The 144,179-nt window shown below is 39.6% G+C and overlaps 1 long non-coding RNA gene across 1 annotated transcript; it reads right to left on the reverse strand.

The window, feature by feature from the left end:
* Window positions 1-20,566: 20,566 nt before the first annotated feature.
* LOC139441116 (uncharacterized) lies at window positions 20,567-119,593 on the reverse strand. The gene is made up of 3 exons (XR_011651528.1): window positions 119,409-119,593; window positions 70,589-70,698; window positions 20,567-20,613 (listed from the first exon to the last, which is right to left on the reverse strand). It is a non-coding gene; the product is annotated as an uncharacterized lncRNA (long non-coding RNA).
* Between the last annotated feature and the right edge of the window lie 24,586 nt (window positions 119,594-144,179).

The following is a 144,179-nucleotide window of genomic DNA, read 5'->3' on the forward strand; positions in this document are numbered from 1 at the left end:
TAAAATAATTCAAATTATCGTTGTTAACCCAGAATAAAACTAAATTAATGTTCTGCTTCGGATTTTTAAAGACACATATATAATGTCACATGGCTACGAATCTGTGCAGTTTAAATCACTCCTGAGCAGTTTTGCTAAAAACAGAATCCAAGGAAACAAGCATCACAGAGCTAGCTCACAGGCTTCACAGGATTCTCACTCGCATGGAGCTCCCTCTAAGGGCCGAATTAATTACTGCACCCCAAAGCCTACCCACACAGGACAGGATGCCTATGTGCTCAGGCCTGTGATAAGCGCTTCGCACGCACTTCCATTATCCCCACAGCAACGCCGTGAGGTAAGGAGGTCCTAGTACCCTCCTCACTCAGGAGATGGAAACACTGAGGCATACACAAATAACCCGATCTCACAGAGCAACACATACTGACTTGATTTAGACGTAGGGCTCTGCAACTCCTACCCTCTCTCCTAATGTATGCTTAGCCATGATATTAACATAAAGATGAATGATTTCAGTGCACATAAACCAATAGCATAAGCATCGAGAGTAATAAATCATGTTCTTGGTCCAGAAAAATACAGTCTAATGGAAGCAAAGGTTTCTGAGAGAAATGTAAATTGTCATACATTTTATGTGCTAAGAGCTATCTATGCATTTAACCTCCATCATCTCTTTAGTCCTCAAAAGAACCCTATTGGATCAGCATCGCCACCCTCTTATTAACTGAGAAACCTGAAGGTAGAGAGAAAATGAACCTGTCTAATGTTGTTCAGTGAGTAATGGAAACATGGGGATTCAAATCCAAATCCCGGTTACTCCAAAGGCCATGCTCTTTTCTCTACAAATTGGGTGAGCTTTTGGTGGTAAAGCTTCATTGAATGCTGAGGCTTTCATCCCCAAGATTTTCCCCATATTAAGCTGTTTTAGAGCTATGAGGAGGTCTCTCGTATAACATAAAAAAAATCCAAAAATATTTGCTTACAAAAATCTATCTGTAGGAGGCAGAATAACAATACCTCCTCCAAAGATGCCCATGTCCTAGTCCCTGGATCCTGTGAATATTTTACCTCACAAAGCAAAATGAAGTTTTTAGATGTAATTAAATTAAGGCTTTTAATTTAATTCAGGAGGGCCTTAAATTGTATAATCACAAAGATTCATCACAACTCAAAATTCATCATAGCCTACATGTAAAATCTAAAGCTAAAAAATACCTCGAATAATACATAGAAGACAATATATTTGACCTTTGGTTAAGTAAATATTTCTTATTAAAAAATTATTCATTTTAGAGAGAGAGGAAAGGCGAGAGAGAGAAACATTGATTTTTCGTTCCACTTCTGTATGCGTTCATTGGTTGCCTCTGGCATGTGCCCTGACTGGGGATCAAATCTGTAACCTTGTGTATTGGGATGATGCTCTAACCTTCTGAGCTATCTGGCCAGGGCAGGCAAAGGTTTCTTAGATTCACCACCAATAGCATGTTTCTTAACAATGAATTATTATATTCCATGCATTGAAAAATTACTAAATAAGCATGCTGAGTGAAAGAAGTCAGATAAAAAGTAGTTTATACTATATGCTTCAATCTGTACACCATTCTAGGAAATGCAAAATAATGTAAGGCAACAGCAAGCAGATCAATGGGTGGCTGGAGATCAGGGATGGGGACAGGGATGGGTAGGAAATGATAGCTATGGTCTGTCTTTCGATCACAATTTCGGTTTCACAGGTATATACAAATACCGTAATGTCAAATTGTGCACTTTGAATGTGAAGCTGATTTTGTGTCAATTAGGCATCCGTAAAGCTATAAGAAAATCTGCCAGAGTCCCTGTGGTAACTACTGGAAGCATTTAAAGCAGAAATATTTGCCAGTTAAAAGGGAATGAAACTGAGGCTAAAAGTGGAAAGGAGAGACTTTTCAGATCTTTCTCTAAGTTGTTTTAATTTTAAACCTTTATTTTCTTAACACAAAAATAATAACTAGTGTTATGTTTGCTTGAACTCTGTATTTCCAGTTTCAGGCATGTAATTGTCATCCAAAATGCATAAACAAACAAACAAAAAAACGGATAAGGGAACTTAACTGTCCTGATAAACTGGTGGGTTGCTCTTCTATAAAATGTGATATAATGGTGAGCAATGAAGATTTGCTTTCATAAAAAGCCTTGCTATCACGGAATTTATAATCTGTGTGAGGAAATACTAAACAGACAAATAGACAATATGACTTCAAAAAGTCATTATTGCTCTGAAGAAAGTACAACAGTTCACTGTGATAGAATGTAGCAGGATGGCCAGTTGGGGTTGGGGGAGGAAAACAGGAAGTCCACAGGAAAACCCTCTCTGAAGACATGCTATTTAACCCAAATGCTGAGTGAGAAGATCTGAGGCAGAATATTCCAGATGGATGGAAAAGCAAATACAAAATCCCTAAGAATGGAAAGTGTCTATTTCATTGTGGTTTTCGTTCGCATCTCTCTGATGATCAGTGACGTTGAGCATCTTTTCACTTGTCTATTGGCCATCTGTATGTCCTCTTTGGAGAAGTGTCTATTTGGGTGCTTGGCCCACTTTTTATTTGGGTTGTTTGTTTTTGTTTTGGTGTTAAGTTTTTAAAATTCTTTATAAATTGTGGATATTAACCCCTTGTCAGATGTGTCAGTGAATATGTTCTCCGTGGGTTGTCTTTCTATTTTGTTGATGGTTTCCTTTGCTGTGCAAAAACTTTTTAGTTTGATGTAGTCCAGTTTGTTCATTTTTTCTTTGTTCCTCTTGCCTGGGGAGATATATCTGATAAAAAATTTCTATGAGCAATTCTGAGATTTTACTGCCTATGTGTTCTTCTAGGATTTTTATGGTTTCATGTCTAACATTTAAGTCTTTAATCCATTTTGAATTTATTCTTGTGTGTGGTGTAAGAAGGTGGTCTAGTTTCATTTTTCTGCATGTTACCATCCAATTTTCCCAACACCACTTATTGAATAAACTACCTTTAGCCCATTGTAATGCTTACTTCCTCTGTTGAATATTAACTGACTATAAAGGTGTGGGTTTATTTCTGGGCTCTCTATTCTGTTCCATTGATCTATGTGTCTATTTTTATGCTAGTACCAGGCTGTTGTGATTACTATAGCGTTATAGTATAGTTTAATATTAGTGATTCCTCCAACTTTATTCTTCTTTATCAGGATCACTGTTGCTATGTGGGGCCATTTGTGGCTCCATAGAAATTTTTGAAATATTTATTCTAGTTTTGTGAAGTATGTCATTGGAATCTTGATAGGAATTGTTTTGAATTTATAGATTGCTTTGGGTAGTATGGACATTTTAATTATGTTAATTCTTCCTATCCCTGAACACGGTATGTGCTTCCATTTATTTGTATCTTCTATTTCTTTCTTCAGGGTGTTTTAATTTTCTGAGTACAGGTCTTTTACATCCTTGGTTAGGTTTATTCCTAAGTATTTTATTCTTTTTGAAACAATTGTAAATGGGATTGTTTTCTTAATTGCCCTGTTAGTTTGTTATTGACATATAAAAGTGCAACTGGTTTCTGGATATTAATTTTGTATCCTGCTACTTTGATGAATTTATTTATCAGTTCTAGTCATTTCTTGGTGGAATCTTTGGGATTCATGACATCTGAAAATAAGGACAATTTTACTTCTTCCTTGCCAATTTGGATGCTTTTTATTTCTTCTTTTTGTCTGATTTCTGTGGCTAGGACTTCCAGTACTATGTTGAATAAGAGAGGTGAAAGTGGACGTCCCTGTCTTGCTCCAATCTTAAGGGGAAAGCTTGTAGTTTTTGCCTGTTGAGTATGATGCTGACAATGGGTTTGTCGTATATGGACTTTATTATGTTTAGGTTTGTTCCCTCTATTCCCACTTTGCTGGGATTTTTTATCATAAATGGGTGCTGGATTTTATCATCTCTGAAGTAGACATTTTAATTTTATATCATAATGTTGGGGCCACATGCTTCATTTCACCTATTCAAAACCTTATATCGGGTTTCTTTTTTATGCTAGATACTGTGCAAAGAATTAGGGATATAGAGATAAGCATGACCTAGTCACAGAAAGTTTATTGTCTATCTCATTCATTAGCATTTACATCATAATTGTAACTTAACAAATTTGTATGACGACAGGTGTCATCAAACCAATCATTCAGGAAGTATAAAAAGTTATACTGATAAGAGAAAGACACTTTCATAACTGGTGTAATCATAGCATCTCATAACTGGTGTAATACCCATGTCCTTTCTAATTCCAGATTGAATTTGGGCCATTATTTAAACATTTCCTGCCCTCACCGGTGTGGCTCAGTGGACTGAGTGCCAGCCTGTGAACCAAAGGGTCATCAGTTCAATTCCCAGTCCAGGGCACATGCCTGGGTTGTGGGCCAGGTCCCCAGTAGGGGCCATGCGAGAGGCAACCACACATTGATGTTTCTCTCTCTCTCCCTTCCCCTCTCTAAAAATAAATAAATAAAATCTTCAAAAAAACTCTGAAAGAAAATTTCCCACAGTACTCACACTCAACTGTTCTCATTGCCATGCTCACAAAACAAGTTCATTTCCAGCTGTAGCTACACTGACAGCTGTCTGAATAGCTACCACAGTTATTTTTTTCTTAATGAAAGTCAATGCAGAATGTGATGACTTTGTTTTAAAATAACTTTAACCAACACAAAAAAGACATTTTTAAATAAAATAAATTTGGATTCTCTTAAATAGTTATTTTTTTAAAATCTGGGCACAGCTGGTCTGACCACCCTCATGGAGTAATTTTGAAATTTGCTTTAATCTCGCCTATTTATAGGGTCAGAGAAAGAACAAAATTCTATGCACTGAAGATGAGCTAAGGCTTCAAAGATGTTGTGTGTGAACAACATCTCGAGATGGTGACATAAGGAAGATAAGGAGGGAAAATTATGTTGAAACCTCAGACATTTTTGCCCATGATATTTTTCTTTTTAAAATATATTTTTAAATATCATATTCAGTGGAAGGCTATACCACACTCCAACAAACTGAAATAATTTTTATAGATATGGGGCAAAGCGGTACAACCTGTCTAGGGAAACACTGGCAATATGGAGAAAAAAAATCATACGAAGGTACTGTACACGCCATCTCATCTAAAAGTTGCTTCAGAGCTTATCTTAAACGTTTCTCAAGCTTACCCACCACAGGAGCTTTGATGATGCAAGTGAATGTGACTTCCTTTCATCCCTACACACCTTTCTACTTACTTCCCTGCTTGCCTTCCCATGTTCAAAGCAGCCGTCTGACATCTTAAAATTTCATTGAAGTTCCAGTTTTATATTTAAAATGTACACATTTTAAAAATTCCACTCCACTACAAAACTATAAAAATTAAACGTAAAAACATTAAATTTACTCTTTGGCTTTCTGTGAAATAAGGACACCTGGGAAAATGTAGCCCCCATTCGACTTGTAACAATAAGAATACTCAGGGGGAACCAAGATGGCGGCGTAGGTAGACACACTGCGCCTCCTCGCACAACCAGAACTGACAGAGAATCGAACAGCAAGGGGGACCAACACCAAGGAAACAGAAAATAATCATTCATCCAGACTGGTAGGAGGGGCGGAGACGGGCACCGGGGTGGAGAGGACTCGCGTGGCTGTGGCAGGACTGAGACTGGCGGAGTGTGGGACAAATGGCGCAGGCAGTCCGAGCACTAGCAGACCCTGCGGCCCCACATTTGCACAGATAAACCCAGAGGGCCGGACTCAGAGTGGCGGAGAGTGGGGCAGGCAGAGTGGTGGGTAGCACCTTGCGGCACCACATTCGCCCACAGATAAACCGGACAAACGGCAGGCAGAGAAGCAGACCGCTGCGCAACCCAGGGCTCCAGCTCGGGGAAATAAAGCCTCAAACCTCTGATTGAAAGCGCCCCTGGGGGTTGGGGCGGCAGGAGAGACTCCCAGCCTCACAGGAGAGGTTGTTGGAGAGTCCCACAGGGGCCTGGAGTGTGCACAGGCCCACTTACTCGGGAACCAGCACCAGAGGGGCCCAGTTTGATTGTGGGCAGCAGAGTGAAAGACTGAAATACGGTGGAGAGTGAAGCGGGCGCCATTGCTCCCTCTCGGCCCCGCCCCCACGTACAGCATCACAGCGCAGCGACCAGCATTACCCCGCCCCGGTGAACACCTAAGGCTCCGCCCCTTAAAGTAACAGACGCGCCAAGACAAAAAAAAAAAAAAAAAATGGCCCAAATGACAGAACACTTCAAAGCTCCAGAAAAAATACAACTAAGCGACGAAGAGATAGCCAACCTATCGGATGCACAGTTCAAAGCACTGGTTATCAATATGCTCACAGACTTGGTTGAATCTATTCGAAAAACAGATGAAAAAATGAAGCCTATGCTAAGAGAAACAAAGGAAAATGTACAGGGAACCAATAGTGATGAGAAGGAAACTGGGACTCAAATCAATGGTGTGGACCAGAAGGAAGAAACAAACATCCAACCAGAAAAGAATGAAGAAACAAGAACTTGGAAAAATGAGGAGAGGCTTAGGAACCTCCAGGACACCTTGAAACGTTCCAACATCCGAATTATAGGGGTGCCAGAAGGAGAAGAGGAAGAACAAAAAATTGAAAACTTATTTGAACAAATAATGGAGAACTTCCCTAATATGGCAAAGGAAATAGACTTCCGGGAAGTCCAGGAAGCTCAGAGAGTCCCAAAGAAGCTGGACCCAAGGAGGAACACTACAAGGCACATCATAATTACATTACCCAAGATTAAACGCAAGGACCTACGTCCAAGATTACTGTATCCAGCAAAGCTATCATTTAGAATGGAAGGGAGGATAAAGTGCTTCTCAGATAAGGTCAAGTTGAAGAGGCTCATCATCACCAAGCCCTTATTATATGAAATGTTAAAGGGAGTTACCTAAGAAAAAGAAGATCAAAAATAGGAACAGTAAAAATGACAGCAAACTCACAGTTATTAACGACCACACCTAAAACAAAAACAAGAGCAAACTAGGCAAACAACTAGAACATGAGGGTTGTCAATAAGGGAGTGGGAGGGGGAGAGGGGGGTAAAGGTACAGAGAATAAGTAGCATAGATGATAGGTGGAAAATAGACAGGGGGAGGGTAAAAATAGTGTAGGAAATGTAGAAGCCAAAGAACTTATAAGTATGACCCATGGACATGAACTATGGGGGGGAGTGTGGGAGGGAGGGGGGTGGGCAGGATGGAGTGGAGTGGGGGGAGAAATGGGACAACTGTAATAGCATAATCAATAAATATATTTAAAAAAAAAAAAAAAAAAAAAAAAAAAAGAATACTCAGAACAAAAGCCTGTCTTTAACATGGTCGTGTAGGCCTTGTACAGTCTGGCTCTCCTGCTCTTGTCTCATTGGGCTTTGATTCACGCAGACAACAAACCTCCTCAGTCCAATAACATAATTAATAGTTTGCTCAACATGTAATTATTTCTCTAATAAACCATATGATGAAGCTACAGGCATTGGAATAACATTATGGTCTACAAAGGACTTGAGAAACTGCCTATGCGGACTTTAAACCCACTGCTAAAAGTTTTGTGTGCTTGCCTTTTCAAAACAGACTTCCACTATCATTTGGCCAGGCCCAGTGATACTGAAGATCTCTTTGGAAAGAGCTGGGGCCAGGGGATAATTAAACAGGTACGTAGAAAGCAGCACTTCAAGGCTGCAGGAGGAATAGCTGCCCCCCGCCTCTAGATGAAGGTGGGTCCCCATTCACCTATTCGCCCATTTACTTATTTCATCTTACTCTTCTATCCTAGTGCCTTGGGTACCCCCAAGAACTTCGGATATTCATACACATGTGTGTGCATGTGTGTGCACTTGCTCACAAACACACATGCACAAGATAACTCTAGAATTTAATAGCAAGTGGAGGAGTTGGCTGATCTGCCAGATTGTTGGTGAGCATAAGTATTTGGAAAAAATACTGATAACTCATTTAAAGCTACATATGAATAATGGAATATATTGAATATTTGCCTTTATAGGACACATAATTTTAGAGACCTTTGCAAGTAATTTGCAAAAAAAAAAAATTAAGTTTAAAACAACCTTATAAGTCAATGAGTGCCACTGCCTTCAGTGTTCAATCAAGTCAATAAACACGCACTGCACGTCAGTGCCGTCAAACCAAACCACAGAAGTTAGAGGGAGGGATTGTTTACGCGGATGTGCAGAGAAGAGCATTCCAGGCAGAAACACTGGAAGTTCACAGATCCGCAGGTGGGAGCATGCCTAGTATGTTTGAGTGTGCGTGCGCACACATGCACATGTCTGCTGTGTGTGTGTGTCTGTCGGTGTGAAATTCTAGCTTTGGTCTAAGGGGGGGAAATAATTACTTTACCTTAGTAATTTAAATTTTCCTAAGTTAAATGAACCATAAAACTTAACACCTAGTTACTGGAAATATTTTTGAAACAGGCCCACGCCGAGTTAATTCCAGAGGGGATGGCAGAGGTTTGGGAAATGAAGGAATCCAAAAGGGAGAAGAGAGCCTGGGCTCAGCCGGTGCCTCTCGTGTCCTTCATTGGTCAGTGGGGACTCAGCGCCTGCTGCTGTCAGCTGCTGGCACGGCCCTCTCTGCCTACAGCCACCTGCAGATCAGGCAACAGGATTCAGAACCCCTCGAAAAGGCTGTCGTTTGCTGTTTGGAAGTCTGGTCACAAACCAAAGAAGGTTTCCAAGAAATCTGTGTTGTTCTCCACAGGACACGGACATCCTCAGGCCATTCTGAATGACATTCATAGCAGATGTCGCATTAGCAACGGCAAGTTCTTTTCTTCTGAGAATCTCCAGTGAGAGTATTTGTGATTGTTGATATAACAAACTCTCTTCCAAACATGGAACATTAGATTCTGTATAATACAATATGTGTATGTGTGTATGTATATCCTTTTTTTTTTTTGAGATCCCCATGGCAACCTTGGGAGGTTCACAAAACAGGTATGATCTCCTTTTTACTGGTGAGGTATCTGGCCAGGGCTTCTGTATATCCTGAAGCAGCTCATTCACCACATAAAGAGACCAGACTAAGGGGCAAAAGAGGGCTGAGATCCATCCCACATTCTGTTCACCAAACCTATTGTGTGTGGAGGGCTACACACACCCAGAGGGGGTGATTAGCATGAAGATACCGTGAGCTAGAGGCAGCCTTGTTTCTGGAGAGTGGAGGGATGAAACAACTTGCCCAAGAACTAGTCAAGAATTAACTACCCTTCTTTCTCTCCCAATCAAATTTCTCTTGATTAAATATGCATTCCACTATAATACACTAAAACAGACTTTGAGGCATTGTTAATTGATAAATAGCCATTTTTGGGATACTTTGCAAGCATAAATTCATTGATTTCATCTTCCACTTTTAGGTGTTTTCTCCCCCTTTTTTTTTTTTTGGCGTTTTCTTTAGTGGACAGCCTACAGAGCTTGCTGATCACAAGTTAATACAGATCCTCAGTAAAGCAAAGGGCTTTACAAACTATTAGTTTTACAAACCAATTTAAGCCCCATATCAATTACACAAGTCGATGGTAAGAAAATGAAATACTATCACAGTTGTATTAAAAATGATATTTTTGAATGATTTGACATGTAAAATTTGGTCTAATATATCAGATGTTTATATCCTTGAATTTCAGTGATCACCAAGGAGATATTTTTACTTTGAGATTTACAAATCTTCGAGGCCTCTGAAGGGAGATTTGAATAGAAATGTCTGCGAAAGTCTGCTTGCAGTTTGACATTTGTGTGGCCTTCATTTCACAGGTAACCTCAAAAAACTGGACTGTAAGGCACCATGGCCTCCGGGCAGCCTCTGCCCTCCAGTGTGAGTGAGATGCCTCCTTCGTGCTCGGAGAAGGCCCTCCTCACTGCTGAGCCTGATCATTTGTCAACTTTTCTTTTTTTTTTTACATTTTTTAATTTTTTTATTGTTGTACAAGTACAGTTGCCTCCATTTCCCCCCTACCATTCCCCATACCCCAGCCATCCCCACCTTCCACCTTCGATCCTATCCCCCTTTGGTTTTGATCAAGTGTCCTTTAAGGATGTTCCTGAAAACTCTTCCCCTTTGCCCTCCATTATCTCCTCCCACCTCCCCTCTGGTTTCTCTCAGTTTGTTCTTAGTTTCTGTCTTCCCCAATAAATGGTAATTCATGGAGAAAAGACAGCTTGTCTTTTTGGGTTTGGATTCATAATTCTAACATATAGTAGTAAGTAGGCAGTACATGGTTGCTGAGTGATATCTGGGTGGAAGAGAAGACACCATGAGGATTGTCCCATATTATAGACCTAAATTCATAAATAAGGAGTGGACTTTACACTCCCTCATCCAGAAATCTATAGGAGATATCAGAGTCAGACAAAAATTCAAAGACACAATCAAACAGAGAAGCTGGTTGAGAAAGCTCTTAACCCGCTTTGAGTCCTCACGAATAGGCACGAGATGAAAACAGGGACTTAATGTGATGGAAGATGAAGGGGAAATGTATAGATAAGTACATATGCAGGAGCAATAAAAACATCTACAACCATGCCCCCAGTCTGGTAAACTTGAAAGGAAGTACCATGAAATGAGTCTGCAAGCACGGGTTTCAGTCCTCCCCCTCGTTCCCTGCTGTTACACTCTTCTCTTCTAAGATTTGGACAGGAAAGGTGACCTTCCCAAGCATCAAACTTCCCACTGATAAAGCAATTAGATTTAAGTTAAGTCCTTTCTAAACCTAACTTCAGAACGTTTTACTGCTAGAAGTTGGTCTTTTATGCTTCTGTCAATGTTCCAGAAGGGGGCAGCATTTATTCACAGTAGGGAGACCAAGAAAAAGTTTTTACTTGAGCTTGGCTTCAAAGCAGGCAAGGTTAGGAAGCTGGATGAAAGGAACAGCTAAACTCTCTCTTGAGTTGGGTGTGAGTACATAAGTATGCCAAGAGTAGGAAAGTGGGCAGAACCCTGGTATCTACTCAGCTGGGTGGGCATGTAGTCAAATCGCTCTATGAGGAAGAGATCAATCCCTCTTGTTCATTCACCATTAGACCCCTGATGCTGACTTTCTGACACAGAGACTTTCAGAGTTTCTGGCACAGAGTAGTAGATTAATAAATGAATGATTGATAAAGAATGGGGATGGGTAAGTCTCAGGTATAAGTGTGAAGAAGACATCTATCTTTGGAGAGTCTCTCCTTACACCCTTTTCTAGGACTCATCCCTCTTTCCATGATTGTAAAACAGTTCTGTGTACCTGCAGCTCTTCTTACCCCTGAATTCCTCTTCTCTACAATTATTGATTCATCTGCCCATTTACTTAACAAATATATTGATACCTAATATATACCAATTTTGCTCTGACTTCCCTACCCTGACAAAATACATGCTGATTATCCTTACACCTTAAGATATAACAGTTCCTAAGGATAATTGTACTGGGGAGCAGGGTTGGGCTAGGAATAATCCCTTATTTTAGTATGTGCCAGGAGATGGATTTTATAACACAAAAAACATGACTCTGTAACACATCAGGTAGAGAAGGTGATCCTTTGAGGCCAGTGGACCTATTCAGCTCCTCAGGAGTCTCACCACCTCTGTGAGCTCCCCAAGAGTTGCCTTGATTGCTTCGTTCCAAAACTGAGCAAGTGGGAGGAGCAAAAGGACCTTAGAGATTATCTGTTCTGCCTGCTTCCTTTTTCTATGAGGAAGTGAAGCCTAGGAAGGTCGTTTCCCTCCAGTGGTACTACTGACCAGTTGCAGAGCAGGGTTTAGAAGCAATTCTCCATGCTCCCCACGTGCTCTTTGTAGAGTTCTGCTACTCTTTTTTTTAAATTAAAATATCATGCCCACCAACACACTATATATTACAGTTTTTTTAAAACAGACTTTAATTTTTAGGTCAATTTTTGGTTAACAGAAAAATTGAATTTATCAATCAGATCTTTCAAGAACCATGTCTTTGGTGTTATAGCTAAAAAGTCATGACTAAATCCAAGATCATCCAGATTTTCTCCTATTAATTAATGTTATCTTCTAGGAAGTTTATAGTTTTTCATTTTACATGTAGGTCTATGATCCATTTTTAGTTAATTTATTGTAATATTTGAGGCACTAATGTAAATGGTATTTTGATTTTAACTTCAAATTCCACTTGTTCGTTGCTGGGTCAAATCAAAGCAATTGACTTCCGTACGTTAAGTTTGTGCTCTACAGTCTTGCTATGACTACTGATTAGTTCCAGAAGTGTTTTTGTTACTTTTTTTGGACTATCTACATGGACAATACTGTCATGTGCAAACAATGAGTTTTACTTCTTTCCCAATCTTTATACACTTTTTTCCTGTTTTGTCTTAATGCATTAGCTAGGACTTCCACTACAATGTTAAAAGGAAGTGGCGAGAGGAGACATCCTTCCCTCATTCCTAATGTTAGTGGGAAATCTTCTAGTTTCTCACGATTAAATACGACGTTTGCTGTGGGGTTTTTATCAAGTTGATTTTTCTTTTTTAGCCTATTGATACAATAGATTACATTAATTGATTTTTATTGTCTTTTATTGTTTGTACTATTACAGTCATCCTCACTTTTTCCCCTTTTGCTCCCTCCCCCCCTACAATTCCCACACTGTTGTGCGTGTTCATGGATATGCACACATGGTCTTTGGTTAATCCTTTTTTCCTTCTTTCACCCTGTCCCCCTGTCCTTTGAGAGCTGTCAGTCTGTTCCATGTGTCTACGGTTCTGTTTTTATTTTGTTTGTTAATTTTTTTGTTCATTAGATTCCACATATGAGATCACATGGTATTTTTCTTTCACTGACTGGTTTATTTCACTTAGCATAATAGTCTCCAGGTTCATCCATGCAGATTACATTAGTCGATTTTCAAATGTTGAACCAGCCTTGCATTCATAGAATAAATCCCACTTGGTCAACTACAATTATTTTTATACATTGTTGGATTTGATTTGCTAGTTTGTTTTTAGACAGAGTACTTGGCCCTCCCGTGCATCCATTTCCTCTTCTTCCACCACTGGAATAACAATGCTGCTGCCAGGGGTTCCTGTAAAAGCCCTGTGCTGACAAACTGCAGGAACGTGAAGCCTGTCAGCTCCGGGGGAAGCCTGACTTTGAATCCTACTCCGCCGCTCCTCAACTACACAAACCAAGGCCAGTCATTCACCCTCCTGAGCAATGCCGTCCCTTATTTATCATGTAAACACTAAGTACAACCAGAAATAGCATGTAAAAGCAGCTTCTCAAAATTTTCTTTAGATCAATAACTTGCTTTATTTCTGTTGCTCTTATTAAATGCATAATGTGAAAGTACTTCTCTCCCTCTCTCTCTCTCTCTCTCTCTTTTTTTTTTTTGCTATCCTGAGATTGTACTTCCCAATAAAGCATTATCAATCAAGCCTTGCCCCACGTTCTGTTTTCTAGAAAACTTGAGCCTTGATGGTTAAAGTAGCATTATTAATGGGAACCTTATCACAGCATTTTTTTTCTTTTTATTTATTTCCTGTGTTAAGTTGTTGGCTACTCATCAAGGCCGTCTTAAGGGAACAGTTTTACTTAGGGGAAGTCAGGTTACAAAATGACACCAAATGCAGCTCAGAGGAAGAAGTGCATCCCAAAAAGGCAGTGTGATGAGTAAAGGTTTGTTTGAGAGGATGCACTAGCTGCCCCTTCTGTTCCAGGAATGCCTCTGCTTTAGCAGCCACCTGACTGAGGCTGATACTCCCAAATGGGGACCCTATTAGAAGCCTCCTTTAGGGACTGTCCAGTCACATGGTCCCTTGAGGTGGGTGCCTGGCTATAAACACACACACACACACACATGCTCACACACATAGGCACACACCATGTGTAGCTTACAGCAGTCTCTCCTTTTCACGGTTCTCAAAGTCTAAGGCCATGGTTCCCTGATTTTCCTATTTGCAAATTATTTCATAAAAGAAAGAGCTCCTTGTCACGAAAATATAGGAATTACATAATCTTGGAGTAAATGGCCTTCATTTCATGTAAATAATTTAGCCCTAAGAAAAAGTCCCTACATTATCCTTATTTTTCACATTTTACCTCATACCAGCGACCTTCTGTCACTGACCTGTGTTTGGAAACCCCTGGCCACGGGACAGCTGAGTTAATGAGCTAAAGAGAGAACTGGGAAAGGCTGACTCACCTCACCAAGGTGAGGAATGTTCCAGCATTGACAAACACCAGGAAATACTCAATTCAGAAGGGCACGGTTTAGCATCCACCTCAGTATTTTCAGTGGTTAAGACCACTGTGAATTTAACAGATGGGATTCAATTAAGCAGAGGGCAGAGTGTTGGTCAAGGCACTGGGCCTCCTTCCTTTCCTTCTGTAGAGATCATCCCCACAACAAAAATTGAAGCCCCAATTCTTGAATTATTTTTATGATTATTATTTCAATATAATTTTTCTCCAAATATATCGAGATATTATAGCCAGTGCCATAGAGCACTGAGTAGGATTAGCACCCACAAACATGTCTGTCTGTCTGTTTGTTTTGAGAATAGGACCCTCCCTGGGGACTCTGTGGCCTTGGAAGAGTGTGAAGTTCTTGGTGTTTTAGGTATCATCCAGAGCGGGACCAGACAGCCCCTGCCCCTGAAGCCCTAACTTTCCTTGTTTATGTGTACACAGCACCTTAGTATTAAAAACACAGGGCATACCAAAGGGTAGTTTTGTATTTGATTTTCCTGTCTGCTTTAATTCCCTAATGGAAGGAAAGAAAGGAAGGAAACAGGATGGGAGGGAGGGCGGGAGAGAAAACAGAAAGCGATGGTGATGGTTCCCAGAAAGAAGGGCAATGGCTGGTGGGAGATTTATGGGAAGTGAGAGCCCTGATTCTGCCCAGCCTGTCCGGGAATTCTTCCTGCTGGACGGTGATTTGTTAACTGCTGTCTGGTCAGCCTTTCCAAGGAGTCAATTTTGGACTCCAGTCCTCACATTTAGAATCGCTAAAGCCAAGCCAAGGTTGTTTTCCAGGAATGGGGTTTTATAGGATGAGGCTGCTCCATTCGTTGTGTGGTAATTGGTAAATATTCCACTTCATATTTAAAAACAGAGTCAGGACAGAAAGGAAGTGGTGATATTACCAGAGCTTGAAAAGCACTAATTTGAAAAAAAAATTCCTCTGTTTCCAAAACAGATATGGCCCCGTGTGACAGAGGGCACGAAATGGTTAAGCACTGAAACCTCTGAATGCCCAAAGTCGTGAAGGGTGTCCGTTGTTTCAGAGTGCATGTCAGGGTACCAATGATTCTGTTTAGTGAACTGCTTTTAAGTTAGGAAATAGCGATGACAACAATAGTCACAGCTCGCATGTACTGAATGAACCCTTCCCGTATACCAGCCACGGTCCTGAACAGTGATTTCACATGTGATCACGTTAGTCCTCCCAGTATTCCAGAAAGTTTGCCAATATAATTATGTCCATTCTAGAGATGAGGAAACTATTGCTGAGAACGTTTAAGTCACTTACTCAGAGTTCATTAGAAAATAACAGTGGAGCCAGGGTTTGCGCCCAAGTGGTTGGACACGGAGACTCATTCTTCATGATCGTTATGTATTTCCTTCCAATCTTACAGTTACTTTTCTTGCTACAACGGGACATGGATAAAAACATCTTTCCAGTCACTCTGAGCTTTTAAATCAGATAGGTATAGATGTAAATCCCAAGTGTGACCTTAGAAAAGGTGCTGCATTTCTTGGAGTCTTAGTTTTTATTGGCAAATGGAGATAATCGCTCCAGTTTGCAAGAGGACTGCGAAAGCGAGAGGTAGCACATGGTAGTCATTTGGCATGGAAGGCACAGGCCTGACGCAGACTGCCAGGGGAAGACAGGAAAAACACCAGAGAGGCAAAAGCGCAGAGCCCGGGCGTGAAGGACAGATCTCCTGGGTGGGGCGAAATTGGGAGTGGATCATCTTCAGAAAAATCAAAGGAAGTAATTTCCCTTTAAGCAACTCAGTTAACAAAGTAAACGTCATGTTTGCTTATGAAATAAGAAGAGATTTCAGGTAATAATGTAAAACAAAAAACAAACACAACAAACAAAAACAAGAAAAGAGAATCAGTAGACCATGTACAAGCAATGAAAGCAAAACCCAAATTGTTATCAAAGATTATGCTCTGAGCCACACGAAGTCAAATTAATTCTCATGGTAAAGGAGGAATGGAATATATCAGAACTGTCTGCCTGTCATATATCATGCAATACCCACAAAGGTAGCTTCAGTTAAACCTCATCTGAAACGAGACATAGTTCTCATCCTGGGTTTTGAAGGCGTCCTTTGTGTTTGTTGTCTCAATGAAGCTCTAGGTTCAAGGAGCGCTCTAGCAGAACCCCACACCGAGTGGACACCCACTGGCTCCTGCAGCAAGGGTCTGATGTGCAGTGTGGGAAAACAAGGAGATAACCGACCTTAGAGATGACCACTTTGACCACGCCTCCAGCTTTCTTGTGCTCTGCTTTCTTTAGGGAATGTAACTTCCCAGTTTAGTCCGAGTCTCACCCCCCATCCACTATGCAAACACTGAAGATCTCAGATGAAAAGGAGGGAAAAAATTAGGAAGGAGAGAGTGTAAGTGATACACACACAGCAAAAGCACGGTCTCAAGTAGCCCGAGGGAGGATCTGCCGTACCAGCAGCACAAAACGTCCACGGGCATTTTGCTGCCATGAGTGGGATTCTTCCACTCTCTGGGTCCCGACCTTCACAGTGCCTTGGATGAAAATGGGAAATTCATGAAAATAAGGCCTATTCTTTGCTAGTTTGTTTTGTGCACATGAATTGTGCAGACAAGAGGGTGCACTTAAAACCTTCAGTCAATTAAACTTGCAGTTGTGAGATTAATTGCTGTCTACTCAAACAAAATTAACAGGCATATAATGTCTTTGGAGGGGAAATTTCTGCATTCCCAGGTTTTTTGGAAAGACCCTTCAGAAAGGCTTTCCTCCAACAAATGTTACTCTTTCAGAAGTTGGCACTGAAGACTGCTATCAGAATGCAAAAAAACATGATTGTGACTGTGTTCCCCATTTCATCCTGTGCCCTGGTGTTTCAATCTGCTATTATGGCTTTAACACCCAGAGGCATTTAATGTATATTTGCTAAATAACAGGAAGAACTTACTAAGGAGTTTAAAGGATGTCTCATGATAATTAAGACCAAGCGTTTGAAACCAACCAAACAAACCTGACTATAATTACTGTGTCTTTGAGGAAGTATTTTTTTAACCTCTCTAAGCACCAAATTTTTCATTTTAAAAATGTCAGTGTATACTTACCTCTTCCATTAGGTGGTCGTTTAGGTTAATAAGATAATCCATATAAAATTTTGGGTCAGAACCACACTCATAGTAAGTGCTAAAAATGTTAGTACGTAACACTATATGCCTCATAGGCAAATAGTGTACATAGTTCTTTCACCTGCACTTTGGCTATGTAAGTTATATATGAAGACTCCTGTGGTAGCATCAAGCATTTTGTCCTAGCAAAGTGACACATGTTTTGGTGGAGACTTGTACCACTCATCAACAAAGAGATGAATAAAAAATATTCCAGAATTCGCCTTGTCCACGGCTTCATGGTAGATTATAGGTAGCAGGAAGGGGAGTGGACTCAGCAGCAGAGGGCAGGGCACAGAGACCAGGAGGAAGAGAATAGTTCACTCCTCAGGAAAAAAAGACAAAGGCCCCATTTTTGGATGCTCAGCCTCCCACCATCTCTGACAGGCGTAGCTGAACAAGTACACATTTCAGAGCTGGGTCATTCATAATAACAGTTACAGCTTCATGGGAAGAAAGGAATGCCCACCACCACCACCACTTTTGGAAAAGAGAAAGAAGTAACAAAATATATATATATATCCCTTCACACAAAACAGAAGATCAAGGTGGGGCTGAGGGGGGCAGTGTGGTGCAGTGGAAAGAGCACGGGCTTTTACCTACATTTTGTTTCCTAACTCAGATTTTTGCCGCCTAGGCCAAGTGCGCTATTTAATAATAATTTGTGCCGCTCTTGCTTCATCTTTGTAATGGTAATAAAAATTGTAATTCTGTCATAGGATTGTCGTGAGGATATAATGAAACAATGTGGATAAAGCACCCAACCCATTTTCTGGTTTATAAAAAGTAGTTGGACAATACTTCTCGCACACTGTGCAGGTGAGGAAGGTACAAAATGCTCGCAGAAACATTGTTTCTTGCATTTGATTACTCATTTTTTCCATGAGCATTCCTGGTAATTGTGTCCATTTAGCCAAACTGGAACTACATTTCCCAGAATCTACCATTCCTTTATGGGGTCCATTCAAGCCCAGACAGGGAGGACAGATGTGAAGCTCCAGCTTCTGATGCTGAGAAGTTGGGTTTGGGGAAAGGCACTAAGGCACTGTTGAAGCTCCTGCCAGTTGGTGCTGACCGCCCGGCTTCTGGCTGGAGGGTGGCAGCAGCCAGAGCCTCGGCTCCTCCAGGTGCTGCTGCATCTCTTGGCCCAAGTGTGTGTTTAGCTCCATGACAAAGGGGCACAAGCTTCTTGTGAAGAAAACCCTCATCATCAAAGTGGGCAACTTGGAGGTGATAAGAAACCCATATGAGTTATTTGTCCTTGTTTCCTCCACTCCCAAGCTACCTTCTCTTCCCAACCACCACCTGTGGACATCAAGTTACAGCACTAAACATGGAAATTAAACATCACATAAACTGTTGCTCCTGCTTCCATAATAGTGTAAGATCATGGGCAAAAGACTTGAACAGACACTTCTCCAAGGAGGACATACAGAGGGGTCAGAGACATATGAAAGGATGCTCAGTATCGCTAGCCATCAGAGAGATGCAAATTAAAACCACAATGAGGTGACACTCCACACTGGTGAGAATGGCCATCATACACAAATCAACAAACAAGTGTTGGAGAGAATGTGGACAAAAGGGACCCCTAGTGCACTGTTGGTGGGAATGCAGACTGGTGCAGCCACTGTGGAAAACAGTATGGAATTTCCTCAGAAAACTAAAAATGGAACTGCCTTTTAACCCAGCAATTCCACTGCTGGGATTATATCCTAAGAACCCCAAACACCAATGCAAAAGAATATACGCACCCCAATGTTCATAGCAGCACAATTTATAACAGCGAAGTGCTGGAAGCAACCTAAGTGCCCATCAGCAAATGAGTGGATCAAAAAACTATGGTACATTTACACAATAGAATTCTACGCAGCAGAGAGAAAGAAGGAACTCCTACCCTTTGTGACAGCATGGATAAAACTGGAATGCATTATGCTAAATGAAATAAGCCAGGTGGTGAGGGACAAATACCATATAATACCATCTTTAACTGGAACCTAATCAACAAAAGAAAAAAGCAAGCAAAATATAATGAGAGACATTGAAATTAAGAACAATCTGACAGTAACCAGAGGGGCGGGGGAAGGGATAATGGAGGGAAGGGTTTTCAGGAACAACAATAAAGAACACATGGAGAAAACCAAGGAGGCAGGGGATGGAAGCAAGGGAGGGAGGTGGGTTTGGTTGGGGTGGGGTGGGGCGGTGGTGGTGGTAAATGCAGACAACTGTAATTGAACAACAATAAAATAATTAAAAAAATTTAAAAATAGTGTAAGTTCAAGTCCTTATGATAAATCCCTCTAAATATAAAAGATATATATTCTGATGGTTCTACTCTGGTAAGAGCCTTGACTGATAGAATGGGATCTCTCTATATATGCCAGGAACTAGGTTTTGGGCCAAAGAAACACAGATGAATAAGGTATAGTCCCTATATTCACAAAAGATCACAGTTCTTTTTTTTTAAAGATTTTATTTATTTATTTTTAGAGATAGGGGAAGAGAGGGAGAAAGAGAGGGAGAAACATCAATGTGTGGTTGCCTTTCACACATGCCCTACTGGGGACCTGGCCTACAACCCAGGCATGTGTCCTGACTGGGAATTGAACCAGCGACCCTTTGATTCACAGGGCGGCACTCAATCCACTGAGTCACACCAGCCAGGGCCAAAAGTTCACTGTTCTTAAAGGAGAAGTCAGCCGTCACTCATCATATAAGCAATTATAAAGTTTCTATGGATTTACCTAATCTAGACAGTTCATTTTAATATAAATGGAACTGTAATATGTGACCTATTGTATCTTTTTTTCCACTTAGCATGTTTTCTAGGTTCATCCATGTTACGGCATGTATCAGCACTCCACTCTTTTTTGTGGCTGAATGATATTACACTGTATGCGTATGTCACGTTTTGTGTATTCATCCATCTGTTGATGGGCATTCGAGTTGTTTGCACTTTTTGAAACTGCATAGTTCCAGACTAGATAGTGATGGTTGCAAGACATTGTAAATGCACTAAATGGCACTGAATTATATACTTTAAAATAGTTAATTTTTTGTATGTGAATTTTACTTCAGTAAAAAAAATTAGGTTTATAAAGTTGGTTTCCTTTTGTTTAAAAAAAAAATAACACGTACCTCTAACTGTGCAGAGTGAAACTGATGAGACTCCATCAGAGTTCATGGGTACCAAACTGGAAAAGAAAAAGTATGCTCCTTAAACTAGACATTTTCAGTGATAAGATCAGATGCTTTGCACATTTGACCACAGTCTGCTTCGTATATTATTCTTTGCTCTGCTATTTTCCTACAGGCCTAACATTGATTGGCTTCTTGACATGCACATAAAATCAATTAACATTCAGTCTCTGAGAATAATTCTTTTAATAGGTTACTGCTCTCACCATTTAGCCAACAGAAAGGCACTTCTTTTCACACTGCCCCATAGTTATGCAGAAAGGCATCGGTAACACTTATCAGCCCGCACGTGCCAGCAGTGAGACGTCAATAGAATTTCTAGGTTCAATCCTTTGTATACGAGGAACATATTAGCCCAACTTTCCAGTCCTCTCACAATTTTCTGAACTCAGTACCTTTTTTCTTTTTATCATGGGGTGACTTTAGAGACATCGAGTAAAAGCTCATCATGTCTCCCTCCAAACTTCCTCTAAAAAGGTGACAATGTGAATGGCAATATCAAGACTGAGAATGTGCCAGGCCAGTTCTCTTTTCCTATTTCTGGAAGTACAATGGAAAGCCGTTATTAATCTAACTCTTCTTATAAGTGTAACTTTCCCTCCAACTGCTAACTCAGCTCTCTTTTTTGTCGTTTTACTTCTTCCTGACTATGGAGATCTCATCGGAATGTCATTGTTTTACAGAAATTTCTGACCCCCTTCTTCCTCCACTATCCTTCTCCTGCACTATACTCTGGCTACACTGGCTTACTTTGAGCTCCTAGAACATGCAAAACTCACTCCCACCTCAGGACCTGCACAGTTACTGCTGCTTCTGCTTGAATATTCCTCTTCCACAATGTCGTGTGGCCGCCCTTTCTTCAGCATTTGAGCCTCAAGTCATTTGGTACCTTTTCATGATGAGCCTCCCTGCTGGGCAGCCCTCTTGGTCACACTCTACCACAGCGCCCTGTTTACTTTTTATTTTCTGTATCCTCTAACAAAATCGGATGATCCTTAACATAGGGACTCTGTCTGTAACGTTCACAGCTGTTTTCCCGGAGTTTAGAATAGTGCTGGAGCAGATAGTAGATGCACAATTAATGCCTTGGTCTACTGACTAAGCAAGTAGCAAGCACTCATCACGTGATTGACGGCGACACCACTCCTTGTAACAGAGGATGCTGGGGAATATCGGGTATGTAAGTATGTATGTATATATATATATATATGTGTTTGCACACAGCATGTTGCTTAGGGTTTTGCTGGGGGGAGATGAGCAGGTTATAAGTTCAGTTTTGATATATTGATTTTGTAGTGTTATTGATATCCCAAGAAGTGATATCAGGTAGGCAATATTGTATGTGAGACTGGACTGAAAAAATGAGAGGTTTGGTCTAGAGATAAATTCATGAGCCTTCTGCTTCCTAGTGCTTATTAAAGGTAGACAGGGATAAGATCATCCAGGAATAGACAGAAGAATAAGAAGAGGGGATGAAAGTAAGAACGTTTGACATGGGAAAGGGAGCAGACAGGAGTGGTCAGTAGGCAGGGAGGGCGATGATGCCAGTGTGGTGCCCTGTTGAAGGAGTTGTTACGGGCCGAATGTTTGCATCCTCCAAAACTTCATAAGCTGACGCCCCAACCCCCAATGTGATGGTATTTGGAGGTGGGGAAATAATTAGGTGATTATCTCCCTTGGGAGTAATTAGGTTTAAATAAGGTTTAAATGAGGTCATAGGGTGAGGCTCCTATGATGGGATTAGTGCCCTTCTAAGAAGAGGAAGAGATACCAGAGCTTTCTCTCTCCTCTTTTACACAATGATGAGGTCATGTGGGCACATGAGTCAGGTGCCCTCTGGAAGCCAGAAAACATGTCCTCACCAGAAGTTGAACCGCTGACACCTTGATCTTGGACATCCAGCCTCCAGAACTGTGAGAAATGCCTGTTGTTTAAGCCACTCAGTCTGTGGTACAGGAGGCCAAGCTGACTAACAGAAGAGTGTTTCAAGCAGGAGGGCATTGTACGTGTGAGATGCTTCTGAGTCTGGAGTCAGATGAGGACTGAAAGGTATACACGGAATTTGGCCCCAGGGAAGTTGCTGATACCCTTTGTCATAGTTGTTTTCCTGAAATGCTGAGGCCAGAATTCAGACTCGGGAGTCAGAGATAAGAACATCAGGACTATGAGTGCTTGGGAGTCACGTACACACACAAGACTAGTTTTGCTATATGTGTGACCTTGGGCAAGCCTCATACATTTTCCAAACTTCATCTTTATAATCTGTAACTTGAGCTCCTTATACTTATCTTGAAGGTATGTTGTGAGGATTGCACGATACATCATGGAGAAATACTTAGAACGCCATGAAGTCTCTATAAATGCAGATTCCTTTCACTTCTCCCACTTCAGAGCTTTTAAAATAAATCTGTGGACCAGAACCAAACAAATGGCTCTACACAAGGACTATATGGGAAGTTTTGCTAAATGTATGATAAAATACTATATGTAAAAACAGTAATTTCCATAGAGGTATAGAAATTGCATAAGAGTTATAAATGTGTACACACACACACACACACAATTCCCTATGCGCAGTTGAAAATCCATGTATAATTTTGACTTCCCAAAAACTTAACTGCAGTCCACGGGGGATTGGTTTTCCGGACCCTCCCCCAACCCTCATGGATGCCAAAATCCAAGGATGCTCAGGTCCTTAACATAAAATGATGTAGAAAAATGCATGTAGCTGGGCCTCCACATCTGTGGATTCCTCACTATGGACAAGAAATACTATTTTCCATCTGTGGTTGATTGAACCTATGGGTGCAAAACCCAGAGATGTAGAAGGCTGACTGTATATTTTTTTAAATAAGTTCAGTCATAAGTGGACTCAGACAGCTCCTTATTTATTATTCTTCCTGCAGGCACCACTCTACATGTTTCTTTATTGACTCTCTCTCACAGCAGACTGCATTTCTTCACTGGTAAAGATTGCAGTGAGTCTGAATCCTTCAAAATGGCCACAATCACTTCCAGTTTATAACGCCAGTTCAGACCTGCTGTAGTTGTTGTAAATTTAGATGTTCATTCTAGATTTCCACTCTAGGAATGCTGAGCAGAAATGACTATATATTCTGTTGTTTCCAATATCTTGTTTTGACTACAAATTCTGAGTGCTCCAGGCACATGCCGAATACTTCAGAAACTGTAGCTCCGTTGGCATTTTACATTTCATGGCCTCCCAGTTCAGGTATTCCTCTGAGTGTAGAGGACATCTGCTATACGGGCCACTTCCCACCGACTCCATTTTCCTTGTAAGGAGAAAGCAAAGGTAGCATGTCCCTGTTCTTTAGAGCGCCATTAGCCAGGGCAGGAGCAAATGTCTCAGGACCACTCAACCTGAGGCCCCGACATGGGACTGTGAATCTTTAGCAAGGAACACAATGACATAAGTGACCATTCAGATTCTTTCACAGAATCAGCAATAGTGAGAGCAGCGGCTCTAGGCCATCCGGTTTGGGCTAAAAGAATTTGGCTTCTCCCTCTCAGCATAGCGGTGACTTCATACCTAGTCTCCATGGCTGGTTCTCTATCCTCCCATTGATTCTGTGACTCCTACTAGCCTTGGATATTTATATATTTTTTCATAAATATATATACATTTTTCTTTTTTTTTCATTAACATTAACAAGTTAGTTTTTGTTACCTGCAACCAAAACATTCCTTACTAATAGAGAGGGACATCTTCCTGTGAGGGACCCAAGTAAGGACCAAGCAACTGTGCTTAGTGTCTGAGCTGGCACTTCCTAAAAGAATTATTTGTTACTCTTGGCGAATTTCAGGGGGAAAAAAATCCACCGCCTTGCCAGAGCTTCTGTTGCCAGTGACTATCACTCCAGGGGTATTCTCCTGGGAAAAAGAACATTTTTCTCTTAAAAAAATAAAAGCAAGCATTGCAATTTAGATTGTCACTGTATTTAATAAAGGGGAAATGGTATTATTTTACTGGTAATTATTTTTTTTTAAAAGCCTCGCTTAAAATGTCAGCTGGACTCTGTTTATTGGAATGTATCAACACATTAGACAAACTTAGCCTTGTCGATTTACCCAGGACAGCTAAGCTGACGAATCTCAGTTGAGCCTGTTACAAACTTGGCTCTGACTTGTAAAAATGTCTATTTTGAGGCAAGACTGAGTAGAACTATATACGATATATGTATTTGCCTGCCTCTAATGAGAGACACAGGCATGTGAAAAAGTTGTTTACCCTTCGAGCACCAAACATCACACTGAGTTCACCTCTGAAATGTTAAAATTTGGAGCCATTGGGCTGTTATCTACAGAGAGAAAAACAATACTGTGGCTTCAGGAGAAATGGATAGGAGGGAGTGAAATGGGAAGAAAAACACCAACAGGAATGATAAACTGGGTTTTAATGACAAAGTCACTTTGCCAACTGTAACTCGGGTGCTGGGTAAGCTGATCTGACTTCATTAGGTGACAGCCAGCCTTGCAAAGCCATCATCATCCTGGAAGAAAGCCATATGTGTTGGTTGCACAAATGGACATTGATTTTTCAATAAACTGGAACCCAAAGCCAACATCACTCCAATGATATCTTTTCTCAGGAGAGAGAATTTCTCGCTCACGCCTGGCACCATGTCTCAGCTCTTCTATTACAAGAATTACATGGGTGAAGCAGAGTAGAAAACATCAGCTCACTTAAGCCATGTGATAAATGAGGCAATTAAGTCAATTAGATGCACAGTTACTGAGTTATATCTGTTTTGCTTTGTAAAATACAACTTTAAATAGGATCATCTGTCTTACCATACTTGACAGCATTAGAATTCTGTGGGGCAGAAATAATGTGGTTCATTACTCTATGAAAACAGTGCCTACTCTCCAAACTGGATAAAGTAACCTTGGTCTTTAAGTTAGAGGCTGCCATCCCTTAACTCTTTCTCTGCAAGAAGGCAGAATACATTTTGTACTTGCTGTTTGTCCACATTGCTTTAGATCTATGGCTTTTTGACTAGTCATCATGCGGTTGGGGGATTAACAGACAGAAGGTTAATGTTTTTCAGTGCATGATTTATCAGGTCCATCTCTCTCTGAAAGAAGAGAGTGTGTGTAGTTGTAGCAGATTTACGTTGTCCTGGGAAGAATCGCTTGAGCGACTTCATGATGAAAACTTAAGCAAGCACCCTTGTGTAAAAGAAGAGTGCCAGAACCTTTAGTGGCGTAATTAAGTGCTATGCAGCACCACACTCTCCCCTTGGTATGCAGAACTTGCCACTGGGGAGGAGATGTATACATGTGCAGAGGAGCCAAGGAGCCTTCTGGGAGAGATGGGCATAATGAGAGCTTTTGCTTTTGGAGGATCAACACTTCTAAGGCCTTCAGTGGATTGTGTGTGGGCAGAACACGAGGGGCACCAGGGGAAACTAACCATGAATGAAGGCAATATCGGATAGAGGTTTATCAGGACATTTCTCAGAAGGCAAATTATTTTACCTTTGCCCTCCACAAATTATATTTTCTTTGTTTTAAAGTAGTGAACCAACTAAACTTAGTAAACCATTTAAAAGTCAGGATGTTTCACATATAAACATGGAGGACTTTGGCCAGGGCAAATGGCTGGCACTTCGCTTTCCAAAGCCTACCACTCACATATATAGCCTTTCTCCCTGCCTCATTCATTTCTTCTACTTTCTGGAACCCCTGCAGGCAGTTGAGGTTGGTCTTCACCTTTTGTCAAATAGGAGAGGGTGCTGATTCTGTCACAGAATGGAGTTGAGACTGGAAGCTCCTCCTAACCTGGCCCCCCGGGGGTATGGTTGAGAAATGTTGAACTGAGTTGCAGCCTTGGGAACACTCTGGGTTGAAACTGAATGTGTGAGTTGTGATCTCACACACTAAGAAGTGAGGATAGAGCAAGGGCACCTTTGCAGGTGAGGGCAAGGACATCGGACATGGATTTTTGAGATAGAATTGTGGTCAAAGAGTATGTAAATCTTAATTTTGAAAAATATTGTCAAATTGAACTCAGAAAGGTTGAGTCAGGTTAAATATTTACCAGTGGTTCATGAAAGCACAAGTTTACATATCAGTCCACACTGGATGTTACTGATCTTTTTATGTTTTGCTAATCTGATGGGGAAAAATTATGATGTTGATAAGGATAGTCCTGAATTCTGGTGAGTGTAAGTATATATTTTCACATGTGTGCGGACTGTTTGCATTTTTTAAAGACCTGACAGGTTATAACTATTGCCCATTTTTCTTCTTTTTTTTTGCTTTTCCTCATTGAACTGTGAGGAACCCCTAGGTGGTTCACCTTTCTCTGTTGCAAATCCTTCCTTCCAGTCTGTCACTTGCCTCTCGACTTTGCTGTCAGTGGTCTCAATGTGCAGACTGCTCATTTTCGTTTAGAAAAGCCGTTACTGTATTTCATGGCTTCGGGGTTCAGTGTCTTTCACAGATTCTCTCAGCTCTATGATCATCGAAACAACCTTCTGTAATTTCCTTTAATAGGTCTGTAGGATTTTGCATCTGATCATTTAATAATCCAAAAGTTGTTTTTATGTTTGCTGTGAGGGGTAGGGATAATTTTGAAAACCGATGGATAGCTGATGACCTCAACACCATGTGCTCATTATTTGAAATCCTAACTATAACCTCAAATTAATAGTTGTTATTTTGCTTTTTGTTTCATTTTGAGATTCCATAAGGTCCCTTCCTTGTTAGAGACCTGGGGCTGCTGATTCCTCACCACCCTCTCTCTTTCTGCATTCCTCCAAAGTTGGCCATAGACACTTAGAGTTCAGTAAGAGTAAAAATGCGTGGCATCGGGTTCACACTGGCTGAGTGGTGACCGGGACTGTCCCCCAAATCTAGATCTTCCAATATATTGTGTGAGAGGATGTATTTGACGTGGGGCCAAAAGGAAGCTTCCTATGTCCTCCCTACAGATATAGATCTTAGGATCTGACTGTGGGGAGGATGAGATCCATGAAGCAATTACTTAAGCAGCCCAGGGAAGAGAATGCCAGCACCCCAAACCTCCCTCTAAGGAGGAGTAAAAATTCTCTTCTCAAAGAAAAAGTAAGAAACACAGGTATGACTATACTTCCCAACTTATACTTTCATGGTTGATCTCTCTCCGTACTTCCTTCTTAGGACATCTTTCCATAGTTCTCTCTCAGATAAACTGAAAAAACCTCATTACTTTTATTTAAAAAATCTTGATGGGGTATTCATTTGTATTGCATTTAATTTACATATTTATTTGGATATAATTAACATATTTACACTATTGCTTTTCTTATCCTAAAGCTTGTTTATTCTAGCTTTTTATATATACTTTAGTAAAAATGCATAATTTTCCCTAAAAAGATCTTGTGAATTTTGCAAAGTATAATCATGGGTATTTTAATAATTTTTATTGCTGTTGAGTTGGATTTTTTCTTTCATTTTCTATCTAATTAACTTTTTACTTATATATATGAGAAAGTGATTGATTTCTGTATGCTGACATTGTACCAACCTGTATTAGTAAAATCGTTTCATTCCTTCTCTCAGACAATTCTATTATATGCAAATAATAAAATTTTGAGTCACTTATTCCAATATTTCTATTTCCTTTTCTTCCCCTGCTGTATTGGTTAGAACTCCCAGTTCCACTGGCCATGATAGTATTAGGCATCCTTATTCTGGTCAAGACCTCAGTGAGAATGCTTCTAATGCCTCACCATTATGAGCTTTGCTAAGTTTTTCTGACAGATTTTTAATTAAATTAAGAATAAGCCTTTTTTTTAAGTTTAACTTTATTAATAATAATATTGATTCATGAAAAGTGCCTTTTGTAATAAATCTTTTAATCTAGATGAATTATATAAGTAGATTTCTCAATGTAAAACCACTATTGCACTTCTAGAATAAATCCTATGTGGTCATTTATATTATTTTCTGAAAAAAATTCTGGTTTTAGTATATGTGCTGCCAAAGTAAACATGGAAAATTTCTGGTTCTAATTTGTGATTATTTAACTTAAGGTACTTGTAAATAAGGTTAATCTATATAGGTCCCCATTTTTTTGTTTGTTTTCTGGTTTTGTAATAGGGTTATGCAGCTTAATTGAGTTTTGAAGTTTTCAACATTTTTAATGATTTGAAAACTTTATTTAACTAAGTAACTATCTTTTCTCTAAAAGTTTGACTAGAATGTGGATATAAATTTATTTTAAGCTAGTGTCTTTTATAACAATAGATTTTTAATATGGTCAATGTATGCAATTTTTACCTCTTCTCAAGTCATTTAAAATAATTTATACTTTCTTAGAGAGTTGTTCATTTCTTTGTTTTTATTATTTTGGGGACAAAAAGTTATGCTTAGTATTCTGTCAAGATTATTTTAATTGAGTTCATTGGGGTGATACTGGTGAAAAAAATTATAGAGATTTCTGGTGCGCAATTCTATAACACACCACCTGTACACTGTATTGTGTGTTCACCGCCCCAAGTCAGTCTCCTGCCATCACCATTTACCCCCCTCTATACCTTCTTCCACCTGCCCTCGGCCTGCCTCCCACTGGCAATCACTATACTGTTGTCCACGTCCATGAGCTCCTTCTCTTTTTAATGCCTTTTTGCTCAATCCCTCCACCACCCCCCACCCAGACCCTTTCCCCCACTGACAGCTGTCAGTCTATGAGTCTGTCTCTATATTGGCTTGTTAGTTCATTCTGTTCATTAGGTTCCACATATAAGTGAGATAGTATGATATTTGTCTTTCTCTGACTGGCTTATTTCATTTAGCATAATGTTCTCCAGGTCCACTCATGCTGTTGCAAGGGGTAAAATTTCCTTCTTTTTTATGGCCAAGTAGCATTCCAGTATGCAAATGTACCACTGCTTTTTCATCCATTCATCTACTGATGGACACGGCCTGCTTGCAAATCTTGGCTATTGTAAATAACGCTACAATGAACATAGGGAGGCATATGTTCTTTTGAATTAGTGTTTTGGGTTTCATCGGATACATTCCCAGAAATGGAACTGCTGGGTCTTAAGGCAGTTACACTTTAAAAAAAATTATTTTATTGTTGTTCAATTACAGTTGTCTGCATTTTCTCCCCATCCAAACCCACCTCCCTCCCTTGCTTCCACCCCCACCTTGGTTTTGTCCATGTTCCTTTACAGTAGTTCCTGAAAACCTTTCTCCCCACTGTCCCCTCCCCCCTCCCCTCTGGCTATTGTTAGATTATTCTTAACTTCAATGACTCTGGTTATATTTTGTTTGCTTTTTTCTTTTGTTGATTATTTCCAGTTAAAGGTGAGATCATATGGTATTTGTCCCTCACCCCTGGCTTATTTCACTTAGCATAATGCTCTCCAGTTCCATCCCCTAAAGCAAGGGACATAAAGGAAAGAATAAACAAATGGGACCTCATCAAAATAAAAAGCTTCTGCATGGCTAAAGAAAACAGCATTAAAATGAAACGAGAACCAACTGTATGGGAAAACATATTTGCCAATGATACATCAGACAAGGGTTTGATCTCCAAAATATATAAAGCACTCACACGACTCCACTCAAGGCAGTTTCATTTTTAATTTTTACCCCTAGCTATATTTTCCTTGCCATTGAAATTAGAGAAAATCAGGTAAATTTAATTACAAACCACACTATCTCTATCTGGGTTTATAGAGCTTTGAAATCTTTTAATCTAACTCTATTATAATGCTTTCATTTATTTATTCAAAGTATATGTCTGAATTAATAATATTCAGTGCCTACTGTGTACTGCAGGCTGTGCTATGTGCTGGGGACACAGCAGTTAACCAAATAAACACGGTTCCTACCCTTATGAGTCTTACAGTCTTGGTGGAGGAAACAGACATTAATCTGACCGAAGTAGGTAATTTTTAATTGTTCTATGAACTTTGAAGAAAGAAAAAGGTGATAGGAAAGAGAATAATTTAGATAGAGGAATCATAGAACATGTCTTTGAGGAAGTGAGATTTAGGTTGGAATGCTGATAGATGTTAGGTAGCCAAAGCATGCAGGCAGGTCAGTGGGGTCGACGGGAATAGCACAGCAAAAGCCTGGCAGTGAGAACGGCCCTGGTCTGCTCATTAAACATTAAAAGATGATCAGTTAAGAAGATACGAAATTAAGCAGTAGCGGGGGAACAAAGCTGAGCATGAGGAGCCTGTAGCTGCAACCAGCAATTTTGGATTTGATCCTAAATAAAATGGGAAACCACTGAAAGGTTGTACTCTCAGGAATAACGCAATGTAATCCACATTTCTGAACGACCCATCTGGTTTCAATGCAGAGAACAAACTGGAGCAGAGCAGCGATGGAAACAAGAAGAGTAATTGGAAATTGTTGACATATATCATGCAAGAAATAATGGTGGCTTAGGCTACAGTGGTAGAGGAGAGATGGCGAATGTATACATGTTTGAGGCATTTCATAAGATAAAATCGGTATGACAAGGCGATGACTTTTCACTGTGGTAAGATACATTGCAACCTAACATTTACCATTTTTAACCATTTTAAGTGTAGGATTCACTGGCATTTAGTACATTCACAATGTGTGCAACCATCACCACTGTCTAGTTCCAGAATATTTTCATCACCCTAACAGAAAGACTCGTATTTGTTAAGCACTGACTCCTGTTATGGGCTGAATTGTGTCCCTCCACCAAATTCATCTTTTGAAGTTCTAACCCTAAGTACCTCAGAATATGACTGCATTTGAAGATAAGGCCTTTCAAAAGCAGAAATTAAGGTAAAATGATGTCATATGGGTAGACCATAATCCAATATGACTGGTGTCCTTGTAAAAAAAGAGTAGATTATGGGGAGAAAAGGCATACAACTGTAACTGAATAACAATAAAAATCTTTTAAAAAAGAGTAGATTAGAACACGGACACGCCCAGAGGAGAGACCATATAAAGAGAGAGGAGAAAGCATCCACGTAGAAGCCCAGGAGACAGGACGCAGAGGAAGTCAGCACCGCCAGCACTTGCTCTCAGACGTCCAGTTTCCAGAGTATAATAAAAGAAATTTCTTCTGTTCAAACAACCTTGTCTGTGGTACTTTCTTATGGCAGGCCTAGCGAACTAATGGATTCCCATTCCTTCTTCCTTCCAGCTCACAGAGGCCACTTCTTGGCTTTCTGTCTCTGTGGGTTTGCCTATGCTGGGTATTGCCTACAAAGTGAGTCATGCAATATAGGCCTTTTTTATCCAGCTTCTTTCACTTAACATGGTGTTTGCAAGGTTCATTCATGTTGTGTCATGTATCCATATTTTATTCTTTTTATGGCTAAATAATATTCCATTGTATAGATACATCACTTTTTAAAACATATTCATTAGTTGATGGTTGATGATGACTTTGATGTAAGAAATGAAGGAGAACGAAGTGTCAAGGGTGACTTTTAGGTTTCTAGTTGGAAAACAAGTGAATGGATGCCATTTATTGAGGTGGGAATGAATGGAGGAAGAATATCTTAGATAGAAGATCTGAGAAGCTTCTGTCTACAAAGGGTTAACAACTAGTCACTTGGCCTAGGTAGATCTGAGTCCTCCCACTCCGATCCCCTCTCTCTTCCTCTAACGAATCAGCATGGGTGAGATCATTCAAACCATTTCAGTGGTTTCATCCATTTGCCTTTTCCCATGAACCAAGTGAAATTATTCTTGGTCACTTCTAGCCCAGGAATATGCCCTCTGGCCAATCAAAAAATTCCCTAGACAAACACAAACTCTGGGTAAAGACTTTCCACATATGAACATAACTGACTTTAAGTACTAACCCATCCACAGTATTAAAATTCTATCAACTAACCATGTGATCCTTTCTCGTGGTCTTCCAGAACACTCCAGTTATTTTTAAGCAGTATATTTTTCTAATTATGAAAATAATAAGTGCACATTTTAGAAAATTTGGAATATATAGGAAGGAATATAAAATAAAATAAAAAATACTTATGATATCTCCACCCCACAGGTAAGCACTGCCACATTTTGCAATTTCATTCTGTAAATTTTACAGAAATATCTCTCTACACTCAGAGATTGTACTCTTCTCCAGGAGAAAGGCAGCATAAAAATGGGCTTCCTATTTGGAATCTACATATAGCCATGGTGAAAGTACTATCCACTGTGATCTCTTTCTAGGCTATGATAAATTTAGGGCACCACTGCAAGCTGGTGATAGAAATAAAAGTAAAATGTCAAAACTTGTATCATTGTAGCTTGTCACAACTCATCTCTATTGCAGGTATCCTTAAAGGCAAGTCTTCATTTAAAAATCCTGGGAAGACCTGGGTTGATCCAATCTCCTGGCTCCAAAGCCAATTAGCCATATGTGGTCTCATGCCCAAGTGAAAATAAAATGCTGATCAGTACAGGAAGATGAATTTTGTGGCAAAAGCACGAGGTCAAAGTAACTGTTATTACTTGTCAATGTCCCCTCTTGCCACGAGGTAATGGTGGAAACATGGCTAGAGTTTGAGCCACTTCTGGAAAAAAGTCCTCTGGTCAGATTGCACATGATTCATTTGTTTTGGAAAAGGTCAAAATACCAAGGTTGTTTTGAAACTCATTTTAACCAAAAATCATTTTTTCACATTAAATTTAAGCTATTATATTTTCAAATATTTTACAACACATTTCTAGGTCACTGGTATACACAGAACCTTTTACATGTTATGTTTATTTTCCTTATTTAAAAATATTCTGTTTAAGCCCAGGCCACGTAGCTCAGTTGGTTAGCGTGTCGTCCCATTACACCAAGATTGTGAGTTCGATCTCCAGACAAGACAGAAACAACAAGGAACCAATGAATGCCTAAATAAGTGGAATAGCAAATCAATGTCTCTCTCTCTCTATCTAAAATAAAAATATTGTTTTATTTTGGAAGATTAATATTTTTGTGTTCATGGTCAGTAGTAATACAGTTTTTACTTACTTAAAATTTTGCAAAAATAAAGGTTTGAGTGACTAATTCTTAGGAATCACTGAGATGAAAAACTAGATTATATTCCTGTCTCTCCATGATGGATTTACCCTAGGCCATACCACAAATTGTCTCCCAGAAAATGTATTCATCTCACAAATTTTACCTGAATAACATTCTTGTCTTCTAGCCTACAAGAGTGAGATGCTGGATTTAAGAGATTTATGATGACATATTTCCCAGCTAAAGATTAAACTATAAATTTTAGTTGCTTGAAGAAATAATTAGTTGACCTTTATAATGTTTTGATTTACATTTTGGTGTCTGTAACCAAAGAAAAGGTTAACTGAAAATTTTACTGCAGCACCTGTAAGATATTTCTAACCAAGTTCATAAAAATTCACTGATTCTTTCATTCAGTTACTCAACAACTCTTTTGTGCCAGATGCTGGTTTTAACAGAGCGAGCAAGAGGTCATCATTCATTCTTTCAGCCATTAATGTCCATTGGCACCTACTATGTTGTCAAGCATTGTCTTAGTTGATTGAGATATATCAATGAAAAAATTTAGACAAAATTACAGCCCACTAGGTGCTTGCAACCTAGCTAGGGGGAGGAAGGGAGTTAAATAAATGATAAACATAGTATATAGGTATTGTATGCTATGCGTTTTGTTAGAAGGCAAAAAATACTACTGGTGGTGAGCGGAAGGATTGAAATTTTAAATAGGATTATCATAGAGAGCTTTGTTGGGAAGATGATAAGTGAGCAAAGACTTGAAGGAGAAGAGGGGGTGAGTCATTTGCATACCCCGTGGGCAGAGGGAACAGCCTATACAAAGGCTCTGAAGTAGGATGGACTGTACCAGGCTCTGAAAGGAGGCTAGTGTATCTAGAAAGGAGTGACTAAGAAGGGTAGTCATAGGAGACGAAGGTACAGAAGTCAGGGGGAAGATCAGGTAGGGTCACAGTGGAGGGATTTTGGCTTTTATTGTGAGAGAGATGGGTATGCATTGGAGGGTTTTGAGTCACGAAATGACATGAGCTTTTAAAGTCCCCAGAAGTGTTCTTCCAAAGGGATTTGGTATCCTGCATGTGGACTCCAACTCACTGACTTTCCACTTTCCTTTCCTGCGATGCAAGCAAGCCTTTCTTTCCCTTCTCCTCGATGATAACTCTCCCTTCAAATATCCTCCCCTTTCACATTCAGTATTCCTCCACCTTTTACACGCCTTTTAGAATTTGCATCTCCTTTTGAAAAAAGCCAATTTATCATTTTCTCTGCCTATCCTTTTTGTCTTTCTTTTTTATTTCAAGTTATTTTGCTTCTACAAAGAATATGTATGATGTTACCTCATGGTCATAATTCCTCATACTAAACTCTATGAAATATCACACGTTCCCACCCATTTTCCAATGAGTTCTCTGGAACAGACATCCTCTGGGATGAGTATTTTAACAACTGTAGACAGCCTTGGCCTAAGTCTAGGCCCCACTGGGCTAAGGGCAGGGTAGGCACACACACCATTTCCTAATGTATTCTTAACTGCTGTGTCATGTCCTCTGAGTTTCTGTGTCACCACTTCTAACTTTAAACATTTCTGCCATTCAGCTCCCTGAGTGACAAATTGAAAAGATATGGGTTTTTTTGTTTTGTTTTGTTTTGTTTTTCTACATTTAATTTCCATGTACTCTGGAAACAGATTGAGGTTGTGACCAGAATTACTTTGAAGAGCCTGTAATATTGTATAGAAACAGAAACAGAAACATTCATTGAACACTTAATTCTCTGGGGTCCTCTAATTGGGATTTTAAATTGTTTATTCAATGGGCAAAGATGGCAGCACAGAGGGTTTCCTGTTACATTTTGCTAGAATGCCCATTGCACCCTGAGAGCTGTTCAGGGCTGCCACAACTCTAGTAGACAAGGAAAAGGCTTTCTCCAAGGGGACCAGAATCACAACCACATTCCAGAAATTTTTAAGCAGATCTAAGTTGCACCTTGTTTTGGTTTCAGGTCTCCCAGAAGAAGATCCTGAAATAAGAATTTAAGTTTAAGTACAGGCAATACCAAAAGGGAAGTGGGCAGCTAACACAAGAAATGGAAGGCAATCAATAAAGGATATACTATTCTAGATAACCCAGCGGACAACTGGGAGCTTATTCCCACAGGGGAACTCTGGGAAATAGTGCCAAACATGTGCCTAAGGATTATCTCATTCAAGATGCAAGGGACCTGAGATATGCGTATATATACATACTTTTAGATTCAGTGCTCAAGAGCTCTTCTGTGCCTATTAATGCACTCTTCCAACATGCCGCTTTTCACAGTTAGGGGACAGGGGTTGGAGAGGACAAGTCCTTGAGCTCATCTGGAAATCAGAAGTCAGGCAGGACATTTTGGGATGTGTGAGTGATAGGGATTGGGCACTGCTAGCATCTGCTACACATCTGGACCTACCTCCCCTCCAGGGTTACATATAAAAACCAACAGGTTGTCTGCTGTGTAATGCTATGGAGTGCAATTCACACAGATGACCATGTGAATGGTGCCCCTCTGGAATCATACAGATTGACCTTGCCTATCTGGGGCACAACTACCAGTTGTTTTAGTCCATGTGACATGTTAAACTGTCAACTTCTCTCACAGGTGGGGTCCTACAAGTAGTTATCATAGAAGTCCACAGACAAGGCCTGACCACAGCCACCATGGTTCAATTACAGACATTGCCGAATAACTTCAAAGGAGTATCAGGCCCAGCTGACCCACACTAGAGTGAATGTCAGACTTATTGACCTTTGTATGTTCAGTATTATTACTTTTCACTAACTGGTCTGATCAGCCAGTTATATATAATCTGTTATAATTATATAATGTTCCTGGAACCAAAGTGAAAACTAATGGGTTACAGCAGACAAGATAAAAAGCTAAGGATATTTGCACCCAGCGTTACATACTTTGCACTTTGGGCCACACTCTCTCTACTAATATGGACAGAAATACACACCATTATTTAACAACTCTCAGAATACCAATGATACCCCATGTTTGATATTGAGTATATTCAATGAATAAGACACACTCTCAGCCCACATTATGCTCATGGTATATGGGAAACATAGACATGAAAACTGGTAATGGTACAACACACTTGTTGAAAGAAAAGTCTTTAAAGCTAATCTAACTCTGCAAACACCAGGCATCAGTAACTAATAGTCAAGTTAGAATCACATAGGCCAGGCATCCATGTTTTTAACTTAGGAATTTATTAAAACAATAGGAAATTTTAAAAATATTTGAACCTATTTGTTGACATAGGAACTATGTCATTTATCATACCTAAACAAAAATCAAGGTATTAATAAAAAACCAAATACTATTCAGTAGGGATCTGATATCAGTGTTTGACTACTCCTCATTTAAGGAATAACCAGGAAAGTGGCCAGGACAATAATGCCTTTTCTGATCTCACTGGATTCTTTTCTCTTTTAGCTTTGTAGATTTTCTGTATCTCCCCCAGTGTTTTCTTTTTTGTCCCATAGAGTCTGTGCTAGGATTGTGTCATTCTAGCATGCACTTGAAGTCTGTTTGAAGTAAAGTCTTTATCACTCGGTTACTTGTAAGTTTTTGTTCTCTTTAATGTTCTTTGTAAAATGCTGCTCTAGTTGCTTGGTTGTCTCACTAAGTTGACTACTCTCCCCATGTTCTCTCTGCCAGCCAAATTCCCTGTCATAGTGAGGGATGGTTACATCCAGCCCTGATTTTCCTGAAGGTTTGCTCTCTAATTAGAGCCTGTGCTCAAAATAATCCCCTCATTTCACAATGCTAACTAAGTCTATTCCGATGTAGAAGCTTATCACTCTAGGCTCAGCGTTCTGAGGACACAGGATAATAAAGGCAGGAACCAGTATTTCCTGTAGATACTGAGTTTTACAAGTGTGTAGTGATTCTAGTAGGTATGTACTGACTGAGGACAGCAGAAGAGTCTTACCCTGGAGTATACTTCTTTGATCTGTGTTTGAGGATAATAGAGACAGCTTCCTAGGATTTTTAGGTGGAGTAGTTAATTCTACAAATGCTATAGTTTCTTGGATTAGCCATAGCATTAATTCTCTGGCATTCCTTTTATAGAATAAGGAGAATCCCTTATTTCCACTGAGTGATTTTTTTCCCCCCAAAACAAACAACTTCCTAGGAGGTCTTACAACACTATGTAAATTTCTCATGAATTTTGATGAACTTGTTAAAATCACCATAAACTATACCTACCACCACAAATTGATTATTGCCAATACCCTTCTGAACGCATTGCTCATTGCTGTATGTCAATTCCAGTGACATGTTCACAGAAGATAAATATGGAGTGGATCACTAGAATTGACCTTCTCCAAAAGATTTGTCTCAGAATTTACCTCTTATTCCTTTGCATGCTAAGGAGAGGATGAAAGAGCAACTGAGGAAGAGAAAACTAATATTTATTGAGCACCTACTATGAATTAGGTATAGCTCTTTATAAATATCTGATTTGATCTTTATAAAATTCTCATAGGTTATAAATTTTCTTTCATGGTTGAGGAAGCTTGAAGAAGATAAGTGATTTTCTTAGAATTTGAATCTATGTCTTCAGACTACAGAGGTCATTCTTTTCCATTTATGTTTCTGCTACATAAGAGAAATGAAGTTGAAAAGTGGTATTTAATTAAGTCTTGATCTTCATGCCATAACTGCCTCTATTTAAAACATTCCAATTCATTCATTCAACAGCCATCATTGGGCATACCTGCTCATCCTCTGTCATCTTGTCCTGAGCAAAGAATGGCTCTTGCTAAACTTCCCAGATGCTCAAGAATGTGACACTGGTACAGATTTGAATCGACTTAACGTCTTTGAACTTCAGAAGGGTCCTTGTTGGTTGGTCTCTTTCAGGTAGATCTGAAGTACAGACGGAAGGGTTAAAGTCATTGCTTTGTAAATTTTAATCCTTTGACTTGAATCCACCAGGATACTGCACTCGGGTGGCTCTTTCCAATGAAGCAAACATCACACTGGGCTCCATCCTGTGTAAGCCTTGCACAGAACAGTCCTTTGTAGGTTGAAGAGAGGCTGTAGCAGTGGACTGACACCCCAGAAAGCAGCTGCCCTGGACCCAAATAGAGAGACCTGCCAGCTAACCAGAAAGATAATGAGACTGTGTCTCACAATGCCGGGGAAAAAATCTTCCTGCGATTTCATCTACTATGAAATCGAAGACTGGATTTCGGGAAACATCTGGATGACTGAGTAGATTTTTGTGCAGCAGCTTCATCTCAGTGTTTGGTAACATTTAGACACAGCCTGAGGTTCCTAGACTGAAGCTATTCCTTACTGTTAAATACACATATTTTCGTCCCCCCATAAAAAATGGCCTCATTGTTCTTTATTTAGTCTAACAGAAGGATCCATACCAGCACTGCCTTCGCTTTGCTTGGCTGCAATTATACAAACCACACTCAGTGGGATGGCAGCTGCCACAGCGGTACGCCTGCCCTCTCCAAATTCATGAGTGGAGTTTTTCCACCCACAATGTCAGGTACAGGATATGGAGTGAGAATCAAAATTCTCTAGTGCAAGTAGGGGAAGTTCCAAGGAAATAACACTGCTTCTAAGACTGGGGTATACAGACCTGCTCCCCTCAAACATAGTAATAATACAAAATGCCAGGTCTTTAACTGATTCATCACCAAGATCCTGGCACTGTACTCCCTTCTTTTCATACTTTATCTCATTTAACACTTTACCTTTTAAGGTGGGCAAATGGAACTCATAAATTCACTTTTAATTTATCAAATTCTTAAATACTGGAGTATATTTCTCTCTTACTTTTTTTTTTTTTAATCACAGTTTGTTTTAATTCGGTTGAGCTCTTGGTCTTCTCCAGCTTGTGGTCCCTGACGGCTGTCGACTCCCCACGGCCGTGCAATACCAGCTACATTCCTTCAGACCACTAATCTCTCTCCACCCCACCAGCTTCCCTGCCCCTGACCACAGAGTGACAACATCAGCCACACCGTGCCACGGAAAACAGGACTCAACATTTCAGGAGAATCAGCTCAGCTGAGAGAGTTTCCTGAGTGTTGTGAAAAACCTCTTAACACATCAGTATTGTATTAACCTCAGCTTCACCTGCTGTTTTTTGGGTCACAGGCATCACTGGTCATGTAAACATTTTCCATCCAACCAAAAACAGAGGTGGGATGGTTGTTTTTGGACCGGGGACCTTCTCAGTCTGGCAACAAGGTGTTACAGCTCCATGGGCAATGTGGCAGGGGAAACCCTGTTTTCGTGACAGCTGGAAAGCCCAGGTATTGTGGACCCTGAGCTGGCATTTGACCTTTGGCTCTGCCCTGAGCCCAGGTGGAGGTGTCTTTTAAAAACAGTTGGATAACTAATAGCCAAATAGAAAAGAAAACATTTCCAAGAGTGAGCACTGGGCCATCACTTGTCTCTGCCAACAATTCAGATCACATATTTTGCTACTGCTTTCAACCCTGGTTTCTGTGGACCCTCATCTGGGCCTTTTCCTGGAAAAAAAAAAACACACTTCGACAGGGTCAGTGAAATGTTTTATCTTATTCCACCTGTACATTCACTTTAAAAACACCATATCACTTAGCATGAGTATGGTATGCTCATAACTTCTCCAATGTTTTTCTTTATTATTAATGAGCACCATTGGTCATTCTCTGGGATTTCATCCAGGTTTTGTGATGATTTTGAAGTTTAAAGTACAGCTTAAAGGTTTATAAGTTAATTACATTCTGATTATTTTCTTATTTATTTCCATTTTCTCTCCTTCTCCTTTAACCTAAAATGAATTTGCTTTCAAGTACCGTTTTCTCCTAGATTGATGGGTCTGAATGCTACAGTGAGCATGGGATGGAGAAAGAGTTTCCTGGTAATATCTTACAAACCACTGAATTCATCCATCTCTCACATGTTTCTGTATCCAGACCTTCTAAAAAAAGTGTTACTCTTTGTTGGATAGAATTCTTTTCAAGAATTCTTAGTCTGTTTCTGAAAGGTTGAATGTCTTGTGGGATACTGAACATGCTAGTAAAGTAAGGGAATCAAGCTAAAGTATCCAAATAAATCACTATGATCTTCATTTGTTTTTAAAATGGGGAAGTGATATCATAGGGTGCAGTAGGACTTGGCCACAGCCACAGAACACTGTGACATATGGAAGGAGCAAGAAGCAAACTCCTATTAATAATCTAGAGCTCTCATATATTGAGCTACACAATGCCTGATACCAGATTAAATTAATACTTCCTTTTCTTTCCGAAGACTTTGCAGGGTACAACATTCTGTAAGTAGATGATGCTTCTGGTCCAATGCTTAGGGTTCTAAAGTAAATGTTGAGCCATGGTTGTTGACCATCTGTTCACAGAGGAGCTTAAACTGGAATGAAATTAAAATATTAGTCTATTTTGTCATGGAGCAAAGAAAGGACTTTCGAGAACCTGAAAAGGGAAAGAGATCTGTAAACCCTCTAAACAATATCAACATATACTTTTTATCAGCCACCTGAGAAGATAACAAGACTTTAGAGGAAAATGGTTGCATGGTGCGTGTAAGGAGCCCGGACCCTAGCCATGAAGATCCCCAGGTCATAGGAAAATCTCCTCTGAATGCACAGAGAGCACGCACACAGCAGAGCTCCACACCTGAAGTGGCTGTGTAAACTGGACTGGTGGTGTAATAGCAGGTCAACCTGGCAGACTATTGACTGATGCCCAAATAAGCTTCCCCAGTGCTTCAGCATCAAGTAGAATCAGAAAGTTTTGGAGGATGAGGAATGTCAGTCATACTGATCAAGGAGTCTGGATTCTCAAGGTTGATGTAACAAAAATTAATGTGGCATTTTTTATATATTCATAAATATCTTTATTGCTTTGGCTTTGATGAAAGGCAAACTTTCCCCCCTACAATCTGTTTGAATTAGGATCCAACAAGAGCCATGACAGATTTCTGGATACCAACCAAACTTTCTTGACATTTCAAATGCTGTCAACATAACAAAATACCAGATACTGAAATATATATGCTTGAAAGTCAGAAAAGCTGGTTTATTCACCTGCTTCTGCCTTGGCTATGACGTTTGACCTTGAACAAGTCATTGATAGGCGCACAGCTTTAGGTTCTTCTACAATGAGAATAAGTGTAGCTCTCTGGCTTACCTCATACACCTGGCAGACAGAATGAACAGCAGTAGTTGTCGTGCCAGCAGCAGGAGGTGGTGCTATTGTTGTTGCTCTTGTTCGGCTTGCTGTGACATACCTTGAAAATGGCACGGTTCCCCTAATAAGACCCAGCAGTGACTATTGCCAGCACAGCAACTGACTAAACATCACAGTATCTCCAAGCGGTAAATGTAAGTGTTGCATACAATATAAATATGCTTTGATAAATTTATGAAACACTAACTAGAAATCAGCTGAGAGATTATGTTTCTAAATCAGTAATGCTGTAAAGAGTTCTTTGACAAGTTACTTGTTAAATTAATGACCTGACAGAGAAGGTGCCCTAATTTGTTTTTGGTCATGTGAGTAATAGTGAAATAAGGATAGTTTGTCTTTCAAGTGGTGCTCCAGTAACCAAATGTTGGTGGCAAACTGATGTGAAATAGAGCATGGTGTCTTAACCAAGCAACGTTTTTGCTTTAAGTCAGGGAAACAAGAGCTGCAGAACCAGGAAATGTGGAGAGAGCATGGAAAATATTTAATCAACAGTTATCCCTCTACAGGAAAATCACCAGTGTCCATAAAATGAAGCAGATGACAGTGTCGTTCTGCTTCTTAGTATTACGGAAGGAGGTACTAGCGTGGAATTATTTCAGTTTAGAGAGGGGAGGGTACCTATGCTGAAATCAGTGTGTGTGTGTGTGGGGGGGGAGAGAATCTACATTGTATATATTCCAAAGGTGAATGAGAGATGAGAGCCAGGAATGCTCCTTTTGTAAATTATGTATACAAAGGGAAAATGAATGAAATTATTAAAATATACCCGAGGGATCTGAATCTTACCAGAATATAATTTGGTACTTTTTCTTTATCATACCAGATTATTATAGAAATAACTAAATTCAGTAAGTGGGTTCTCTCCAGTTCAAGCACTGCTGAACTGATAAGTTACCTATCATTGAAGTAATCTAAAAATCTATGTTTTAGTAAAGCAGTGAGATACTTCCATAACCTTCGAGGTTCTTTTTTCTCATTAGCTAAAAAATTACTCAGTAATCCATCAACAGTCAATCCAGAGGTAACATTTCTTCCTTATTTGTTACATTGAATGAATGGCTGCTTTTGTAGAACTACTTGTTTTTGAGAGAAATATGAGCTACAGCAACTCAGTGTTTACATATTATACATTTCTTCTTCTCTCAAAGCTCAGATCTTGGCTTCAGCATCTTTCAAAAGACTGAGTTGAGGCTGGGTGGAGATTGACCACACCCAACCTCAGAGAGCCAAGAGGAGACAAAAGTTATAAGAAACTTTGATATCAGTGGTCTTTCCTTACACTATCCTTCTTTAACTTTGATAAGTCATTCTGGTAGAGGAGTTGTGTCTTTAAGTTGAAATATAAAGATATGAGTTTAAATTACGAAAATCCTACTTCTCGATTTTTCTGCTCGAAGTAAGGCTGAAAGGAAGCATGGAGGTGAAATAAATACACTTAAACACAGTCCTGAGAAAGAGCCAGCCTGGGGAAGAGATGACTCAACAGAAGAGGCACAAGGGAGTTCAGCTCCAGGATCAACTTGGATTTCCTTCAAGTCAACAACAGAAAGTTAAAAATGGGGCTGCAGAACGGTAACAAATCAGGGTTTTTCTGTCTTTGTTGTGGTGCAGAACCCTAGCCCCTGATGAAGTCTCCCCAATTCATTTAGGAAGACCCCAAACAGTGCTTCTATTTGTTCTCATCCATCCTGTGGTCCCCTATTTCCTCTTCTGATTCAGCAGCTTCTGTTATCCCTTTTAAGACTGAAATCTTCTGCTTTATCTCCTTTTTGTGATATCCATTTATTTTTGCCACCAGTCTCCACTCCTCCATCTTCCAGCAATGGCAACCATCCTTCTCACTCCTGCTGCTTAAGTAGGATTGTCCAAACCTTGACATACGCCAGCCAATCCTATAGACAGCCTACCGGCCTGGTTACAATGACCCACTCAAGACTGGTCAGGCAACCCATTCAAGGGGAGTGAGACAAGAGGAGGCGTTTGCCCTGTCTTCTGCAGTAGCCTTCATCAGAGACTGGGTGCGGCCCCAGGATGGGCATTATGAAGTCTGACTGTGCCTGCCATTTTATCAGCCTAAAACAGGCCTGCTAGGTCTGAAGCCCTGCTCTACCACCCACTAGCTGGGCAGTCTCAAACAGGTTGCTTAACCTCTCTGTGCTTCTGTTTCCTTACTTCAGTGAGTTGTTTGGAGAATTGCTAACTCAAATTATTTTATGTAATTGGAGCTTTATTACACAGAAATAAGGAAACAAGCCCCTTTTCAGAAGCCAAAGGCAGCTGAAGAACCAGATATGGGGAAAGGTAGAAACCAGAAGAGTTGCAATCCAGAGGTCACTCAGAATCTAAGGCAGCTCTAGCAGCAAGAGTGGGAGGGCGAGAGAGGGAGAAAAGGTACAGAGAACAATAGCATAAATGATAGGTGGAAAATAGACATGGGGAGGGTAAGAATAGTGTAGGGGGGAAAAAAAAAAAAAAGAGTCCATGGATTTTCAGACCAGATGCTTTTTAACTGACTCAGCTCTTCTCTGCATACCTATCATTCTCTGTCTACTTCTCTTCCTGATAACTCTGATTTATTCTTTTCACACTTGGCAGTGTAAAGCCCCAAGAGAAATAATCTAATGGGCTCAACTAATAACCCTTCACCTTTTTTTTGGAGCAGAACTTGTGGACAATGTTCCCTCATAGACTGCTGCCTGTGCTATGTAGACTATGGCCTGGCTAACCTTGGCTCAGTTGCCCACCGAGTCTCATCACCTGGGGGCAATGTATCAGAAGGCAGAGGGTTACATGCTACACAATGTGGCTGCCTGAAACTACCTTCTCTGCAGGACAGTTTTCCTTAGAAAATCTGTGGTTGTGACTGCAGCTTTTACCTTGGAGGAAAAAGGAAAAGAAAAAAGAAAGGAATAGAAAATCCTCCCCCAGAAGGAGTAACTAATGCATCTGAGCTGACAAAATTAAGTTATTTAATCCATACTCATTATCAAACATGATGAAAGAAAAATATATCATTTTACTATAATATTCCATCTTTACCAAAAGTGCTTAATAATCTTATGCTAATCTATCCTCTCTGCATCCTTAAGAGATAGGTTGGTCTTGTTTGCCTACCCAAAAAAGTGAAATTGTCACACAGCTAGGACTTGCATTCAGCATTCCAGGTGATAAATCTGTTTTAATCTAGACCAACTAGAATCCAGGCACTGTAACACCGACCACTTTGAAAAACACAGATCCTTTTTACTATACCCTCCCCCCACCCCAAATCAATCCATATTGGGGAATCAGACCTCACCTTTCAACTAGCAACCTGAGAAATAGCCATTGTTCCTGGGATTGCAGAATGAACCAGGCCTTTTCAAATGAATGACCTAAGAGGCCCATTACAGATGAACCAAGACTGGATTATAAAATAGATGTGAACAAACTCATCAGAGTTAATACTAGGAAATGACCCAAGATCGTCTGCTGTACAAGTGCCGCTTGTGCTGAATTATTTATAACGCAGCATAATGCAGTCAGTGTAATGCAGGGTTTGGGTAGGGTTCTGTTTAGTTGATTGTTGGTTTTAAGCAACCAGGTCTTTAAAATCCTGATGCCCTTAAATTTGAGCCCAGAGATGAAATGTGACCACAGTCTGTCTTATTTGTGTTATTCTCAATATTGAGACAGTGAAGAATAGAGGTAGTCATAGTATAAAACCAGGAAGGAGCCCATTAGTATGATTTTATGTAGTAGATTAGATGCGTAAAGAGCCCTCCTCTACATCTACTCTTGTGTCCAGGACTCTTGTGTCCAAAAGTTGTGGTCCAATTTGACAATAGCCTTAAAAGTGGTAGTGGGTGCAATAGGAATGACCCAGCAAAACTAACATTAAAACTCTATGCTAGAAAATAAATGTTGGTTTCTTTAGACAGCATTCATGACTGCGATGCTTTCAAATTCTCTTAGGGGTCATCACCGACATGTGCACTGACACCCAGCTCGTCGTAGTCAGCCCTGCCCTTAAGGGGTGATTTATCTATTAAGCAAATCATATCTATAGGATTAATCTTAATCTACACCTAGGTTGCCATCTGATTAATTAGATAACAAATGGAATCTGTTTCTGAAGTTTGGGACTCTCGAACAGAATGTATAACCAGGTTTTCTCTTAAAAGAGCTTCCAACTGGAAAGTTGGATTCATTCCATGAAAATAAATAGAGTTCATGCCTAAAAATGTTGGATGTTTTTATTATTTTAATTTTCATCATGTGGTGAGTTGTTCTCCCTCCATAGTCTTCTGTTCAACACCAAGGCAATAAAAACAAACTATTTTTGAAAACACAAGCATGTTTACTTATTCCTTATGCATAGTCTTAATTGAACATGTTCTTAGCATTATCCCTGATATTTCACATATTAACAGACATTTTGCATTATTATTTTTATGCTGCAAGCCTGTGAGCCAAGTGTCCTTTGGAGCAACCAACTGAATCACACCGGTCAGGGCAGGCCTGTCCATCTTGTCTTCCTTACTATCCCCTTCGCTTTCATGGATAGCTCCCACTCTTCTTCCAAGGACTGGGTCACCCGCCCAGAAATGGTCCCTCCCTGCAATGTGAAATTCATGTCCTTCAGTGCTTCCCATTATAGCACTCATCACACCAATCGGGAAATGTGAACAGGTTGAATGTCCTCCCCAGTAGACTGACTCCTTGGACATATGAACTCATAAGTAACCAGTGCCTGGCTTGCAGCTGGTGCTCCTCCAATATTTCTTGAATAAATATAAGCAGCGATCCATGCCAATCTCTTTTCTTTGAAAGACTCTACTCTTAAACTGAAATCAAAAAGAGCAATAGGCAGTTACCTGAAGCCTCTCCATTGTTCTCCAATAACCTCAGCAAAAAGAAAAGACAAGAGTTGCGAGGGAGAGAGAAAAAGACCAGGTTCAGCAGCAAATATCACAGAGCAGTTCTTGCACAATCACAAAGTGAAAACATCTTGGCTGCAAAGAGCCACTTTAAAAAGGGAGTGACATAATTTAAAAAGACCATTTGTGTAAGGGAGGCAGTAACTTTGGCCAACAACTCTTTTGTCACTGATTTAAGAATCCTGTAATAGATAATTTTAAGGGAAAGGTTTAATGTAAAGGAAAATACAGCCAAATCATAATCAAATGAAAATCCTACAGAGGAGGTTGTTGAGTGGGATTCTTTCAGGGCTATGAATCTAACCACATGGGATTCTTCTTTAAGTATCAACCTAGTCAATCTTTGAGAATGAAGAAATTGTTTCTTAGTAAGAAACCACATTTCATCACAAAGACGGACCTCAATCCCCTTGATTTAGTGATTTCCCCTTGACCACATACAGTTTTCCATGTTCCCTAATGTACGTAGCACATAAAGTCAATGAGTGTAGCTTTTCTTTGCCATGGCAAATTCAGCTCAACTATAAGAAACAAGCAACAGTTGAAATCTGTTCTCCTCGCCCAATGAACTGAGTTACCTACACTAAATACTCTCAGTGGGGATATCACAGCTAACTGTTTCACAGTGCGATATAACAAAAGGATTAAAAGAGGGGCAGCTTTATGATGTGTGAATGATGTGCTTAAATAACTTTATAAACAAGCGCTCTGTAATAGGAGCACAATAACGTAACTGTAGGTTTAAATAATACCACATTAGGCATTGTTTAAATCTCACTTACCTGGGTTATACTTATTTCTTAATTACCCAAACACTCATAGAGTTTCTGTGTGTCAGGGACTGAGAATGGAGTTGCGGGTGTGAGTGAAGTTTTGGGGATTTTATACCATGATGAAGGAGATTTGGCTGTTAGCCTAGAGGAGGACACAGTTAAACAAGAGAAAGACTTATAAATGTGCTTCAGCAAGGAGAACAATGGCTCTTCTGGGTCCGTTAGATAGATGAAAATTTAACCAATTTTATTAGAACAGGCCTGTCTTTCACATGTCCCAGTATAAAAACAATTGGCTAGATGCTAGTGTTCTTACTCAAGTCACCCAAGAGATTAAAATCACTAGAAGTAGGGTTTTTAGGGAGAAAAAAGGTTATTTGTGCCCATTCATTCATTCAAATAATATTCAGTGAATAGGGCCCTGGCTGGTGTGGCTCAGTGGATTGAGTGCTGGCCTGTGAACCAAGGGTCACTGGTTCGATTCCCAGTCAGGCCACATGCCTGGGTTGCAGGCCGGGTCCCTGGTATAGGGCACGTGAGAGGCAACTGATCAATGTATCTCCTGCACATAGATAGTTCTCTTCCTCTCTTTCTCTCTCCCTTCCTCTCTCTAAAAATGAATAAATAAAATCTTTTAAAAAATTAATGAATAGGTACTACAGATTAAGAACTGCAGAACTGTGCTGGGGACGAAGGATACTGATGTTCACATTCCATTGTGGTAAAGACCAGGTGGGAGGTGGGAGGTTTGTCGGGGATAGTGAGGGCCTGAGGGAGCGCAGTTGAGCTGAGCCAGAGGCGTCACAGAGAACTTCGCAGAAGAATTAGTGCTTGAGATGGCTGGTGAAGGTAACAAGGGGCTGTTATCTTGTCTTTAGTTTTGAAGGAGAAGTGGGCATTTCCTCATTTTAAACTTTAAGTGACTTGTTGATGTCTGTCATTTATCTCTTTTCTCTATACTCTTTTCTCAAGGTGGCTATTTCTGCCAAGCCCCCATATTTTCACAGATCCGCCTTATTGTAGGTGGGGACTGAGGGATGATAAAAACACTTAAATTATTGCCACCTTCCAGCTATCATCCAATTATTCTATTTTCTTTCATTTGATAACCTTTTGACATCAGAGTGATACACTTACATTTCACTTTCTCCCCATTTTTTTTTTGGCTTGCATTCTCTATCACTCTGAAATGACTATTCTCTCAAAGGTTGTTAAAAATAATAACTACTCATGTACCAGGGCGGTGTGAGGGGTTCTAACCCTCATATTCAAGCTTTTAGGTATCAATATGAGGGTTACTTTACCATTGAGACTCAGAGAGATTATTTGATTTGCCAGAGATTACAAAATTACTAAGTGGCCTCCCTCCCCACCCCCTGCCCCTGATCTAGAGGTACTTATACAACATAAAAGAAAGCAAATGTGGGAATGTGTATGGATGTGCCAATATTCCTGTTTATTTTAGGTAACCCTTCTCTACATCACCCTGCATCTCTAGGGAGAGCTCCATGCATCAGTTTTAAAAACTGAACTTGATGGAAATAAAAACTAACTTATATAATTTGCTAAAAGCTCTGTCCTCCTACTACACTATGATGATCTAGTGTTGGGCTGGTGTCCCTCCAGCTCAAGCCTTCAGCTCACAATTTACATGGCCAGCAGCCATCAGAAATGAGTCCCAGGCTCGCCAACCTGCTCTCCACGATGATTTTGTGCCCCCTGGTCTTCCTTCTGCCTTCTTCTCAATCCCCGCTTGGTCCTACTGTCCACTGCACAGCTGGTCCTTTGGGTTTTAATCAATAGTGACTTAATCCCATTCCAGAAGCCTGAACTTGATGGAGACTTAGAATTCTCCAAGAACATGGTTTTGTTATTGTTGTTTTGGGTTTGTTTTATTTACCACTAATTCTGCCCGGTCCTGGATACTTCAGAGCACTTACCAGTCCAAACTCCAGGCTTTAGGAACCCAAACCTAGCATTGCTAATCTATTTGGCCAAAACCTAGGTTGGCTCTCCTGGTGCCTCAGAAGAGAAGGATCGGACAGTGGATTGGGTGAATCACATCTGCCTTTCCCATGTATGGTAAGAATCTCAGGGACAAGGACCAGGTCTGGTTAATTTTTGGAGCCCCCCCCCCTGTTTCTAACACCATGCCTCATACACATAGTAGTTACTCCGCTAATCATTGCTAAATGGATCTGGCTGGGCCACGTATGGCTTAGGATTATAACCTTAGAGATTCAGTTTCTAACTCTGAGAAGCATTCTTCTTCTAACATGGAATGGCTCAGTGTTTCCCTTACGTATGAATTAGGGATACTGTTTGGAACTCTCTATAAGGGATTTTAACAATTTAACACCCTTAAGTGAATACTATAAAATCCATTTTATGACTATTATGTAGCAGAGAAAAACCTTAAAGTGTAAAGGTTTTCATTTGTCATGTATCATGAGCCTAATTTCAAACTTTGTCTTTTATTTTAATAAAAATGTTTCAGAAAAAGAAATTCTAGAGTATGGAGAAAATTGGTTTTCATTCAGATTGGACATAAGAAAATTCTAGAAATGTGGAGAACTATATGATATCAGATGATTTTTAATTTTCCCATGAAGAAAGCAGAACTTTCCTTGCACCTGTTTCTCGCCTTTTCCTACTTGGTTATATGGTAGATCTTTGTCTTGTTATCTGCATGACCACAGAAATTCTAGTTGAATCCTCCAGTGTGAGATGGATATGGTGAATACATCACATGTGGGTGTACTTTGGTCTCTTTGGGAAAATGAAATCAACCTGAGTGACTATGTCTCAAACTTTAGAAAATCATAAGAAAAGATTTCTATTTGGAGCTACTGCCAGGTAGAACAGTATGTCCGTGAAATGATAGTTTTCTCTGGTGTGTGATGTTACAAACAGTGGGAAGTGACTATGTGGAAGATAATATTGGAGTTTGAGGGAACAATGAAAGAACCCCCCTGTTTTCCCTGCCTGAATTCTGAATCCATTGAAATGGATGAAAGAGACCAAAAGAAGGATCTTGGAGAACATGTGGCAACGATGGCCTTCCTGATTCTGAACCCCTAGAACTGAGCAGATGTTCTCACCTACTCATCCGAAATAAGAAGCAAGTTCAGGATCTTTACCACTAAGCTTTCCCACCTGATCCTTCAGGGCAGATTCTTTTCAGGTAGGCAGATCCCAAAGACCAAACAAAGAGAAAGGAACTACTCTTGCCAGGTCATCCTCCCAAACTCACCAAGCTTTGAATCACTCTGTCTCTCCCAGACAACAGAGAGAGGGGCTGAGAGAGAAATTCCTGTGAAGGACAAGAGGAGTGGGGAATGAGAGCTCTCCAGACCGCGTCCAGCAGTCTCAGATGACATATAGTTGGCACACCGTGGACGTATCCACTCTACAGAGCAGTGTTCGGGGAGCACAGAAGAGAAAATTTCCATGAGGCGACTTCTCTAAGAACTGCATTTAAAACTTTTTCTAGCAATGGTTTTGATTTTCTTAGTGTTCTTTTTAATTGTACCTCTGCACATACACACACACACACAGTTTATAACTTTATCACAGAAAATTTTCCTCCACAATTCTGGATGCTCAAAACTATGCTGTTTTGTCACTAATGGTCCTTTCCCTAGAATGTATTAGATATATTACATTGTTCTACAGCGTATCCATTCTTAAGAATATTTCCAATGATTATAAATTGTATTTCTAATACTTATGCTAACCAACTGTAGGATGGGAGATTTACAAAAGGTCTACTTCGATACTGAGCCTGTGAAGAAGACTAAGAAGGAATGGACAGAGGTGGGAGGTGAGCCAGGAAAAACTTTCCTGGAATCCAACAGAGAAAATTCAAGAAGTTTCAAGAGGACTCAAGAAGTGGTCGAGATGTTGATGTTGAACTGTTAAGCAAAGAAAGGAATGAAGTACATATCTGATCCTGGAAACTAAGATGTCACTGTATGCCAAATGAGAGGAGTTTTAGCAGAGTGCAGGGATTAACAGAAGTTACAGAGGGCGAAGAAGTAAAAGGTACTATGGGACAGTTACCACACTACTATGAGTGCAAATGTCCATCTCCAAAGGTTTAGTTGTAAAAAGAAGAAAGTACAAGATTTTATTAGAAAGGTTAGGTCAAGGTCATTGTTCTTCATAAAAACTGCTGCCAATAAGCACACTGGGAACCTATAGTAATTAGGAAAATATATTCTACATGATGGTATCATATAATAAAGTACTAATTTTTGTACTTCTAATAATTAAACCATACAATATAAAATAGGGTTGGAGAACCAAGATGGCGCCGTAGGTAGACACACTGCGCCTCCTCGCACAACCATAACTGACAGAGAATCGAACAGCAAGGGGGACCGACACCAAGGAAATAGAAAATAAACATTCATCCAGACTGGTAGGAGGGGCGGAGACGGGCACCCGGGTGGAGAGGACTCGCGTGGCTGTGGCGGGACTGAGACTGGCGGAGTGTGGGACAAATGGCGCAGGCAGTCCGAGCACTAGCAGACCCTGCGGCCCCACATCTGCGCAGATAAACCGAGAGGGCCAGACTCAGAGTGGCGGAGAGTGGGGCAGGTTGAGCAGGGGGTAGCACCCTGCGGCCCCACATTCGAACAGAGATAAACCGGGCGAACTGTGGGGAGCGAAGCAGACCGCGCAATCCAGGGCTCCAGCTCGGGGAAATAAAGCCTCAAACCTCTGATTGAAAACTCCCGTGGGGGTTGGGGCGGCAGCAGGAGAGACTCCCAGCCTCACAGGAGAGGTTGTTGGAGAGACCCACAGGGGCCTAGAGTGTGCACAGGCCCACTTACTCGGGAACCAGCACCAGAGTGGCCCAGTTTGATTGTGGGTAGCGGAGTGGAAGATTGAAATCCGGAGGAGAGTGAGGCGGGCGCCATTGCTCCCACTCGGCCCCGCCCCCACATACAGTCACAGCGCAGCGACCAGCGTTACCCCGCCCCGGTGAACACCTAAGGCTCCGCCCCTTAAAGTAACAGACGCGCCAAGACAGACAGACAAAAAAAAAAAATGGCCCAAATGACAGAACACTTCAAAGCTCCAGAAAAAATACAACTAAGCGACGAAGAGATAGCCAACCTATCAGATGCACAGTTCAAAGCACTAGTTATCAATATGCTCACAGACTTGGTTGAATCTATTCGAAAAACAGATGAAAAAATGAAGCCTATGCTAAGAGAAACAAAGGAAAATATACAGGGAACCAATAGTGATGAGAAGGAAACTGGGACTCAAATCAATGGTATGGACCAGAAGGAAGAAACAAACATCCAACCAGAAAAGAATGAAGAAACAAGAACTTGGAAAAATGAGAGGCTTAGGAACCTCCTGGACGCCTTGAAACGTTCCAACATCCGAATTATAGGGGTGCCAGAAGGAGAAGAGGAAGAACAAAAAATTGAAAACTTATTTGAACAAATAATGAAGGAGAACTTCCCTAATATGGCAAAGGAAATAGACTTCTGGGAAGTCCAGGAAGCTCAGAGAGTCCCAAAGAAGCTGGACCCAAGGAGGAACACAACAAGGCACATCATAATTACATTACCCAAGATTAAACGCAAGGACCTACATCCAAGATTACTGTATCCAGCAAAGCTATCATTTAGAATGGAAGGGAAGATAAAGTGCTTCTCAGATAAGGTCAAGTTAAAGAAGCTCATCATCACCAAGCCCTTATTATATGAAATGTTAAAGGGAGTTACCTAAGAAAAAGAAGATCAAAAATAGGAACAGTAAAAATGACAGAAAACCCACAGTTATTAACGACCACACATAAAACAAAAACGAGAGCAAACTAGGCAAACAACTAGAACATGAGGGTTGCCAATAGGAGAGTGGGAGGGGGAGAGGGGGGGAAAGGTACAGAGAATAAGTAGCATAGATGATAGGTGGAAAATAGACAGGGGGAGGGTAAAAATAGTGTAGGAAATGTAGAAGCCAAAGAACTTATAAGTATGACCTATGGACATGAACTATAGGGGGGGAATGTGGGAGGGAGGGGAGTGGGCAGGATGGAGTGGAGTGGGGGGGGGAAATGGGACAACTGTAATAGCATAATCAATAAATATATTTAAAAAAATTAAAATAAAATAAAATAGGGTTAAATGTGAACAAACTATGTGTGTGTGTATGTGTATGTATATATGTATATATATAAATTTTTAGATCTCAAAGTAATATACTCATGACCTAAAACATTCAAAAGTACACTGTGTCTCAGCACACTTGCTAGCTCTGCAGTGAACAGCTCTGTGTATAAGAGTGGGAAAAGAAATGTGTGAACAGTAATGGCATTTTCCATAAACACATTTAAAACCCCCTCCTTTTAGCCTCACTTCTCATTCCTGCCCTTTCTTCCTGTCACCTGGGGTCTAAGTGCTCTCTGGGCATCACCAGAAAGATTAGCAGACAGTTTCCCAAACACACACACACACACACACACACAGAAGCTCCTTCCCCCAGGTTTTCAGGGCTATGGCTGCCCTCAGCGAGATTCTATTTCATCTTCCAGCTTGCTCCCATTTGCTTTCCAATTTCCAGATATTTTTTAAAACTTCAGTTTTGATCTCCATCCTATCCCATCTTTCCTATAATGTGTTTATTTCATTTTGTGTTTCCTTATTTTAATTTTCATAAAATCTCAGCCAACACTGAAAACCACATGGACTATTTTTTTAAATTACTCATATTTTGACTGTATTCATAGGCCAAAAACATTGATTTGGTGAGAGGGAGAGAGGAAAATGCAGGAAATTTGGAGAACAGCTGATGAATCAATTACTGAAAGAGGCTGTAGAGATTGTTTTTAATGTATAAAAAAATAAGTCCCTTAGCAAGGAAAAAGCATTCATTCATTCAACAAATAGGTATTCAGATTCTACTATGTGCCCAGCAATATCACACACTCTGGAAAAATAGAACAGTGAAGAAGACAAACAAGAATGCCTTTTTTAATATGCACATTGTGGTGGAGGAAGAGAGGCAATAAACAAAACAAGTGAATATACAAAATGTTTGGTGGCGGTAACCACTACAGGGAAAAATAAGAAATGAAAAGGGGGTAGGGTAGAGTGGCTGGCCAGTGGGATTAAGTGGGTGGGGGCAATTTTAAATAGAGGGATCAGAAAGCATTCTCTGAGAAGACATTTGAAAAACACCTGAACTAAGCAAAGGAAAGGCAGGCAAAACAAATATCCTGGGGACAGTGTGCAGGCAGAAAACAACACATGAAAGGCCTAAGGCCAGAGCAAGTCCTTCATTACCATACTCAGGGCAGGGCTGGGAGGCCGAGGAGCGGGGGACAGCAGTCAGCCTAAGGTCAAAGATGCGATGCTGCGAATGTTGGTGCAGCTTCACGGGCCATTGTGAAGATGGCCTTTACCTGCAGTGAAATGGGGAGACAATGGGAAGTTTGGGGCAGAGACTATGAACTGCTTTGTGTTTATAGCAGGAAGACCCCAGATGTTCTGTCGACAATGGACTGTACGGCTGCAAGGGCCGAAGCAAAAGGACAAATTAGGAGGTTATTGGAATAATCCAAACAAGACATGAGAGGGGCTTGGCAGGCAAGAAGCACTCCAAAATTTGGGGCCAGAACAACTAGAAGGATGGCGTCACCATTAACTGCCATGGGGAATACAATGGAACAGCAGAAATTGGCAAGGAAGAATAGGAGTTTTGTTTGGAACATGTTAAGTTTGAAAAGCCTATTTGATACTCAATGGAGATGTTTAGTAGGTAATAAAAAGTATGAGTCTGGAGTTTAGGGGAGACATTTGGCTGGAGATATACAGCACATAGCTAATAAACAGCAACTCATTTTCCCTTAAAACAAAAAAGAAGAATGGATGCTACTAGGGAAGCTTTATAATGTAGGAAAGGGGGAATATTAGCATCTGACGGCCTCTATTTTCTTTGTCAAGGCTGAGGCAAAGCTATCTACTCAAAGAGAAAGCGTTCAGGTTATTAACCAGCATCAAGTAAAAGGGTTGCCAAGGGGCTGTGAGAGCCCAGCTGGAGTTGAAAATACTAAATTTGTAGTAGTTCCAGTTTGTGGTTATACAATTTTACTTCCACAGTGTTCAGTAGCCTATGTGGTAAAGCAGAGAAGCTAGGTCTGGAATCCACTCAGGGTCAGAGATAACTTGGTGGGTGGGAGAAAAGAAAGGGAAGCAGGAAATTAATGCTTCTGATGATGGTGTCACAGAATTGATGGCCATAGATCCCAAACTGAGCAAGAAGCATGTATAATAGTGGTGGTAAAAAACATGTCTATGTAATATAGAAAATTGATCTAAAGTAGTACTGGGATTCAAAGGGGCTAGATCTTATGTAACATAAGCTATGTTCTCCAACACCAAGATCCTTATTCACACTCTAAAAAGTATATCACTGTATGTACAATTTATAGGACATCCAAGGAAGGAAAACGTTTGCTGTAAAATTGATATTTTAATGGTTGCGAAATTTCTTTCACTGCTCAAATTGTCTTTGCTTTTACATTCCAAACTGGTTTCAATTGATTCAAGCCAAAATCCCATGTGATTCTTTCTAACTTTCCCTGGAATTTTTCAACAGACATAGGCATAATAATATAATTGTGGTCAGTCAAGTCCCTTAACAAAGGATAGAATGTCTTCGTATGGCATTCCAAAGAGATGACTTAGTCTAAGCTGAGCAGAGAGCAAGACAAGCAATGGTCTTAGGCGTGGAGGCTCTCTGTAAACAGCTCTAGGCCTATGTGGACTTGTTTCAATTAAATAATAATCAACATACAAGCTTTCTTTTAAGTGTCTACAAAATGCCAAAAAATTAACAGATAAATCTAGAGATAAGTGAATGTCTTTCCTATAGTGCTGCCAAAATGTCAGGGTATCTAACATATTTATAACAGGTGGGTGATGAGAAGGATTTCTCGAATTGCATTCCTGGAGCTTACAGTCTAGCAGCAACAGAACCCCATCCTGGCTATTTTAAAGGATAAGGGGACTGTACTGGAAGGAGGCTGAGGAAAGAAGTGAACGACCACACTGGGGAGGGTAAGAACCAGGGCAGACTGGGGACTCAGAGGCAGGAGTTGGTGTATCTTTGCTTTAGAAAGCTTCCCACATAAAAGGCCATAAAAAAATTAGAGAAATAAATATTTTTAAATAATTTAATATAAATACATTTTGCTTTGTTTTTAATTTTGAACTTAGAGATCAGCATATCAGGGAGCTGTTCCTGTGCAAGAAATCACTCCAAAACTTAGTGACGTGGAACAACAACTGTCCATTATTATTTGCAGCCCCGTGGGCAGCCTAGGTGGCTCTTCGGCTCTGTTCCAGCTTGACTGATCTCTCCCGGCGTCCGCCACGTGTCTGTGGTCAGTCAGCAGGTTGGCTGTCAGCTATAAGATCTAGCATGGTGTATTATTTACAACAGTTTCCTATTATTGCTGTAACATATTACTGCAAATTTACTTAAATAGCACAAATCTATAACGTTATAGTTCTGACTGTCAGAAGTCATGACTGGACTAAACTCAGGTGCCAGCATAACTTGCATTCCTTCTGGATGCTCTAGAGGAGAACTTGTTTCCTTGCCTTTTCTGGATTCGAGAGTCTGCCCGCATGATTTGACTCATGGCCCTCCTTCCACTTTCAGAGCTAGGAATGAAGCATCTTCAAATCTCCCTCTGACTTCTACCCTTGCTTTCATTCTCATATCTCCTTCTCTTACTCTGACCCTTCTGTCTCTCTCTCTCTCTCTCTCTCTCTCTGTAAGCACCCTTGTGATTACAATGAACACCCAACCCCAATAATTCAGAATAATCTCATTTCAAAATCTTTAGTCTAATCACATCTTCGGAGTCTCTTTTGCCATGGAAGGTAACATAATCATAAATTCTGGGGATTAAGATGTGGATATCTTTAGGGGGAGTGGGCTTATTTCCCTTCCTATAGATGGCTCCCCCACATATCTGGGGAGTGGTCAGGAGGGCTCAGTTCTCCACGGTGGAGTCTCTGCCCCATGCAGGCTAGCTCAGGTTCATAAAACACGGTGACCTCAGGACCCTAGCTCAGCAGGAGGTCAGGTTCCAGTGCACAAGCACTAGTCAAGTCTCTGCTAGTATCACATTTGTTTCTGTCCCTTTGGCCAAAGCAAGTCACATGACCTGCACAGATTCAAGAGGTAAAGAAATATACACCACCTCTTTATGGGAAGATGTGTAGCATTGTAAGGGCACAGACACAAAGAGGGTAAGAATGTGTGACCGTTATTATAATCTACCATAACTAGCAGGGCATGTGAGAGTCCTTCTAAGGCAAGCCATCGTTGGTTAGAATAATCCAAGTCTTTGTACAGTTGTTTCCTCTGATCAAGATGCTCAAAATACATTCCTCTGTTTCTGGTTAATTGATTTTCCTCTTTACAATCATTGCTTAGATATAACCTTTTCTAGGAGGCCTCCCCCTCTTTATGCTTTTATTATACTCAGTATTACTCCTGATGTAGCATTTACACCATATTAAAATTATCTGTTTACTTTCCTGCCATTCACCTCGACTGTGCTTCTTGTGGGCAGAAGATGGGTTTTAGTCACTCCTGTTTTCCCAGTGACTTAGTAATGCACCCTTCATACAGTAGGTTAATAAGAATTTATTGAATAAATATATTAACAAATGTTCTATGAATTCTATTCCTCAATTACTGCTAAAGTTTCATTAAAATAATACTTATATTTAATAAATCTTTAATCTTTTATTTTCTGTTTTGGAATCCAGCCTTTCACTGATAAACTAAAATGGGGGGGAGAAGTTACCAGTATTAATACTGGTTGCAAAGAAAAGTTTTCCTTGGGGTGAAAAGTTAAATTGTGATTTTGGAACCCTGGTATCACAAACTCATTGTACGACATTTAGGAAATCCACAGATGGCCACCAATGGTGCTGGTTTGCCAAATTAGCAACCTCTGAGTCTGTCTTCAGTTGGGAAGCCAGTCAACAAGACTAACTTCACTGGGATTTCTTCAAACTAAATACAGAATAAAAACCAAGGTACTTTGGGACATTTCCAAGAAGGTCTTAAGGGGCTGCCTGATTGCCGTTAATACATAAGACAGAAAGCAAAGATTTCTGAAATTACATGACTCAAGGGCTGAGATTCCAGAGCTGCAGACACAACATGAGTAAGCAGGCTGCTCCAAATTGCCAGTGGAATTAAGGAATCAAAAAGGAGATGGTGAGTTACAAGAAACAGAGCTTGTTTGGGGAAAGGCTATTCTGTATGCCTGTAACTAAGAAAGCCAGCTATAATGGAAGCTAAAACGAAATGTACAGATGTTTAATATGACGAAATAATCAAGAAAAGACTCACCTCTGTTATTCTCCAGTGTAATGTTATAATGGACTTCATTTGGACTATGTGTGGGTGCCCGGAATTTTGTTTCTACCTCAGCTAACGAATATTTTTATAACCTGAGTTATGAAGGACAAAAGTGAATAAAACAGCATTGAAGGCCAAAGACAATCAAGTTAGTTAGTGTTCAAATTATCTTGAGAGCCTTTCAAGCCCAATGTGAAAACTGTCACAGTTAATGTTCCATTTTACAGAACCTGTTTGCTCAATCATGCCTTACAACAGATCACAGGTCAATAACAAATCTCTAGGCCTTTTGAAAGTTTCTTGATTCTAAGCCTCCGAAGAGAATATACCCTTAAAGGTACATTCGTGTTCATTTGAAACTCATTCATGAAATACCCACACAGGCAAGTTGGCTGCAGCCAATACACTATCATTAATGTGGAATTCTTACATGAGAAACCCAGATTTAATTCATTTTATCTTCACAACAACCCTAAGAGGCTTATGATTATGCTCATTCTCTGAAGGCAAACTGAGCACAGAACATTTAGTTAACCCAGTTTCACTGAGTCACAAGCTCTAGGGATGGGTACAGCAATCTTTTTTTTTTTAAATGCCCTCCATAAAATGGTTAATACCCCAGCCCCACCACAGAATAAAAAAAAACAACTTCTGAATGATTCTAATGCCTGCTCAATTTGAGAACCACTGGTTTAGACCATGCATTTCTCCATCATAACATTGACTATATACTCTTGAAACTAACCATTTATTGGTCCCTGCATTAGATTAAGTTCCATGAGGGCAGGAGCCAAGTCAGTCTTTCCTGCTGTTGTATTCCCAGTGCCTAACATAACACCTGGAATAGGGGCAGTGCTCATAAGTGCATGTTGAGCATATTAATAAGTGAGTACGTTTAGGGATGGTCTGTCTTCAGGACCATTGTCCCAGCTTTGCCAGATTATCACTCAGGGTACAGTCATAAATGTGTAGCAGTTCCTGAAGTGATTCAATAACTTTTGATGACATAATAGCCCTTTGTGCCCAAAACTTTTCTTAGAGGAACAGAAAGCAAATGCAACCTGTCGTGTTCCTGAGTGCGGCTGTGTAAGTACATTCATGGGTTCATTCACTCACTAAATATTTACTAAAAACCTATCTATTTTTAGTTCTTTTACTAGGAGCTTTAGGAGCTAGAGAGATGAGTAAAGTGCATTCTTGGCTCTCAAAGAAGGTACAACCCAGCAGCTAAATTAAATGGATTAATTCTAAACCTATTACAGGTGCTTCTCTGGTGGGCACCATAGATCACTAGAGAATGTGCAGATAAAGCATGTGTGTCTTCTGAGTAAAGGGGAAAGTTTACAGACCACCGGAGTTTCTCAGCAATGGCGATACCGCTGGCTCTCTAGGATTATTCAAGCTATTACAGAAGAATAGGTAATATAACTCTAAGGTCATTCTCAGCTACTGAAATGCTTTTGTATTTTTAAAATCTGTTTAAGTATTTCTCCTATACTGAATATACAGGGGTGGGCAAAAGTAGGTATACATGATATAAATAAATAATCCAATAATTCATAAATAATAACACAAGAATAAACTCCATTTCACATACTCACAACTGTAAACCTATGTTTGCCCATCCCTGTATATTGATTTGGATGATACATGGATCCTCCAACTTGAAATTGCTACTACAAGTTGTTGTATTTGCTAACATTCACCGACTCGGGGCTTTCACTGTGCCAGGCACAGTGTCAAGTATAAACTCTCAATTATTATCATATCGCACCAATGGTGCTCCCTGAGAGCAGGTGAATTCTCCCTCGGAGACCTAGGAAGCAACGAGGTCACATGGAAGGCAAAGATGGAGTGAAGGTCATGAAATCTCTTAATAATCACATTTTTCCCAACTGGGGATGAAAAAGAAGGCTTGGGTAAGAGCTGGCAAGGAAGATCATTGGCCTGGGCTGCAGATTAGTGGGTTTAGTGTGATTTCACACCCTAACTGATCATCCACACTAGTTGGCCTGAGGGCCTTCCTGTCACACCAGCCCCCTCGCTTTGGAGGAATGCTCATGTAGTGCAAAGATCTTAGGGAGGGATACAGACAGAGGGACAGGGGACAGTGCCATGCAGGGTGAAGCCCCAAATCAAACCCAGATGAGTTCGCATGATGGATGAGTCCTCACTGTGGGCAACCTGGAGTGCGGTGGCTGTTGAAATACACGCCAGGTAAGAGAAAACGATACCAGTCCGGACTGGCAGGCGGCACTGGCACAGGGCTGACAGCAGTGGCCGCAGCAGGTCATCCCTGAAAATGACAGCTAAACATATGGCCTTAAAATAAAAAGGAGGAGACTGAACTCTGACAATAGAGCATTATTCTTTAGTATTATTTACTATTTTTCTTTGTACTTCTGTGTTTGCTCTCAAAGCTTTCTATAATGAATATGTATTGCTATTATAATCAGAAAGCAAAATCTGTTGGTTTTGATTAGCAGTCAGAGTTACCGGCGATCAACTTAACTGCCAACTTCAAAAGGATAAGTAGCTTCTTACCTTCCCTATTACACTGTAAGCTGATATTTGAAAATCATCCTGACTCGAGATACAGAAATTTAAAAAAAAGAGAGCACTCTAGTCTATAACATCATGACCCCACATAGTGATTACGCCTTATTTTTTTTCCTAATTTGTGAGGAGAAAGTCATGAAACAGCAATTGGACAGACAGGGTTGAAGCAAAATCATATTTTGTATCATTCTTGATTGAAAACAGTACTATATTAATAGCTAGGTGACAGCAGCATTCTTGAACAGGGATGAGCAAAACAGAGCTGTTGTTAGTAGGTTCCTTAGAAGTAACCAGTGTCTGTTTTTGAGAAATAATTATTAACCTCAACGTTTAACATAATGTGTTCCCTGGCCACGATGCTAATTGAAGTAAGTCAAAGGGCCATTACTTCAAAGCACAACCGTGCCAAACTGGCAATGTTTTTCTGAACCAGTGCACAGCAGTGACAGGCTGAATGCATAGGTTGATTATGTAAAGGCTATTGTCATGTTTTTTTCCCCAACCAAAAAAAAATGTTCTTTAACATATTTACTGCCTCAGGCATGAAATAATTAAACATCCAAGGTTCTTCAACAAATAAATTATAACTAAAATAAAGGATGGAGAAGATAGATTCAGATTTAAAGGCATTGTCAGGGCATCATTTTTTTAATAGAAAGTATCATCAAAACAAATTGTATTGACTAGGGTCACACAGCTGGATGATGAAATACAAGGAAAAAGCCAGGAGAGAAGTTGACCTTGAGAAGATAGAGGGGTTGCAATTGAGACAGGGACACGGGCGGGGGGCCTGAGATGACTGATGAAGTACTTCTTCCCATGAGTGGTGACGTCAAGGATGTTTGCTTTATAACAACTTAAGAATTAGCAATTAAATTAAATGATTTTTAAAAACGAGCACATATGCATAAAATACCCATATGCATTTGGTATTAGATCTAATATTTCAAAAATTCTAAAAGTGGTTCTCAACTGGAAATGGTATTGGTCCCCAACCAGGGAGGTTTGGAGGTTTGGGGAAATGAATAGATGGCAAAATTACTGGTCAAAAGTACTACGAGAGCATGTTCGGAAGTCATTACGAGTGCGGGCGGGCATTAGTGACACTAGGGGTGGGGTGCATAAATATCGTGCTGTAGCCCAAGGAGAGTCACGTGCAATAAGAAACACTAATCCCACTAAGAAGGTCAACAGCATCATCTATCTGAAGCGGACATATCAATGATGACCACCTAACACCCTATCATGTTACATCTGTGTCACATGTAATGCTCATTTCCGTCCTTTAAGAATAGAAACTTTGTGTGTGTGTGTGTGTGTGTAAAAGACCTAGTCTATCAATTTTAAGGTTGAAGAATTCACCTCACAGTTTTGCAGATTGTGATTTGATTACAAATGGTTAAGTTCATAGGCTTTAGAGTTAGCCTTGCACAAGTTACTCAGTCCTTCTAAAACTCAGTGTACTTATATACAAAGTGGGGATAATACTAGTAACTGCATGTATCAGTTAGCTATTGTGAAATAACCAACCACCTCAAAACTCAGCGTTTAAACCAGTAAGCATGTGTTATTGCTCCTAATTTTGGCTGGGCTGGGCTGACCTCAGCCAGCCTCACTCAGGCTTCTGCAATCACCGGAAACAGAAGCTGGGCTGGATAGGTTAGGATGGCCTTGTGTGGGATATCTTGACTCTCCTACGTTGTATCTCATGTCCCTCCAGAAAGTCATCCAGGCCTACTCACTGGTGGCAGCAGAAGTGCAAGAGACAGAAGGGCAATGTGCAAGCATTCTCAAGTCTTCTTCTGTATCAAGTTTCCCATTGTTCCATTGGCCAGAGCAAGTCACATGGCCAAGCCCTGAGTCAGTGTTGAAAGAAATTATTAAAGGGTATGAATTCAGGAATGTTATGGTCTGAATGTGTCCCCCCAAAACTCATATTCTGAAATCCTAATCCCCAAAGATGATGGTATTAGGAGGTAAGGTGGAACCTTCATGAATATGATTAAGTGCCCTAGTGAAAGAGAGACCAGAGAGATCTCTAGACCCTTCCACCATGTGACACAGCAAGAAGGTGCCAGCTTTGAACCTGGAAGGGGCCTTCCGCAGAGAACAAGACCAAGCCGGTGCCTTGATCTTGGACTCCTAGCCTCCAGAACTGTGAGGAATAAATTTCTCTCACTTATAAGGTACCCAGTCTGTGGCATTTTGTTATAGCAGCCCAAACAGACTAAGACAAGGAATGTGTGGAAAAATTGGAGCTATTAACACAATCAACCCACCACACTGTATCACAGAGCTATTTTGAGAATCACACATGCCAATAAAAGTGAAATACTTAGTTCAGAACCTGATGTACACAGTAAGCACTCAATAATTGTTAGCAATTATGAGGAGTGGTTACAAAGAACATTTCAAACTTCTTACCCAGTATAGCTAAATATATCAAATTGTGAAAGTATGCCAATGTCCGACTGATATTTCTAGAGAATTTTTTTTAATGTTAGAGAGTTTGGAAAGTTCACAAATTACTGAAATTTTATTACTTGTATCTGGGTTGATACAGTTTGAACTTCTCAAGAAACAAAACCACAACACAAATTGTGAGGACAATAGCATGAGGAACACAAGTTTTCCTAGAATCTTATTAACAATGGAATAGACTTTTAGTTAAAAATGTTTGTGTGTGTGTGAAGGATATTTTCTCTCCAAAGAAGTTCAATAGACAACCTTGAAAACTTTGAATTGGAACCCTGAGAAGTTGAAAAGTAGGTAGGAGTTTCTGAGCAGAGTTCCTCATATGGTTATGAAAGTGAATTCTCATTTTTAATTAATAAGTGGAATGACATGGTATTACTGGACCTTGAAAATAGCGTGAAAAAACTCTAAGCAAGCAAAAGTTTTCACTGACCCTTCAGTACACGCACTGGCCCTACCCACAGTTCTACTTTCAGGGGAAATTGTGAAATGTGCAGATGTGCACACAGAGCTACATTCAAAGTCGGGCTGCATTCGGCCACACGTGTCTGCAAAGTTAGCGATGCCTGGAAGCCAGAAATAAATACACAATGACCCTATCAGGTAAGTGAGCACCAAATAATCTCCTTCCCATCAATGATTTCGCTAAATTGGCTTTCCATGCAGAAACACATAGGCAGGAAAATAGATCACATAGTCAACTTTGTTGCTAAAGACTTGTCACTGACTGTGTCTTACCTGGGTGCATGAGAAACCTTGCACCCAGGTAAGACAAAAACCTGGCTGCATGATTGCTGCTGTAACAAACTGCTACAAATTTATTAGCTTAAGACAACACAAATGTATTATCTTAAAGTTTTGAAAGTCTAAAGTCCTAAAATAAAGGTGTCAGCAGGTGGCGCTCCTTCTGGAGGCTCTAGAAGTACTATTTCCGTGCCTTTTCCAGCTTCTAGATACCACCTCCATTCCTTGTCTCATGACCTCTTCCTCCATTTTCAAAACCATCAGCACAGCATCTTCAAACTTACCATCTCTCTCTCACTCTCTCTCTCTCTCTCTTCTGTTTTTATGATCATATCTCCTCTCTGACTGTGACCTTCCACTTACAAAGATCTTTGTGATTATAGTGGATCCAACAAGATAGTCCGGGATAGACTCTCCATCTCAAGATATTTAATCATATCAGCAAAGTCTGTTTGCGATATAAAATAACATATTTACGGATTCCATGGATTTAGGAGGTGGACATTTTAGGGGGCCATTATTCTGTTTACCACACTCAGTCAAGAAGGAGATCAGATTAGATCATAGAGGATTATACAATCAATAAGCATTTCTTGACTATCAGCTACAAAGAGCTGACATTTCAAATGGTGGGAGTAATATTGGCCCCAAGGAGACCAGGAGCAAAAGTGGCTAAGTTTGACTTTAAATCCAGGAAACCGGACTTCAGATGGAGAAGTTCTAACCAACTCACCAGGCTATCCTACTTCCCCACCTAGTGGGGCCACAGTGTCTTTTCTTTGATGCTGTAGTTGGGAAGGAACTTGCCCAGAGGAGGAAGCTTTAAGCCAAAAATGCTGGGATCTGGAAATGCCAAGTTCTTTCCCTGGCATCAACCTCCAATAGGCTTGGTAAGAGTAACTAGTCTAGTGGACACTACTCCATGGTGGTCTGCTCATAGAAACACATCTGTTTCTATGTTCCTAATCGAATTTGGAAAAGTAAAAAAGCTCCCATTACACACATTCTCCTAAAGACCCCCCAGCATCCCCACTGTGCCTAGATCCTGTGGTGAATGTGGAAAGCACTGAGACAAATGTTCTCATTGTGCCTGCTGTGCTTCAGCACACTTAGGAGGAAGATGAAAACTCATAACTTTCAAGGATTACAATAGATGCTGTCTTCGAAAGGTCCTTTTGTTGTGTTTATGACTCTAAACGATGACAAATTAGTTTGAATTAGCTCTACAATTTTTAAACAGCAGTGTTGTAACTTTGGAGATCATTGGAGACAGGAAGTTCCACTTTTGACCAGATTGCTAATGTAGCACATTAAAGGACCATACTGGGCATAACTCAGGGAACAAAACTGACCTTTCTATGGGCCTTTGTTGGTATAGTTGCTTGTGACTCTTAACAAGCCCCACTAAACAGCACCATTCCCTACACTGTGGGCCTCAGCAAAAAATCATGTCTCCTATTTTGGAGATTTTTTTAAAATATTTTTTTCCATTACCATTTATTACCCTTATAGCCCCACCCCCTGCAATCACCACACTGCTGTCCATGTCCATGAGTCCTTTTACCTTTTTGCTCAATCCCTCCACCCCCTAACAACCCCCACCCCTTAGCTGTCATCTGCTCTCCATCTATGAGACTATCTCTATTTTGCTTGTTAGTACGGTTTGTTCATTAGATCCCACATGAGTGAAATCATATGGTATTTGTCTTTCTCTGACTGGCTAATTTCACTTAGTATAATGTTCTCCAGATCCATCCATACTGCCACAAAGGGTACAACTTTCTTCTTTTTTATGATCAAGTAGTATTACATTGTGTAAATGTCCCATAGTTGTTTTATCCACTCATCTATTGGCGGACACTTGTGCTGTTTCCACATCTTGGTGATTGTAAATAACACTGCAATGAACTTGGGGGGGTGCTTATGTCCTTTTGAATTAATGTTTTGGGTTTCTCTGGGTATATCCCCAGAAGTGGGATATCTGGATGGAAAGGCAGACCCATTTTTAACTTTTTGAGGTATCTCCATACTACTTTCCACAGTGGGTGCACCAATCTGCATTCCCCCCAACAGTGCAGTAGGGCTCCCCTTTCTCCACATCCTCGCCAGCACTTGTTGTTTGTTGATATATTGATGATGGCCATTCCGACAGTTGTGAGATGATATCTCATTGTGGTTTTAATTTGCACCTCTCTGATGATTAGTGATGGAGAGCACCTTTTCATATCCAACTGTATGTCCTCCTGGGAGAAATATCTATTCAGGTCCTTTGCATTGCTTGTTGTTTTGGTGTTGAGTTTTGTAAACTCTTTATAAGTTTTGGATATTAACTCCTTATCAGATGTATTGGCAAATATGTTCTCATTCTGTGGGTTGCCACTTTATTTTGTTGATGTTTTCCTTTGTTGTGCAAAAACTGTTTAGTTTGATGTAGTGCCATTTTTTTAAACTTTCTTGCTATAGTCTTGCAGTAACCACATCACACAGGGGCCCTCCCCTTTGAGCATGAGAAGTCTTTCTCATTGTACAAGTACTTGGTGGGTCCCAGAGGTGGGATTAAGAGTAACAGTTAGCTTTATTGAATGCACACTACGCAACAGAAACTGTGCTAGGAGTTTTTATTCGTCATCTCATTTATTCTTGAACAAGCATGTAAGATCAGTATTAGCACCATCCCTACTTTACAGGAAATAGCCCACAACACACAACTACAATATGGTGGAGCCAGGACTCGAACTCTGTGTTATTCTAAATTCCCCGTTTCTATGCTACACTATATCCCACAGCACTGTAGGTCACTTCTCAGGTGGCAGAGGTATCCACAGGAGCTGGAGACCATATCACTACAGTCAATAGCACTAAGCCCTTTGTCTATAGCTATTCTTACTTAAGGGACCAACCAAAAGTGTGGGAAGAGGGAGGATAATCAGGATTCCTTACCGTCTTTATAAATTGTAGCAGTTTTCAACTTCCTTATTTTAACATCCTACATACTGTAATAATGGAGAGTGAAAATGGAATTTGCCCATTTATCATACTGGTTTTACTGAGTGGTAAACATTTTATATTATTTTTAAATACTCAAAAGCGAAACTCTAGTATTAACATAAGAGAATTCTCAAATTAAAGACTGTTTTTAGGTCTCCATACAATGACTTCTAGCCAGTCCAAGATTGCTTAATACTATTAGCAATGACCATTAGGAAATCGTTTATGGATTTTTCGTGAGTGTTCAGAGATACTAATGGGTTTTAGAATTACTTGGGAATCTTCCTGGGGTCAAAAGAAGAAAATAAAGTATGAAGTGATAATAAAATGTATGAGGTGACTAATGGACAGGTTGTATATATATAATGGTTCCAGCAAAAAAAACATTCAATTTTTACAGCATGCATTTAAACAAATGGAAATCTCACTGTCATAGCCTCTCGTCTTCACTCAAGAGCCAGGAAGGATGATAACACCTGTGCATCACATCGTCCGTATCAGATTCTCAGCAACTTTCCAGCCATCGGGTCACTGGCCCCAGCCACCCCTGCAGCCACTCCCACCCTCAGCTGCCAAAAGTCTGATGAGAAGTAGTGGGAAAGTAATGCCACATTTGATAAGGCACCCCAAAAATGACTTGCTCATACCTCACACAAATAAACTAACGCAGACACGGAGTTCACAGGGCAAATGTTAATACCTACAATAGCTCCCACAGCCCTTCTAGAGATCAGGTATCTCTCCAAGCTTTTTCTGTATGTGTGAGCCAACAAAATGACAATAAATCAGATAAAATAAAGAGGTGTGTGACATAAAATTCTGGATTGAAAGAGGGAAATTCAGAGTAAAACTTAATTTGATGGTTTTTATTTTAAATAAACAACAATACTCTGATATCCCCAATATAGAGACAATATATAAGTTTTTATTGAAACAGTATAAGTTTTTATTGAAAATAGATATAGTAGTGGTAATGTAATTATGTAAATAATGTAGAACATGTAATGGAAAGATAAAATAATGGACATTATTTTTTTAACTGTCTGAAGATATTAGTGAGGCTCATGAAGGAGGCTGAATGAGATGTTTAATTGTTGTTCAGCAAAACCACCTTAATTCTCGTTCTCAGTGTTCAGTGAATTAGGACTCAATATCTGGGGTCATCAAGTCAATTGGCTACATTATCAAATGATTTAATTATACACTGATTATTCTTCTGTGGCTTAGAGTGCACACACAGTTTCCATTAAGTATGTCTGACCTACTGTGTATCTCTTCCATACTCTGCCTGTACTTGAAAAATGCGTTTGTTTGAAATAGGATGTAATGGGTATTTTCCAAAAATGAAATCTCTTTTTCAGATCTATCAGACATCATAACCACAACATCCCCACAGTAAAATTAAGCTCGCTTCCAAGCTAATACTGAGTAGAGGGACTTGTAAATGGATAGGTTTCCTCAAGAGTAGGCAACAGAGTAAGCACACTGGGGATAGTAAAGGACATACAATTGATAAAGTATACCCTGCAAACACTTTGACTGCTTGCTATATCTTATCTTCAAACCTGAAACTATGATCCTATTTTTAATCTAAAGAATTCACATCTGTGATATATAATTGTATATTTTGTTTGGAAAAGAGAACTTGAACAGTCCAAAGGAATTTTTAGCACTAAGATGGGAAGAGTAAAGCTACTACTGAACTGAAGGGCCACACATAGATGAACACACTTTCAAGGGAACACTGCGAAGAAATACGTTAGTGTTTAACCGTGGTCTCGTCACGTGACTACAGAGAATGTCTACCTCATCACATTTTGACTTGTCCTTTACGGTAGGAACATATTTAGGGAAGCTTTTTAACAAGCAAACGCAGACTTGCAAATCTTGGGGCCTTGCCTCCATGCCTCACAGCTCTCTCACATGCGTTTGCGTCGCCATTAACAATTTAAAATCGGGGTGCTGTCTCTTCCACATGATCCACAAACATGTGAGATAAACTCTGGGGATCCCGGTCAAAGCCTCCCACCACTTGCTGGCCTGTCAGAACCACACATCTAAATTCCTGTCTGTCCTCACCTCTTACCTCCACCTCTCTCCCTGCAGTTTGCAATAACAAGAGAGAACAATCTGTGGGAAAGGTTTGTAGGAACGTAATATGCTTTGAAATACACCAAAAGAAACAGAATAATTCATGTCGGCGTGGCTCTCTGTCTTCCTAGCATTCGCTAATAAACTATATCTTTCTCTAATACTTTAAAACATAGTGAAATAATCTACATGAGGGCATTTGAGAGACAAAGTAAAGAAAAACAGTGAGCAATTCCATTCAGCTTGTTATAGACACATAGTTCCTCAGCAGTAAGGAATGTTATTTTGGTAACACCTTTATTTTTACTATGGTTTCAACTCCCTGGGGAAGGAAAACTTGCAAATACCCACTAATCAAGTCGAATCTATTGAACACCAATTAACCACATGTTTGGTAGATAGACTTTATGAGGAAAATGAAAGTTATAAAATAGAGTCCCTTACTTTTAAAATATAAAATATTTAAAATTCGGTCCTGGCTGGGTAGCTCATTTGGTTGGAATGTCATTCTGCACACCAAAAGTTGTGGGTTCAATAGCCAGAGGGGAGTGGGGAGGGGATAGTGGGGAGAGGGGTCTATAGGAGCTACTAATAAAGGACACAAGGACAGAATCAAGGGGGAGGATGGAGGTGAGGGAGGGAGGTGGGACTGGCTGGGGGGATGGAGGGATGGGGAGAAAATGCAGACAATTGTAACTGAATAAAAAAATAAAATAAAAAAATAAAAATAAAAAGTTGTGGGTTCAATTCCCAGTCAGGGTACATACCTTGGTTGCAGGTTTGATCCCAGGTGGGGCATGTGGGGGAGGCAACCCATTGCTGTTTCTCTCTTACATGGATGGTTCTCTCTCTCTATACCCACTTCCTCTCTCTCTCTCTAAAAAAATTAATAAACATACCTCAGGTGAGAATTAAAATAAATACATAAATAAAATTCAGTAGAAGACACTATATATTTTAATAAGAGACACAAATTTATAAATAAATACACATATCTCTTTTTGACAGAGGCCCATGAAATTTTTTGAAGAAGCAACAACTATTTCTTGAGCTAGTCCACCAAGCCTTTACAGAGAGCTGGGCCTTGCAGTACAGGTAGAATTTTAATAGTTAGGAGAGTAGAATAGTGTGAAGAAAGGCTTTCTAGTGAGAAAACCCCAAGGTGAGTCTGGGAAATATGAAAGTAAATCACAAGGGTCACCCAAAGTCTGGCGCTTTACCAAGTGGTGATCACATTCATTATCCTTCTACCTCCCTACCTGACTGTCCAAGGCTATGGTAACACATTAGGGATCTTACACATAAAAATATTATGGTGCTGTTCCAATCCACGCACACATGTATACACACAACATGAAAAATAAAAGCAAACGAATCAAAGGAAGTCAAAGTTCTGATTTGTTTCATTTTGGAATAATAAAATCAATTGAGTGAGGTGTTCTTGGTTCCTCTACTTTGCTAATGAATTAAGTTTATGAGATTGTGCTTATCCTGCTTCTGGAAAATCCAAAAAGATTGCCGGCAGAATTAACCTTAAAAAATGTGGTCACATCTCCCCAAGTTTTCAAATAAGACTAAGGTTAGACTCACAGAGTTTCTCAACTCGACTCTATAGATATGTGGGGTCAGATAACTTTGTCGTAGGGGACTGTCCCGTGCATTGTAGGGCACTGAGCAGCATCCCTGAAGTCCCTACGTAGTAGATGGTAATAGCAGTTTGAACAACCAGAAATGTCTACATATATTGCCAAATGTCCTCTGGGGGTAAAATCGCTCCTTGAGAACCACCGGGTTAGAGGAGAGCATCAAAACTGGTGAATTAACAGGAAAACCCATCAATTTTTCCACTGGAAATGTAAAAATCATTTTCAAGATGTATTTGCACTTTTATAATGACTGATTATTTAAGAAGGAAGAGACACTTTTTATGTGTATTGTCTATTAAGGCCAATACTGGGCCAAGAGATGGGTAAGTAGATAACTAATTATATACAAGTGGAGAGATTAACACAGATCAAGAAACCATTACAGGCTATTCCCGGCCAACATAGAAACATTATGTTATCTGCACCTCTGAGAAATACTAGACACAAAACAATGAAGCCCATTAGAAAGTCATCAGTTTCTTTGAAACTTGTGACTTCCTTGAGCTTCAAAAGCCAACAGAGGCCACAGACGTGATCCCCACTTGGGAAGGGGTTTGTTTATTCTGCTTATCTTCAGTCAGAACTAACAATCTTAATGGTTTGAAAGACCTTAATGTTTCACAGCATTGGGAAGGTATTTTGCAGATAGAGGTATCTGTCCATAAATGAGCGCATGTCTTCATGAAAGTCTTGACATACAGGCAAAACTAACTTAAAAGCATTTAGACTTAACTATTTCTAAACCATGAGCAGAGGGCAAGCAAAATGGTGAGTTGGTTGTCTTCTTTTTTCTCAGCTGACATAGAGAGTAGAATTTAAAAAACAATAACAGGGAGAGTGAGCAAAATAAAATCTCACCTCATCATCATAATTTCCCTGCCACTATTTTGAAAAAAATTCTTAAAGATATTGGTTTTTATCCTAGAATTTTAAGCAGTTTGAATGTAGGTACCATGTTAGTTTCATCTTTATATTCTCTGCTCATAAAACATGTCTTTATATGGTATTTAACACATATTTATGAAGTGAATCAATGAAATGAAAGAGAAGGAAAGAGAATATCAATTAGAAACTCTAAAACATGTAAGTATAAAGTTAATTATAGAATAATTTAAAATCTGTACTCTCTTGTTATTTTTATTCATATAGATTGTCAGCCTTTCATTTCAAAACTTTTATCCTTTTACATGATCAAATTTACATAGTACTGAATTATAAAGTACTTATATAATTTCATAAGATCCCCCCAAATCCCTGTAGAGTAAATATCATTATTCTTCTTTTACAGATAATATGATGAGTTCAGAGAGGTTAAGTGATGCCCATGGCCACAAGTAACAGAGAAGGACTCAAGACAAGCTTCGATTCTAAAGCCACCCGGAGTATACAGTATCTCAAGTGATGTCAGTGGAGAGTAATATTTAGTTTGTTGCACTGGTCCAGGTGCATACTGTGGTTAGAAAACACGCGCTGGGGTCAGACTTCCAACCCCACACACTGCCAGTTGCAGGACTTAAGCAAGTTATTTCCATCCTCTGAATGTGTCTCTTCATCTGAAGTGAGCTGATACCATCTATGCTGTAGATCTGATGCAAAGATTAAACGAGATAAAGTGTGCAGCACACTGGGTACTCGCCCCATCAGCAGTAATCGCCGTTATAGTTCATCCCCAGTTTAAAGCACGTTATGTCATTGTGGGTGTTGTTAATGAGGAGTTCTGAGGTTACCGACTGTTTGTGGTAACAGCAGCACTTTCTGGATTTCAAAACCTTTTGTCACCAGGCACTTTTATAAACTGGTACCCCTTAAAAGTTGAATCCTCTGACTACCCCAAATTTGAGTAGATTGCATGTGAAGATGTATATGAGGTCCCGGGTCTGAGAGAAGAAAATTTGAAAATGGAATATAAAAACAAGACTTTTAATTAAAGAATTCACTGGGAAGAATTTTGAAAGTTTCAGTTCCACACTTATAAAACTGAGGAGGGAACACAGACAGGTCTCTTCTGTGCCTAGAAAAAGAGAGTGCTTGAAGGCTTACTTTGGGGGTTGGCACTGCGGTAAATGCTTTACAATATGTTAGCACATTTCGGGTTGACACCGACACACCTGAGGCAGACTTATCACCACCGTCCTCATATACAGATGGGGGAACAGGCACTGAAAAGTTAGGTAACTTGACCAAGTTAACCCAGCTCGTAAGTAGCCGAGATGATTTGAATCCAGATGGTTTGAATCCTGTTGCCAGAGCCCGTGCTCGTACCCACTGCACCACACTGCCTCTCTCCAGAGTGTCCTATAGCCGGTCAGTCTCACATACACAAGGCGTCCAGGAAACGGTGCAAAGCATGCCGGTGCTTTTCCCATCCAGTCTCCTGTCAGTTCACGGAGAAGTCTATTGCAAACGAGGCTGATATCCTGCTCCATATATCTTTCATTTCCAAGCTCAGTTGCAGCTACAATAAAATTCATGATAAATGGACAACTTCTCACCTGGGTCTCTTTTGGCCCTGCCTGAAGGCTTTTCAGAGAGCATGGAAGCAGGACCAACCAAAGACAGGCACAACCTAGAACAGGAGGATTAAGGACCCTAGGGGCAAACTTCAACCAATACAAAGTAGAAATTCATAAAGAAATGTCTAGGCTCTCCATCCCAGTCACTTTCTCAGACTCCCTAGTAGAATGGAGTCTAGTTGGCCCAAAGCACCTGTTCATTTAAGCAGCTTGTACTGGCCCTTCCCCCTTCCTTGTCTCACTTTCCACATGCTTCCACTTGTGTTTTCTGGGATTATGTTTTAAATAAACTGCTTGCGCCCACGGCCTTGTCTCAAGGTCTGTTTTGGGGTGACTCAAATCAAAACAACCTCAGTGGGCATCTGAAAGTTTCCTGCCCTCTCCAGTCCCACCATCCCCCTGACCCCAGCTCCGCCCAATCAGATCATCAAGGACTGGGTGTTGCAGGAGGGACAGAGTGGCACAAGAGGGTGCCACAAGAATGGATTCTTCAAAGTGGAACAAAAGCACATCTTGCAGACGTTGACTCTTTTCACTATATCACTTTAATGTGTTAGGATGCTGACCAAGTTTCTTCCTCTTTACTCTTACTAAGGACTTCCCACCAAGCACGCAGAATAGGGACAGAGAATGGGGTAAGAAGGGAAGAAACCATACCACCAGACAAGGACCCCAAAAATCAAAATAAGAGTTATTAATGTATCTAAAAAGATAGTCACAAATGTTTATGCCATTAGGAAGCTGAATGCTCCTACTGAATTGATTTCCTTCTGAGAGATGTGATTCAGTGGAAAGAATACGCATGAATCTGAAGACATACAGACTTGAGTTTGAATGTTAGCTTTACCACCAGGGGTATGACATTAAGCAAATTAACTTTTTGAAGCCTGATTTTTTTTGGTACATATATAATGGTGTAGAAATATCTACCTTCCAAAATTGTTAAAGATTTAATGAGATAATGTGTGTAAAAATTGCTGGAAGACGTCTAATGTTTCCTTTCCTTGTCTATCCATGCCCCATCCCAACCCACCACTCACAGAGCAAATACTATGGGAAGTTTTCTTAGTGATCCTCAGTCATACACATGTTGGGCTCTCTGCTGCTCTGCTGTATTAACCTCCTTGGAAATTCTTCTAAATTTTTATGGTCAAACAATTGATTCAGTGAGCATTTCCTTGGGGGCCATTGTGTGCTAGATTCTACAGGTTAACTAAGGAAAACTAAAGAAATCAGGAAAGATGAAAACAGATATCAGATACTGAAACAGTAACGTATTCACATCAACATAGCCAAAGATGTGAGAAGTCAATTTAAGACAAATAGTGGTAGCTCCTATTATGAACCAGATAATAGCAGGGTAAAGAGATAAACCTCCATATTCCTATAACAAATGAACTAGTGTCAACAAAATATTTTTAAAAATCAGCATCTTCAGGCATAAAACATCCCTTGTCTCAGGTTTCAACATAGGGCCCATAATTAAGTGATATGAACATTTGAATCAGTTGAAGCACATTTTGCACATAACTGTCCTTTTCTGGTGTTTTGAATAACTTAGCAAAATGACCTACTGCAAATTAGAGGAATATGCATGTGTGTAAAAATCTGCTCTTCCAAAACCTGAAGGCTAGACGCCGAGACTTCCTTTAAATCTTGAAAGTGTCAACCTTCATGGGTTAGGAGCTATATAGGGGATCTGGAAAGCGGGAGAGAAGATGCCTACCCACAGTTACACCCATTCCACAGAGACAGAGAAAGCAAAGGGAACTATGGTCACACAGCATCCAGCATGTGCCGAAACTTATTACATGTATTGCAAGGGCCCCATCCACTTTCTGGTGACTGGAAGTTCTGGGCAGGCCTCAGCCCTCATGCTGAGTAGTGTGACCAGTGCAATACCTATATATGCAGATTGTGATTCAGAAAAGTTCAGAATCTTAGGCAGGACAATACTCCCGTATCTCCAACCTTCAGTAACTGACCTTCTTACTCTGCTATTGTTGCTATTGTTGGATGCTTTTTATTATTATTATTACAGAGTTCCACCTTTTCTTTCTAGTTTCTCTTCCTGGGAAGCAGCATTTACAGAGTTAATAAGATTTGTTAAGTAGAACTATTATATCTGGATTTGAAAACTTACTCTGACAGTTTATAGCTATATAAGCTCGCTGTGCCTCAATTTCCTCACCTATAAAATTAAGACTGATAATAATGCTTATAGGACAAAGTTGTTCTTGGTATTAAATGAAGGTTTAAAACTGACTTTGGGTGGCAAATACACATTACAATATACAGATGATGTATTATAGAACTGTACACTGGAAAACTATATAATTTTATTAATCAATGTCACATTAATAAATTTACTTAAAAGTAAAAAAACTGTTCTGTAAACCACTATATCTGGTACAAGTATATGAGATCTGTCCAGAAAGTATCCAGCCACACACTATGAAAAATAGAGACATTTATTGAAGAAGATATGAGACACAAAAAACATTATACATAAGACAATGATGCTTCAGTTGCCTTCAAAGTTATGACCTTCTTGAGGAAATCTGTCCATTGTTAGTGGTTTGAATCACGTCATTAGCAACTACAGCATGATGTTCCTTCTGCTCTGGTAGGAGAAGCCACAGAATGAATTTTGCCACAACACATTTCATGCCAAGATCCTGTGTCAAATCTCAGACGCAGTAGTGTTTGGAATCCCCAGATCAGCTTCTAGTTCTCACACTGTCAGCCGCCGATCTTTGTTGATTGCAGCCCGTACACGTTCAGCATCCTCAGGTGCTCCGCTTGTTGCAGGCCTTCCAGAACGTGGATCACTTTCGGCAGATTCTCAACCATCTTTGAAGCACTTGTACCACATTTTTATTTGTGCTGCACTCACTGCATTGTCCCTTAAAGACTTCTGAATCATCTGAATAGTTTCCATGGAGGAATGTTTAAGTTCAATGCAAATTTGATGCAGATCCATTGTTCTACTTGCTCAGTCATTTTTTAATGTGACAGCCACACATACACATGCTCACTCAATGGCGTCTACCACCCCCACTGAATAGTAGAGAGAAGTCATCATTTTACTAGTCAATGTGCATTCCTGTCCACTCTCCTTCGCTGCCAGGTTACATCAATGTCACACAAACCATTCTCGTTATATGAACAATGTCTGGACTTTTTCTGGACAGACCTTGTACAATAATTCCTTCTTAGAAACGGACACTTGTGGAAAGGAGACCGTGGTTTACGAGGTTCTTTGATGTGGCCCAGGGCTTTCCATAGCATCCCCACTTTGATGGATCCTGGACAATGGTGTCAACAAGGACACTCCTTTACCACGGCTTACATTTTGCTGACTGAGTGAAATGGTTTGGGTGGTTACTAAAATTTCTACATTATGTCTGTTTGGTCCCACTAATCTGTTTAAAAATCAAAATAGTGCACAAGGTCAGCAAAGCATTCTTTTCTACTTCAACAAAAAATAGTCATGTAAGTAACTCCTCTCAGAGACGAAAAGTGGAGTGTCATTTGAATTACCAGCACTTGCTGGGCTGTCTGTTTCAATGAATATGTAGTATTTTCCGTGCACCAGTCCCTACGGGCTGTAGAATGATGGAAAAGGTTCATTAAGCAACTGCAAACAGAAGAGAATCAAACCTTTACTGAAGTATTCCAACAAGCAATGCTAACCAGCGACAGACAGAACTACCATTGTGCAGTGCAAAGACCCATAATACGTTTAAGCTGCCCTTTGGTCTACACAATAGTCTACCTACCCTTTGGCTCTTTAGGTCACAGATAATGAAACTGAGAATCAGAGAGACCTAACTGCAGTGACATTGATTTCCCATTCACAAAGTTGAGTGCCAAAACCATAGTAAAGCGAAGATCTAAGTCCAGATGTAAATCAAGATCATGCCCTCACTTTGAGTTTCTCATGAAAGTTTCCGTAATTACACCACTCATCTGGCATCAGAATGATGTGAGTTCTGTGAAAATGTTGCCACCTAGTTGACTCGCCCTCAGTTGTTAAGTTTGAGGCCTCCTTCGTCTATCCTACAGGAATTTTCATAGTTGGACTTTCTCACTCATTTTTTTCTGGCATCTCTGGACCTATTCTTCCTTCTTTCCTCTGGCCTTTTTTGTCTTCTCAAATTCCACTCCCTTTCCCTTTTAATCTCAGGCCAGTATTAGTATATTTCCTCCAGAAAATATTCTTAAAAATCAAACTCAAATAAAGTCAATGCTCTTGATAGGCACTCAGGGGCACTGGGGCCAGGGGAAATGTTGGTTTGGGTTTAGTGAAAATGAGAAAAGGCTTCAGTTTGGGCTAAAGCATAAAAGAGAATGAGAGGAAAAGAGAAGGTGGAAGTATTGTAATATATTGGACAGAAATTATTGTATAAGTAAAACCCATTCAAGAATATTTTAAATGGTTTTTTAAACTAATAGTCTGCAACACTGTATAACTTTTATTAAGTTTCCTTTATTAATAAAGATCATTTTAATTCATTTACATGACAAGAAAATGTTCAAATGCAAATAAACCTTACCAAAAAGTTATGTTTTCCTCAATTTTCTCATAAGTTATGTATTATGTGTCAGGTACTACCAGGAAGTTGGTGCTCCTACTACCCCATTGGAAGAAAGCTAAGGTAAGACCTAGCAATTTGCTCCAAAGTAAAGTTGAGGGGATTTCAAATCAGGTTGTCTGCCCCACAGGGCACACTCTTTATTATGACATCATACTACCCCATTTGATGTAAGGTCTAGATCCCGGAAGATTATGTCTGGGCAAGTGTAGAAGCCAATCGGAGTTTGTGGGTTTGGACTTTCAAAGCAAACTCAGAAAACCTTTTGGCACTTGCATCCTCCTTGTGGTGGACAAAATGCAAACTTCTATTTGAAAAGGGGAAAAGAAAGTCGTCTAAATGGCTTCAAGGCTTTTGAACATCAAATAGTTCTTACCAAAGAACAGTACAATCACTCAACTGTGTCTGAATCAAAAAATACATGGATTTGACAGAAATCTGATTCAAAAAATACCCAGAGCCATTTCGTGGTTATCATGGTTCCAAGTTAAATAGAAAGCTCTGTCTTGCCTTCTTCTCCCCATTAATTAATTCCTGATTGGGTATTCCTGATTTTCCAAGGGCATGTCAGTGGATACACAGTGGGTAGCTTCACCAGGAAATGATGTTGGCAAGACGAAGAAGTTTGGCAGGGTGGGTGGCTTTGGGGGCAGGCCTGGCTGGAGCTGCCTCCTCTCGTACGGCCCAAGTCAGCAGCAGCAACAACTGCAGGCACTTTCAGTCTGGAAGTTTCACAATGGGTGAGTATTTTTCCATGTCCTTCAAAGTCTATGGATAGAGGATGGGCAATTAATTGTGCCTGCAACTTGGTAGTGTGGGCAGCTAAGATCAAAGCAAGGGAAATTGTACAAATTGCCCACTTGACTACTAAAGAAGCAAAGAAAGCCAAGCCAACTCAACCAAATACTGCTTCTTTTTCTCTGAATTCTTTATTTTTCTGATCCAGAAGTTTATGTTCTAAATGGTTGGTTAGCAAAGTGGCAGAAGTGGCTCACGGTCAAGATGTTGGGATTACTACCAGAAAACCTCACTGAAAAAAAAAAAAGTAGAAGACCTGGACGTTTTATTTTGCTGCCAATGAAGATAATAAGCTGGCATAATTCAGATAATCGTGTGAAGCAAATCTAAGCTGTAATGATTTACAAAAGAGCACTGAGTTAGAAGAAGAAATGAGCTAGAGCCAGGATGCAGCTGGAGCAGGAGAGTCTTACAGAACACATTTCTTACCTAAAACATGAGAGAGTTGGACTACCTTCTCTCCTGCGCCTCCCCATTCTAAAGTTCCAGGATCCAATTTTAGGTTAAATGTGTGTATGGAACTGAACTTGGGTCTAGGGGCTTTCACTAATGAGCCAAAGATAACATCCACAATTCTTAGATGATTCTTGTTAATAGTGTCTTGATAGTGTCAGAACATTCCAGGGCCTGATGCTGAAAGTGAGATAAACCGGACTTGACCTAGCTCTGACATTGATTTAGCTATGTGAAACTGAGCAGGCCAACTACCTTTATTTCTTCATCTCAAAAATGAGACTAATCTTTAGAGTTCTATTATTTGACTCCCAAATATTTCTATTGGTTATGCTTGTGACCCTGTGTAAAATTGTTAAATGTTATTTTAATGTTTCTTAAACTAGAGTGATGTTAAGCAAGTTCCAGTTTCTTTAACACCCAGGAACCTATGAAATATGGACAGCATCTTTAATCCCATTTTCTTTAATGTAGAAATAATATGGACTTGACAAACCTAAGAATTAGTGCCCAGGAAAAAATATCTATCAGTCACAAATGAATATTTGAAGATATTTCTTTCTGGGAATAGATGACAGATTAGTTCATTGACAGAAATATTTAGTCACACTGGTTATTTGGCATTGCTAATTAATTAGAAGGGAAATGAGATCAAAGATGTTGCTGAGGGAGAATGAAATGAGGCAACAACATACACGAGCGCCCTCAACTAGCCAAACGCTCTCACAAGTTCTTGTCTGTGTCTCATTCCAAGGAGAGCACCATCCATTTATTTGAAGCATTGGCGTATTTCCGATGAGCCCAGTTGCAACTTAGCAAACTGGAAAACAGACACCCCTTGGCTCTATAATCTGAATTTATCAACTATAATTTACTAGTGACTGAACGCTCACTGTGTTGAAAGGGTCAGAAACACTTTGTTGTTCTCAGATATTTTACATGACTTGTTTGCATCACCTTGGGTTCCCTACCTTAGGAAATTTAGTGATTTTGGTTCATTGTTCTTAATGTTCTCTCTCAGGTATTAAGTTTACTTAAAACCCTAGGGCTTTAGAAATGGAAATGGGAGATTTCACTTACCTCATAAATTATATATGTTATAATTTATTTTATTTCTTTTTTATAGAATATGTCCCTGTACTAGAATGTAAAATTCATAAAAGCATGGATTTATATTTTTATTTTTTCAGAGCTTACCTAAAATTTAATAAATACTTATGGAACAAACAGATGTATTTCTCAAAATTCATAATTATAGTCTAAAAGTAGCATTTAAACAAAGCATCATTGTATTCCTATGCTTTGGGGTAGAAATTCCTTAGTCCTTCCTCCCAATACAGACCTCAAAAAGTTTTCCCTTCTGTCCTCTAAATCCATGTTTGTGCTACTTAGATATTTTTCATCAGGTCAACTTGGATCTTTGTTGAAAATGCAGATTCCTGGCCCCTGGTTCATGTCAATACCTGTGAGGAGGGGAGGAGACTTTTGTAACCTGTATTTTTAATACCATCTCCAGGTGATGGCCAACTCATGGCTCTCACTTCTAATGTTCTGTGGCCCACTTATGTCGTAATGTTTTTCCTCTGTTGTACTAAGTCATACACATTCATGTCTGTCTAATTAGCAGGGACCCTATCCACGAGGCTCCCCTTAAATTGTGCTGGGTGCAGACACGGAGATGCTTAACTGATTATTTGATGGTTTTTGGTGGAGAGGATGAGAATGATAACAACCATTGCAATAAAATTTATTTTGATCCTAAATAAATGTAGAATTTTGAGATTCAACTACCTTCGCCTTTGTTGTGTGAATGATAAAGGTATTGTCTCCTCTTCACATGTGTCTGTCATGTCAAAGCTTTGCCTATTTTAGGGTCGGTGTTGCTTAAACAAGCCAGCTGCTTCTCTGATGTACTAACCTATTTTAGATAAAATCTTCAGTTAACATTCAGAGATCAAATAAATCTCACAAACACGTTACATCACTTGAGCCACGGAACCCAATTGAGAAACATTGGTATCGCTTATTTACATCCTCAGGAGCATTTACCCACGTAGCTTTTTGCTTCCAATGATCAGGAAAAGAAGGCAACCATAGACTTCTCAAAAAACCTTTATAAAAGCTGGCTGCAAACTGACCTAAGATTTTCAGATTGAGTGGGAGGCTTTACAAGGCAAGAGGGAAATGAAACTTGTTTGTTTGTTTATCTAACTAGCACACACATTTTTCAAACAATTTAGGTTTGGCATCACCCACAATGCATCTGGCCAAACACTTTTTCCCCTTAATTTTTATAACCAAAGAAATTTTCAGGGAAATTTAATCCACATGTTTCTGCTTCATTCCATGCCCAGTAATGTTTCAGTAAAGGGTATTTGATTTCAAGAACTTTGGAAAAGATTGTATTACCAGCAGTTCCTAAGTGCAGGTAAGTCAGTGTCAAGAACAGGGGGTAGATCCAGTCATACAAAGATTCACCCAAATGCTATTGGACAAATAATTCCAGGGGACCAACGTTTTCCTCCAGGTTCTGGGAAGTTGAAGTAGCCTGTTTTGATTTCAAACTCCTAAGGTGGTCAAATCAGAATTAGTTTACCAGAAGTAGTTCTATTTGCTTAGAAACTGCACTCCTCAAAGTTGCATATTCTATATCTAGTGGGTACATAAAACATGCCAGGTACTGTTGCTATGGGAAAAGAGAGACAAATCAGACATAGGCGACCTTAAAGAACTTCCAATTCAGTAGGTGAGCATGAGACCCGATGAGAATACCCATATTCTACCTTAAACCTTTAAGATAGGCTGCCTAGTTCTCTGTGTAACCTATGTCACCAACTCATTCAAACCCTAAAATGCATACATATGACACACACACAGGACTGTAATAGTAGATGTCACAACTAAGATATTTTGTTATTCGATTTAACCAGAATTTATCTTTTCTCTGGTATGGCACACAAAGCACTTTAAACATTGTGCATGTTTAAAATATATTTTAGTAATCATAATGTGAATAAATAAATAAGTAAATAAAATACAATTTATTTTCTCGCTTGTTTTAGAGTTAACCTACAGAACTAAAAAGAATAAAATTGGAATTGACGACACCTGAGACTGGAAAACTAAGCTGGAAAAGCAATGAGCGCCTTTTTAATGCTAGACTTCAAATTAATTCCAGGCCCTTTACAGAGAGAATAAGTACCATAGTTACATCATTACAACATTTGACACAGCAAGAGCTTCTGCAATAGAATCAATGATTACTACATTCCACCCAATGAGAGAATAGCATCTACCATAGCACTGATAGTACATCATTTCTCAGTACATCAGGTAGACCATACTACCTCAAACTGGAACCTATCTGCAGATCCTTGTAATAAAATGTTGGTCTATTCATTTGTGATTCTTAAATTTATATGGCTTATATTTTACTCAAATGCATTTCTAAAATAAAACCATAAATATACTCTGCAGATTCAGTCACATTATTCAAAATTGGCCTCAACAACTTCCACCCTGCATGCTCCCTTACAATATGACCTTGTCACATTCCCATCAAGAACTGAAATTTATTCCTCCTACCCCCTTGAATTTAGGAGGCCTTGTGACTCCTTTGACCAATGAAAGAGTAGGGCTGATGTGTCACTGTGCCAGTTACAAGTGTATCTCTTAATTGGCCGGGAACCTCTGACATCTTCCTCTTGGAAGCCAGCCATCATGCAAGAAATGTGATTATCTCAAGACACCAGTGCTGTGAGATGCCCAAGCAACATAGAAAGGGCTTGAGGATGAGACACTATGTACAGATTGACAGGCGAAGGAACATCAAGGCACCTGACATATGAATGAAGAAGTCATCTTGGAAGTACATCCTCCAGCTGCCCCAGCTGATGTGGTAGGAATGAGAGACCAACAACCAGCCAAGCTAATCCCAAATCTCTCCTCTCCAAAACCGCGAGTAAAATAACATGGTTGTTTTAGGCTCTAAGTTTTCAGGGTTTTGTTATGAAGCTACAGACAGCTGAAACACAGACTGTTAAGGAGCTTCCTGCTCCCTACCCGAACCTGTATTAATATGAGAAAAAGGAAGATCTAAGAGGTCCAGTAAAAAAAGTTAGTGTGCTCAAGAAGTCTGCAATCCAGTGAGTGCCAAAAAGTATATTTACTACAGGAGAATGACCAACAACAAATCAAGAGCTACAAATAATGAATGGCTAATGATAGATAACAGAATCATAACTTCTGGAATTACAGAGAAAATCAGTGCTCTGACTCTTATATAGCAGCCAGCGAAGTTTTCTCATAGGTAAATTGCATATTTAAATGATGATGAGTTAGACTTGTTAGCGAGAGAGGAGAAAGGCTTTTTGTAAGAAAAAGAGGATGAACAAAAGTGGTACAGAGCAAATACACCAAAAGAAATAAGGGAGGGATGGAGCAAAGAAACAAACAAAAAGGATCAAGAAAAGGAGGAAACATAGGAAACTGGTTTTGCTGGAGTAAAGGGAAAATTGGGGCTGGAAAAGTATATTTTGAGGCAAAAACTTGTATTTGAGATAAAGGAATAAACACAAATACTTGTACATTATATATATGTATATATAATGTCCAGAAGGTATCCAGAAATGTACTATGAAAAATAGACATTTATTGAAGAAGATACAAGATACAAGAAACATTGTACATAGGACAATGATGCCTCAGTCCCCTTCAAAGTAGGCACCTTGGGACCTTACACAGTTCTCCCAATCACCATCAGCTGCCCCACTGTATTTTTCTGAATCTCATCAATGGTCTGAAATCTCTTCCTTTTTAAAGGCAATTCTAGTTTTGGGAAAAAGCCAGAAATCGCAGGGCACCAAATCTGGGCTGTAGGGGGCTGAGCCACCTGGGTGATCTCATGTTTTGCCAAAAAACTCTGTATGAAACATGATACACAAGCAAGTCCATTGTCCTGATGAAGCTGCCAATCACCAGTTGCCCATAGCTACAGCCTTCTGAATCATCCTAGTAGTTTCCATGGAGGAATATTCAAGCTTAACACAAATTTTTAAGTATATTTTATTGATTATTGATTGTTATTGATTGCCCAATTCTCCCCCTTTGACCCTCTCCACTCAATACCCCCTTTCCCCCCAGCAGTCCCCCTTAGTTCATGTCCAGAGGTTGTGCATATAAGTTCTTTGGGTTCTCCATTTCCTATACTATTCTTAACATCCCTCTGTCAATTTTGTACCTACCAATTATGCTTTTTAATCCCTGCACCTTTTCCCCCATCCTCCCAGTTCCCTCTCCCAACTGATAACCCTCCAAATGATCTCCATATCTATGATTTTTGTTGTTTGCTTAGTTTATTCATTTGTTTGTTTTAGATTCTGTTGCCGATAGTTGTGAATTTGTTGCCTTTTAAATGTTCGTAGTTTTGATATTTTTCTCAAATAATTCCCTTTAACATTTTATGTCATAATGGCTTGGTGATGATCAACTCCTTTAGTTTTACCTTGTCTGGGAAGCACTTTATCTGTCCTTCCATTCTAAATGATAGCTTTGCTGGATAGAGTAATCTAGGTTGTAGGTCTTTGGTTTTCATCACTGAATACTTCTTGCTAGTCTCTTTTTGCCTGCAAAGTTTCTTTGAGAAATCAGCTGATAGTTTTCTGGGTACTTTTTTGTAGGCAACTCTCTGCTTTTCTCCTGCTGCTTTTAAGATTCTCTCTTTATCTTTAGCCTTTGGCATTTTAAGATATCCTGTCAAGATGGAGGCATAGGTAAACACGCATCACCTCCTTACTCAACCACAAAAAGAAGTACAACTAAATCTCAAAGCAAATAACCCCCAGAACTGTCAGAAAATTGAACTGTATGGAAGTCCGACAACCAAGGATTTAAAGAAGTCACAGTCACGCAAAATTTGCTGCAAAATTTGATGCAGATTCCTTGCTCTACTTGCTCAGTCATTATGAATGTGATGGCCACACAGTACACATGCTCACTCAATGGAGTTTACCACCCCCACTGACTAGTACAGTGAAGTCATCATTGTCACACATGTGCATTCCAGTCCACTCTCCTTGGCTGCCAAGTTACATCGATGCTGTGCAAACTCTTTTTGTTATATTAACAATGGCTGGACTTTTTCTGGACAGACTGTGTATGTGTGTGTGTGTGTTTGTGTATAATGAGTTCTCGCCTAAAGCGTTATAAAAAAAATCATACAAACGCTTGTTACAAACCATAAGGTGTCACACCACTAATTTGGATGTGGGTTTGATTTCACAATGTAAAGACATAAAATAAATAAATAAATAATCAGACAGGTGGCACACTCAGCTTTACCCGAACAACCACATTTGCATATAGCACCACTGAGAGCTCCAACTGCACCAAATGTCCCCCACACCTTGCCCCACTTGCCAAGTTTACTAGGTGTCGCTGTATTTGGGAATCGAAGCAGCAGGTTAGCATTTGGTAGGCCCTGTTGTCCTGCTGATACTTCCAAAGGCCTTTTTAGCTGAACCGATGTGGGAAAATTGGGAAGTTTTTCAGTGTCACTGGACTTACTTGGCTCTAGAATGGACCTTGAGGATTATTTAGTTCAACTACTTCCTGCAAGCCAAAACCTGTGGTACTCAGAGTCTGCCTGCTTAGGGGTAGAGCTTGAACTCAGCCTCCTACTAGTCAGTTCAACACCCTTCATCCAAAAAATACTGATACCTACCATGAGGGTTCTGTCACACATGTCCAGGAGAAGGCACAGGAGACTGAAAAGAACATTAGAATGGAGTCTGAAGACCTGGGTTTATTCTGTTACTCTCTTTGAGATATTGAGCAAGTAACTTGCTTTCTCTGAGCATTCTATCCTAAGAATCATGTATGCATTCAGTCATAGGCACAGACTATATACCAGGCTCTGTTTTGGGAGCTTATGTAAATATAACACAATAATAAAGAGTGGCATGATCTGACTTCCATATCAAGGACAGCTCTGGCTGCTGTGTTAAAAATGGACTGTAAAGGGGCAAGAATGGCAGAAGGCAGGCAAGTTAAGTTAGGGCCTATTGCAACTATCCAGTGTGTGATGAGTGTGCCTTGGAGCAGGGTAGTGATGGAGGAAGCAGAGGAAAGGGGTTAAATTCTGGATGCATTTTGAATTTAAGCCAACAAGGTCTCCTAATGAATTAAACATGACATGGGGAGTAAAGAGTCAAAGGGACTCCAAAGTTTGGGACCTGAGCAACTGGAAAGATGCGATTATCATCAGCTGAGGTGAGGGAGGCTTGAGGCAGAAGAGGTGTAGGGGAAAGATCTAGAGATAATTTTTAAGATACTGAAACTAGAAAGTCTTACAACAGCCAAGGGGAAATATTGAATGAGAATTTGAGTATACAAATCTAGAGTTTTACCTAGCTGAAGATGTTAATATGGGGATTGACAGCATATAGACAGAAGAATCTACTTGTTTGCTGGGATTTTTTTGTGTAGCACCTACAGAGGGAGAGCTAGCCTTGTTTAAACACTTTCTAGGAGCACAAATCACCTGATTTTGTCCCATTCTGGATTTTAAAAGCTTGCCTTAAAAAGTGAAGAATATTCTATCAGTTAGCCAACTATAATAATAATTTCAGGGAGTCTTCATTTTGAGATTTAATAAAAGATAATGAGAAATAACTTTAAATGACTACATGTTTATTATATATATTTTACTAAAATGTTGATTCAAGTGTGAATTTCAAAGTTAATCTCGTATTACTTACAATGGATTTCTCACATCAGTTTCTAGTTCCTCCTTATAACTGTTAAAATCTTTTATCCAGTTATGCCTAAAAAGACGGGTTACAAGGTGTATTTCTCCCTGTGTTTTCAGTTTCTGAAAATTTGCTTCTTTATCTCCCTAATATTCTTCCCTACTTATCTGCACTGGAAATTGTCTTTGCCATATCCTGGTCCTCACAATTCAGATATTTCTTAGTTTTCATCTAGGGTTTGGACCCAAATTCCCTTTGATCCCCAGCCACAGGGCTACTGAGGAGCTTTCATTCTGCAAGTGCTGATGTCCTGCGGCCCCTGAAGCTCTGCTGCGCATCTCTGTACCCTTGGCACTCCCTGTCCGGCTGCTCCTCTGCTTTCTATCCACATGGTTATTGGGGTTCTACTTCCTGCCTCCTTCCACACAGATTTTTAAGGTTGATTTTGATCATTCTTGCAATTTGAAAGGATATATAAATGTATACCACAGAACACAGAGTTCCATGTGGTATACCACAAACGGTGAGCAAACACACTGACCTCCAGCAATCATGGAAGCCCTGGGTGGGGGCTGGCTACCTCTAGCCACAAGGGGCTCCCTCACTTTTCCTCAACATGTCATGCAAATATCAGTATTTGTTTCCTGTGCCTGACCTGATAAAGGTTTAGAAACATAGAAAAGTTGATAGAAACAACAAGATTCCTATGGCCAAAACAAAGAACCAGAGTAAAATATCTTTTAAGAAAAAAAAAACTATAATGAATAAACCATAACTTTCTCTGGGAAATCTGAGAATAATTTTTCCATTGCTCTCCTTTATGTAGTGGACAGTGCCTTTAAAAATGTACCTGTAAAGACGCAATGATGAATTTGGTGAAACACCATTCAATATAATTGGTTTTATGATGACTCCAAAAAATACAGAATTAGTGCCCTACTCTTGTTGCTGTTTTGTGATGTAAGAGGGAAATGGAGAATATCTTGAAGACTTCATGTCCTTTAGATAATTTTCCACAAATACGACTTTTCTTTTTTTTTGAACGACATTTGGTCATTAAAGAGTTCAGAAAACATTCCCCAGAGGAAACATTCAATGAGAATATCCTGTTACATATTTAACAACCAACTAGGCAGAAAGTAAGGTTAACATTTTCTTGAGCAAAACTCCAATCAAGACACATATCTGAACGAGGGGCCACCTCACTTGGATGGCCAGGAAATTACTTGCACGCAGTGCAAACATTTCCCTCTGAAAACAGGCCTGGTTTCGTGCTACAGATGGATTGATGGCCAAACATTCAAGCCTCTGAGCCTGGATTGACATGGCGTGCCGTAACGCTTTTAGTTGAAAAATTTCAGACAGGAATTTCCAATCATCTCACAGAACAAAAGAAAGGTCATTATGATGACTCATTGTAGAGATGATGTCTAATTTTGCAGAACACAGTATACACATACACTTTTTGAGATGTTCTCTACAGCCCTGGGATAAATAAATGACTTATCTTGTCCTGAACTAGTGGATATAAACCAATTAAATGTCACGACATCTCTCAGGGTAGATGATTTGGATTTCAGAGGGCTGATGTGAAGCTGTCCTTTCTGGCAATAGTATATAGTAAGACTTACTGAATATGAGGGTTATTTCTAGGGCACTATAATAAAATCCAATCATCAGTAATTACTCAAAATAACTAGCATTGTTGAGTGCTTACAGCGTGCCAAACTCTGTTCTAGTTGCTTTACATGTATTAACTCATTCAATCCTCACAACACTTGAGGTGAATACATTAGTTGCCTTATGTTACACATGGAAACCCAAGTATTGTGAGATTATTTCACGTGCCTAAGGTCACATGATTGGAAAGCAGAGGGACCGGAAGTCCAGCCATGGCAGTCCAGCCCTAGAGCTCACATCTTCATTATTATTTTATACTTCCTCTCAGTCCAGGAAATAATTATCTTTCTATTCTCATCACCAGGAAACACCTGGCCATCTAGTCTAAGCAGCATCATATCGTTGACCTACAATTTCAAAGGCAGACAGAGTAATTGTCAGTAATAAAATCACTGACAATTACCATCACTTCTGCCATCTTTGTAGTCTTCTCTGTTTTTGCTGAAAACTACAGTGCTTTTCTTCTTTTTTTTTTTGCTTTTGTTTTGCTTTATTTGATAAAGTGTAACTTCCTGACTGATATCCAACCTATTAATATTTTTTTCCAATATAGGGCAAAAACCTGAGAACCAGGGCATTGCTGTATAGCTCCATTAATTTTCTCTGAATGAAGAAATTCCAGGTGATTAATGCTTAATCGAATTTCATGCTCCAAATTATGCAAACTATACTTTAAAGAGTAAATTCTGCAAGAAAGATTTTAGTAAACCCATGGTATGCTGTGGAAACAATCTTTGGTTGCTTAGGTTTTTGAAGGTCCTTCTCACATTTGGGTACAAAACCAAAGTGTGTCCCTGAATTAACCACTCCTGTTGTCAAAGCAACCTTGGCGATTTCTAAAAAAATACGCTTAGAGTTAAAACACTTTAAATAGGCAATTATTATTTAAGAAGATACTGTATTAATGGTTGATGTGGAGTTCTGTCCACTGTGCATTCATTTCCAATCTTTCTATCAGAAAATAGATAACAGCTGAGGAGAAGAGAAATCACTAATACATGGCACGAAAAACAAAAGTTGTTTCCTGACATGGCAGAGAAGACTTTTGTTGACTTCTCAGAGATGTCGAGGAAAGGCTCACTTCTCGGTGTGTGGAGTCGCTTCCCAACGCTGACGGAAGAATCGTGCCACAGTGCACGTATGTTTTTACGACAGCCTTGACAGCAAAGAACTGCGCACTTTCTATTTCCGAGGACTTTTTCTCATGTTTGGTTTTCTCGGACTCCTTCTTCCAGCTCTACACGTTTCTGTTAAGTTTTTATTCTTTAGAAGAGCAGAATGAGCCATGGGAGTGACTCTCACCTGCAAACAATAAATTGGCAAAGATAGAGGGGAAAAAAAAGAAGTATCAGAGAAATTACCCAAGAGGCTCATTTTCAGTCATGAAACGTGAGGCCAGCCACAGTCTCGGAGGAAAATGAACGGTGGGGCTGAGGGCGTCACTAAGTAGTATCAATTGTATTTACTAGGACTGAGGACAATTTTCCAGTTCACAAATGGAGAGTTTTATTTCTTTCACATTAATTTAATATAGTAACTGCTACCTCAATTATCACCTTGTCTCAGGCGTTTTACTAGGGCTCAGGCATAAAATAACCCGTTATAACTGGGCCCTGCTCTTCAATTGTTCATAATTTAGTGGGCAAATATATACGTATATAATGATTTTTCATTTCACATAGACTCAATTGCACAAAACTGAATACAGTTCAGCAACGAAAAGCTTAATCTTGCCAACTTGAGATAATTTTGATTTAAAACTTAGTATCACTATCGTTAACAAGTGAGTTAATTCTAGATTGTCACTTGAGTTTGTCCCTTCTTCTTGGGTGGTGTCTGGTTTTGGAGAGGGCTCAGCACACTGTGGAATCCTGAAAGCTGGGGCAAAGGGAGTGGGCATATGTCCAGTCCACAGTAATCATCTGACCTCCCTGCTGAGGCTTAACGTGCCCTCCTGGTCTTGGCCACTGGCCACCGGACCCACTGGTTCTGGAAGATGCTGATACCCACAGCATCCAGCATCAGGGTCACCCCGTCTGTGTTCTACAAGTCCTCCTCTGAGCCATCTGCCACTACTCCCTCTCATGACCATGGGAACATGTGGAATGTTTGTCCAGACCCCTAGAGCACAGGGGCTGGTCTAGGATCTTCTCTCTGCTACCCCTGCCTCTTGGCTTTGCTATTCCAACCTCTGTTCTATCCTGGAAGTGGGATCTCTAAAAGGTGGAAAGCATTTCCTGTGGTAATCTTAGAGAGTGAAACAAAAAATCTCTGCTTTTAGGTCCCCAAAATCTATCTACAGTTTCTCCCCAGCCAGACTTAGACTGAGACATACATGGAAGGATCCTCTCACCATCTGCCTAACCTTCTCGCTCTGTCCCCTTTTCTTGTGAAGTTTCTCTCCCCACTTCTCTGCGTGGTAGCAAGATCTTTTCTTACATCTTAGGCATTCACCCACACTTTGGTCAATTATTTCCCTGAAATCTCCAGACATTTGAAATTCAGAGCAGAGTAATGATTCCTTTCTTTTTCTCTTCCCCTCTGTTGTAATGTCCAACCAAGGACAATGCATGTAGACAGTCTCCACTGGTGGGACTGTTAGAATTAAAAAAATACACAGTAAAGAATCTAACTAGGACTCTACTAGGAGTATTATATGGCTGGTCTGCTTTTCTGCCAAGTCACCAGCTACATTTGGTACGTGATTTATCTTCTTCCAGCTAACACGTTAGCAGTCGCATAAAGATCAATGGGATTATTTATAAAGGTAATAGGTGATTAAAAAGAGACTCTTCCCTTCTTGGTTTTGGTTTGGCTACTTGCTCATGTTCCACAATAAACTACTCTGCTGTACACACAAGTAGGATTTGTAAAAATGGTCGCACAGAATCGCTTTGTGACCTTTTTAGTCACCTTCCCATTAACCCTGTAGAGTAAGCCGGGGAGTCTAAGACAAGGTAGTAGACAACTAAAGAGATTTCCTCCTTTGGAGAGAATGGTTGATGGGCTAGGAGACCCAGCAGGAATAGGATTAATCCAGAAAGCATCAAGAATACTTGCATAGTTTAGGGCATATCACCTGGAAGGGTGTGAGCAGCCTTCCACTGAGAGTTCATGTGCAGGTGGTGCCCCCATCACCTGTGTTAAGTGAGGTTAAGCAAGGAGTTTTTAAATATAACAGCAAAAGCACACCAATAAAATAAAAATTTAGCCCTGGCCGGTAAAGCTCAGTGGATTGAGCACAGGCCTGCGAAGCAAAGATTGCAGGTTCAATTCCCAGTTGGGGCACAGGCTTGATTTGAGGGCCAGGTCCCCAGTAGGAGGCATGCAAGAGGCAACTACACATTGGTGTTTCTCACCCTCTCTCCTTCCCTTCCCCCCTCTCTAAAAATAAAATAAATAAAATATTTTTTTAAATTTAAAAACTAGACTTTATCAATAATAAAAAATTTTGCTCTGCAAAACACAATCTTAAAAATGAAAAGACAGACCTGGCTGGTGCAGTGGATTGAGCACTGACCTACTAACCAAAGGGTCGCCAGTTTGATTCCCAGTCAGGGCACAAGTTTGGGTTGTGGGCCAGGTCCTCAGCAGGGGCTGTGCAAGAGGCAAACACACATTGATGTTTCTCTCCCTCTGTTTTTCCCTCCCTTCCTCTCTTTCTAAAAATAAATAAATAAAACCTTTAAAAAATAAGAAAATGAAAAGACAAGCTACAGAGAGGAAATATTTAAAACATTTGTAAATCACATATTTAACAAATGACTTGTATCCAGAATACATAAAGAACTCTCAAGTACTGTAAAAAAAAAAAACCCAAATTGCTCAATCTTAAAAATAGAGAAAAGATTCGAACAAAAAATTCACCAAGGAAAATATACATATAAAGGCATGCCCAACATCATTAGCCATTAAGGAAATGCAAGTTAAAACCAAAATGAGATATCATTACATAACTGTAAAATAGCTAAAATTAGAAGTATTAACAATACAAAGTGCAGATGAGGCCACAGAACAAATGGAACTCTGACACATTGCTGAGAGAAATGCAAAATGGCACAGCCACTCCGAAAACGATTTGGCCCTGCCTTATAAAGTTAAGTGCACACTTACTACATGACTCAACAATCCCACTCCTTGCTCTTTATCCTAGAAGAACAAAATTCACACAAAAGCCTACATATTAATGTTTACGGCAGCTCCATTAATAATTGCTCAAAACTTGAAGTAAAGCACATGTTCTTTAGTGGACAAATACCCTGTGGCACATCAATACCATAGAATACACTTATCAATAAAAAGGAATGAGCTGTTGATATACACAACTTGAATGAATCTCAAGAACATTATACTGAGTGAAAGAAGACATTCTGAAAAAAGTGCCTGTCATATGATTCTATTTACAGGACATTCTTGAAAGGATAAAACTATAATGATGGAGCATAGATCAGTAGTTGCAAGGCGTTAAGGGGGAGGGGAAGTGGAGGGATATATAGTACAAGGGAGTTTTGGGGGCAACAGAACTATTCTGGGAGTGGTTATATAAAGCTGTACCTATGATAAAATTCACAGAATTGCACATAGAAAAGGACTAATTTTACTCTAACTCAAAAATTAATATAAAATAAAAGGAAGAGAAAGTAGTTGGGAAATGTCTTATTCACTGTCTTTCCTTTCTGGCAACAGACAATCGTTTGCCAAAACTGCTAGCCAAGGCTACACTGTCCTCCCAGGCACGCACTAAATCGTCTAGCTGAGGCGTGTCTCTTAATCACACAGACACGTTACGGGAGGTGTTCTCCAAGAATTACAAAAGGACTTCCAAAAAATTTTCCCAGAATAAGAACTGAAACAAAAAAAGAAAAAGAAAAGAAAGAAAGAAAAAGAAAAAAGAAAGACTCAGAAAAGCCAGGTTTTGCTATTCTTGGCAAGCTTAATTGCCAAACCCAACCCTGTCAATTACAAGATAACATTTACATGGGACTGGGATGGTTTCCTTTCCTACCAAGAGAATGGGCACCTAACCTACTGTTGGTTTAAATACGTCAAGTTGAATGTTATTTCTGCTGGGAAATAAAAACCTCAATGTATTGCTCAATTCTAAATTCGAAGTTAACTTTATGATGATAAAGACTGCAAAACTGGGACTCTTTTCAGATACATCATGAACACATACAGGGCCGATTTGGGGAAAAATGCACAGGAAACCTATTTTTCGGTCTGTGCATGTATGTGGGTTGGTAAAAATATATAATTTCTTTGCTGGAATAATAGATAAAGTCTCAATGAAGGTATAAATATACATGTTAAGTTGTTCTTGAAGTGAAAACACTAAGAAATGTATGCTGTTTATTAAAACTAAAAATGATGAAAGGAAAACAATAGCAAGACCATTTCTTACACAGCAGGTAGAAACACCCACCCTCAGAAAAGGTCTTTACAAGTGGTTTGGCTGCAAGAAAAAAATGTCACTGAGTAGGTCAGAGACTGGAGAACCTCATCCAGCCTATGTGGTTCTCATTACAAATTACTCATTACAAACGTATTATAATATCGTTTCAGTAAATATCCATAGTCTAATTTTTGTCCACTAAAGCCAATAAAATATTCCAGCTTTGAACCTCCTCTTCTCCTTTGCTGATACAGATACAACAAAGGTGGACACATTTTGATAACTGGATAATCCTGAACGACAGAATATTCAGAAGCTCCATTATCTTAAAACTAACGTGTTTCAGAACGATGATGTCTGAGGACCTGGCACTGATGCAAAGATGAAGTGCCGCCTCGGTGGTTGGGAGGAATGAATCAAAGTAAGTGTGTGTGTGTGACGGACGTGTGTGCTTATTTGTCTATAGAGGGAAAGCTTTCTTCCTACTGGTGGGAGAGATGGGAAAAGGAAGGGATTGCTACTCTCCTCCTTGGCAGGAAGCCCCAGAACCTGCATAGACAGTTAGAAGTCTCTGGAAAGAAGAACCAATTTATCCCAAACCTTTGCAGCCTACCCTGTGCAAATTCACTGGCAGCACCCACACGTGTGGCAAATGTTCTTCCCACACACACACCTCCTTCTTCTTGATCCCTGATAAATCTGCAAGGTTTGAGATAAACATGTGATGGTTTAGATAAACATACATAATATATCTGGCAAAAGTACTTAATAAAGGTAGTTAACAAAGTCCAAAATTAACAGTACTGAGCATACGATACTGGTAAACTTCCTCCTTCCCCCACTGCCTCAGGTTCCAAGTTTTATAATGCTGGAGTCGGTGACAGGGCAGATTCTTTCCCTTTGGGAGATTTGTCTCCTTATTCTCAGGCCAGTTCCAGGCAGACCTTCTGCAGGCCTCGTGCATTTGCAATAACAATCCCTATTTACTGTACACCAGCTTGCACTAAGTACTTGCAACGTCGTTTCTCTGATCCTTAGAAGAGGCCCGAGGCAGAGCTCTCAGTAACCCCCTCCCATGAATAAGCAGGCTGAGGCTCAGGGAGGTTGCCTCATCTCGGTGTGTATAACCATTAGAAACCTGCCCGGGGGGGATTCTGGCTGAGGTCTATGTGACACCTCACTACTTGAGGCCCATGGGCTCCTATAGACAAGGTGACCACATGTCCTTGTTTGCTCTGAACAGTCCAGATATATGTCTAGACTGGGGTTTCATCCCTTCTGACTTGGGATTTCTCCCTGTCCTTTTTTACTTTCAAAAGCAAACCAGTTCAGAGAGTAAAAGATGGGATGGCCCTGCCGTTGGAACACTGACTGATATCAAAGGGGAATGACATGTGTCTTGGTTTCTTCCTCTCTCTCCACAACTTTGCCCTTGACTGATCTTCCTTTTCTTCTCAGACAAGACTGACAGCTCTCTTGAGACCTTTCTTCCAAGCTGGTCCTCTGACAGCTTTTCTCTGTGGTAGAATTTTATAATAAAGTTGAGAGACACCCAACAAGAAACCCAAGTGTAAGAGTGCTGTTGTTGGGTGTAAGAAAAATGAATAGTTAGTGAGAACTTCCAAAATCATGTCTGCACTAGTTTATTTTCACGAGGATTAAAAAGAAAACTTGGAGTAACATGTATGGAATGCCCAAATGCAGCAAGCAGTATGCCAAGACTTTTACATGAACAAATTTCTCTCTTTGCCAATGAGCAAACTCAGAAAGTGTAAGTAACCTTCCCAGGGCCTGAACAGGATCCTAACCCTCATGGGTCTGGCTCAGATATCTGACTTTCCTTTCAACATGCTGCCTCCTACATGAGTGTAAATATAACACGTTCATGCATTACTATAAACATGTTGGTGAATGGACGGAGTAAGATCCACATATTTTATATTTAAAGAACTTGTATTTTTCCAAGGTATTTTTGGCCTATATGCTGTTTTCTGTGTCACCAAGCCATGAGTTGACATGAGATGAGCTTGTGGTAACCAGACCTATATTTATTCCTCCTTTTGTTTCCTATACAGAGTTGTCAGTGACAGAAGTGCCTTTGTGATCAGCTTTGGTTGTTTTCATTTGGGATTGGGGCTCTTTAATTGGTGGGACAATTCTGTGAATTTGTGTATTTTTGAAATGAAGTTATAAAGAGTGAACAAAGCAAAGCTTCTCTTTCAAATGCAACAACATTTACTCACCGTCCCCCTACAATCAAACATTTGGGTTGTCAAAAACCATTCCTTGAATGGTTTCTTTCAGATACGCAATCCACCTAAAAAGTTCCACAGAAGCGCTTTCAGCGTGTGTGTATACTACAAGAGTCTACAAATGGCACTGGGCGGAAGTCAAGAAGTACCAGCCAGGAAGGTCGTATCTCCATCCATTGCCCAAATCGCTCAGTGACGGCTCAAATGCAGCCTAGGCTACTTTTCTTCGCAATTTACTGTCACTAGCCTTGAGGCCGACTGTGGCCCTCTGCCAGAAACAGAAGGCATTTTAGTCTTCTTACACTCTGTTTGAGAACACAGCTCCCATGTAATTTTGGTGGTATCCCTCAATGCAACCCCCTCCATTCTTCCCAACCCTCCATATATACAAAGGTTCTGCTTCAGGGTCCCTGTGGCACTTTTGTGAATCTGGGGACACTCCAAGTAGTGACTCAGAATGTTTCAGCAGCCAAAACCAGGGCACTGAGCATCGCGGGCCCAGCTGCAGAAAGAGGCTGTCGTTAGCCAGGTTACCCCCTGGAATCTATCCTTTACCTTCAGATAAATGAAGAGGAAACACAGATTTCCAATGGGACTTGTGACCAAGGCAAAATGTCAAGCAGACCAAGTCTATTCTGCAACTCCTGCCACAGCAGAATCCAAGTCCCCGTGACCCCAAACTGGAAGGAGAACTTTAGAAGGAGTGTTCTATAGTAGACAAAACGCTGGTCAGGAAAATGGGCTCTGGTTCTAGGTCTGCTACTGCCTTGCTCTGTGACCTTCTAGAAAACCACTGTGACCCTCAGATGGTCAGCAGTTTCGTTGTCAAATTAGGGTGTGCTCCATGCTTGCTCGGATTCCTCCAGCTCAGGAGTTACAGGGTTTTCCATTTTTCTGATGACCGGTTCTTTCTAATATACCACTGAGATAGGGTTAAGTATGGTATAGCCTTCTTCACCCTTTCCTCACCCATATAAATGCCAAGCATAATTTGGTTGTGTCTGTCTCCCATGAGATGGAGGGCTTCTGGAGGGAAGTGTGCGCCTTCTTCATTTCCGCATTCGTTCATTTCCACATTCCCTTTGGATCAGGCACGATGTATGACGCATAGGAGGTACCAAGCAAGGGGGGCTCGCCTGCTTCTTGGCTAGCCAGTGGCTGTCACTGATGACCATTTAAGATGGTAGGACGGTAGAACTGATTGTTAGCAGTGAAATAGGTTAATGTCGGGTAGAAAATATCCTGTATTGCTTTTCAAATCTTATCCCAACGTCACCTTCTCTACCATTTGAAGGACGAACTTTATTCATCATGTAACAGTCTGACTAATGTAATCACATGGCTATTCATTTTATTTTTAATTTCCTCAACATACTGTATACAGGTGTGTATGTGTGAGAGAAGAGATAGAATGTATCTCCCCTAGTTCGTTTATATTTCAACTTGGAAATACTTTCCTTGCTGTGTCCCTCATACGTGTTTCACAACCTCCCCCCCAAAAATCAAAACTGGCCACAGATTTTCCTCTCCATTTCCTCCTATCCTTTTCTACTTCCTACCACTACAGTGTATTAATTAAACTCGTTAATTTATTTGTTAATCAACAAACTTAATGGAAGAACTTAAATTTCAAAAGGTAAGACTTAGGAAAATGAGGAAAAACTTTAAATCAATGACATGGTGGGTCACTAAATAATATTCTGCTCCAATTTGATTACCATCGTCCAGGCTTCTGATGGGTAAACTGTGACAGTCAACATACCAGATTCCCCAAATTAAACATACTTCTCTGTAATTAAATATCACAACTTCATTGTTCCGATAACAAAATTGAAATATTTTCCACCATCATAATATCCTTAGCAGATAATGTCATTGGAACAGAATGATGTTACCACATGATAATAGGCTCTCAATGCCAAAGTCAAGTTATACTGTTTATTTTCAAAGCAGATCATTACATTGACTTTTTTTCCATTACCAAGTGATTGATGCAGCTTTAAAGGTGACCAACAAAAATTTCATCAAAAAGAAAATGATCTAACAATGGGGTTATGTGCTGAACGGTGCAAATACCAAGGGAGATGCCACATATAGCAGCTCAGAATCCATTTAAAAATTAACCTTTGCCAAACCTTCAGCAGCAGTTTGCTCTGCTAAATGAGAGCAGCTGTCAGAGGCCCCGAAGTGCCTGAAAACACAATAAAACCTTGTGTTGACATAGTCCATTTCTTGATAACTACAGAACTCTGGAATAGAACACCCGCCAACAGAGGAACCTGGTGTGCAGCTAACGGATATGAGCCAACTCATCTTGACAAGCAGCCCACAGAAAGGTGGCTCTGCAAATGCCAGGCACTTCGAACAGACCCCCAGTGAGTAGCTCAGAAGAGCCTTTCCTGCTGCGGAGACCACAGCCATTTCAGCCCCTTGGGGATACAACTCTATCTATCTCTGAGGTCATCTTCAACTAATAGAGACAAACAATGAATACCTTTCTTCGGGACTCAAGGCACCTACACAAAGAAGGGCCTTTCAGCAGGAATGTGCTCCGTACAAATGACTGCGTATCACATTTCATCTCTCCCCTCCGGAAGGAGGCAAAGGGACAGGGGCACTATCTCTAAAATAAAAATGCTAGGTGATTGGACTTGGACTGGTTGGCTTTCAAAATCTGAAGTGGTGTTGAAAAAATACACCAAGTTCTGTACACTTTTCATTAGAATAACAATTTCATGAGTGAGACACTGTGCTGAGGGCTGCTGCAGGAAGAAAAAGAAAACAGAAAAAAAGTCTACCACGAACAAGCTGCCTGCTTGCTGGTATTTATTTTCGCGGCATGAAGTCATTTGAGCTGGGTGGATTCCAGTTGAGAGTACTTTGTACAGTCAGTACTAGCTGCTTGCATGAGATGAGTGCCATGCACAATATTTTTGATGATGATGTTAATTGGTGTTGAATACAACTTATTTATAATTCTAGAGAATTATACATGTGTTAAGGATGCCTGAGGCTGCAAAGGCCTCAGTACATGTTAAAGATTAAAAAAGACAAATTTATCGACAGGACAATCCAACAGGCTGACCCTCGCTGATTATTTGCAAATATGGTAGTCACAGTGTCTGAGAGGAAGTATTAGCAAAAGGGAAAAATTTTAAATGATAGCTTGCTCATAAGAGAAAGCACACTCATCCAAAGCCCCTCAAACATATGGCAAGAGAGCAACTGTCAATGTCACATGCTGTCCTGGGGAAGAACTTGTCCATTCAGGGGTTAAATTAGTTGGAGCGCTTCAGCCCTGCCCCATGCAGCAGCCCCTCATGCTCCCAGGCCAAGCTCCTGTCCAGCCCTCTCTCAGCTTCTGCTCTGATGTCTTCTGCTGGCAGAAAATCTGCCCCCTCAGTAAGGTCCCTAGTTCTGAGCATGCTTACTGTATTTTTGATTTTTCTGTAACGCCCTGTCTGGGCCTCTTGCTCCCACAGTCTTTGTGCTACTTGCTTAGCTCCCTATACTTCTTCTCAGCAGCACTTACCCCTCTCATTATTGGTTTAATATCTGTATTTATACCCCACTCGTTATTGGTTTAATATCTGTCTTTATCATTAGAGAGTAAGCACTATGGCCTAAGAGTCAGCATCTGGGTTGCCTCTACGTTATTCCCAGGACTTAGTAGAGTCCCTGGCACAGAGCAGGTACTTGATAAATATTTGTTGACTGTATTGATTTCCATGTGCACAACCTTTTCCAGACTCTGGGACCTGGTCTTGGTCAGGGCCGGAGTGGGAGGACTGAATTCCAGCTTAAAACTCATGGGCCTCATAAACAAGTCAAAGTTGCCACCAAGGCCAGCTTTTATCTTGTGCTAGCTTACAGGCATTCAGGATCTGACTTACTCTTCAGAAAAGAGCCCTGACCCTAACCCAGTTTTGGTTCTCGAAGGCTGGGGCCATGACTTGCTTTTGCCAGTTTTGTCATGGTGTGGGAGGAAAGCTGGCCGCTTGCTGACAGTCTTCCCTGCTGGCCCGTGTTACCTAGTCGCCTCCCTAGACTCTGCCCGTCAGACTCCTCAGAGGCTCTGTCTTGAACTTCCCAGGTGCGGTTTGTACGGGTGTCTTTCTGTTGCTTACCATCACACTCCAAGTTAGGTGATCGTTAGGCAGCCTGACCATTGCACCAAATATATTAAAATGCCTCTTTATCCCTTTTAAAATGTAATCAATATAATATTCTGCTGTAACTTTTTTAAAAGATCTTGGTAATTTTGTTTTAGAAATTATGCGGTACACATAATAAATTTCTATAGTCATCACTCATTCTTGGGAATTTTGGCAAGGTAAAAAATTCAATCTACAAATTGCTTTTCAAATAAAATCAATCTTTAATTAGTAAGAAATTTAACAAGTAATAGAATAACATAATGTTATACTTCATATACATTAAATAAAATATTTATTCATTTAAATTTTACTCTTGTCTTTTTATATTTAAAGCCAATATGTTTTTCAGTCCTCAAATATTTTTATGTGCTCCTAAAAAGCCCAGAGTCCCTAGGCAAAGTTTCTATAGTGCTAGAAGCACAAACTGCCTTGTCCTAAGAAAGCTGCTGTTGCTCATGCGCTAGCTCAAAGCCCCATGGCCGGAGCTTTGCCAACCTGCTCAGACCAACAAAGTTGACCCTTTAATGGGCAGCTGTGTCATGGGCAATAAAGTCCACGCTCTTCTCTTGGCTTAGTGGAATCTCCTTACTCTCCTCAATCTCCTCATTGAATACTGCGTAGCAGTTATAAAGACTTGGGAACCTAGTCCTGATTTTCTCTGAAGACATGTCTCTCTGCCTATAAAAGCCCCACTCGTATATCATGTTATCAAATAAATGGTTCTTAAGGCTACATCACGTATGTCCAGAACTCTGTCCTGACGAAGCTGTTCAAAACTCAGAAATAGGTCGTCTCTGCTTCACACAGGATACATTCCATTCCCCTAACCAGCTCCTGTGCTGAATTTGATCAAGTCACTTTCAAAACTACCAGCTCTTTATCCCAGCCTCACTGCTACGCTCTCCCAACCGCCTTACAGTGGGGCCGAGTGACTGACGTTTCCACTAACGGGCTGTTTTTCATTCATTCAACAAATAGTTATGCGTGTCTACCATGAGTGAATGAGTGGACTATAAGGATGCCAGCCGGAGAGTCTGAGAGGTGCTGTGATCCGCCGGATCTCAGTCATTCAGTGACGCACGTCTCTAATGCACAAGCAAAGCACTGCCTCCTGCGTGACTCAGAGCCCAGGGCAGACTTTCACCTGGCAACCAGGCAGGTGCACGAGGACAGACATGCGAATGGACTTGAGTCCCCAGATAGACACTTCTGGTTATAATATGAGGTTACCTAAAATTACATATCCATCTCTGGAGTATTAGTAAGTAATATGTTTCATATATATCGGAGATAGAAAACCCCATTAGATGATACAATTCCCTCTCTGCCTCTCTCCTGGAATCTAAATGAGTTCTCCCGTATCCTATGATTAGATTCTATGGTGCTATCATTTTCATACACTTCCTGAATTTCCAAAACAAGGGTTGCATTACATAACAATATAAAGCTAGACAAAAAGCCTAATCTTAAAAGAAGTCAATTATGGGAAATAATCAAAGCAGGATAATAACATCATCAGATTTACACTTTCAAAGATCTTTCCAGCAGAAATGTAGAGGAGAAAAGGATTTGGGGGAGGAAGGGCGATAAGATTCTAAATTAGGGTAGAGCTTCAGGAATAGAGAAGAAACCTAAAATATTGTTGGGACATAGAACTGGCAATATCAGGGAATGATTAATGATAAAAAGGAATTGATCTAAAATGATTTGAGGACCTGACTTGGGAGATGGGGTGGATAGTGAAATGGAGACTAAAAAGGAGACACAAATTTGTAGAGCAAAGGTGCTCAGTGTACTTCCACACCTAAGGCATCTGAGGCACCATATGATGACACACAGGTGAAGTATCACTAGCCCATCGATGAGAGTAGTGAAGTGTGGAGAGGTTGGAATGTCATCACCGTTTAGGCCCTGTTAGTGGAACCCTAAATAACACCAACATTCAAAGCAGGGAGAGGAAGGAGCTAGGAAAGGAAGAGAAATTACAGGAGAAGCAAAAAGACACAAGAAGAAATTTAACATATGTATTCCTTCCTGACTATGGTATGTATATACAAACACAAGTTAAGAAAAATAAATGAGAAACATTATTTCCTGCAGGCACTCCTACCTAATTGAAGGATTTCCCTCCTAGTTTTGAAACAGCACCACTCACAGTGTTAGGAAAAGCCCAGAGAATTGGTCAGTGCTTATTTATCTATTTCTCAAGTCACCAGCCCCAGTTCCCGCTAAGCCTCCCACAGCAGAGGGGTTTGTGAGCTGTTGCCCTCTCCTGTGAGGCCCGTTACACGGGTGTTTGAGCTCAGGTCCTGGCAGTTCTGCGTCCCTTCTGCGTCTTGTTTTTTCTCGTACATGCAGCCTTGATTAGACACTCTTTGTCTCCAAGTAAGGAACTCAGGTCTTGAAAATAAAGAAATGTAAACTCTAAATTTAAATTGATTTAACCACTAATTGATTAGTGGTTGCCCTGTCAAAGATTGGTGAGTCATGCCTTTTTGATAAATGAGATTCTCAAAGAAAAATGAAGGTAATGAGGGCGGCAGCCAGAGCAAAACCATCCTTTCCTTATATTACCCTTCGCTACAAGTTCACATTGCTCCTATCAAAAGGAAGAAAAAAAATTGGAAGGATTATATGTGGTAATCCTTCATCATTAGCAAAAATTAAATCAAGAAGGGCATATATTTCTTTGATTCAGTTCCAGTATATTCCTCACTTCCAAAGTCTTGGTTTCACCGCCAGACTCCCCCCATCCCCACAGTAGAACATACAACTCCCTATACAGCCTCTCCCCCTTCACTGCCTGTATGTTAACAGCATCACAAGCCATTACGTATTTCCCTTAACACGTTTAGACTCTATATTCCGCCATGAGAATGTGAAGTCCATTAAGGGTGGGATTTTTCCTACTTTATTTACAGTTGAATTCCCAGTACCTAGAGTAATTATTGACACAGAGTATATGCTCAATAAATATGGTCAATAAATGAACTAATGTTGTCACATCACTATCAGATTTATTTCTGTTAGTAAATGATGATATTAACAAATGTGAGAAATATGTGTAACATGGGTACTAATACCGGGTGCCTATGTAGATTTGAAAGCTTGAACGTATTACTGTATTTTGCCGTGTATAATGCGCACCCATGTTTCTGTGCACATTATACACAGGATTATTATCTCCATCATTATACCCATGGTGTGTAATCATTATACCTATGTGTAATGCACATCCGTATTTTTCCCTCAAAAATTTGGGCAAAAAAGTGTGCATTGTATGCAGCAAGATATGGAATATATTCTTGATTATATTCATCTATAAAAGAAGGTGAGTTAAACTGACTCTCAAGATGCTTTACTGCTCTAGAATTTAATGATTCTAGATTAAGGTTAAGCCAATGAAATGAAAGAAGAGAAGGGAAAAGTCAACATCTAAGAGAGCTTTTTATAATGGAATTGTGGCCTAAGGGGTGGGATGTGTAAGAGACAGGGTGGAAGTAAGTAGAGGAAGTTGTCAGTCAGTTTTGTTCATTGTTGGTAGGACAGAAGTGTGAGAGTTCGAGAGGAGAGGAAGGAGGTGTCCTGCTTAGGGCACTCATTGTGAGCTCCAGGATGAAGGAGGGAACAGCTGGGCTGTCCTCTGCCACGTGCTGAGAAGTTGCCCAGCTAATGTATATGTATATAAAATTTGTGAGAAAGACCTGTGCAGGGACAAAGTTTCTCTTGGAATCCCAGAACAGTCTCCAGTGACTGAGCCCCCTTGGTTTCATAGCTGAGTTCATACTGCTGATGGTTTCTTTGGTTCCCAACTGTGGAGGTAGAAGATGAGCTGATGGAGCGACTCAGATAAATTCTTATACTTAACTGAAAAAGCCAAAGGGAACTCTAAGTTCTCCCTCCTAGAAAATCTCTGGAAATAGTTCATCTAACCCAAGGCCTTTCCCCTTTGCCTTGCCCCTGCTCACCATCACAAACAAAAGAATATTTTTCCGAACACATGTTGTTTACTTGGAGTTTCTCATGGCCCGAATCTCACACTAACATGCAGTCAAAACATTGAAACTGGACGGTTTTTCCTAGAGAAAATTTAACTTTCTCAATAAGCACATACTTTCACAACATTCACAACGACTTTAAGTAAATATTTGGTTTTATTTCCACTATTCCTTAAAAAACTCAACTAACACCATAACACCACTGAAACTTTATTAAAGAAAAAAATCACTAACATCCAATATAATCAAAACATACCCATTCCTCTGGTTTGTATAGCTATCCTCAACTCCAGTAGCGTTCTCTAATTAAAACCAAAAAATGAAATAAACTCACTAAATCCCTCTGGAATCCACTGAACACAGCTATAAATTTTACAAACATAAAACAATATTGTAAGCATCTCTTCTGAATAAGTGTCTGCATTCTTTCACTTGTTTATTCAAACTATAATCACTTATTGAAATGTCACTGAGAAAATAAATATACCCTTAATTAAATAGAGTAAAAGCAATGATATTAAATGGCCCAATTAGCTCCACAAATCCATTGAACTACTGCTTTTTAGCCAGTAGGAAACTTTGACTTCTCAGATTTGGAACTGACTCACAGCCCTTAATGAGCTTATACAATAATGCTGCCTACATTTTCCTTCCAAATAAAACTGCAACTTTATCTCTATTCATTTTGTCACAAAAATAAGTTTTGCATACCATGTCACTTTTTTTTCCGGTGACTTCTAGTAATATGTGAAGACAGTATTCTGGGCATGTCTCAGGGGACAGGAGTGGAGGTGGACCTACTGGTTTTATTTCCATAAGGACATTGTGGGTCTTATGGTAAAAAGCATGGCTTAGCCTCTTTGGATTGAAAAGTGACCTCAAAAGACTCTGCACACAGTGGCGTATTTCCTACTCAGCTTCCCAGGCTGTGTACTAGTTTGGAAAGAAACTCATTTGAAAGGAAGATGAGTCAAAGCACTTTCTTGCCCATTGGCCGGGGTGTTTGTGAAGAAGTGAATGGTGTGAGTTAAGTATAATATAGTTCTGCTGAAATAATAATGTGTTCAAGCTGCAAAAAGATAGGTCCACATGAGGGAGGAGAGATAACAGTAACTAAGATGTATTGAATGAAGAAACACATTACTAGAAGTGCTATAGAATATATAGAACATACTGCTACTCTAACAAAAACAATAAAAAAAATTTATTGTTATTCAATTACAGTTGTATGCCTTTTCTCCCCATCCTTCCACCCCACCCCAGCCAAACCCCCCTCCCTCCCCCATCTCCACCCTCCCCCCTGATTTTGTCCATGTGTCCTATATAGTAGTTCCTGTAATCCCCTCTCCTCACTGTCCCCTCCCCACTCCCCCCTGGTGATTGTTAGATTGTTCTTAACTTCAATGTCTCTGGTTATATTTTGTTTGCAGGCAAAGAGAGTAACTTTTGCCCCATTGCTTCCCCTTCCCTGCTACCACCCCCACCACCCCCAATGAAGAACAGTCATGGTTCCAAGCACCTCCCAAGTGAGGCAATTCTTCCTTCAAGTGGCATGTTATACGCATAATGAGAGACCAAAGAAAAGCTACTGTACTAGCTTCCTATGACTGCCATAACAAAATACTACAAACTGGGTGGCTTAAAACAACAGAAATTTGCCCTAACTGGTGTGACTCCGTGGGTTCGGCATCATCCTGCAAACCGAAAGGTCACTGGTTTGATTCCAGTTGGGGCACACACCTGGGTTGCAGGCTCAGCCCCTGGTCAGTGCACAGAAGAGAGGCAACGGATCAATGTTTCTCTCTCACATCAGTGTTTCTCTTCCTCTCTTTCTCTCTCCCTCCCCCCCTCTCTAAAAATAAATAGAATATTTTTTTAAAACAACAATAATTTATTCTCTCATAGTTCTGCAAGCCAGAATCCCAAAATCCAGACTTTAGCAGGTTGGTTCCCTCTGGAAACTCTAGGTAAGAATTTGTTCCATGTTTCTCTCATAGCTCCTGGTGGGTGCCATTAGTCCTTGGCGTTCCTTGGCTTGTAAACATAACACTTTGATCTCTGCCTCTGTCTTCACCCCAGTGTGTCTCCTCTGCGTTATGTTCAAATTTCCTTCTTCTTATTAGGATACCAGTCACTGGATTAGGGCTCACCGTAATCCGGTTGGGCTTCATTTTAACTTGATTATATCTGCAAAGATCCTATCTCCAAATAAAATCCCATTCACAGGTACCAGGAGTTAGGAATTCAACATATTTTTTGGTGGCGGGAGTTGGGGAGAGGAAGGTACAATTCAACCTAGAACAGTTACTCTGGTTGAAAGGTTGTCTCAAGGAGCATGGCCCTGCCCATTAAGTATCTGTCATCTCTGAGGTGTGAAGCATTTTCAAGGAACCCTAAAGTTCTACAGTGAGAGGTTTGAGAGAAGAACGTTAGGGTAATTACAACTCTATCAGGAACATCTCCGGGCAACCTCCAGAGCAGCTGAGGCTAAAAAAGAACAATTGTGTTACGCCCAGACGTGATGGTATAGACTCAGAAATTAACGATGGGATTTTGTAGGTCTAGGGCAAGGCAGGAGACCTTCCTCTTCCATAAGCTGCTAGATGACTCTGATACTACCAGACCTTACTTAAATTAGACCTCGAGTAGCAGATGCTTAGAGGAGGATGACTGTTCGGTGTGAAGACACTGAAAGGTGAGAAGAAAGCTGACTCACACCCTGATGGTACCCAAGGCTACAGGCTTGTTGGAGCCACAGACACCCCCCCCCCCAACACACACACACATTTCTGACCTGAAAGGAGAGATGTGCGGAGTTGTCTCCCATCACTACCACCTTCCTATCACAGAAAGGTGGAAAATGCTAAGAAGGTTTTTTTTTTTGATTATCGATAGGTTTTTTGGTTGGCTTGTTTTTGTTTTATTTTATGTGAAAAGTAGTTTAGAGGAAAGGATATTAAATAAGCAGTGCTAACACTGAGAAAAATCCACTGAATAGAGGGAAAAGTATCAAAGTTAATTAGCAATCCTTCGGCCTAAGGAACTCAGAAGGGGCCAGAAATGCCCCAGACTTGGAGACTCGGTGGCCACACACTGGAGGGTGTTAGCCACTTTGCTGCATTCTCCAGAGTTCCACTCAGCCAAGCTGAATGAGGCCTGAGAGAGATGAAGGAGAAAGTCAGGTAAGACCTAGTGAAAGGAATGTGTGCTCCCCAGTGTCAGGATTAAATGGAAGCCCAAGGGAAGAGAAGGGGAGGAGGCAGCTTTGGTGAGAAATTCTCAGAATTTCTAGCCCCGAGGCAGGGTAAAAGTGGGCCCCAAATGCCCAGAACACCAGTGGTCCTTGATGAACCTCACAGCAAACTAGTCTCAGGTGGGGTTTCTGCCGCTTACATGCAAGCACTAATGAGTCACACAAAGTAGCGACCCCAAGTATTATTGGCTCCCTAGAAAACTGTAAATTTGAAGCAGTTACATTCCTGGGAATCCCTTGAGTAGTTCATTAAGAATGAATTACTGGCTCTGCGTCATCCAGTCCAAGTAAGAAGTCCCAGAATCTGGTCATCTGTTTGACTTTTGGCAAAAGGGTTTCCTGCACTTGATGATTTTATTGGTTACTACTCTCTATCAAGTTACCCAGAAAAAAAGTGACTATGTGTCATCCATGTGGCAATTACTCACAACACACAATGGTGGTCAAGACATGGCATTTTTAAGTCATGCAATAATTTGAACGTAAGCCTTAAGTTTTTCTATAATAGTAACACATTAAGTCTTTATGTTTGTTTTATATAGGAATAAAAAAATATAAAGATAGGCCAAAAATCAGAAGAAGTTACACATATGCATATGACATATGAACTACCTAAATATATTTATAAATATAAAATTATAGAGTATATAAAATACAGCACGAAAGTATTACTGAAATATAAAACAACATAAAAGTATAAGTAAAAACTGTTATTACCCAAATGCACTGATTTTCTTTGTTTATAACTATTCCCATGAAGCCCAGACATTGTCATGAATATATGGACCTATAAAAATTTTTCCACTTATTAAATATTTTGGAATAAGTTTTTAAAGTCTCTGGCATTTCTTACTTTTACTCTCATTAAATTATCTGACATACTTGTTTGACTTTTAAAATTATATATGAGTAACTGTATTTATCTGACTATTAAGAAAGTGAATCTTGGACACTAGGCTTCCTGTACTATAAATAAATGAAGACAATAGTGCTCATAAATTAAAGAGATAAGAGAAATTTTGCCAAATCTTAAAAGCATTTATGCTTTGGCCTTTTAAACTAGTACTTAATTATTTTTTAAAATAACTCACTTTAGAAAAAGATTTGTTAAAGAACACGTATTTCTGTGTTGGGGGCAGAAAAAGTCATGGAAAGCCTGAGGCATCTGGTTGTCAAAAAGCACAATGAATTCAGAAATACCTCATAGTAGTCTACAAAATGATAAAAAGTTCTACCTGCAGAGAGGACCGTGAGGGAATAAGTACTGAAAAATTGAACATTAAAGAAAAAAATCCCCATCTCTATAATTAGGTCATTCATTCATTCACTCATTCATTCATTCATTCATTTCAACAAATGTTGAGTGTATACTGTGTGCCAGGCACTCTTTAATGCTGGAGATAAAATACAAACCAACAAAAATCTGTGGTGGGTAGAGCTAATTTCTAGTTGTAGGAGACATGAGAATACACAACACTTTAGGTTCTGGTAGGTGCCATGAAAAAGAACGTAACTGGATACAAGGACAATGAGGGATAGTGAGGGATGCTATTTTATGTAGAGGTGTCATGGAAGGCCTCTCTGATGAGGTGTCACTGGAACCAGTAACAGCATAAAGGACTGAGTCACAGATATCTGGGAGAAGAGTGTCGCAGGCAGAGGAGGCTGAAAGGGAAATCCCCAAGGTGGGAGCACTGGGGGCACTGTGAGGAGCATCAGCCACTGTGGCTGCAGAAGAGAGAGAAGGGAAGAAAGACCAGAGATGAACTCAAGTAGGTGAGGGTGTCCGAGCATGTTAAGTACGATAGGCTGTGGCGGAGTTTGGAATTTGCTCTGAAACAATTAAAGGACTTGACTAAAGGACTGGAAAGTTCTCCTGTGTTAGAAAGATAACTCTGACTGCTGTGTTGAGACCATAATAGGGCAAGGGTGAGAACAGGGAAACCAGCCAGGAGACTAACAACAGTTAAGGTTGGCTGGTGAGCAGGAACTGAATATGGGGTATATTTTGCAGGTAGAGTTGACAGGAGTTGCTGATAAATTGTTGTGGGAAGAGAGAAAAAATATATGTTCAGAAGGATATATATGTAGATAGGTAGGTAGGCAGGTAGATAGATAGATAGAGGTACAGCCAGATAGTATAGCTAGATAGAGATTTTAGATTCAATGATTGAATCATATAAAATTACCATGTTTGTATATCAAAAAAAGTCAAGTGTGAAAAAAGAAAGAAAAGGAAAAAATAGTGAAGTGTTAGAAATTTCATGTGGTGCAATCAAATAAAAAATAAATTCAGGAGTAATCACCATAGAGATGCTATTTAAAACCATAGGAGTTGATCATGTTGTATAGGAAGTAGAATAGAGAGAGAGGAATGATGAGAACTGAGTCCTGGGGTACTCCAGCATTTACAGGTCAGGAAAAAGCAACAAAAGGAAACTTAAACAGAACAGCTAGGATGTAGGAGGAAAATTGTGTCTTGGAAGGTAATTGAAGAGACTGTTGCAAGGGGAAGGGATTATTCAACTTTGTTAAATGCTTCTGGTAGGTTAAGTAACATGAAGACTCAGAAATGACCACACAAGTGAAACCGGTTATGTCTACAAAAGACTATTCACTCATAATGTTGCAGAGAGGGAGAGAGAGAGAGAGTAAGAGAGAGAGAGAAACATGTAAAATGTTCTTTAAAAAAATAGGTCTTACTGCCCTGGCTGGTGTGGCTCAGTGGACTGAGTGCCAGCCTGCAAACCAAAAGTTTGCCAGTTCAGTTCTCAGTCAGATCACATTCCTGGGTTGCGGGACAGGTCCCCAGTTGGGGGCGTGCAAGAGGCAATCAACCCATGTATCTCTCATACACTGATATTTCTCTCCCTGTCCTTCTCCTTCCCATCCTGTCTCTCTAAAAGTAAATAAATAAAACCTTTTTTTAAAAGGCATTACTAACGATGTCAGTTAATAATTGGTGTGTAATTTATTACAATTTGGATTTCCCTTTTTTAAGCTAAACTAATATATTTCCCCACCACCTAAAAGGTTTAAGTAAGTCTTTTTATGGGTTAGTTCTACTATATCAACACTGAAAAATACAAAAGTCTTAAGTCAGCTGGTCGGTTAGACTCTAAGCAGCCTAAAGCATGTTCTGGTGGGAAATATCCACACCTAGAAAATTGATCTTTACTTTCCCCAGTCTCATAATAAATGCTCAAAAAAATGTACTGGAGGTATTTTCACTAGTCACTTGTACTTGTTATAAAAATATGCACAAGTGGGATAGTCAGGTAGCATATTTAAAAGAAAGAAAAAGAAAACTACCCAAGCTATTATGCCTACCAGTAAAATTGTCATTAAACTTGTAAGTTTCTATGCCTTTTGACATAACAACAATGCCTCCTGAGCCTCACCCATATGCAAAGAATATTAGGTACTGGCAAAAATTTCAGAGATCAAGAAGATATAGTGATAAAAAAATATATGCGCCTGACAATATAGTCTCACTATATAAATAACAATTAAAAGAATTCTGGAGAAATTTGTGGTTGGAGATTTTAATTCATTCCTTCCAAAACTAATAGTTCCAAGCATCTAAAAATATAAAAAAGAAGAACATAGTTAATTACACTGAAAAATAAATATAGATATTTATATCCCCATAAAAGAGAAAATACATTTTTCACAATCATGGAGCATTCACAAAACCTAACTAGCACTAGAGAAACTTAAGGAACAAAAAAGAAGCTTCAACAAATACCAAGTAATCATTAGCATACACACTATATTCTCTAACCACAATCCAATAAACTTACAATCAATGAGAATAGCTTTAAAAATCATAGATAGATGTAGATAAAGATATGGACATAGAAATGGAATCTGAAAATGTACAACTAATCTTTGAATAAAGAGGACAAAATGTGGAAACTTTAACATATATACTTCAAACTGAATGACAATGAGAGAACTAAATAACAAAATTTGGGACAGAGCTTAAGTTAGATCTAGAATATTTAAATAAGAAAGATAAATAAAATAATATTTTAAAAAGAATGATTTAAAATAATTCAATTAAGCATTCAACCATAAATTAGAAAAATGGCAACAGAAATCAATTACATAAAGCTTAGTTATAATAAAGATAGTTAACAAAAGCTAAATGATAATTTATTGAATAGATTAATAACACAGAAAAGACTCTGAAAATACTGCTTTTTAAATTAAAAAAAATAACTAGCAATAAGCTATAGATATAACAGAGATTTTTAAAATAATAGAATATTATTAACAATTCTATGCCAAGATATTTAAAAACCTAGCTTAAATGGATACAATTTCTGGAAAAACATAAGATGCCAAGATAAACCCAATAAGAAATATAATACTTGAATAGATGAATCAGACTAAAGAACTGGATATGGGAATCAAGAACTCCCCCTTCCAAATGTGACCAAAACTTGGTCCCACATGGTTTTGCAGTTGAGTGCTAGAAAACTTTCAAGAACATATAATCCCTTTCTCACACAAGTTGTCCCAGAAAAATAGGAGGGAAAAGTTGCCCAACTCATTTTATGAAACTAGTGTAACCTTGAGTCTAAAAAGGGAGGAACAATAGAAGGGGAATAAAGTATAGATATGTTTAACTTGTGAACATTTTGAACATGCAAATATCCTTAAATAAATGATCAGATAACTAAATTTATCAATTAAAAATTAATATATCATGATCTAATGTGGTATATTCAAATAATCCAAGATAGTTCGACATCACAAAACTTATTAATACAATTCACGGCATTAATAAACTAAAGGAAAAAAATCACATAATCAGTTCCATAAATGAAGAAAAACTGTATTTGATAAAGGTCAACATATATTTATGACTAAACTCACAGAAAACTAGAAGTGAAAGGAACTTTCCTGACTTGATAAAGATGATCTACTAAAAACCAACGAAGTGCATTCCCTTTAAGAACTATAACAACATAAGAATTTGCATTTCCTCTTACTATTCAGCACAGTAATACTGTCCATCCTAATGAATGCAGGAAGGAAAAGAAGAAAGGATTATAACAATTACAGGGGAAGGTACAAGACATTGTTTCTCAATCGTATGATCATTTAAAAAAATAGACTGTTAGAACTAATGAGATAATTCGTCAAGTCTGTAAATATACCATCACATTATAGAAATAAAAAACGGGGCCATCTAGTGAAGAATGAATAAGGCATTTGTAAAAGAAATGTTGAAGCACTTTGACCTATCATAAAAGAAGACTTGAATAAACATATCATGTTTAAATTCAATAAATACCATTTATTTAAAATGTGCAAAAAAATTTAGAGAAACCTTCACAAACATTTTAACGTTTATGTGGAAGAATAAAATCTCAAAATACCATGACTCATTCTACCAGCTATGGAGACAAACTAGAAAGCCATAGCAGTAAAAGGAGAAGAACTGATCTAAAACAGACAAAAAACAAGCAAACCAATAAACAAAAATAAAACTAACAGGGCAGATTAAATGGTCCAGAAGCAGGTCTATGAGTCATCTTTATATAAAATATAAAATACAAATCCAAATTATTCCTCACCATATAGACAGCCAGATTTCTCTAGACATCTACCAAAAAACTTAGTCTTTTCCCACAAATTTGTATTGTTTAGCACTGAACTCAATATACTGGTCAGACTTACTACAACAAAGACTAGAAACACCTTGCCTCTAGTAGTTTGAATATTAACAGTGAAACCAAGGAATCTCAAACCTCAAACCAAGATGTCTCAGAAAAGAGCAGTGTGGTATTTGTAAGAGAATTTAAATAGGAATGTGATGGGTTAAGAAGGAAGTGATTGAAGAGACCTTCCAAAATATCTTTTCTTAATATTATTTTGTTGAGGCAAAATAGTTTCTTCAACATTATAGGGAGTCATAATAGAGGTGTTCTTTCATAACTAAGAAGTGTGGGACTTCTGATTAAAAGTATTTCATATTTTGTTATTAAAGAATACCTAAAAAGCCTTTGGAGGGACTTCTGCTTCCAGGGAGATAAAATAGACATAATTTTCCCCACTTTTCCGGCTAAGTACAAGTAAAAATAAAAACCTTGGATACTATACATAAAACAAATGTAAGAAGAATCTCAAAGATAAAGAGAAGATGGGAGACTAGCAAGAAATCCAGAATCAACATAGTGGTGAGTACACTGGGTTTTCTTTTTGAGTCATGTATCCCAGACTTTGAGCCAATGAAGCTGATAACTCAGAAATAACAACGGGCACAGAAAAAAACAAACAAACAAACAAAAACCAAAAAGCCTGCTCTCTCTAGCCAAAGGACAAGAAGAAGGCAGTTTGGCAAGACAGGAAACTCTTAGAAAATAACTGTTCTGTTACAGCCAAACACAACAGAAAAAAATACTGTGCCCTCACCCTCACTTGTAAGAACAAAGGCCCAGTGGGAAATCTAGACTTCCACCCTAGAGAGACTAAAACGACAGGACACCAGGGTGGTGGCAGAGAAGGCTAAATAGAGGATTGAGTTGTTCTTCCCTCACGGTAGAAATAAAGCTCCCAGTTCCTCACAGTGTCAATGAAGACACTGGACTAATCAGCAGCAACAAAGTAGCCCCACCTCCACCCAATGGAGTAACATCAGAGGCAAGCTAGTAAGGAGTCAAGATTTTTACCACTTCCCAGTAATAATGAGTTGGAATGGCTGCCACTGTGTCCGTGGAGGAATGGTGGAAAGCTCGGATTCCACGCAGCAGTAACAAGGAGCTCCTCCCTCAGGTGACAATGGAGGCCAGTGGGAATCTGCACTTCTGCTCCCACCTGACAGTAATGAGGTAGCATTCCTCCTTCCTGTATCACAGGAAGCTCACTAAAAGAGAAGGTTTCAATAAGATCCAGGTTTTCATAACATAATACCCAAAATATCCAGATTTTAATCAAAACTCATGTGCACAGCGAGAACCAGAAAGACTTCAAACCGAAAGAAGAAAAGCAGTAAGTGCCAACATTGAGAGGAAAGAGGTGTCAGAATTATCTCTCCAAGATTATAAAGTAAACATCACAAAAATGCTTTGATAAACAATTACAAGCATACTTGAAACAGTTTTTAAAAAAATAGAGTCTCAGTAAATAAATAGAAGTATAATAAACAACCAAATGGAAATTTCACAACTGGAAAATATAATAATAATCAAAAGTTTAAAAGTTGATAGGCTTAACAGAAGCATGGAAATGCCAAAAAAAGAATCTGTGAAATGAAGGATGGAACAGTAAAAGTTTTTCAATACAAACAACAAAAAGAAAATAACTAAAAAAATCCTCAGTGACCTGGGGGACTACAACAAAAGATCTAACATTCATGTCATTGGAGAGAAAAAAGAAAACAAGAATGGAAAAGTACCTAAAGAAAGAATGGTGGAAAACTTCCCAAGTTCAACAGAAGACATCAACTTACAGATTCATGAAACTCAGTGAATCCCAAACAAGATAAATGTAAAGAAATCTACACCAAGACGCATTATAGTCTTTGTAAAATAAAGACAAAGAAAATTCTTGAAATCAGAAAGAGAAAAACAATATATCTATAGGAAAAAAATCAGTTCAAATATCAGATTTTCTAAATCAGAAACCATAGAGGTCAGAAGGAAATAAAACAACCTTTTTCAAGTGCTGAAAGATCTATCAATCCATAATCCTATATCCTGTGAAAATATCCTTCAGGAATGAAGGGGAAATCAGACATCGCAGATGAAAAAACTCTTAAGAGAATTTGTCTCTAGAAGGCCCACCCCCCTCCAAATGTGGCTGAAAGTACTCTAAACAGAAAGGAAATTATTTCTTAAAAGGAACCTTGGAGCATCAAGGAGGAAAAAAAATACAATAACCAAAAATATGGGTACATAAAATAGGCTTTCCTTCTCCTCCTAGTTTTCTAAATTAAGATTTAAAGAAAAAATTATAACACTGTCTGATGTTCTAAATGTATGTAGAGGAAATATTTGAGACAATTAATTATATTATAAACGTAAAGGAACACAGAGAAGGAAGGTTTCTATACTTTACTCTCACTGGTCAAATGAAGACAACAACAGACTATGTTACATTAGATAAATATAATGTTAACACCTAGAGCAAGTACTAAAAATTACACAAGCTCATACTCAAAAACGCAAGAGACACTAAAATTGAATTCCTGCAAAAAACAAATTCAAGTAGCCTACAAAAGACAGGAAAAGGAAAACAGAGATGAAACAGAACAAAGAGAAAACAAAATGACTTTTTCCCACACCCATGAGCATAATAGATGGGCGTATACAACCTCTTCCACAGATTCTATTCTGACCTCTGAGATCAGTTTCGAGTCACGTGACATTGCACCCCAAGGGGCTGGGTACTAAAACATCTGGCTGCTACACAAACGTGTTACACACAACTTGCTGAGGCCAAGTTCATTCAGTCCAAGGTGCCTTGCCCACAGTGAATGCAGAGAACATGACATTGTGCTGGACCAGGCCTCCTCTGCCCTCATGTAATTTACTGTCTCCTGGGAGGTGACTAACTCCACAGTCAGAGAGGGGATGGGAAGAATCTTTTTATTTTTCAAACTTATAGGGGCGAGGGAGTGGACATACACAAATTACAGACAATGAAACTGAGTAAATGTACCCTGTGAAATGCCTACAATAGTGAGAAATCAGATCAAACATTTAGAAAGACCCATATTTTTAAGAATGATGTTTCAAGAATCTAAACTTCCAAAATTGTTCATTACAGTATTCTTGTTTTTAAAAAAAAAAAAAAGTAAAAAATGCTGTTGGCATTGATATTGCAATATGGTTGACAGAAACCATGAGCAAAATAATTCCTAGCGATGTTCCTGCAGTTCCCTGGGCTTCGCTGACATGACAGGATAAATGCGTGGTTTTATTGAGGAAGTTGGTAGACGAGATTTGGTGGCTTTACAGAAAGGACTTGCTGTACAGGTACTAACAAGATAACAAATGGTCCAGGGTCCCCCTCAGTTATAAAACCATACTCAAAATCATAATCTCAGTCTGGGTGGTCTAGTGAAGTGATCCCGCCACTCCTCCTTAAGATTCCTCAAAAGTGGTGGCTACTTGCTCTCTTGGTCACTTATGATTTGGAGTATCTTGAAAACTGTTTATTATATCACTTTTAGCCTATTAATATCCCTATGGCGGAACTTAAGTTCTGTTCTTCAAAGATGTGATACCGACTTTAAGCAAATAATTATTTGCAATGGGAGGTTAAAATTTACATCCATTCATTTCCTCTAGTCCTAAGGTATTGACAGAAGATTTGAAATTGGACAATTAAAGAGCCCTTGATAACAACTTCCTATAATCCAGTATACCAATTATATAATTGAACCTTAATTTAAAAATCCACAGGATTTTTAAATTTTTCTACAGTTGTATTGAAACCCATTAAAACTAAACAATATTAAAATACTTCACAAATAAAAATATGAGGTGAGTGGGGCTTGGGAACATACACTTCCTTCCATCTAGTTGAGTCCCTGCCTCTTATTTCCCAGTAAGATTCTCAAGCTGAACATAGAGATCAGAAGGTAGATCTAAGATCTCAAAACTGGCTGTGGTGCAGGGCTAACTAGTTTAAAAAGAAAAAAAAGAATGTTGTTTCTCAAATGGCAAGTCAAAAATATTTGTGTTTCTTTTAAGGAATTTTAGGCATGTTTCCTGGCCCTTGCTTTTACTCTCTCTTCTTTGCCAACTTCCATGTAGGAAGGAGGCTGGCAGAAATGTTAACTCAGGTGGCCTGAGAAGAGAAAGCATGGATGTATGTGCCCACATAATTAACACATAGACTCACAGTCCCCACCCCCTGCATACCTGTTTTGTCCTTAGTTCCTTTTTTTTTCTTCTCCACCAACACTATCCAAGGAAACTTTGCGTGAATAGATTGTTAAGAAAAGCAATTACTGTGGAAGAAATTGCCCATTCCTCAGGGCTACCATAATGTGTTAGGAGCAGGGTGACTTCACATTGTTCGGACAGAATGGCAGGGATAACAGCTGTTGGTGACGGAAGAGAGCAAGGCTCCCAGTACTTTGGAGATGTATACTAGAGAGGGTAAAAGGTTTTAATATAATCATGGTAGTTTATGTTCTTGAACTCCCATAAATTTTTGTGAAAGATTCAAGGAAAGACTGAATTTCCTGTCTGTACTCTGCTTATTTAAACACCAATCTTACCCTGAGGGTAGAGGGAAAGATTATATAAAAGGTGCTAAGTGAAAATCCATGGAGGTGAATGTGAAAGAGATGAGGAAATGCCAAACTCCAGAGTTTAGTTGTGCCAGAGAGACATTTTTAATACACAAGTTGATATAAGTGTAAACAAAAGTAAACTTTTTAAATATTTTTGTTCACTGAAACTTTATCCAGTTCAATGCTGGCATCTTGAATCTACATGAGCATTATCTGTTTTATCCCAAGAGATTGAAAGGCAGAGATGAATTTATGGATTTCTAGGTGTGCACCCTTATTTTCAGACTCTATGTCATTAGAGATTGCTTCTTGCTTCCTGCCAGAATTGATATTCAGGGAGCATCTGAATAAAGAAAATTATATCTCTATGATGGAATACTATTCAACCATTAGAAAGGATGAAATACTACCATTTGTGAAGACATGAATAGAGCCTGAGAGTACCATGCTAAGTGAAGTCAGTCAGACTTAAGAAGGACAAGAACCACACAATTTCACTCGTATGTGTGATATGAAACACAAAGCAACAAATGAACAAACAAGCTCATAGACACAGACAACAGAATCGCGGTTACCAAAGATGAAGGGGAATGGGGGGGGACTGAGGAGGGTAAAGCGGGTCAAACATACGGTGACAGGAAACCAGACCTTGGGTGGTGAGCACACAACGCAATACTTAGATGAAGCAATAGAATTGCTCACTTGAAATGTATATGTCCCCCTGATAAATTCAATAAAAAGGAAGCATCCTGACATTTAGCTAATACGCCCCGAGAGCTTCCATGAATGTATGGTTCAATAACCTGTGTCCCAAATTCCCTTTTTCTGCACTCTCTCTTACCTGTGCCCAGCCGTGCACGGTGCTTCCGGATGGCAAGTTCTATTCTGATGTGGATGATGCACGGTCCCTCGCTTCTTTCTTTACTTTCTTCCTATGATGTAATAGTTAACAATTATTACAAAGCAAACTTATTCTGTCAGGTATTGAACACAGGAAATGGGAAAGCTCAAATTAAAAGTGAAGATCCTGATGTCAATATGAGATTCCAAGAAATGTAGAGTTTTTAGAATGACATTAGGAAGAGTTAGTCACCGCCCACCTGATATCAGTGACCAGAAGTATTAGATTACGCTATAGCAGGGGTGTCAAACTCATTTTCACTAGGGGGCCACATCAGCCCCACGGCTGCTTTCAAAGGGCTGAATGTAATTTCAACTCCCTATCAGTTAAGGAGTAGTTACATTTATACAGTCCTAAAATTATTTTGGCCCTTTGAAGGCAACCGCAAGGCTGACGTGGCCCCTGGTGAAAATGAGTTTGACACCCTGTGCTATAGGTTTAAAAAAAAAAACAATTCATCCAAAGGTTATTTTTGTCTATGGTTTAAAGTAAGACTGTAATTTTATTTTCCTGCTTCGAAGAGTCAACGCAGCTCGGAAACAGCTCTCTAGAGCAGTGGCTAAGGGCGTGGCCACTGAGTCCAAACTGCCTGGGTTGAACCTGCTTGGACTCATCAAGTTACTTCATCTCTCTGGGCCTGTGCCTCAGTTTTACCATCTGTAAAATGGTCCTAAAAATATCACCTACGTCATACGATTATTATGATAGCTAGTCTACAGATGGAAGCATTTTAACATCTGGAGCAGTGCTGGGACATAGTAAATGTCCAGTAAGTATTGGTTGCTGTTGTTTTTCTTGTTATTATTATGCCAGCATTAATGTTTAATAATACATTTTCATAACTGATTTAAATAGCTAATCTAAAAAATAAACATATGACTAATCTATCATTGCCAACGTCTCATGTGTGCATACGCATGATTTTGGAACCTCTATTCGATTCTAACAGTCTGTTTGTCCTTTCCTGTGCCAGTGCTGGAGTAAGTTAATTATTATATATTCATAATGAACCTTTATTTCCTAAGGATTAGTCTTTCGTCTTTGCTTTAGTTTTCCAATTTTTTTAGATATGTACAGATACCTGGGATATTTATTTAAAATGCTTTAATATTGTAAATTAGATTGGGAGGAAATATTATCTTTACAATGCTGTCTTCCCATTCAGAGATATGGTGTATCTCTTCATTCAGATTGTTTGTGTTCTCTGAAGTGTGTTACACTACTTCCCTGTAAAAGTCTTATTTGTTCTTGTTAGGTATATTACCACTGGGTATGACTTTATATTTTGTTTAATAACTAGTGGTAGAGAGGACTGCTACTGTTTGTTTAGAGGGTAATGTGCCACTATTTCAAATAAATTTGGTGGGGTTTTATTTTTAAATTTTTTATTATTGTTCATTGAATTTATCAATACTTTTTCTACATCTGTCAAGATGATCATATGACTGGAGTCCTTTATTCTGTTAACATAGTGAATTAGATTGATTTTCCAACATTAAATCAATTTTTGCTATTGGCTGATTTTATATACATCTTGCTAAATTTTTACTAGTTCTAATAATTTTCTGTTGATTCTTATAAATATTCTACACTAGTAATTATATCAGTTTCCATTATAAGCCTCCTAATTATTCCTTTGATTTTCCTATTACAGTATATGAGCTCCAGTATTACATTGAGTATTGAAAATATAACTAATAGTTGCTATCACAAATATAAAAGATTACCATGATAGAATTAGGGAAGGATCTTAAGATGCAAATGAACAAACCATAAAGAAGAGGTTTGATGGATTTGATTATATTTGGTCATTGATCTGGAGGAAATATTTGCATCTGGCCAAGACTGTAGAGGCCAGGAGAGATCTCCTGAAAACCATCACAAAAGGGTGAGAAACTCAACAGTAAAACTGGCAGAGAATATTAATATGAAATCTATAGACAGAAGACTAAGTGCCTGCTACACAAGAGAAGAAGTCCCCAACTTATTAGTAGTCAGAGAAATATTATACTAAAACAACTATCATATAGTACTCCCTACCCATAATATTTTCAAAAGTAAAATATTAGGCAGTATCAAGTCAGGACTAATATGTAGGGAAGTCGAAATTTTCATGAAGGTATTTACACAGGTGCAGCCATATGGAAGACAAAATGAGAAAGAATTACAAAACTGACTGTGTTTATTCCAAACCTAGTGATTGTAATCCTGGTATGTAACTCTCACCACCATCACTCCCCCAGCAAAAACCTCTTATACTGGTAAAGACATCTGTGAGGGATGTTCATTACGGCAGTGTTTTAGTTAGAAAAAAAGTTAATATCCAATACAGGAAATAGATAAAATACATAGAAATAAAAAAAATAGACTTGTTCCACATAGGTTGACATAGATTTTAAAAACATGATATTGAATGACAAAAAGTAACAGAGTGTATCAAATAATACTATTTCTGTAAAGTAGAAGCACATACCTGCCGTGACCAGCACAGAGTGGAGGTCCCTGAGTGGGGGCGATGGGAGATAAAGAAAAACACAACACAACAGTTTAAGGGAAAGTGGGGGCCAGGTGGAGCATTGTCCTCTGATGGAGAGATAATGACCCAGAACACGGTCTCCATGTTTATTTTATAGGGGTTGGCTATCTAAAGCTTAAGCAATTTTGCAGACTTAGGGAGACGCTATGGGCAAAGATTGTTCTGTTCCCAGGCTATATAAATGACAAATATGTCTTCTACAAAAGTTACAGTCACATTCAGCTGAAGCTTGTGGCTCTCTACTTCATTCTCATCCCCTGCAGGTTCTGGCTGCTGTCGCCGCCGGCTTGGATCCACTTTGCAAATGCAAGCAGTTGAGTGTGGCTTTGCCAAGCACCCAACCTTAGCTTTGACACCAGCCTTCACCGTCCTCCACACATACTTAAAATAATAGTGTGTATATATGTATATATAGTGTGTATATGTATATTATATATACCATATATAATATATATATATATAGTGTGTATGTGTATACATATACACACACATGCAAACAAATGGAAGGACATATATTAAATATACAAGAATGGATGTCTATGGTAGGGAAAATGGATTTAGAAGTGGGCAATCCAGAGACTAAAAAAATTACATGAAGACATTAAATCCAAAAGAGAAGCTGGGCATGGATTGATTATGATACTTGGCTATATGCTAAGAATCATGATCAATCCAACTCTATAAATGTGGGATCAAAAAACCTGAGAGGGAACAAAGGAGACAAAAAGGAAGGAAAGAATAAATGAGAAAAGAAGAGGAGTCGTTATAATGAAGGGTCATAATTGTGCCAAGAAGCCAGGAATATAAATACTAGCTTCAGCTCTCAACCAGAGAGTGGGTTCCATTAGTGGAACTATTGCAGAAGAGCTGCGAAGAGAACGGAAGCATGTGCCTTTACGGTGAGATGCACCTGACTCCCCCACCCCCAGCCACAGCTGTCTTGCCAACTCTGAACATTTGGTGGTCTTTTCTGCCTAAGGAAACCTTTTGAGACTCTTTCAAGAGGTTTTTAAATGAATAAATGATACATGTAGTGCTATATTCCAGGCAATGGTTCAGGTTTGGTGAATCACGGGGATTTTTTAATTTCCGTCATCAGTAGCATTGTTTAGTGGAATATGCGCTCGTATGACTGATGTTTTCCCAGGACGATGGTGTCCCACCCTGTGGAAGCTCCCTGAATCCTTTCTACTCCCGAAAGAAAATCCGGTTGACTGTATCATCTTATTTCCCCACAGTCAGCTTTAAGCTCATGATAGAAAAAATATTTACACAATTATGGTTAAACCTCTGGAAAACACACACATGTATAGCAAAAAAAAAAAAAGAGGAGTGCCTGGAAGTGGCCTTGGCTGGAGGGACAGGAAGAGGAGGAACTGACGACGTTAGGAGTCACGAGGAGACTAAATGCAGAGTTGTGATGGCTCCACAACGGATGCAGTCTTGAGAAATTAAAAGTTTCAAGCCAGGAAGACTGGCAATCCACAAATGAGCAGCATTCATGTGTCTGGTTTGGCCTCTGTGGGGCTTCAGTGATTACCTCTCAATAGCAGGACTGCGTGAAAGCCAAAAATGTTCTTGCCTGTCCTGACCTGCACCACGTCCACCCAGTGAGTACTCAGGAGCATGAGAAATCAGTATGGTCTCTTTTGAGCCGGGACAATGCAAAGCAAATCTCTCATTCACCAACATTACTTTAAGGTCCAGTTCCAAAGCCAGGGTCTTGACTTAGAGATCACACACTCTCTTCCTGTTTCCCCCACAGGTACATGCAAATGCAAAAATCAAGAGTAGGTAAGGTCCATTCAGGGCCAGTGTGTGCTCTGAATCCCTAGAGCCAGCTGTCCTCTGAGTTTAAAGAAACGGATAAGGACTGAGAAAAAAAAAAGACCTAAAATTTGAGAGAGCCTCCCAACTTTGCCCTTTTCCAAGCTCTGCGTTATTTCAGTGAACCCTCATGACCCCACACCCTGTAAAGTATGCTATCTTTACATTATTGTCCTGTCGTAACCGGTGAGCAGCCACAGCTCAGAGATGACCCTCAGGTAAGGACCAGAAGTGGCCAGGGCCAGCGCTTCCACCCCCTCTCCTACTTCCCATGCTGTGCTCTTTCTTCTCCAAAGAGTCGGTGCAGCAGCAGAGAGCAAAGTTTACAGATTTCGAGTCCCCATCCCTCGATCCTCCTATTTTGATGGACAACCAAATGACACAAGTGTTCCTCGGGCAGTAGTGATCTTTAATTGAAATTTTGCTCACCAATAAAATGCGGTTTGCCCAGAAAATGTGAAGTTTTTCTAGGTCTAACCCATGTGGTGGTATTTTCTTCCCAAAGGCCACCCTCCTTTCCCATTCTCGACTGAGACTTTTCATGCATTGTGGCTGCCAAATAATCGCCTTCACAGGGTGGCTTATTCAATGATACAGACTTTTCCTCCATCCAGGACTAAATAAAACAGCTGCCCATTGCCTTTACTGCCTAGGAAATCTTCCCCAAATTGCCTGGTTTAATTTACTTCATTGTTTCTGAAATGTCTCCAGCTATTGATTCTTTTGGGTAATCAGACTCTTCTTAAAATGCAAACGTTCTAGGAGTAATAAGAAGTTTATCAATTATTCATACTTAAGTGTGGATTAGTTCAGCCAGCAAGCTGTCCTCTTAAAATCCACTTGAAAATTCTCTTGTGAGGAAAGCAGGGGAGACATAGTTAGAGGGGAAGAGATACTATTTGGGACTATTTTGAAGGTAGAAGCTGTCATAACTGGGGTTCTCTCTATCTGGAGAGCAGTAAGAAGTACAAGACCCTAGAAATGGAGTGGGAAGGATGCCAGTAGGTCGTAAAATAGGGTAACAAACCCATAGAAGAAGAGAAGCAAAAGGCAGAAGGTGGATTTCCTGTCCATGCCCACTCAACCTAGCGAGCTTTCTGGTTCTGGAGACTTTCCATGGAGGCCCCCTGTGAAACTGACTCCCTGCTCCCTTACGGTTAGCCCTTTGCTGAGTCATGGTCTTCAAACCAGGGCACAACCCCTACCTTTCCTGTCCAGCTGACCAAGGGGTACTCTTCTGCACTCACAGTTGCAAAGTAATTGTTCCAGAGGATCATGGTCCCCATTCTCCTTAATGACAAAACTAATGACAAAATGCAAACAAACACTACCGCCACCACCACCACCAACAAAATCAAACTGCAGCGTAGCCGAAATGAGCTACATGGAAGAAAAAAATCATTGATAATAGACCTTTACCTTTATAGCTCCTTATCTCTAGTTTGAGTGGGAAGTTTCCTGCTTCGTTCATTATAGCAAGCACATTATGGGAGGGGTCTTTTTATGATGGTGGATTCAGGGTTGGATTTTTATTGTTGTTAATTGTGTGTGAGTACATGAGAGAGAGACAGAGGGAAAAAGGGGGACTAGATGCTTTGATACATCCTCAGGCAATATTTCCATCCTCAGGCAATAAAAAAAACGGAGAAGAGAGGTGGAGTGGCTGCTACCCCACCCTATTGAAGTCTTTGCAAATCCTTTCAGAGCCGTAGCAAATGGGTAACAGTTTAATTCTTTCCATTTTTCCTTTCTCTCATAACAAAGAAGTAATAGGTGGTAGAAACCTATTACGGTGTCCACAAACAGTCCATGCAGGGGCGTGCTCCTGACCATTCTCCTGTAAGTTTCCCATAGATGCGTGTGGTTACAGAGATGATGTCTTCTGTTTGTGGGGAGTACTGCTCTGAATGCCTCACAGCTGGGTCACTCTGTGGAGCATCAGACTCCAAAAAGACTAAGGACTTTCAACCCTAGTGAGTTTTTGGAAAAAAGCAAGAAAAGAACTGAATTTTGTCTTAGAATGAGATTATATATTTTTCGTAGTGCTCGTCTCTATAGACAGAAATCAAACCTGTTGGTAAAAATTATCTCCTAGGGAGTCCTATTGCCGAATTAAATGAGGGAGCTTATTTTCAAGGTGTAGGAAGTATGCTCGCAATATTTGAAGAAGAAAATCCTACAAAATTCAGTAGGATTGACCCTGTCTCGACAAACCCAACTACAACTTCTCTTTCGTGTTCAAAGCAAGCTGAACAGTTTGCCTCCTACTTGCAGACACCAAACAACAGTGAGGTATTTTTTATAGACAAGAAGGTCCAGAACAGCTGTTCACACATCTGTAACAGAAGTTTTGGAATATTCCTACACTGGGTCCTCTTTAGAATCCAACCCTTCATGGGTCTGCTGAAATGTAAAAACTGTCATTGGTTCTACTTTGCTTTTGCCTTCTGCCTAGTTTCTCAGGTATCCACACAGGAGCTGTGCTTCTTGCAGGACCTGGAAATGAGGGAATGAGTAGGGAGCAGATATTTGTGGAACAGGCAACAGGAGCAACCCACTGGATGAGGTCCAAACAGACTCTTCCAGCCTATGCTCCCATGATACATCTGTGTAGGCGCACTATCACTTGTATAGGGCCAAACCCTTACGAGAGGCTTTTCTAGTAATTCGAGGTTTCACACATAAGAATAAAACCTCAGGAAACTCGGGCTTCATTGCTAAAAATCTCCTTTTGGGCACACTTTTCTTTCTTCACCAAGGTGGTCTTCCTGGCCTTGTTCATGCTTCTTTGTTACCCTGTCTTGAGGAAGCAGTTCTCATCATCGAGTTGTTACATTCACTGAATCACAGGTTGCTATGAGACTGAAAGCTCTTGCAACTTACACTGAGTTCCAGGAGTTAATCAATAATCTGTGATTCTCATAAGAGCACACACAGGGAAGAGGCAGATAATTGGGTAATTATGGAAAACAGAGCTCAGAGAACTTTTCATGGCCCTGCAATTGACATTAAAAACCTTTTTAGTAAATACAAACCAAGCCCTCTATGTTCCAGAGTTAATTCAGTAAAGAAGCATTTCTGCTACCATTCCAAGATAAAAATAACACACTAGTAACAGTTGGACATACTCAAACTTCAGTGCAGCCTTGAACCATGATACAGAAGCATGGCTAAACTTGATGGAAAACATGGCATCTTCATATCTGAAGCATGTCATCTATAAATTCTCAGTGATACCAGCACCAATTTACAAAAACAATCGACAAAGCATTTGCAGATTCATAGGCATGAGGTCACACATTTGAATCACTCAAATATAATGGATAAATGAACAAGTACTTAGTGAGACCCTACAACATGTTCAGCACCATGGAGCGGGGCGGAAAGGACCAGTGATTTGTTGTATGCCCTTACCTAACTGGGGTGACAAGGACTTCTATGAAACTGATACAAAGGACACCTACCATACTTGGTGTAGAAGAGGCTATGAACACTATAAAAAGAATGATCAATGCCACGGCAAATTTTCCAGAAAAGGAGAGAGACTGCGCTGAGCCTTGAAGGACAGACAGAAGAAGGGTCTGTGTTCTAGGGGTGGGGGGAGGGGAGGGGTGCAAGAGCGGGCAAACACTCAGAGAGTGTGTATTGGGCACCGCTGTCACCTAGCAAACTTACCTGCTAAGAGTTCATCAGAGAAAACCAATGCTCAATCCTTTCTTGAGGATTTTCACACTTAAGCATGAAACTCGGGCTTAAACTTCTCTTTCTGCCCTACTATCTTGGTGTACATAACAAAAATACAACTGAAATGCGGATTGCCAGGTTCAATGGCAAAAATAGATAGTTAATTCAAAAAGATTAAAAGTGAATTCTGAGATTTTTCTTTTGAGTCTTACCTGTGAAGTTCAACAGTCTCAGCAGAGACAAACATTCTGATTCTGGGGTAGGAAGCTAAATGGACCGGTACTAAATTTCTTTAGTACATGAATCTCTTCTAAAGGGGAAACTATTCAATATAACTCGGAGTTTTCACACTGAGTTCATAAGAAACCTGGGAGTCCACAGGCATATCTCCCAGTTTCTGTAAATGTTTGAATGAGATTTAATTTTATAAATATAATTTAAACAGTTTAAAAAATATAGTAAAAGTCCACTTATTATACACCAGATTTTGAAGCATGGAAGATCAGCAATCCTAAATTTGCTGGACTGAATAATATATGCTGGGACAATTTTCATGAAAAGAACTTTTATTAAATTACTTGATTTCTTCCACAGAATTTCTATGTTATTATAATAGCTAACATTTATGGTGTGTTTACCAAATGCTTATGCTAATACTTATACTAAACATTTTATATGAGATGTTTTAATGCTCACAATGGCCCGAGGAAGTAGACAATATTAATCCAATTTTATAATCAAATAAAGGAAGTTCAGGAGATAAAAAACAATGGGCCTAAAGTCACAAAATAGAGAAGCCGGGGTTGGCACCTAGAAGATCCGAGAGCAGAGCCAAAGCTCTTGGCTACTAACCCAACACTATCCCTACAGATATCTCTGTGGCAAAGCTCATCAGATTTGGCACAAACCAAATCGTCATCATAATTTTTTGCAATCAATGGTAATAGAATGATGTTTTTCCCCCCTATCAAGTATCTATCCATAACTAGACTGACTAGAAGCAGCTCTGGCATTTTTCACCTAACAAATTACCTTTCAGCTTCAGAGTACCTTACTTCTTATGTATGCTGTGTATCAAGCACACTGGTTATAAAATTTCTTTGAGACGTACCTTATTTACAATCCTCCACTCTTTTGCTAAACGTTATTTACTTTCCTGTTATTGATGCTCAAGATTAATTTTTCTCATTGTTGAAAACATGAACCATTTTTAGTGCGTACCTAAGAGCAATATCTCCAAATAAGAAAAGCTTCCTGACCTAACAGTGTAGAAACTATATTTTTAAAGATAAAATAAAATAAAAGAGACCCCTGTCAATAGCTTCTAGGATGCCTAGACTAATGAAAATGCCTTCATGTTAGTCCAGCCAGGATATGTCACTGGCAGCTTCAGAATTCGTTTACCTCTTTCCTCAGAAGCTTTAACTTATCACCTTCCAAAATCTACTGTCTAGAGAGTCCAGAATGCAAACTACATTTCATATCCCTTACACCTCAAGTTTATCTCCTCCGTTTAGATGATGTGATATTCCACCAAAATTGTAGGACATACTAAATGCATTCAGCAGCCCAGGTTCAAGTAGCTAATTTTCTCTAAGAGGTTTTTTTTTGTTGTTTTTTTCTTACATCAGACATCAGCAGGCCATCACTATATAAACATAAACTGTTAAAGAGAGTTTTCAGATTTCAGTGACATCATTTTTATGCACCACTTAAAAGGTTTTGTTTATTTTTGAAAATCATTTTATTTTTATTCTGATAACCAGCCACATGGTTTTAAGTATCCAGTTCATAGTAAAAAAAAAAAAAAAAGCGGGGGGAGGGACAACATATTAAATGTTTTATTCTCATAAAACAAATCTTTAAAGGATTTATCTGTTCCTGAATAGAACTCTTTTGTGTCCTTAATCTCAGAACGGTGGTAAGAATATGGCTGACTAGCGCTGGCCGTAATTTTCTTTGAGTTCCACAGATGTCCCAGTGACATCAAAAATGTGATATTTGTATTATTAACCCACTGTGGGCAGAAATGCGGTTCTGGTAGAATAGACAGAAGGCCTATAAAAGGGAAGCCATTGTAAGACTTGAAATTTATATCTTCAGAAGACCTTACAGATCTCAGAAATACATGGACCGACCCTTGTTCAGGACTAGTAGTATCGTTTCAGCTTCCACGTTAGGCCAGCACGGAGGGCCAAGACCCACTACAAGCACTAGCCATTCCTGTCTTGTACCCTTCTCTTCGCATTTTCTGCTTTCTGATCCCTCATCTTACAGTTAACTTTGGATTTCCGTCCCACCAGAAATTCCCTCAGTCCATGGTACCTACCCAAGATCATTGGACCCACCATTGATTTCCTGTGCTTGGTTCCAGATAGAGTACAGGCTTTGATTCAAATGAGACAGGTGCAAACTTTGAGCAAAATGCCTTCTGCTTTCAAACTCAAGCTAAGAAAATTTTAAAACTTTGTTGTACTAGAGACAGACTGTGTTTCAGAGCTCAGTGAGTACAGAAAGTCAGACCCAAAGAGGGGCAGGGCAAAACCCCACTGCTCTTTTCTTCTTTCCTCCCCTAAAATATGACTCTACTTCTGTTCCCCCATCTCAGGAACCTTTCTCACTTCAACTCTCTCATCCAGTCCATCACAAAGCCCCATTGATTTAACTTCAAACTCAGATCCATTGACTAGTCTAAGAATCACCATCTTTCACCTGGACTGCTGCAGTAGACTTTTAACTGATCATCCTGCATTCATCTGGCCTTTCTCTAACCTGTTCTCTGCATTGCAGCAGCCATGATCTTTTCAAAATGCAAACGTAGTTATTTCCCACCTGCCATTCCCAGTCACCCTCATCCCATCTAACTGAGCCTAAGATTGCCAACAGACACAAACTGGTCCAGGCACTGTGACTGCATGAATGGGTGGGTGGGAGGAAAAGAGAAAAACCTACATGAGCAATTCTGAGAATGTGTCTGATTGTGTATTCCGTTCATGTTTCAAAGCCTCCCAAATAGTTTCTAGGCTGTTCACCATTTGAAATTATATATGCCTTTTCACAGGAAATGTCAAGTTTTCTGCAGGGTAAGAATCTTCATCACTTTCCACTTTTTTTTTCTCTTCATTGTACACAGAAATCATATAACATGAGTGAATTTCAGGAGGCTTTGCTTTTTTTTTTTTTTTTTTACTTTTATTAGAATTTATTTTATGCTGAATTTACTCCTGGGCCATAAGTTTTTGTCTCTTTAGTTTGTTCTGGGACATCGTTTTTCTTCTGTGCAACCTGCTCTCTGGTTTAGAAACGCTGTGCTCTTTCAGTGAGGATCTCAGTGTGGCAGCGAGAGCTTGTGTGTGGCTGAATCTGCCCATGAGCTCTGTAAATTGTGCACTGCACCTTGGGAGCCTTGTTTACCTGGATGTGCTCAATGACTAGAGAACCTACATCTAAACCCTTGAGTTCAGCATTACTCTCTGCGTTTCTAAGCACGTGCAGCAAAAACTCAGCAATCTTTTTGAGCCACTGACCCTGTGTTTGGCCTGGGCACACTTACCAACTCCACCAGTGTAACCATGGAATGGCACACACCGCTTCTGTAAAGTGACATCCTCCAGATACTTGGTGCCTTTTTTAGATAAGCGTATACTTGATGGCCTGGGCAATTTCACGAGTGCTCTTAAAATGAACATGAAGATTTGAACCTCTTGATTTGCATGATTTTGTGGGGTTTTCTGGGTCAAGTGAATAGTGAACCATTTTCAGAGGTCACCTCAGAGGAGACTTTGCTTTGAGAAACAGCATGGTGGAGCAGAAAGACCTTAGATTAGGGAGTGAACAGATGTGGGGTTAAATCATAGCTCTGCAGATTATTATTATTATTTGAGCTCAATTCCCTATTTTGAAATGAGACTCTCTTAAAAGGTTTTTTGTTTGTTTTTTTTTTAGAATTTGATGAGTTCAACTACGCAAATACTCTAACATACCATTTGACATGCAGTAGGTAACCAGTGAATGTTTGTTCCTTCTTACCAGGATGATGGTGTCAAAATAGTGCAGCCCAGAGAAAATCTCAAGATAATTTGCAAATTTCTCCATAGCCTAAGTTTGCCTCACAGACACTTGGAAGTGCGTGTTGAGTTGAAATTTCATTTTCATTGATTCCTTTTAGCTAACATATATATTAAGCTCATCCTACCTGCTAGGTTTTAAACTATGCAAATTAAGTTCATTATTTAATCATCATAGATTCCCTGTGGTACACCACACTGCCCCGTTTTATAGCTAAAGAGTGCCAGAACTCAAATTTGCCCTCAGATCAACCCACCCCAGGGCTTGGGGTTTCATCTATGGGATTCTAACCGCTTTCACTGAGAGAGACCCCGTCCAGAAAACTCAAAGGAGAACCATTGCCTTTCATCATGTAAGCTTCATCAGGGACCTTTAGAACAGTTCCCTTCAACTGCTAAAATCCAGAGCCTGGACCTCCACCATATGAACTTCTTCAAATGAAGCAATTTCACTTCATTATATTACATGGCAACTGTATGATCAGAGACCTAAAATGTACTTTATTTTTCCATGTTTGATGTTATTCAAACAATATTTCTGGGACTATAGCATTTAATACATCTTTCTGGCAGTGTTAAACACCAATACCCTAAAGGATTGTTCAGGCAGTGTTAAAGATAGGAATTTGGCGGGGGGAGAGAATTCTGATTATGTTCTTTACAGAATCAGGAATAGTTCAGGGACCTGATCTTGATAGCACTGTATATGAAAATACGTAAGCGTCTATCTTTGACCATACTGATGGATTTTTCAAACAATCTCTGAAATAAAAAGTTTGAACCTCGGAGAAGATTTCCAACGCACAGGGACTGTGCATCTGAAATAGTTATGCAACATGATGTACACGAGGCTCCTATATAAGTAGACATTAAATTTTCCCCAAGGCTGACTAAGGGTTGAAATCCATCCCATGAGGGGTTCTGTGGCAGTACCCAAAGAAAAACACATGTTTATCTTGCAGCCCCCAAAGAAATCCATAGGAAAAAATGAGCAATGTTCTGGAATGTGAGTTCGCAAATATGACTGCTTTTCAAAGTGTTGGTGGAAGTTTGCATTCAAGAACAATGTGAAACCACAGAGTACCTACAGGTAACATCACTTTGCTTTGTTGGTTCCTGCTGACCCTGAACTGCATTTCTGTAAAATCTAATAAACATGATGGAGTCCATTAATATTCTGTGTAAGACTATCCTAGGTAGAGAAATCTGAGGGCAAAGACTTCTGCAATGACTTAGAGTTTGCATTTGACCCCACCATGTTATCATTTTAAATAGTGAATATGTACTAAAGTGTACTTAATAATATTATAGTACAATGTGGAGGATATGGTAGGTAGGTGCTCAATGGAATATGGATCAACTGACCAGTATCTCAGAGTGTTAATGATGTTTTTTAAAGGGAAGTGCTTAGCTAACAAACTTCTCTGTTTTTCTTTTTTTATACTTTCAAATGATCAGCTTATATCTTCAAAACAACTTGTAGTTGAAGTATCAACAAATCCATTTTTAAAAGACAGTTACGAGCACAAAAAGTGTCACGGGTGATAAACTTTAAAGAAAAGAGCCGTCAAAAGAATCGGTTACACTGAAACTTTTAAATAAAATATCTTTTCAGGTAATTTAAAAATAATTAGAAATGGTAAAGAGAGTTAGATAGGGGCTGCTTAAGTTAATTTCTACGTAACTGGAGGGCCCACTTTCACAAAATAAAATAACATAACCTGGTACTGATGTGGCATGTACATTTGCAGGCGTGTCTGAACTGTGGCCCAGGATGGCTATGAAAGTGGCCCAACATAAAATCATAAATTTGCTTAAAACATTATGAGATCTTTTTGTGATTACGAGTTACAATGTATTTAATCTGTGGCCCAAGACAACTCTTCTTATTGCAGTGTGACCCGGAGACAAAATAAGTTTGGATGCCCCTATCAGGTAATCCCAGTAAGTCATTGCCTTGTATAATCCTTTCCCCTCCAGCATGGGAGGCACCTGTGACTTGCTTCTAACCAGGAAAAATGGCAAAAGTAATAGGATGTCATTCCCTTGGTTTGGCTAGGTTACAGAGCAACAGCAGTGAGATATTATTATTCCCGTGATGACATTATGCTATTGTATTAGTTTTCTAGGGCTGCCATAACAAAGTCCCACAAATTTGGTGGCTCTGAACAAAAATTTATTCTCTCACAGTTCTGGAGGCCAGAAGTCTGTCGTCAAGGTATCTGTAGGTCCATGTCCTCTCTGTAGGCTCTGAGGGAGGAATCTTCCCTTGCCTCTTCTGGTGGTTGATAGAAATCCCTAGTGTTCCTTTGCTTGTAGCAGCCTAACTCCAATCACTGCTTCCATTGTCATATGGCTGTCTGTCTTCCCTCTGTGTGTCCGCGTGCCTCTCTTTTCTTATAAGGACACAAGTCATTGGATTAGGGCCTACTCTACTCCATTATGACCTCATCTTAACTTGACTAATTACGTACACAAAGACCTTATTTCTATTTATGGTCACATTGTGAGGTTCCATATAGACATGAATTTTGGGGGACATTATTCAACCCAGTACAACTAAGATAGACTTTTATCCTAGCAGATGGGAGGGAAGCCCATTTCTTGTTGGCATGAGAAGTAGCTCCAGGTATTCAAAGGGTTTATGAGGAGGCCATAAAGCAAAAAGTTGCCAGCCACCTCTAGGAATTGAGAGCCACCTGCTCCTGGCTGACAGCCAGCAAGAAAATAGAGACCTGCACTCTTCAAGCTCAAGGAAATGAATTCTGCCCACAACCAGAGCTTAGAGGAAGACCAAGCCCCAGAAATGAATGTCACCCACTGACACCTTGACTGCAGCCTCATGAGGGCCTGAGCAGAAGACCCAGTCAAACCGTGCCCAGACTCCTAATGCATGCAAACCATGAGGTAACACATGTATATTGTTCTAAGCTGCAAAAATTGTGGTAATTTCTTACACAGCGATAGAAAACTAAAACGAATGGCATAATGTTTTAAAGGTTTCATTCATTATATCTCATTTACTCCCCATAACTTAATCCAGAGGCACTTCTTTCAGTTCGGAGTTACATATACCACCAGCATTTTACTGAGTTCACATGGACCACACGAAATTACCTAGAGAAGATGCATTTGCGTAGTTAAAATCACAGAACTTCAGTACCTAAAAGAAACTCAGAGATCATGTATTTCAATCTTCTCATTATGCAAATGAAGAAACTGAGCACCAGACATAGAAACAAATTCTTAACTGAGGTACCGAGTGCAAAAGGCAAACGCAGATCCACAGGTCTCCTGAGATCCTGTCCAAGATTTTTTTCAATATCGTATAATAGATCATCACCAACTCACTGGGATCTTTTCAGATCCCTAATATCAAATAACAAAAGAGCTAAAAATAAGTCACAAATTTTTAGAAAATGCATATATGTGCCAGTCACTTTATAGCACTCAGTAAATACACGGTGGGGCAAAGTAGGTTTACAGTTGTTCGTATGAAAAATAATACAACAATTAAGAAATACAAGAATAAACTCAGTGTCTGGTGTACTCACAGCTGTAAACCGACTTTTGCCCCACCTGTATTTGATGAAAATTAATATCGTGTTTTCATATACTATCATTGTTATAAAACACAAAAGACATGAGCCCATCCCCACGCACCTTGGTCTGGAGACAGCCCAGCCCTGTCTGTAAAAGCCGCGGCTGCCGCGTTGATGTCAGACCCAACTGAGTTCGAATGCAAGTTCTCACGTTTATTCATGTGTGAACTTGGGAAATTTCCTCAGACTCTCTGTTGTCAGTTTCTTCCTCTGCAAAACAAAGGTAGGAACAATGACGTCCCATTGTTGGTTTTAGGTTCAAATAAAATAGTAAGTGTAAAATGCCTGCTGTTTACAGGGTGCTCAATAAATGTCACGGCTACAATTTGTTGATGATTTTTTTTAAATAAAGAAGAGTTTTCCACTTCAGATATTTCTCTGAACTATAATCTATTTCAGAGGCATTTAATGCAAATATATATACTTTTAATTCTACATTAAGAAGCATTTTCTTTGAAAATAATTTTCTGTTGTAAGGATTTACTCTTCCATGGTCTAACCACCCATCTTTCATCCTCTCAACAAGCTCAATAGAAAATGAAGGCTTAAAAAGTCTAGGAAAAAAAATTCCATTTGACTGGCCCTGAATTCTTTGACACTTAGGAACCACACACAAAAAAAGGGGGAAAGGCAGCAGCTTGGAGATTCTTAAATTAATCATTGATTAGGAGTTTACATAATTTAGAAGTAGTAATCCAAACCTGTTTCCAATTAGATGAGGGCAGACAAGTGATGTGGAAGTAGTTACTGTTAAACTGGAATTCTTCTGATTGCACTATTTATCAGGTAGTATTTCAGATAATTAAATAGAACTATGAGTAACATGAAAGATTATAGTTATGGTTCATTTTTGCACGGGTCTGTTGAGACTTAGAAATTATGTGCAGGCAGAGTTGGAAAAATTCCAACATGGACCATATTGAATTAGGCAACAGCTGGTGAAGAAGGTTTAGTTTTAGGGACTGTCCTGACAGCTGAAGAAAAAGTAATATGGGGTCCATTCTAAATTTCCCATTAAAAATTAGTAGTAAAATAATTACAAGTTAATTAGAAATGTACTGTCTTGATTTCAAAGCTTAAACAATCTTCCTTGGGGCCATTTTAAGACCATTTTAAAGTTCTTTAATCTCTGCTCAAGAGAATTTATTCTCTAGCAGGTGTGCCTTAAAGCTAAAAATGTAGACATGACTTAAAATCATTTCCATGAGTTTCAAGCACTTCCACATGTTTTTGAAAAATAGTCGTTTCAATGTTGCTTGAAACACAGACAAGGTCATGGGGAGAGGAAGCTGTGAAAAACTTAATCCTGCAAATCTCATGACACACGGCGTGATGCAACGAGGCTGGGGGCCAGGAGGCTCGGGTTCAAGCCCCTGCTCTGCTAATCACTAAGGAGGAGGTACAGGGTAGGATTCTTGTCCTTTTCAAACCTTCACTTTCCCATCCAACTTGGGAGTGACAATGCCTGCCTTCCAACTGTTGTGAGAAGTAAGTGACCTACCTATAGTACTTAGGACAAACTGTGCACTGAGGAACCTCAGGACACTAAAGCCCACTTACAGGGTGTTAGGAGATATTTCAAATTTTCAAGAGAAATACAGGAATATTCAAAATCTATCAGCCACTGCTTGAACTACTAGTTCAAGATAGTTCAGTTTCAACATTAGAGCCTACTCTATTCCCTGGACGCCATAACTTAGTGAAGCTGTGTTTTGGTGGTTAGTGGACAAAAGTGAAAAAGGGTGAAAATCAAGTGTACAACCGGAAATGAGGGTGGTGGTACCAAATTGATTCCAACATCTGTGAGGCGTGCGGTGCCAAGAGGTCCACACACCTTTTTAGTAAGTAACTGTGTTAAGACTGGAATTATTTTTTTTCTTTCAACTAGGTGTATTACTTTTTCTCAAAGAGCTACCAAGTTATTAGTATAAAAATACAATTTAAATTGTGTGGATATAACTACTCAATTAACAATAAATATAGTTAGTTAGGTCGACCAAGGAATCCATGCAAAAATACTGAGATCCGGGTGCCACAAACGGAAAAAATCAGAGAACTGCGGTAGGTACCAACACCTTCATTCTCTCAGACTTGACGTCCTTTCATGTGAGTGACCCCTTTCTCTCATTAGTTCTGTTCTCATTAGCAATGCGCACCACCATTCTCAGCCTTTGCAATGTGACGGGGCCGTGGGATTGTCTTTGGCCAGTGGGACTTGAAGAGATTATGGCTCTCCATTCATTCTTCCCCTGTGGAGGCATCTTACTGCGGTAGAAAGACAGCAGAGCTCAAGATCTAAGTAGCTTCATTCCTCAAGTTCCTGTAGGAAGACAGGTTTTCCTGAGGAGTCAACCTAGACTCACGAAGTCAAGCCAATGAGACTTGGTGGTTTGACTAATACTCAAACTTTTTTCTATAACCCTCTCTACTATTCTCCTAAATATACTTTTCTTACTGTTTTTGTGACCAACTCCAAAGAGGAATTGGGTAATACCTGGTGCTATAGCAATGTGGCCTGAAGAATAGAAGGCTGGGCGGTGGAACACACAAAGAATTGTAGTCATCAACAGTGTCAACTAAAAGAGCCCGGTCATGGTGTACTGCCCCAGATCACAAATTAAAGTAAAAACCACATTAATTCAATCAGTGTCAACCTGTGGTATGTAACATCTTAAGGGTTAAGAAGAAAACTGCAAATATTTTAACAGAATTATTATAGTTAGGTACAAGTACATATACAGTAAGAGAAAGCTACTTTCATATAAAATGTTGGGACCATGGATGTTCAATGTATTTTCTGTATTCTTGGGGATTTGGCATTATATCACGAATAGGGAAGCAAGTCAAATATGTACACATTTCCATGGTGGGGGAATTTCCGATTGGGGCAGTGGGCATAGGGGAAATCATCATTCCCAGCAGTAATTTTAGAATGAGGATAGGAGGATGATGCTTTGAAAGTAAAATTTAAATAAGTTACTCAATACCTCAGATATTATAAAGAAGATGAGGCTGACGGAGAGAATGTCAGGAAAAGGAGAAATTCAGTCATTGGTTCATCAATGTTTATCAAATATCTTAATGTGCATTCCATAAATGCTACCAGGTAACTGGGACTTGGTATCCTGATTCTAACGGTCTATTCATCTAGCAAGGAGATAGACTTGGAAAGGCATAATCACAACATAATGTGTCAATTGCTATAAAAAATAATGCTGTGGATGATCACAGATTTACAAGAGTCATTTTACCTACAAAAATCAGTGATATTTGCATCCAAGAGCAAACACTCAAGCTGGACCTCAAAAGATGAATAGATAGTGCTTAGAACTGTGAAGTTTTGAGATTGTACCCTATTAGCAAACTAATTACCTTGCAATGGTTTCATGGATGCTGGCAGAAAACATTCATGAATCAAACAAAAAGGACTTTCCCTCACAGCCATAGTCATAAGCAGAATATTAGCACTTTCTGATACCAGTTTCCTGAGTCCCAAGTCCCATGGATGACCCAAGTGACACTTGCACACACAGTGGGTTGCATTACAGGGGAGAAACCCTGAGCTTAGCGTGGCCAAATTTTTTATAATGGGCAATAAACATGCCTACCCTTTGCTCTAGAGGAAGATACTATCTGTCCTTCAAGGCTGCTTGCCATACAAACATCCTGGAAAAGATAATGCAGCATAAAGGCAATGAATGCCTCTGCTCACAAGCAATGCAGAAATGTAAAAGATCCATGGAGAACTACCTCCCCAAAGGCAGGAGTTCCCCAGGATGGTTGAGCATCATACCTCAGCAGAATGTATAACACATCTGAAGAACTGGAGTGCAAAATGCCTTTCAAAGCATGAAGCAGTGGGCGGTGTAGGCAGGGACTGGTGTGTGTTAGGAAGAAAAAAATAAATCCATAGAATTACACTGAAATTAGGTTATTGAGTAAAGAAAAAAATGTAGACTGTCAACCTGTGTTCACCAGGTTATTAGGGTCAGCCTCATGGTAGGAATTCCTTAATTAACTGAATGAAGAAATGAATGAATGAATGACCTGCATCATCTTGTGAACATAGGGAGCTACCACAACTTTAAATGAAGAGGCAAATGATCATATACGGAAGCAATGTGACAAAAACATTACTGTTGAAAGAGAACAATTTCGGCACTCTGTTTATAGTTAGGCTTTTGCAATAAAATAGGCTAGGGGAAGTAAGGTATAAACCAGGGGTGTCCAACCCACAGCGCATGGCCTATATGTGGCCCAGGATGGCTATGAATGCAGCCCAGCGCAAAATCGTAAATTTACTTAAAACATGAGTTTTTTTGTGATTACGTGTCATGATGTCACATAGAATAAACGTACGTATAATAATGTATTATTTAGAAATGTACATTTTCTGTATTAGTGATCACAAACTTGGAAACTGCTTGATGATTTTAAGATTATCAAAAGGGCTGCCGCATAATTAGAGTTATTATGTGAGGACTTTTTTGCTTATCTGTGGTGGCAGATATCACAAAAATTATGCACAGGCCTTTTTTTTGCTCATCAGTTTTTGTTAGTGTTTGTATATTTAATGTGTGGCCCAAGACAACTCTTCTTCTTCTAGTGGGGCCCAGGGATGCTAAAAGGTTGGACACCCTTGGTCTAAACTAAAGGAGAAGCATGGACTATTGAGAGAAGCTGTTGAATTAATTGAGAAGGACAAACAAAAGAATCTGAAGGTCAACTGAATGTGAAAGTGAGAGTTCAAGAATAAATGAGTTATCTAGCAGGTTTAGGAGGGGAAGGCTTTTGAGTCAATGGCGATGTCACTAATTGTGATAGAAAATGCAAGAGAAGATGCAAGAAATACCATCTTAAGAAGATACAAGTGGCAAACCGGAAGGATTTCTGAAGCTCCAGAGAGAGAAGGAACTGGCAGGAAGAGGCAGGCACTTAGGTAATAGCTAAAGACAAAAGGGTGAAAGAAATTACCCAAGGAGAAACCCGATGACAAATAGAAAACAGGCCCGCTTGTATACAGGAAGTACCGACCTTATTTCCCATAAAAAGCATGTGTGGGAAGAAGAGAAAAAGCTGATGAGAATAAATGGGAAAAAAGTTCTGGGAGAGATGGAGAAGGGATCAAGAAAATGATATGCTGAAACCAAGAAAGACAGTTTCAAAAGGGAACGTCATTAGCAAGGGGGAGTCACATTGGATGAGAGCTGAAAAGTACCCACTGGATTTGACTTTTGAATCATCACAAACTTGAGGAAAATAGTAGGGGCAGAGGCAGATTATAGAAAGAAGTAAGCTTCTTCTTATTTCAGAGGAGATGGGAGAGGCAGGTTCAATCAAGTGGCCACCAGCTTATCTGGTGTGATAAGCTGCGAAAAAAAAGGCACTTTTCCAAATATATACCTTAAAAAAGAACTTTCCAAGTGGTACCCATTAGTCATCACTTAAAATTCCCTGTGCTGTTCAATGCTACTTCAAGTCTTACAGTCCTTTTTTTTTCTTTTCAAAGATCCCCTAATAAAATGCAGTTGCTCCTGAAAAAAAGTAATAGTTTAAACTCTTCCTCTGAAGTGTTAGTTCACAAGGCTTTAACACAGAAAATGCTCTTGGCTAATGAGACACCAGAGTGATCTTAGTGTTCTAGAAGTAGAATAACAGAGAAGGGGCCTGTTAAATGAGGACCTGGGAGAGCAAAGAAACAAGGCTCCTATTCGATGATTTGGTTAGAGTCTGGCAAGACTGGCTTTTTGTTGGCTGGCTCTGCCAAACATTTTCCCCCCACTATTTGAGGACACAGGACAGTTAAGAACATGCTAAGTGTATAGTAGAAGAGAATTTATCTTAAAACACATAGCAACTGGTGAAAAGTTACTGAGGGATTATTAATAGTTGCCACTCTACCCAGAATATCAGTTAAGATTTTAAGCTACTGCACTGGCTTGGATTACATCAAACATACTTTTCTGACCCTAACAAAGAATATTTTGCTAATCTTCAGAGCAAGGCACATCTATACCTAGAATGTTCAACCTATTAACATAACAGCTGCTTCCCAGGTTAACGAATTAATCAAGCATTTACTGAGCATGTACTATGAGGCAAGATAGTGTCTAAAGTAAGAAAAAGATGAATAGGAATTGGGTATTGTTTTACTTGAAAGGTAAATTTTTGGCTTGTAACAAGGAATTGGATTAAGCACAAATAAGAGGGTTCCAAGTTGGCCATAATGTTCATCTCATTAGAAACATAAATGCTCCTGTGGGAATAAAAACTCCTGGGCAGTCAGCACTTTCAAGATGTCCACTAGGCAACTTCTTATCAGTATCAACTAGAGAAGAAAAAGAAAACCAGAATATATCATCTGTTTAAGAAAATTGTCACCGAGTTTCATTGAGCTTTATGATAATTTCCTAAGTTTCAGAAGCAAACAGATGCCTCTATGAAATGATAGATCCTTCTTGTAAGCATTAGTTCCAAACATTAACTAATTACAACAGTACCTTTTACAAGATTTAAAGGAAAAATAACTTCCTTGCACTTCAAAAATACACATTTATTTATGTCCCCAATTTTCTTTTTCTCTCCTTCTTTTTCTTTTGTAATTACTAAAAGCTTGAGAAAATGAAGTTTATTTTTAAAATATTTAGTGCTTGAGGGCAGGGACTATGTTTTTAGAAGTCTAAATGGATAAACTTTAATCTACTCTATCACATTATGAATAAATGGAAAAATCTAATAAATTTAAATCTATTAATGACTTGAAAAATGGATTCTTAATTCAAATTTTACAAGTCCAAAATTTAATGCCAGTGTCTGGAAAAGAGACGTAACTGGTGCATTAATTATTTATATGGCACTTTATGCCACAGGGAAGAATCCCATCTAGCGAATTTGGGGAGAGGAGGACATGCAGTGTGATCCTGCGTACGACTCACACGCAGCTCCTTGGGGAGCAGGTATCCTGCAAAAGGAACTTGAATTGCACCCACATAAATTTGGCAATAGCCTTCAAAATTTAAGGCTTCTAAGTCCTCTTTGTTCCAGAAATTGTATTTCTAGGAAGTTATCTTCATGAAAAAAACATCATGGGTGTGAGCAAAAATGTACTTATAAGGATGTCGTAACAGTAGTGTCCATTGCAAAATTGAAAACTCAAATATCCATCAATAAGGGATGAGTCAATAAACAGCTATAATATTGCCCCAAGAAAGAACATTTTGTGGCCATTAAAAATTAATGTATAGTGTATAAAGAATAGTAAATAGCAAAAAAAAAAGTTCACAATAAATTGTGAACTTAAAAAAAAAAGAGTTTAAACAGTATCTATGGTGTAACTGACATTCTAAAAATATTTATAGCTATAGTATAGAGAGATACAGATATGAATAAAACAAAGACTTGAAGGGCCATGCTAGTCAAAGTTACCACTCACCTGGTCTACTGCAATAACCTCCTAACTGGTCTTTATCTAATCAGGCCTCTTGTAACCCTACTTCTTCCAGACTGCAGCCGTATACAGAGTCCAGCAGAAGTGAGGCCTGCGTGAGTGTGCTTGGTAGGGTAATAATACAGGTGTAATAACTTATAGGTTTAATTAGAACATTTCACCTAAAATGCCATATGGTGTGCTTAAGTGTGATATTGTTATGTTACAGAATTACATGCTTAGGATTTTGTAGTAAGAAAGGGGCATTCTTTGTGCCAGACCCCTGTAGTTTCAAAATGCAAATTTTATCATGCCATTCTGAGTTAAAAATATTTAAAAATGTTCCTTCTGCTTTTAGGATAAAAAACAATCCCTGTCTTATAATTGTCAATGACTGTTCTCCGCCTGGTTCTCTCTCCTTCTCTTTCTTTCACCTCTTGCCACCTTCCTCCAGGCCTCTCTTCATTCCATCGTCTACATTCCTAACAACTGACCCCAAAAGTCAGTTCACACACACACAACTTTAATCCTGGGTCCAAGCACTGTTTTCATCCTCCCTGATTTGTACCGTATAAGAGGCTTCAAAAAACCCATTCCTAAAGAGGAATTTATATTTCCTATCACACCAAGAAATAGGCAAAAGGGTTTTCAATCAGCCCTGAAGCACAGTCTTGGCCAGAGAAGAAACAAAAATGCACAAAGGCAGTTGGCCTCTCTCTGCCGGGTTTCTCTGGCAAGCTGTTTCGCTTAGCAAAAGAACAAGAGCAGGGCTGCCCCCATTTAGGTATAGAAAGTGGAGAACCTATTTTTTGTTGCTGTCTTTGAATCGTGGTCATAGAAGAATGTTGATTCATTAGCAACACTCAAATCCTTCATCATCACATCCACTACACATACTAACTATGTATCTTTAGGAAAATCATTTAACCTCTCAATACCTCATTTTTTGATACCACATCATGGGAGTTGAACTTGGTATGTATCTATTTCTACATTTTGTTCTGATAGCTGTTAAGTCTAAGGCTTGCTGGCCTTAATGTTTGCCTTAACTTCGTTTTAGCTGCATACAAAATTGGACTTGAAGGACACACACTGATTTGCCCTGGCCCTATAAAGCCCCAGGATGGACTTGACAATAGACACCACAAAGAAAAGATTGCTGTGAGAAATAGTGCATGGCATTAGCAGACAACAAAGCATTTAGCCAAATACAGTCAAATCCAGAGGCCAAACCTGGGCAGCCTAAATGTTTCGTAAATTTTAGTGGCTGGTGAATCTCTGAACTTGTATGATATGTGTGTGTGTGAACTTCTTCCAAACGGAGCCCCCCAAAAGTGCAAACAGCCCCCCCTGTAGGTCCAAGGCCTAGATTGTTCAGGGCTACGTTGGGATGAGTTTATGAATTCCACAACAGGTTGTGGGATGGGGCACCTCTGGAGGCTGATAGGCTATTGGACCCTAATCCTCACAATAGTCCACATTAAAATTCCTTTGAAAAAGGCACTCATGAAAGGGAAATAACATGTCCTGCGGGGAGAAACCAAGGTAGACAGTGAACTCTTTCCCTCA

The sequence above is a fragment of the Desmodus rotundus genome, chromosome 8 (genome assembly GCF_022682495.2).
Source record: "Desmodus rotundus isolate HL8 chromosome 8, HLdesRot8A.1, whole genome shotgun sequence".
Taxonomy (NCBI): Eukaryota; Metazoa; Chordata; class Mammalia; order Chiroptera; family Phyllostomidae; genus Desmodus; species Desmodus rotundus.